Here is a 107,415-nt window from a genome sequence, read left to right as displayed (position 1 = left end):
ACAAATTCTTTCACCAAAATGGCAGCAGAACCACAAGTAGTAGTAACACAGAAAAGGCATACTTCACCAACAGGAAACTTTTGTCTTATGGTAAAGTTTATGAGCTTTAGTACTAGTAATTCTTTTTGCTTCCTTTCATCGTAGATAACTTTTTGGTATACCGTATAAATTCCTTTTTCTTTCGAGCTTTTCTGAAGGGGGGCAAAAAGAAAGTACTCCCTCCATCAGTGGCGGAGCCATGATTTTATTAAGCGGATTAAAAAAATATTAAGACGTAGACATACGAAAGAAGCCAAAAGGGTTCAACATCTACTATATACATATAAAAAATAATTTTACTCTTGTATATGAACCCCTCACCTTTTACTGGCTCTGCTCCTATCCTTCATTTTAATTTATTTGTTTGACTTTCCTTTTTAGTCTATATATAAAAGAATGTCACTTTTTATATCTAGTATGTAAATTTTTACATCCAAAATATTAAATGACCTATTTAAGATCACAAGATTCAAAAGGTATTTTGGTCCATACATCAGATACGTTTTTAGTTTAAGAGCATAACACTCAAAAATCTTTTTTATTTTTTTAAACTTTATAAATAGTCAATTTAAAACAAACAAATTGAAACGGAAGGAGCATTGATTTCCTTGACACTAATTTAAGTACTGTTTATTGTTGTTTTGACAATCTCCAGGATCTTGCACAAACAAGGATATAAGCATTTTCCAAAGCCAATATTCATCCACTGGGATTCCACAATTCATGGTTGAAATTATTAACACATGTTTTACAAATTGTGCCCCTTCCAACATTCATCTGAACTGTGGTTGGTTCGCCTCAGCAAGAATAGTAAATCCAACAACTTTTAAAAGACTATCTTATAATGATTGTTTGGTTAATGAAGGAAAACCTTTGAAGGCTAGCCAAATTATTAGATTTACTTACTCAAATTCATTTATGTATCCTCTTTCTTTTAAGTCTGCCAAGTTTTGCTAATCAATACGAGTCTTGAATCTATATGTAAATATTAACATTTTTCAAATGAAGCCCAAATGTTAGTTTCTAATTCATGTTGTGTTGAGTACTTGAGTTAAGGCAAATCCCAATAAAGTCTAGATTTGCTCCAAGTTGCATTTCAGCCGACATCTTTCTTTCAAGGGGGCTAGTGGAGCGAACTATAAGTAATAATAATTAGTATAAGAAAAGGAAGAAGGATAGTAAAGATAATGTATAGCCTAAAATTAATTTAGATTCGAACTATTTAGTAATTTTATTTTGTCGTAACAAAACTTTTGATCCGAGATTCCTTTTTAATAAAAAAACAATTGAATTTAATAGCATTAATCGAAGAAGACTATTCGTATAGTAATAGGCACTGAGACAACAACTCAAAATAAATTACTTGATAAAATAAAAGATTGGTGAAGTAAAGCCTCAAGTTTACCGTTCTCCACAGACAAATATGAAAGTGAAATTAGGGTAATTTCACAGATCGTCGCTCGGCTTTTATGTTATTAAACTAATTAAATCACTAAATAATTATTTTCAATGAAAAAGTTATTCATCATCTTTATGTATCATAAAAATCATTAAATAGTTTTTTAACAAACAAATCACTTAGATCCGTTTAATAAGTATCATAGAAAGTGGCTCATTTGTTTCGTCCTAATGATTTTATATGATATTTAGACAACATCGAATGACTTTTCAATGAAAACAAAATATTTACTAATTCTTGTGATATGTATTTAAGAAAAGATGAGTGATTTTTCTTATTAGCAAAATTACGACGACAATAATACCGTCTGCAACTACAAGTCTTAATAGAAAAAAAAAGTGTTACTGTTAATAGAAAAGAAAAGAAAAAAAAGAAGAATGTGAAAGCCATTGATGCCGGAACTCCATAAAAAGTGGCAGCAAAAACACACGTTAATTTTGCTATTACATAATAAATGGTAGTTTAATTTGAGTATAGATTAAAATTAAATAGAAGTAACACAAGCATTTGCCCATTCCAAGATTACTGATTGACTAAAAATTTGCAGTAATTACGAAAACTTAATTTTGCTAATTGCGACAATTAATGATTATCTTTCATTCTAGTAGCTATTTAAACTCTGCTAATCCTCACTATTTTCCTAAGCATATATTATATTCTCTCTACAACTAAAATTCCTTCTCCCTGTCTCTTTGAGAATTAAAAATATTTTTCAAGTTCATAATGAGTCATTTCTTGAATTTCTTTTTTTATTTCCTTTTTATCATGAATATTATTATACGGTCCAATAGTGAACTTTTTTTGAGGGATCATAATTCTGGTAATGACAACAAAATTAACACAACAACGATGCCATGCCACAAGAGGTGTATTACAACAACAGAAAATTCTTGTCCAATGCAGGTAACTTATTTTAATTTTTTGTGAAGTACTTAATCATTTCATGGTAATAACAAGGTAATTCTTCCAAACTAAATGTGCTTCAGATTGGCTGGTTTTATATACATTAACAGGTGTTATTAATTTACTAATCTGCTATGACAAATTGTTAACTTTTATCCAGATTATAATTAGATCATGTTTGTTAACGTTATTCTATTTGTTTCATTTTGTGTGACATAATTACTACTTGAAGAGTTAAAAAGGTTTTTCTTTAACCACATTTTTTCAAATATTTTCACTTAAATAATTTCAATTATGTACTTTCGTGACTTATACGTAGTAGTACCTTTATATGGCTTCTTAATACATAATATTTTTCTAATAAAAAATAGAATGTTCCATGTAGTCTAAATTGACACTATAAAAATTAAATAATTTAATTTGTATACTAATCTAGATCTCACACATAAAATGAAACAGAGGAAGCAGACATATTATTAAGTAGTTCGATGTTGTAAAAGTATATATACAGGGGTGAGTTTACAATGTGATATGTGAGTTTACGTCTAGAAGTCAATCTAGACGCTTTTGCTCATGTGTTAAAAATCCACTAAATACTTCTAAATATTTGATTTTGACCATTTTGGAGGGAGCCATTGGAAATTGGCTCGTCGTAGGCTTTTCCAATGGACCACCGTTGATATTATTTGTTCGTGTGTTTTTAATAGTATCTGAGCTTAGTAATTATCGTATATTAACTTCTTGTGTTTATAGAAACCATACTTAGGATTTTGAATCCGGCTTTGGTCCCATACAATTTCCAATGGAATTAATTACTAACTTAAACTCTTTTGTTTTTTGGCAATTATGGCAGTGATTTGCACAGGCAAAGATATAAGTATTTCACAAGGCAGGACTTCAAACCCCCATGGGATTCCACAATATATAGTTGAAATTATCAACACATGTTCTACAAAATGTGCAGCCTCAAATATTCATTTCCATTGTGGTGAATTTTCTTGTGCAAAAATAGTGAATCCAACAACTTTCAAGAGGCTTAACGTTGATGATTGTTTGGTTAATGAAGGAAGACCTTTGGAGGCTGGAAAATTTATCAGATTCACTTACTCAACTACATTTATGTACCCTTTATCCTTCAAGTCTGCTAAATTTTGCTAATCAAAATCAACATTTAATTTGTTTAATTTTCCATTTTAATGTCATGTGAAGAAGTAAAAAAAGAGAAGAGAGCTATGCGTGTATTTTCCCTTTCTATTTGTAGTCTTGTCTTTTATAGAGCCTGTTTGGATGGGCTTATGCCTTTAAGCTGAAAACAGCTTATAAGCCAAAAAAAATAAGTTGGGGTAGTCCAACTTATTTTTTTTGGCTTATAAGTTGTTTTCAACTTATAAGCTGCTTTAGATAAGCTAAGTCAAATGGACTCAATTATTTTTTTGAGCTTATTTTAAGCACAAAATGACTTTAAGCACAAAATGACTTTAAGCTGGTCAGCCAAACACTCAAAAAAGCTAAAAACAGCTTATAAGCCAACTTATAAGCCAATCCAAACGGGCTCATAATAAGAAAGCTTGCTTCATTTTTTGGTACCAAAAAGTGATGTCTTATTGTATCATTACATAAATTATTGTACAAAAAAAATGTATTTTGTTCATTTCTCTTACGACGGCCATGGTGTTCGGTCAAGTTTATGCAAACTTCAACTGTTTTACGGGGGTCCACATTAAAACTTTAACACCTGTAAGAAATTACGTAGTGTTTTTGCCCTCACTATGATTTGAACCAGACATCTCATGATTTTTCGCCCAATTTATCGATTACTAAGCAACACCCTTGGATGTGCATTACATTTGTCTAGTCATGTGGACAAATAAAAGATGAAAGTTTACTCCTAAACTGTAAAAATCATTTATATTACCCATGAATAATTCAAAATGTATAATTATACTTCTGAACAATTGAAACATGTCCAAATATACATACCTGTGTGGCTTTTACGCTAAATCACAAACGTAGGTGTATATTTGCACAATTGGATGTAGACTTAGGGCATATTTGAAATGAAGATAAATATAAGGACTTTTATGAATCAATAAGTAGATGGAGGGCGAATATAAGACAAATTTATTTGAACCTTTTCAAAAAAATTAAAGGGGGTGAAAATGTAGTTTCCAAAACTTGAAGATTCTTTACATAACAAACAATCTTCTCCACATGTCTTTATCCAAAGAGAAGCTCTTGTAAAACAAGAAGATAAAGCACACCTTGCTGTCCTTCACTTGGCACCAAATTGCAAGGTACTAATTTGGGTCTTTCCTTTGTTATTAATCTCTTTAAAATTTTCAATTTTCTTGAATTTATTTGATTTTTCTATTTACAGATACTTTATGATTTTTCTTCCACTTTATTGATCATTATGTCCCACACTGTTGAGTGTGCATTACATTTGTCACGATGGAGTTATATGGACAAACAAAAATTTCTAGTTTATTCTTAAAGTATAAAAATAATTTACATATCCTTACATTTCGCAATGATTTGAAGCACATTCCTAAAAATTAACTATTATAAATATTAGGCTTAATGCATATGCATCCCCTATATTTGTCCTTTTTTTTCTCTTCATTTTGGCACCTTAACTAAGTGTTGTTCCCATTGAACCCCTGAACTTGGCCTTAAGTGTGACTGTCAAACACAATTCGACATACATAGCATATATGGTGTCAATCGCATTCTACATGAAAAATTCAATCAATTAAAATACCCCACCCATTTTAATTATACACATCAGATATAAAGAAGTGTGCTAATGTGTCATACAAGTGAAAACCATGACTTAAACTAATCAAATAACAAAACTGGAAAATAAGAAATCAAAATTGGAAACTAAAATTGAAAAATAAGAAACCAAAGCTGAAAAATAAAAACTTAGGAAAATAAAAACTAAAAAATAAGAAACCAAAATTGAAAACTAAAAAAACCAAAACCAAAACTTAATATCTGATGTGTATAATTAAAATAGGTGGGGTACTTTAATTGGTTGAATGTTTCACATAAGATGCGATTTACATTCACGCGCAAGGCTAAAAAAATGCAACTCACCATATATGTCATGTAAGTCGGATTGTATTCAAATTCGAGAGTTCAATAGGAACAACACTTAAGGTATCAAAATGGAAGAAATATATAGGTTTAGAGGGCCACGTGGACCTATGTGACCTTTACCATATCAACCAAATCAAATTCATTTCTCCACACTAAAAACCCATTAGTGGGGGCATATTTGAAATAAATGATGATAGGAACTTTTATTAATTGATAGGTAGATAAAAGACAAATATGATGACAAATAATGAAGTTAAAGACTAAGTAAGCTGGTACGTCAGGTCTTTGTCTTCTAGCGGAGAGCTTTGTCTTCTAGCGGAGAGCTATCGGTTATTCATTAAAAAAGAATGTATTTACCCAACCACAAACCTGTGGGTATATTTTAACATTTCAAACAATTAAAGGGGTGAAACTGTAGTTCAAAAAACTTGAAGATCATATAGATAACAAGAATCACATCCTCTTATCCAAACAAGCTCTTGTATAAAACAAGATAATGGCTTTGAACATACCTTGCTATGCTTCATTTGGCACTAAATTGCAAGGTAATAATTTGAGTCTTTTCTTTAGTATTAATCTCTTTATAATTTTCAACTTTCTTGAATTTATTTGGTTTTTCCATTACAGATCAGGTCAATTACAGCAAGTTCAATGGTGTTGAAAAAGTGAAAAGCATCATCAAGAAGACAGTGATTCCTTCTATAAATAGTAATCCTGTTGAATCTCTTCAAAAGGGAAATTGGGTCAAGCTCATTTGTGGTGCTAGCTTTGAGGTCTTCACTTATTACACTCTAAAGATTCCACCTTTACCCTTTTCCACAGTTTTTTTTTTCTTTTTTCTTTTTTTGTATAATCAAAATCTACTACTTAATTCATAAGGTACTCTTTCAGTTTAGGGGTGTCAATATTTTTTTATGTTTTTTTTTTTTTTATCAAGAAGGGGTGTCTCAAATTGTTTCATACTCTCTCCGTCCCAATTTATGTGACACCGTTTGATTTGACACGGAGTTTAAGAATAGAAAGGAAAGATTTTTAAAATTTGTGGGAAAAACAAGCTTATTTGTGTGGTTGTAAGTTTCTAAATATAGAAATGTGACATTCTTTTTGGGACAGACTGAAAAGGAAAGTGTGCCACGTAAAATTAGGACAAAGGGAATAGTGTTTTATTTTTATGCAAATTTCACAAATTAGGAGAATTCAAACTGAATGTAATGTTCCCTTGTTTAATCTCTTCAAGAAGTTAATTGGGTCAAGCTCATTTGTGGTGCTGGCTTTGGGTCTTCATTTATTTACCCTTCATTCACTCTAAAGACTTCACCTTTACAGTTTTTTACAGCTGATTTTTTTTTTTTTTTTTGGTATAATAAACAATTACTTTGTTGTTCCAATTCATAAGGTACTCTTTCAGTTTAGGGGTGTCTCATTTTTTTTTTTTTAATCTAGAAGGGGTGTCTCAAATTGTTTGATAGTGTTTTATATTATGCAAATTTCACCAATTAGGAGAATTCAAATTCAATGTACTAGCTTATTTCACAAGTTGTTGAATCTCTTCAAAAGGGCAATTTGGTCAAGCTTATTTGTGGTGCTAGCTTTGAGGTCTTTACTTATTAACCCTTCATTCACTCTGAAGACTCCACCTTTACACTTTTCTACTGCTAATTTTTTGTTTTGGGTTCTTTGTATAATCAAAATCAATTACTTTGTTCTTCCAATTCATTTTTTGGGGTTGTTGTTGTTCTATTTTAATGTTTTTCTTTCTGCTAATACTAGTTCTATTATATTATAATCACTAATACTCCTTATGTTCAATTTTATGTGGCATTCTTTCATTCTTAGTCTGTTAAAAAAATACCTTTCTATTTTTAAAAATAATTTAACTATAAACTTCTCATTTATCCTTGAATGAAAAGCTTTATAGCCACAAAAATGTCTATTATATCTTTAAGATAAAAGTTTCAAAAATCTTAGACCCCGTTTGGCCATAAAAATTATTCACCTTTTTTCCGGAATATTTTCACTTTATTTGTCTTTCGGAAACAGCCTCCCTACCTTTCAAGGTGGGGGTAAGGTCTGCGTACACTCTACCCTCCCCAGACCCCACATTGTGGGATTCCACTGGGTATGTTGTTGTAATTTTTCACTTTATTTGAAAATCAGTGTTTGGCCATGAAAATTCTAAATCCACCTTGAAGTTGTATATCAAATTTTGGAAACAGCTTATAACCTGTTTTCCTACTGTCTTTTCACTTTCGAAGTTGTATTTAAGTACATTCAAACATGAACATTGTTCCAAATATTCTTTTGCAAAAAGTTTAACCGAACACAATTCTATCTTCAATTCCAACTCCATAAATTCCAAATAAAGTGAGAAATGTTTGGAATCTATGGCCAAACGCCTTACTTTCTTTCTTTCTTAAACTCTGTGTTTGGTCAAGCACCGCCATATAAAATAAAAGTATAGAACAGAGAGAGGGTATAATATAAGTCAAACTTAACATCTTAAATTCCATGATACCGTCATTAAAGTGAAATGAAGCTAGTATAAAGGACTATAAACTAAGTGAAGATTATACAAAGTGCATAGACATGGTAACGTATTTGAGAAATTGTATCTTTCTTGGTTTTGTAGGATTTGGTCGATATCAGGAACCTTTCTCTGGTTTATACTCTTGCTGGAGGTGAAAAATAATTCATTAACTGTCTCTTTATAATTTTGGTACTATTATTTCCTGCACAGGATTGGTGAATTTGTTTGTTGATTGTAGTTGATTGCATTGACTGTGCTGCTGAGACGTCGGTAGTGAATGCTGTAAATGAAGGGATAGAAGCAGCCAGAGCCCTCGTGCACATTCGAAGGCCTTGGGTAATGATCAGCGTTAATGATGATGAAGATCTTCATTTTCGTAAAGCTGGTAACTCCCTCCACATCAGCATATTTTTGTCCTTTCTGATACTCATAATCTTTGTTACCTGATGTAGAGGTATTAGTTTCTTGCTTTCTTTTACTATAAGGAACCATGCTATACACAAAACCCTGATATTTAAGGGGAGAAGGGTATAGGGGAGGGCCCGTTATCCATCAATGTCCGAACCATGCCATATGGAGCCTCTGGATTTCTCGGTTATGAAAAAAAAGTAGGCTTGTGATTGCAGTGCGTATTCTTCTGAAGCATTAGAAACTGTGAAATGTTGACTTCATTGAGTTTTTTGGCTTTGATTATTCTTATTTTAAGAACTTTGTTTTTCATATTCAGCCTTTCTAATCAGTCTTTTTTGCATTTAAAGTATGATCGTATCTTACTTTACCAAACATATGATCGTATTTTACTTTACCAAACATTCCATGACGGACCATCAGAAGAATTTAGCTCAAAGAAAACTAGTTTATCAAAAAGAGTAGTTTCTAATGCATGGTCATTATCCTGAAATGGGCAGATGGTAGCCCTTTTGAAAATGAATGCTACTGGGAAAATTAGCTCTAGACCCCGAGATTGTATTTTACCTGGAATGAGATTACTAATGGATCACTGAAAATATTCCTAAATAAGATTATTGGGTTTAATATCTAGTTGTTTATGATATTGTTGCAGAATTTGATCCGGATGATTGCCCCCACGATTGCATGCGGCCTTGTGAGAAAGTCTGTCCTGCTAATGCAATATTGCAAAAGGTTATCTCCATTTTGAATTCCCTTGATTTATTCTATCATACACTTAGTCTTGTGGGTGTTAACCTGTTATATTTATTTTAAAGCTTATTCATTTCTAAAGGCTACATCCCTAACTATAGCAGGGCGGAGTTTTGGCTGAGCGCTGTTATGGTTGTGGTCGTTGCCTTCCCGTTTGTCCATATGACAAAATAAGTGAGTTCCATTAATGTGATCACTTGTCTCTCTAGACGCACCAAAAAAAAAAAAAAAAAAGAAGCAAAAAAATGTGTTTCTCTCTCTGTCACCATGCTTTTGGCGTGATGCTGCTCATCTATTCACTTCTAGTCCTGTGCACTTTTATGTTAGCATTGTTGTTTTTCTGCAAATTGAATTCATGAAAAAAATCTTATGTTGATTTAGGAGCTATTACATATGTGAGAGATGTTACTGCTACAGCTGAACTTCTTGAAAGGGACGATGTTGATGCCTTAGAAATTCACACCAGTGGAAGGTTAGCATAACTTGTTTTTTCAGTTAATATATTCCCTGAAATCATTTAAGTGTGGATTTTCACTACGTATTCTATTGAGACACAAACTTAACCCGTAGAATAGGTACCTACTCACGATATATATTTTATACACTAATTTTGGTTCTCCTAAATCCTGTAACAACACAAATCACCAACAAAATGTACAAATAGTTCTTTGTCACATTATGACATCAATTTGTAGCTAAAAAGTGTATCTTATCTGCTTTTCATTTTTGGAATAGGGAGCCTGCAGTATTTAAAGAACTTTGGACTGGGTTGGGGAACTCAACTGCAAATCTGAAGCTTGTGGCAGTATGTGAAACTATTACTCTGATGGCTACATTAAATTCTATCATGTACTAAGTTTTTTTTTTTTTTTTTTTAAAAAAAAAAAAAGGGATAGTAGCACTTTTGATACCTAAGTTATTGATAGATTTCTGTTTTGGTCCTTGGGTTATGTGACTCAGCATATTTAACCTTCAATTAATAAAAATGTGTGTTTTTGGTCCCGTCATGTAAGAAATATGTTATGTTTGACTATTTACAAAGCTACATTACTGTCAAATATAAAGTAACAGTACAAATGTAACATTATCACAATAGTAATTGAGTTTTGAAACAATTAATAGTTATGTTAAATTTGTGAATATTCACAAGTAGATGGATCAAAATTGCACAATTCGATTAATTGAAGGTTTAATGTGCTCAGTCAGATATTATAGGGACTAAAATCAGAATTTACCAATAACTAAGGGGTCAAAAATACTTCTAACCCTAAAAAAATTATTCCGTTTCAAAAAGGTAAGTTAAAAATTTGTTTTTTATCATGGTTTCCTGCAGGTTAGCTTTCCAGACTTGAGAGATTCAACCATACTTGCAATGAAAGCTATGTACTCCATAATGGAAGCCGACATACAATGCTTCAACTTATGGCAGGTGCAGATCATGTTTCCTATCAAATTATTGATTTAGAAGCTAAGACTCTCCAAAGATATTTCTCATCATTTTCGATAATGACATAATTGAAGTTGGATGGTCGACCAATGAGTGGAGATATTGGGCGAGGTGCCACGAGAGATGCAATTGCTTTTGCACGAAAATTGGCCTCTGCTGGAGACAAGCCTAAAGGTTTGCACATAAAATAATTCTTCTGATAAATGACATACTAATACAACTCATTGTAATTCTGATAAATGACATACTAATACAACTCATTGTCGGCTATTGCTATAAACTACTTGCTGGTGCAATTTAAAGATTCTTCCTACATCATAGGTTTCCTTCAGCTGGCTGGTGGTACAAATGCTCACACAGTAGAGGGGTTGAAAAAAGAGAGATTATTCCAAACAATGACCATACATGGTATCAGCCCCACAGTCCACGTTTTCTGAAGTTCATATTCAATATAACACTGAACTTTTGACATCAATCTGCACATTTGTTTAGAGGCTTCGAGATATGAGACAATTCCGAACACCTTATATTCACCAAATGCTTTGATCGCTGGTGTGGCTTTTGGTGGCTATGCACGAAAGGTAAGTCCTTATTGCCAATCATGGAATTTATTCTATCTATGCAATCAACTGCATAGACTAAATACGATATCCGTATCATAATTTCATCTTCTTATTCTCTTCCTTCAGATAGTCGGTAGGGTTTTGAGTTCTGTGCAAAGTCATCACGGACTTGCTCGTGTCGAAGATTTCCCCGAGCAACTGCTGCAGGCTATTATTGAATCAATTGCTCTGGTTGGAACTGTTAAATGTTACAACCGCCAGAAGCAGAGCACTTAGATTGCATCTGAGGTTGATACACCAGCAGGAGTTTAGAATTATGAGGTCTCGGGACGGCCTGTCCAAGGATTGATGATGGTCGTTGGTAGAATAAGTATCAAGTACAAAGGTCAAAATCAGAGATAACGGTTTTATAGCTCATACAGAATGTAGATATACATAATACATCATTGCAGATTCGCAGGAGAAGGCTTCAAAATTTTGATTTAACGGTGTGCTCTCTAATCTCAACTTCTTCAATTGACTCATTAGCTACTTTGGTAGACTATTGCTAAATGTATCTAGTCCCTGGCAATTTTTTTAATGCTGTTAAGTGCTTTATTAATTAGCTTGCTTCAGCTAAATGTTAAACTTGACCTTCCTTTACAAACAACCATTTTACATATATTACTAAGTTCATTTTGCTTTTAAAGTCATGAAATGTATAAGCATAAGCCAAATATGTCTATTTTCTAGTGTCAAAACGGCCATCATAAGGACCAAATCATGCCATAAGATCTTTAAAACTTGTGATGTCTATGTTGTTCATGCCAATGATGATCTTATGATATATGGATATACAATTACATGAGCGCACACACTTGCACATATTGTATATCATTCTTTTGGAATCTTATTGTTATTAGAAAAATCTGCTCCATTAATATTCTTGTTTGCTTAACATTTCTATACTTAATTTTCTGTATCCAAGTATTTATCTTTTTGTACATTGTTTTCCTCTTTTTTTGTACTTCATCTTACTAAGTTTTGGCTCATGTGATCATGTCTTCATTAGGAAATTCTTGACGCAAAGGCGGCAAATAAATCTGTATAGCACACAGATTGCGTGGACTCTAGCCTACAATGTGTGAGTTAACGAATTGCAGTTCTAGTGAAGCCGAAGTCACAATTTGGTGATTAACTCATGACCTTGTTAAATACAGTTGAAGTCATCTATCGGCTGAGATGTGAGAATTGTAGTAGTTATTCCAAGAAAGGTTGGGCGTTTGGAAATGAGAGAGCTGGAAGAGGGTGCTATTGGAATAAATCGGGCCCCACAGGCTACGACTGATGTCAAGTTCGATCATTTGGCCGGACATCTCATCACAGGTTACTCCATCCCATAAGCAACAATCTCTGCTGATATTCCATGAAATTGTTTTTGGATAAGATCTTTTACCATAGTAATCACAGATGCTAGATGATCATACTCTATTTGGACAAAAAATTCTGATGAAAGCATTCCCTTCTAAAATTCAAGATAACGCCTACTGTAGGTCCTTCATCTAGTATTTGTGATTACTACCGTCAGAAATCTTATCCAAAGACAATTCACGGAATATGAGCAAAGATTCTTGTTTATGGGATGGACTGAAATGTGATAAGATGTGGGGGCATGTGATTGAACGTGACCTCAGTTGCAGGGACGATTGATTCCAATAACACCCTCTTCCAGCATTTAGTAAACTCGTTCTCACATTTGTAACTCAGTATTTAAGCCCCTGTACGAACTCTAGAATTGTATTACATGTGCAGAATGATGTACTAATATCCTATCTCGGGTGCAGAAGAACCACAAAACTGTAGGGTTATATAGTACTAAGATTACTTGACATCCAAAGGTATTCATGATAATCGTGGTTATTTCATATTGAGATTAGATTTTTTCACTTTCTATGTTACGATTCCTTCCCAAGATTGCAATATCAAAAAGGGGTTTAAGTTATATATACACTGATAGTGCAAAGATTTTATACTATCAGGGTATAGTTTATTCATGTATTAATTTCTGTATAACTTATACCACGTTTGGTAGCTACTAAATAAACACCATATCCCTGTATTAATTTCTGCATACTTATACCGCATTTGGTAGTTAGGAAGTAAGTTATTCATGTAGACAAAGAGACGCCTTGTCTAGTTGAAAGGTAACTTGAATTAGCAGTCGGACTGTGAACTGTTGTCAATACAATTGATTTGAAGGAGCTGCAGCATTCTACCTATCTACCGATTTAATGGGAGGAATTTATCAATCTTAGGACTTTGCTTTCAGATGTTTATTAAAAAATTTGCATGTAATTACCTTATAAGTGAACTGATAGTGTAAAAAATTGTCACCATGTCTGTGTATAGAGCTTCATCCTCTATAAAAAATAAGATAGAATTGTTCTTGGGTACGTATGTTAGTGTGTTTCACGGTCTACTTAAGGATCTTTGGAATTGTCACTTTTGACCCAAAGTAATGCAGAAAGATCAATTTATATGTCGTTTTTTTACCTTGTATTCAGGATTTTAACTTCTATACTTTAACAATACGAAGTGTAGTAATGAAAGGTTAAATTACAACGTTGGTATACTAAAATAGGGCAAATAACCTTATTCAGCAGGTTAAATTACAAAGATGGTATAAAATTTTATTTATTCAGTTAGTGCATATCAGATAATAATCCATTTTAAATATGTTGAGATTTGAGACAAAGCAAATAAGATATATACTGTTAAGTTTCAGCAATTAGATGCGCAAGTCCAAGCTCTCCAACTATTTAGTCAATGATGGAGTGCTATTTGCAGAAACTGGACCCAAAAAAAAAAGCACAAAAATCATGAAAGCTTACTAATAATATAATGAGAAAATGATCGATGGCTACTGAAAATTAATTTATTATTTCACTAGCACTTCAGTGGATATTATTATTAATAATAATGATATAGTCATACGAGGTGGCTTGCTTATGGTTGTGATTTCTTAAGATGCTCTTATTTCCAATTTGTAGGTCTTGTATTTTAGTCAGCCATTTGATAATATATGACAGCAACTTTAGCCTGTCACTGAAATCGAAAAGTAACCTCTATGTGTGGTTAAAGAAAATGGAATCTATTTTTGCAAAAACTATATTCCATGTCACCTAGCTATTTGTTGCGCGTCCAACTAATATTTTGTAAATTACCAATCATACTCCATTGTCTTCGACTCGAATCATATATGTTTTTATGGAATTTTAAAAAATGACATATATATAATGAATCACAGTCACTTTGTACTCACGCGCTCTAAAATTCTAAATTCATAATTACGTTCTTCTTTTGGTATTTCATATATTTGGATAATTTGCAAAATGTTTTTTAAGGTTGTAAGTGCTTGATTAGACCACAGCAGTAAGAATTTGACTAATGACTAATAAATATAAGTGATGGCTCTCAGTGGTGGCTTTCAACAATGGCAAGTAGTACAAAGTTTAGTGTTTCTATATTTTATTTATTTTTCACAAGTGCTAAAGAAAATATTGGAGCATTTGAAAAATGTTTATTTTTTTGCTGCTTGGAAGATGATATCAATATTTTATTGCACTCTCCAGCATTTGAATTATGACTAGAAAGCGACACTACATTTGAATTTAATTCAGTTACAAAAGTCCATTCCATTAATTAAAATTCTCTTTTTTGTTCTTTTCATTTATGGTGTACCTATTTTATTTATTTGTTTATCTTTTTGCCTACTTTTTCTATTTTATTATTTTCTTTCCTTTTGTTTTTACTCTCTATTTTACTTTGATTATACGCTAAGCGTAGCCCACAAACTAACTCCTTTATATATTTTGCCAATCCCTATCATTAGGTGTATTCAATTTTTGTAGCAGCCATGAATGAATATCCATAAGAATGTAAAAAAAATTGACACGTTATACACTAATTATGTATAATTTGAACCATGATAGTCATAATCTCCTAAAATTAATTAACATTTGAACAGCGAAAAAATATTAACAAAAATCTCATATGTTATATCTCCGTTCTTCTGTGACCAAAAAATCATATAACTATAAAGTATTTGTAATGGATCGTAAATCATATCTAATTTGAATGAGGGAATTTAATGTTTCCTTTATCGAAGAATCAAATCTTTTTATCCCATAGATATTCATCAATCTCTGTACAAAGTAACAAACATTTAATGTCACTAGTGTGATTGAATATTTACGGCTTTAATTTTCTTAAGCTATGGTACATGAAAATAGATGCATGTAGAACAAAAATTCTAATTCAATAATATGCCATATAAGATATAATTAACTACTTATAATTAAATGTAAAGAGAATTGTGTCGTGGGACATACGTGACAGATAACTTACGTAAAACATGCCTAATTTTTTTTAGAATATATAGAATAAGCAATTAATAAAAACATTAAATATGCGTAAGGTGAATGTGTTAACTTTGAAGACTTTAATCTTTTGCAGGCCACGTGGATTGGCCAGGGTCTTCTTCGGCTAATGAGACCTCGATCCCGTAGCCCCACTTATTTCTTATTGAACTAACCTAAAAATTATATTTCAAACAGTCAACATGATTGTAAGACTTCTACTCCTATAAGTTAATTATAGGTAACAACAACAAAAAATAATAATATCAGTAAGAAATTAGAGGTCAAAATACAGCATCCACAATAACATGCTAGCTCACCATTGATTTGTCAAGCTACTATAGAGTCAAGCCAACCTTCCAAGTCCCAATCCACCCACCCCCTGTGAAATCATAAAGTAGATTTTTTGGAACTACAAAAAATTCTAGATATTTAGTAATGATTCTAGAATAGCCTAGTATAGTATCTTGGATAAATATCTTGAAGAGATTTCGAGATAGTCTAGAGTATTGCAAGAAGATAAGGTTTGCTAGATTTTTCTTATAGAAGAATGTCTAGAACCATCCTTAGACAAGTATAAATATGAATGGACTTGATCATTTGTAACCAAGTAATTTAAGAAAGTCTTTCTTCCATAACCAAGTTCTCCTATCTAAAATTTTCTTTCTCCTTTCCAAAGCTTCCTCTTCTTTAGTTGAATCTTCCAATCTTAGTAATGATCTTGCGCTAGCAGAAGGTTTCTCCGATTTACTTTTCTTCTGCTATATTTCTATACACCCCAACCTCCATCCCATCACATTTCTATGCTTTTTTGCCTTTTCGATCTAACCATTTAATAGTTGAAATTGACTAATTTGAATTCAAGCTTCATAGAATATAATATGGGGGAAACTTTCCATCAGAAATTTCTCCCTTCGTAGAATTCAAACTTGAAACCTTTTATCAGAATCGCGTCCATATATCATACTTCTTGGTGTTCCTTCCTATGCTTTCTAGCTCTGATAAAACATCAAAGCACAAATGTTAAAATGTTTACTTACTCACATATATATTTATAACAAATCAAATAATTTAATTTTTGTAATAATTATTAATAATATATAGTGATGAGTGACGGTGGTGATTGTAGGTTGTGAATGATAGCTGTTGTGATAATAATGGTTGTGCCTCGACGGTAGCAGAATCAAAGCCAGAATTTGAAGCTTGTGAGTTCAAGATTCTAATCTTTTAAAGTTATTGAGTTATAAACTAAATAATTTGTACATATATAATGATTTTTTTAAAGAAAATTACAAAATTTAGACTAAAGTTACCGGTTCGGCCGAACCAACAAGCACTACGCTATTTTCACCCCTAGGTGATGATGATGGTAAATGGTGATTAGTAATAGTAGCGACTAGCTGTGATGATCAACCATCGTGGTGGTTGTGTCTAGTGAGTCTAGACTCTAGTAGTAGTTAATAAAGGGGGCAACAACGACGGCTAGCGGTGAACATGAATCAATGTAGGCAAGAGAAGTTGGCAAAACGGATTCATAACTTCGAAAAAAGGATCGACTATGAGGACTGGGCAAGGATGTTCCAGTCCCGAACCCATCGACTGTAGGTGGATTGCTCGAGCTGCTTTCACGGCGACAGCACGTCGCCGTGTGCGGGCCGGGTGACAGACTAAAAACAATTCATTTAGGGGCTTCCTCGGGCATCGAACTCCGAATTCGTATGAGCAAGGGTGAATTCGACTGTTTAGTTAAGATAAAGCATCACGATGGTCCCAACGGATGTTTACGCAATGTGATTTCTGCTCGATGCTTTAAATGTCAAAAGTGAAATATCATACTATTTACATAAATCTTTGTATAATTGATATATATATATATATATGTGTGTGTAAAAAATAAAAAAAAATAAAAAATCAAATTAGGACTAACAACCTGCCACACGTGAATAATTTGTGTGTGTTTCAAGGTCGGCTGCTCTTTCTCTCTTTCTCTCTCTTACTTGTACTCTTGTTAATGTCACTCTTCTATTGGTTTCTCTCTCTCTAATTTCATGTATATATATACACACACACTAATCTAACTTTCTTCAACAATTCACCAACTACCTAACTATTTCACTCACCTCAATTCTACTTACAAGGCCAAGTTCATTATTCTCCATCTCCTTTTAATCAAGAACATATACACACTTGGTACATTTTTAAATTCTCTATTTGTTTCCTTTTCAGTTTTTTTTTTTTTTAGAATTCTTCATTTGTTATAGAGTTGGGATCAGGGTATTTTTCTAATTTACTGTTTGTTATCAAGAACATAGATAATTGGTACATTTTTGAATACTAATAGCATTTTGTTTCCTAAAAAGTTCCCATTTTTTGGATTCTTTTTTGAGTCTGTTGATCTGGGGTTGTCTTTTTATTGTTTAATTTGGGTACATGGCTTTTAATTGGAATTGAGATCTGGGTATTTTTCCAATTTACTATCTTTTAATCAAGAACATAGATACTTGGTACATTTTTGAAAACTACTAGCATTTTGTTTCCTAAAAAGCTACCATTTTTTTGGATTCTTGCTGTTCGTTTTTTTGAGTCTGTGATCTGGGGTTTGTCTTTATTATTGTTTAATTTGGGTACATGGCTTTTAATTGGAGTTGAGATCTGGGTATTTTTCCAATTTACTATCTTTTAATCAAGAACATAGATACTTGGTACATTTTTGAAAACTACTAGCATTTTGTTTCCTAAAAAGTTACCATTTTTTTGGATTCTTGCTGTTCGTTTTTTTGAGTCTGTGATCTGGGGTTTGTCTTTATTATTGTTTAATTTGGGTACATGGCTTTTAATTGGAGTTGAGATCTGGGTATTTTTCCAATTTACTGTCTTTTGATCAAGAACATAGATACTTGGTACATTTTTGAAAACTACTAGCATTTTGTTTCCTAAAAAGTTCTCATTTTTTTGGATTCTTGCTGTTCTTTTTTTTGAGTCTGTGATCTGGGGTTTGTCTTTATTATTGTTTAATTTGGGTACATGGCTTTTAATTGGAGTTGAGATCTGGGTATTTTTCCAATTTACTGTCTTTTGATCAAGAACATAGATACTTGGTACATTTTTGAAAACTACTAGCATTTTGTTTCCTAAAAAGTTCCCATTTTTTTGGATTCTTGCTGTTCTTTTTTTTTTTTTGAGTCTGTGATCTGGGTTTTGTCTTTTTATTGTTTAATTTATTTTTTTAATCTGAGTTGGGATCTGGGGTTCTGCTGTTTTATTGTTGAATTCTTGATTTTGGGTTCCTGTTAGAAGGTACATTTTTAAATTACTATAGTATTTTGTTTCCTAAATTTTTTTCTATTTTTTGAATCCTTGCTGTTCTTTATCGAGTATCGGATCTGGGGTTGTCGTTTTACCATTGAATTCTTGATTCTGGGCACATTTTTGAAATCTAGTAGTATTTTGTTTCCTAAAAATGATTATCTTTTTGAATCATTGCTGTTTTTTTGTTGAGTATGGGATCTGGGTTTTTGTCATTTAACTATCGAATTCTCGATTCTGGACGTTTCTGTTGGTTTTTGGTTCATTTCTGAGTACTACTTTGTTTGTTTCGGGATCCGCGTTTTTGTGATTTTACTGTTGGATTGGTGACTTGGGTTTCTGTCTGTTAGTGTAAAAATACTGGAGTTTGTTGAATCTTTCTTTTGTTTGGTCTGTTTTTCGATGTTTCCGAGGTGACATGCTTTGGTTTGTTGTGTAAATATTTTATCTAAGAAAGATCTGCTTTAATGGCCATTTAAAGTTGTAGTCTTTTTGGGATACTGAAGGTGCATTTCTTTGATTTGGTTTACATGTTAAAGATCTGATCTTTTTACGAGTTTTTAGTGTATGATTTGTTTTGGAATCATCATTTGTACTCGCCCTTCTCATTGCTTGTTAGCTTTTCCCAATTTAATCAATATTCCTCCTTACCAAATTCAGTTTCACTTTCTTATGTGTTGGTTATTCTCTGGTTTAATTGAATCTGGAGCAATATAGCCTGTTCTCGGTTTGTTCTCTTTTGTTAAAGGTCAATTTTATATATTTCTCCTGGTCTTTGTATGCGTTTAGAAATGGTGATTTTGGGTGGATAACTTGGGTGTTCCTTGGATAAGAAAGATATGCTCCCAACAAAAGCAGATCCCGGATTTAAATTTGATGGATTCAATATTAATGTTTCTCATCATTGAATTCCTTGCACTTTTGCAATCATAGGTTCAAAACTTCATATTTGTCGAAATTTTAGCGATTTTTCACACATAGATATACCTATGTTTAGTGTAAAAGTACCGGATTCAGTTGAAACAGTTAGAACTACATAGCATCCGCCTTTGTCTGAAAATACCATTTGTTAATCGTACATGAATACACATTGCCAGTCAAATCCTGTAAAATTTAGTGTTTCAGTTTCAGATCCATATCCACCTGTTGAGATATTGTCTTTGCGGTTGTCTAAAATTCGTAAGCTGTCTCTCCTATGAAAGAGAAAATATCTATTCAGGAGAATAACCTTTGATGCTTGGGTGATATTGTAACTTTTGCACAGATCTTGGTTAAATCAGCAGAATGGCTACCGGACAACTTTTCTCCAAAACGACACAAGCTTTGTTCTACAACTACAAGCAGCTTCCTATCCAACGGATGCTCGACTTTGATTTCCTTTGTGGTGTGTATTACATTTCTACTCTTTAATCATGATTCTAGCAAATAGATCTGCATATAACATTTGTTGTTATAAGGATTTCATTCACATTTTAATTATTTGATTTCAAATTTATAGGGAGAGAAACACCTTCTGTTGCTGGAATTATCAATCCTGGTTCTGAAGGATTCCAGAAACTCTTCTTTGGTCAGGAGGAAATTGCAATCCCAGTACATTCTACGTACGTTAAATTCGTCCCTTGCTTGTTTTGTTTCTCTATATTTGTTTTCTTTTATCGGTTATATTTCCACACCACTCTTTTTTTTTTCTTTTATCGTTCTGATATTCTAAAGGGCCTCATTTGGTAGTCATTTTCAATGCGGTCCTCTCCCATTTGGTTGTCGTATTTAATCTTTTGGTACAAATTCAATGTTTATAGGTCTAAACTCGTTAATCCAATTTCGCACAATGGAGTTTTCCAAATATCAAATGAGATCATATGACTTTGTAACTTTTGATTCCACTTTATATCATTTGAAATCTGTGCAATGTAAGCACACATGTCGACAGACTTGTTGCTTTACTTTCTCGATTTGAACTACTAGAGATAAATGGATAGTCTTAATTCTAAGCTATTTATCATACTATAGCATATATGAATGAACTTTGCCTTCTTTACAGACCTTGGTTGTGGAGTCTTACTAATTTTGATACTTATGTGCAATTGTTACCCATTCTACAGCGTTGAAGCTGCCTGTGCTGCTCATCCCACAGCCGATGTTTTCATAAACTTTGCCTCTTTCAGAAGGTTGGTACTATTATACATCCTCTCTCTCTTTTTTTTTTGGTGGTTTAAAACTTTAAATTAGGAAATAATTGCTCTTATATCTGATCTTTTCCTTAATTCCAGTGCTGCTGCTTCCTCCATGTCCGCACTAAAACAGCCAACCATCAGAGTTGTGGCTATTATTGCTGAAGGTGTTCCTGAGTCAGACGCCAAGCAGCTTATTGGTTTTGCAAAGGCAAATAATAAGGTATACTGATCCACATCATTACTGTCGTGTTCTTCAGCATTAGTACATTTTTTTTTTTTCCTTCTTTTTTCGGTTACATTCTTGAGTGACTTCGCATACTCAAGGGAGAATGAACATCAATTCACCAAGTGCTATTTTAATTATTACTAAATCTCACATATCATGGTTATTTTCTCCTCGCATCAATAACTAATCTTAACTATAAAAAAGGGCAGCCCGGTGCATTAAGCTCCCGCTATGCGCGGGGTCCGGGGAAGGGCCGGACCACAAGAGTCTATTGTACGCAGCCTTACCTTGCATTTTTGCAAGAGGCTGTTTCCACGGCTCGAACCCGTGACCTCCTGGTCACATGGCAGCAACTTCACCAGTTACGCCAAGGCTCCCCTTCAATAACTAATCTTAACTATAAGTTTCATATTTAGAAGTTATCAAACTTTATGGCTTACAGTATTTGCACTTTTGTGTCAGGTGGTTATTGGTCCAGCTACTGTTGGAGGAATTCAAGCTGGAGCTTTTAAGATTGGTGACACTGCTGGAACAATTGATAACATTATTCAGTGCAAGCTTTACAGACCTGGATCTGTGGGCTTTGTCTCCAAATCTGTGAGTAATTCTAACAAGTCTTTCATCTTTTTCTGGAAACTGAAAAATTGAAGTCACCGGGAATCGAACCCAAGACCTCAAGTCTTTCATCTTTTTGCCTTACCTCATCTACTCTTTCCGGAGTTACAAAATAGCATGATGACGTTTTGCGGTTTCATGTATACTGACTTTTATCTTAATTTATAGGGTGGTATGTCTAATGAATTATACAACACAATTGGCCGTGTGACTGATGGAGTTTATGAAGGTTGGGAATTCTAAAGCCTGAATTTTTGTTTTTAGAACATTTTTATAATTATTCATATTTAGAAAAATATTGAGTGAATATTTGGTCTCTGCAGGAATTGCAATTGGTGGGGATGTCTTTCCTGGCTCTACCCTTTCTGATCATGTTTTGCGCTTCAACAATATTCCACAGGTAATTGATTAGCAGTGAAATCAGTGCAAGAAATCCTTTTATTTCACTATTCTCATGGGACTTGAAAGCTTAATGGGGCATGATCAACTATATGTTTTGTCATTTTGCACAATTTGATTTTTTTTCTCCTTATGCTTTGGTAAACTTTAGGTCAAAATGATTGTTGTACTTGGGGAACTTGGTGGACGAGATGAATATTCCTTAGTTGAAGCCCTGAAGCAGGGGAAAATCAACAAGCCTGTTGTTGCCTGGGTCAGTGGAACTTGTGCTACCCTCTTCAAATCGGAAGTACAATTTGGACATGCGGTGAGCTATTTCTTTTTTTTTGAATCACTTTTATCATTTAAAAGAAAAAAAAGCTATTTCTTTTTATTCCCTCGTTTATTGTAAAATGCAGAAAAATGTCTCTTTTAGTATTGAGAGCTGATTTCATTCTCAACAAAAAAAAAAAGTATTAAGAGCTGATTTGGTGAAGCAATTTTCTGCCTCAAATCTAACTTTGCTTGAGACTCTCTTAATAGGGTGCAAAGAGCGGTGGTGAAATGGAGTCCGCACAAGCTAAGAATCAAGCACTTAGAGATGCTGGAGCAATGGTCCCCACTTCATATGAAGCTTTTGAAGGAGCAATCAAAGAAGCATTTGAAAAGCTGGTGAGTCTCTTGATATTGTGCACGGTCAATATTATTTGTTCTTCTTGGTATCTGTTTAAATAGGATTACTTGGTTGTTTGATAGGTCTTGGATGGCAAAACAACCCCCGTAAAGGAAATAACGCCTCCACAAATTCCTGAAGATCTCAGCACAGCAATTAAGAGTGGGAAAGTTCGGGCCCCAACCCATATTATTTCCACCATATCTGATGATAGAGGTATGAACTGAATTTGACTACATATTATCATTGGTTATTTTGCTTTTGTGGTGGCTAAATAAGAGTCGGAGCCAATGCTGATTTTGTCTTCCATTTCTTATATATAGGTGAAGAGCCATGCTATGGTGGTGTACCCATGTCATCTATCGTGGAGCAAGGATTAGGTGTTGGTGATGTCATCTCTCTGTTGTGGTTCAAACGCAGCCTCCCTCGTTATTGTACACGTTTTATTGAGGTAAGTTAGTTGTGATTGCATCGTTATTGTTCTTTGATTAAGTTATAAAATTTGCTTTTATTGGGCTTCATGCTCTGCCCCACGTTGTTCCGTCTCTAAACATCCATTTTCTTTGCGGTTGGTTTGACTTGGCAGATTTGCATTCTGTTGTGTGCTGACCATGGTCCCTGTGTCTCTGGTGCTCACAACTCCATTGTAACTGCCCGGGCTGGAAAAGACCTAGTGTCGTGTCTTGTTTCTGGTATGTCATAATTTAGATTTTTACACTGTATAGCCGCTCACCAAAATAATAGCCGGTAAATGTACATTTTTTTTGTATATTAATGTGTATATACATAATATGTGTATGTATACAATAACAATATATGTATGTATATATACATAAAATATACATATTTTATTCATAACTAGTGTATGTTTTTTGTATATATGGCTAGCGGTTGTAATTAGTTTTGGTGAGTGGCCAAATGTGTAATTTTCCGTATTCTAAATGTAGTTACGTCTTGCTTTATGGGTTTATCATTCAATTGGAATAATGTGGTTCTGCAACAGGGTTGTTGACTATTGGCCCACGATTTGGTGGTGCTGTTGATGATGCTGCCCGATATTTTAAGGATGCTTATGACAGGGTAAGCCCTTACAATCTACGCTACTAGTAGAGCAGAAACTTTTCCGCTACTCCCTCGATTGTCTGGATGAATAAACTTTTGCAATGCTTTGTTTGTAGGGTCTTACACCATATGAATTTGTCGAAAGTATGAAGAAGAAGGGCATTAGAGTGCCAGGAATTGGCCACAGGTAGTGTTTCTTATAACTCATTCTTGAAATTAAGTGTATTTAATAGACGTAACCGTTAATATTGTAGACTTGTTCCATAAAATGGTAATTGTGAAGCTGTAGCATTTCATGCTCGAAACTCGTGTCCCTTTGAATAAGGGCGGATGTAGAGGTTTGGTTGCTGTGTCACGTGAAACCAGTAGCTTTCTGTATATATAAATATAAAAAGTCCACTAAATATGTATGAATGTTTGGTTATGAACCCACTTACTATTGTTTTATTAACTTGAAGCCGCTATAGGAACCCTTAAACTTCAAACCTGTCTTTGAATTTATCTCATGCATTGCATATTCTTCTTGTGTGACAGGATCAAGAGAGGCGACAACAGAGATAAGAGAGTGGAACTACTGCAACTTTACGCGAGGGAAAACTTCCCTTCTGTTAAGTACATGGAATACGCGGTTCAGGTTGAAACCTATACGCTCTCAAAGGCAAACAACCTAGTCCTCAACGTTGATGGCGCCATTGGTTCCCTCTTCTTGGATCTCCTTGCTGGAAGTGGAATGTTCACCAAGCCGGAAATTGATGAAATAGTAGAGATCGGTTACCTGAATGGTCTGTTCGTGCTGGCACGTTCTATTGGTCTTATTGGGTAAGTTGACACTTCTGTTAACTATTTGTCTACGTTAAACTGAAATTTAGTCGCGTTAAACGATTGTAACGTACCTTTTTTGAATTTCAGGCACACGTTTGACCAGAAGAGATTGAAGCAGCCTCTATACCGTCACCCATGGGAAGACGTTCTCTACACAAAGTGAAGACATTCTCAATAGCAACAAGAAGCAAAAATTTGCCTGCTCTCCCTATCCAACATTTTATCTCAAAGTGTTTTTTAAAGCCATTTGTTGTGATCATTCTTCATGTTTTAGACTAGTATTTGTATCCTAAGTGCTTGTTGAGCATTTTTGTAAGTTGTTATAAAGAGACAACTCTTTTTGTTTCACACGAAGAGTTCTCTTCATTTCCAATATATGAAAGAAATAACACATTGATTGTTGTACCTGCTCAGATCTTGTTCATTCATTCTGAGGTGCATATTTCGGATTAAGTCATTGTGTTGTGTTCTTACTGCACAAAATTTGTTACAAAAGATCGGCATGCTAAACTCGAAGGTTAATTAAGATTTTAACAGATTTTTAGACACGACACATAAATACTAATTACAATGTTAGTTATACACACTGACAATGATCAGAATCTTGTACACTGCCATCCCTTTAAAAGCTAATTACTTGCGGTGTCGAAGCTAGAGTTTTCATTAAGAGAAGTAAAAATACAAAGTAATAAACACATGAAGAAATGAAGAGCATTCAACATATATATAAAATTCTTTTCTGACCTATCTATACAGAATAATTTTCCCGTAAAAGTGGTGTCAATTGACTCCCTCGGAAAAGGGTGGTTTCACCCGTAATTATGGGTAACTTGTTTATCTTAAGCATGAGTTTGTAACTTGAAAATAAGGCAATTAATTTGATATGGCCGATTAGTTTTTTTTTGGTACATCATAAAATACTAAGTAAACTACTTAAAATCGTTCGGGCAATTCGCAGGAATGCCCTTATTTTGGGGTGGTCTTTAATTTTTGCCCCTCAAATTGATGGTCTTTAAATTTTAGCTTTCGCCTAATACCATGAGGTTTGGGATGCGAACTCCGGTTTAGTAAAAAAAAAATAAAAAAATTCGTAAGGCTGAGTTTAATTGCAAACTTAGGCCTATTCGGGCCAGAGTTAGGCCTGCAGGCAGAATTTCAAACTCTACCTTAAGGTAAAGTTTTGGATAAAACTCTGGTAGAATTTTACCTTCAGGCAGAATTTCACAGACAGAATTCTGCCCTGCGAATCCAAATTCTACATGAAGATTTTTTTAAAATTTTTTGACTGAGCGGAGGTTTGAACCCGAAACCTAGGAGTTTTAGGCGAAGCCAAAAATTAAAGACCAACAATTTGAGGGACAAAAATTAAAGACCAGTGCATTTGAAGGGCACTTCTCACAAAAAAAATGATGGGGCAATTCGCAGGAATGCCCCTCAATCGGGGTGATCTTTAATTTTTGCCCCTCAAATTGCTGGTCTTTTAATTCTGGCCCTTCACGTAGAAACCCTGAGGTTTCTGGGTTCGAACCCCCGCTTCGGTATAAAAATAAAAAATAATATCGCAAAGCAAGACTTGGGGAAAGTTATGCCGGGATCCGGCATAAGCGCCTTAAGGCATAACTAAAGTTATGCTTGATCCGGCATAACTTTAGTAAACCTCTGCCAGAGACAGCATAGGTTGTCTTAAGGCATAACTAAAGTTATGCCGGATCCAACATAAGTTGCCTTATAAGACAAACTTTTAGTTATGCCTTAAGAGCCTGTTTGGATGGGCTTATGCCTATAAGCTGCAAACAACTTATAAGCTAAAAAAAAATAAGTTGGGATAGTCTAACTTATTTTTTTTGGCTTATAAGCTGTTTTCAGCTTATAAGCTGCTTTAGATAAGCTAAGTCAAATGGGCCAAATTATTTTTTTGAGCTTATTTTAAGCACAAAATGACTTTAAGCTGGCCAGCCAAACACTCAAAAAAGCTGAAAACAGCTTATAAGCAACTTATAAGCCAATCCAGACGGGCTCTAACACAACTTATGCCGGATCCGGCATAACTTTAGTTATGCCTTAAGGCAACCTATGTGGCATAAGGCAAACTTTTCTCAAAGCCTTGAATTGCGAAATGATTTTTATTTTTAAGCCTGAGTATTGCCGGTCCCAAGCCCGGATAAAGGAGGAGGGTTGCCGAGGGTCAATCGGAAACAGCCTCCCTACCCAGGTAGGGTAAGGCTGCGTACATCTTACCCTCCCCAGACCCCACTATTGTGGGATTACACTGGGTAGTGACCAAGCCTGAGTGGGGGTTCGAACCCAGAATCTCAGTATCTTCGGTCACCTTTTCAAGTGAAAGGCAAAAACTTAAAGACCACCAATTTGAGGGGCAAAATTTAAAGACCACCCCAAAAGAAGGGCAGTCCGCGCAAAAAAAAAAAGAGGTTGTACAGTAGCTGCAGATGAGGCAGATTTTGCTGGGTTAAGTTCACAAATGGCCTCCATAAGCGGTGGTCTTGATTTTCTGGCCCCGCTTAACAAATTTTTTAAAAAATAGCCTCCGGTTCAGAAAATTTGCTAGGCAAAGCTTTTGTTGCGCATGAGCATAAGTTGTTGATATAAATTAGTTTTGCCTATAACACAGAAGTTTAGGTGGCGAAAGCTAGAACTTTTGCCTGATGGGCAACAGAGGCAAAGCTTTTGTTGCCAATCGGCCATAAGGTGGACCTAAATTAGTTTTGCCTATAAGACAGAAGTTCAGAATATTTCAAGACAGTTAACGTGCTTAAACCACAAGTTCAGCCTTATAGGCAAAAGCTAGAACTTATGCCTGATGGACAATAGACAGGCAAAACTTTTGTTGCCCATTGGGCATAAGTGATGGACATAAATTAGTTTTGCCTATAAGGCAAAAAGTTCAGGATATTTCAAGACAATGAAACCTGCTCAAATGACCACAAATTCTATCTTATAGGCAAAAGCTAGAACTTATGCCTGATGGGCAACAAAAGTTCTTCCCAGCAAATTTTTTTAAGTTAAGGTCATTTTTTAAGACAAAAATTCAAGACTGGACACTTTTGGAGACACCACTGTCATATCCTGAATTTTGCTAGAAAGTGCATTTGGGTCACTTTGACATCACTTGACTGAATTCTATGTGGACCCCATTCCAAGAATTTAGGAATAGCTTGACATCAGTCAAGCTTTTAACTTTCCTGTTTTAGCACAAGGTTTGGACGATTGTGGACTACCATTTATTTCACTGGTCTACGCGGGGATAAGTACAAGCTGTGGATAGTTAGCTGTGGCCTGTGTGTGAGAATTTATTTCGTATTAAATTGACCTATTTTCTTTAATGCAAGTATAGTTAGTTCGCACAACTTTGAATATCTCCTTTATTCTTATAAACTGGTAACAAGGTGCGCTGTAGGATTCTGAGGTTTTACTTTTTACTCAAATTCACGTCTATATTATAAAAATTTTCAAGTGATGTCAGTCCATTTTTATATACAAATTGATTTTCAAAAGTACTGAATAATCTGGCCAGCCATGTCACACACATAGCAAGCTGGCCTTGTTCATGTTATTTAGCATGAATCACTTATTTAGGTTCAACATTTAAGGCTCCTCATCGTTGCTACATATTACGTCTAGTACATGGCGAATGTATACGTACTTGGATCTATTGCGTCATTAACCTATGACAGTCATTATCTAACGGAAATGTTGAGGATGTTAGCTGTTAGGAGCTGGAAAAAGGGTGGCTTCTTGAACTCACACTTCAAATTTGCAGATATTGATTTGTATATGACTATTAGACACAGATATATAGTGGGGTGTCAGTAAATTAGTCATAGACACATCCTATTGGTTCTTTAATCTAAAGTGAGGTTTGATCAATCTTGGATTATAATGGATAGTACAACAGCATCAGCACAAGGTCCAACACCACCAGGTGAGGAGCTGCTAAGGAAGATTCAAGAACTGGAGGAAGGACATGCTGAATTGAAGAAGGTTATGTTTAAGCTCACGATTTCTGATGATCACAGAGCACAGAGACAAAGGTCCCATTCTATCTCCCAAAAAAAACCGCCTCGTATTGGCGGAGGCCCTGCTGCAGTGAAGTTTACTGATAGACACTATTTGAATATATTGCAGTCAATGGGACAAGCAGTGCATGTATTTGATGTGAACTATCGTATAATTTACTGGTGAGTAATTGAAATAGACTTCCTATCTTTTGCCTTTTCATTTTTCCTTATGTTCATTCGGACTTGGGAGAGAAAAGAAGTGGGTGGAGAGATTTAGACCTCATTTGTTTTTATTAAGATTAAAACGTCTGAATCTGAATGCACATTAAAATATTAAGATGTGCATTAAAATTTAGATGTCTGAATTCTGAATATTAATATGTTGTATTAAGATCTGAATACTAAATTAATCTAAATTTGAGCAGTGTTAGACCTTGATTGGTGTTTGTCTCGTTTATTCAAAGTTATTGATATAGGAGTGTAATTTGAGCAATTGTTGCATGCACAGGAATCGAACTGCTGAACAACTATATGGTCATTCTGCTGAAGAAGCTCTTGGACAAGATCCCATTGCACTCTTAGCAGCAGATGCTCGGGATTTTGGTGATGCTAATAACATTGTCCACCAAGTGAAAAGGGGTGAGAGTTGGACTGGACTGTTTCCAGTTAAGAATAAGCAAGGGGATAAATTCGTAGTTGTCGTTTCCACTACCCCTTTTTATGATGATGATGATAATTTCGTTGGTGTTATTTCTGTAACAAGTGATGTGAGACATTTTCAAGAAACAGCACTTGCATCGATGGGAGTGAAGCAGCTGGAAGTTGATGCAAGATTTAGAGCCAGAAACCTAGCCTCTTCCAAACTTGGAGTGGATCCCCAGCAGCCCCTGCAAGTTGCCATTGGCTCCAAAATATCTAATTTGGTTAGTACTTCCTTGTTTGGGTAGTTGCCTGGTTTTCTTTAGCTTTGTTTTGGTTCTCTTTACTGTCTGAATATAAGGGTGGCATATGCTGACATGACGTAACCTCATAACAGGCCTCAAAGGTGAGCAACAAGGTTAAGTCAAAAATCAAGACAGGAGAGAGCAGCGTGCTTTGCGAAGGTAGAAGTGAAGATAGTTATTATTCTAATTAGGGGTCGCAAAATGGTTCAAAGAAACAAGTAATCAACCAATCCGACCCATTGATATGGGTTGGATGACTGACCATCTAAAAATGGATCAAATATGGATATTATCCACTAAAAAGGGATATACAGATGGATAATATGGATATGATATCAATACCCATTTGTTTGCTTGTTATTTTTCATGACTTCTTGCTTTCTGGGATCTAAGCTTATTTTGGATTTTAGCTTGTGTTCTCACCTGACAATTCCTGAAACCATGGATAATGAGTATCCATATTATCCGTCGGTTAACCCACTTTTATCCGTGTTAAATATGAACGGGTCGGATATTTTATTCATTTTTGTTTAACCCGTTTTGACCCACTCATATCCGAACCGCCCATTTGACACTCTTAATTCTAACCATGCATTTTCTGTTGCTATCTCAGATCACAGGGAGGATGCAAATTCAATTAGAGCGAGTATGCCTAGGGGAGATGTTCACCCTTCTCCCTTTAGTTTATTCTCTAACTTTGCAAAAGAGGAGCATTCCAAAGGGAAACTCTCAATAGATTCTGGGGATGAGAGTGAGGGAAAACAAGGGATTTCTAAGATTATCACCTCGAAGGCAGAGGAGTGGATGGCGAAGAATAGCTTACCATGGCCATGGAAAGGCAACGAGCGAGATGCTTCGGAGACAAGGACTACACGATTTTTACGGCCGTGGCTAAACAATGACCAAGACAATGAGCTTAATCAAAGTAACTCTTATAATACATTAAAACCAGACAATCAGCTTATTGATACTAACTGTTCAACCACCAATGAAGCTTCGGGATCCTGGTCTTCTTCATTTAATGTCAACAGCACAAGCAGTGCTAGTAGCAGCGGAAGCACGAGCAGTAGTACTAATAATAAGGTGGACACGGATACTGATTCCCTGGATTACGAAATCTCGTGGGAGGACTTAACAGTTGGAGAAAAAATTGGAGAAGGTAAGTGAAATTCCTTTTACAGGTTAAATTGTCAAAGGCAAGTCTATCAGTTAATCCAAACTTGATCATAGAATTTTTTGAATAAGGCAAGGATGTAGTTTAGATGCTTCTGTTGTGAACAATTATCAGAAGTTAGTAGTCAATAGCACTTAAACCTTTCTATATCTATTTCCGAAGCTAGCTGGTTAATTTTGCTATGATATTCTTAAGCATTTCAAATTTTTTAATGTCGCCTTTTCTTTTACTTCTTCATTTCTCACTTTTCCTTTTATATGTGTTTCTCTAGGTGCTTGTGGAACTGTTTATCATGGGATGTGGTATGGATCAGTATGTTCCTTGGCTATTCTTTTATTATTATTTTCTGTCTTCTTGATCCTATCATATGGATGATGTCAAAGTAAAAAATTTCTCAACGCTTGAAATCTAAATCTACTAGCTATTTTCAAGAGGGAAAACCAAGGAGGGCGACTTGCTGGTTCTCCTTTCTAACATAAGGAGATGTCTTTGTTGTGCAGGACGTCGCTGTTAAATTATTCTCCAAGCAAGAATATTCTGATGAAGTGACATATTCCTTCAAACAGGAGGTCGGTCTGTTTCTCATAAATATGTCATGAAATGCTTTTGCTTTTTTCCCTTGTTTTTCCATTGAACTTTAAGCTCTATGGCAGTCATAATAACGGTCTTTCGGTTATTTCATAGAAATCGCCATAAAATTGCTGTAGCCTTTAATGAGGTCTTGGATGCAGTGAATCAAGGTCAAAACACACCAGCAATGTATTGATTGTTGAAGCGAAGGACAAAGATGGAAGATACTCACTGAGCACCAAGCCGATCTTTTTATGCTCTTTGTCACCGTGATTTCTGGAAAATTTGAACTTTTTATCGTAATCAATCCCAGTTAATGCAGGACCAATGCAAAAAGTAATTTGCAAATGATGAGAACTAAGTCTGTCAAAAACAAAAATACCATTTCCCAGTTTATTAGAGACCATCACGATACGTGTTAAAATTAGTTATTAAGTGCTAATGGTGAATCAACGTTCTTTACCACCTGCGTTATGCACTTAAACAAGGAACAAAGCTTGAGAGCTTTCTGTCTTCGAGTTCTTCTCTTGCTTGAGTCTTGGTTCTGGATCTACCTTTTGTATTCTATTAATTTTGATCAACCTCCACTTGGAATTCCTCCTTTTATTTTCCAACCCAAATGCTATCTGATTTTGTAGGATTAATTGCCAAAGAAAATAGTTCTACAATGAAACGACTCATTCATAGTATGTCTTGGAAAAGACCTTTTGTGTCAGAGATTAGTGCTTGGAGACTTAATCTAATGTGTCTTTGCTCTAATTCAAGTATGTTTACTAACATTATGTTAGATCCAGAAGCATCTCTGACAGGCCTTATGCTTTTTTTTCCGAAGGTGTCCCTTATGAAACGACTTCGACATCCAAATATTCTTCTTTTCATGGGTGCAATAACTTCACCTCAACGCCTCTGCATTGTTACAGAGTTCTTGCCACGGTAATTCTTGTGGGGTCCAGTCCCCTATCCCATATTTTAAGAAAGGAAGATTTTTCTTCCTTTGACAAATTATACATTGGCAACAATTGTGGACTTGGCTAACAAGTCAATTTCTTTGTTCACATTTTCATGATGTAAGCGCTTACCTCATCATAATCGTGATGTAAGCGCTTACCTCACCATAGGAAATTCATTCCTATAAATAGGCAGCTTATGGTTCATTTGTAACACACCAAAATCTCAGACAATACATCTGAGTGAGAGCAAAAGTGAGGTATTCCATAGACTGTAAGAAAATAGTCTGTGAAGAAAAATAGAGTGTGAGTGATATTGTAGTGAGGTGGGAAAATCAAAAGAGTGTTATTTCTTTTGAGGGTGTAGTGGTCTTAGGAGTATTTGTACTCGTTAATACACAGTGTAAAATTCCTCTATAGTGATATCAGCTGCTCCTCTTGGCCGTGGTTTTTCCCTTATTCAGAAGGGTTTCCACATAAAATCTTGGTGTCATTATTGCTGCATTTTATTCTTGCTGATTTAACCATAAGTTAGTGTTCCGCGTTTATCACTAATACCGTGAATATTATTTTTGCGGGTCTATTTTATTCCCATCAATTCTCTACCTTCTTCACGCTGAGTAACCGGTTTCTATTTCCCCTTTCTCCATAGCAATTTTCTGCTCTTATTCCTTGTGACTATCAGTATTTCTCGTGTTACTGATAAATCGTTTCACCTTTTTCCATTATTGTAGGGGAAGTTTGTTCATGCTATTACGGAAGAATTCATTCAAATTGGAATGGAGAAGAAGAAGCCGCATGGCTTTAGACATAGTAAGTTCCTATGCTATTTGTATACCAGTTACTTATGGCATACATATCCTACCAGCTTGCGTGTGACTCGACTATTCTACCAGTATTGCCAGTTATGATAAACATTACCAAGAGTAGCATCCTTCTTTTTTAGTATTTTTCCTTCATTGCTGCTGATCATCAAATTCTTAGTTTTATAATAATTATTTGAGATATTTGGAGCTACCAGGGTTATTCTTTTAGCTTAACAGTATGTTTCATTTTGCTGCCTTTTCAGGCTCGTGGCATGAATTATCTTCATCATTTTAACCCACCTATAGTTCATCGTGACTTAAAGTCATCAAATCTTCTTGTGGACAAGAACTGGACCGTTAAGGTCTGGCTTCAGTTTATTTTACTGTCATCTTTTCTCTTTCTCACCAATCTCCTCAACGTCTATTACTAAAGAGGTTTTAATATGTGGAAAAAAAATTCTCACCTTGAAAATATCAAATAGGTTGGGGACTTTGGTCTGTCACGTCTTAAATATGAAACGTATCTAGCATCAAATACGGGTAAAGGAACGGTATCAGCTTGAACTCGAACCTCTTCCTTACTGTATTAGTTTGAACTTCAAGTGACTTATATCTTTCTACGTTAATTCTCCTGCAGCCTCAATGGATGGCTCCAGAAGTTCTTCGCAGTGAACCTTCAAATGAGAAGTATCCAAACTATGAGATATATGCATTATTATGCAGATTCCCGAATATTTTAATGATATCAATTCTTCTTTGGATGTGCGTTTTAGGTCTGATATATACAGTTTCGGAGTGATATTATGGGAACTCGCCACTGAAAAGATCCCTTGGGATAACCTCAACTCAATGCAGGTGTTTTTATCTTTCTGCATTCTCACTTGGACAACATACCACAAAATTCGATTGTCTAGCTCAAGTTGTGAGAATCGCCCCACTCTTCACGCAAAAGAAAAGTAAAAGTTAAAACTGGATTATTTTTCATCATAGAGTGGTATATAAAGAACAACATTTTTGTAGGTGATTGGAGCTGTAGGATTCATGAATCAGCGGCTCGATATCCCAAAGGATGTTCATCCACAATGGGCTTCTATTATTGAGAGCTGTTGGCATAGGTTTGCATCTTAATTCTTTCTGTCATCATAATTTGTTTTGCTGATGCAAATAGCCCTATGAGGAATACATTGTCATGTCTAAGATATATGCTGAAGATTACCGATATATTCTAATTATTATTTGGAAAACTTCTGAGGCATGTTGCATTGACATTGAAATATGTGCTGAAGTTACAATGGTGTCGTCCTTAGCAAACCAGGCTGAGATGACATCGGAACATATTCAATATCGCCTTTTCTAATCTGAGAGAAAATTAAGTTGACTTTGGTCCAACGTTTTGTCATAAGATTTTTAGTTTTCTCAAAGGAGTCATTAGACCGTGGTCTAAAAGGTCTATAAGTTGCAAGAGAAATTAAAAAAAGGGTCATCTAAACAACTGTCCCGAAAAGGGACCGCCGACGAATATTTAAGTATTACTGGCTGAATTAGATTCTCTGACTAAATTTTTAGATAAAGCTATCCCATCACTTCAGCATTTTTACTGCAATGGCAGAGCATCTGCCTTGGCCTGTGGATGATCCAGGTATTCTTATAAGGGACGTCAAGAAAAATGCAAGATTGCCACACATGGAATTCTAACCTACGACTTGAAGCAATTTTGAGCCACCTTTACCGCTACACCAAAGATTCCCTTGTGTAATTTGTTTTACATTATTTCTGCACTATAATCTTTTACGAGGCGATCCATTGAACCCCCTCAGCAGAGGCGGATCCAGAATTTGAACTCTATGAATCCAATCTTGAAGATTCTTAGTAATGAACTCATTGTATTTTGAAATTGTGGGTTCAGATCTACTATTTGTTGCAATTTTAGTAAATTTTTACACATAAATTTATACTCCGTGTCGAAATTATTGGGTTAAGATAAACCCGGTCCTTGAATGTTGCATCCACCGCTGCCCCTCAGGACCATGTTCCGTGCTAGCTCTGGCAACCATTTTGCATTGAATCACATTAATTTTACTCATCTTTTGAACTGAGCTGATATGTAACTTTTCTGAATGTCCAACTCAGTGAGCCAAAGTGTCGCCCGTCTTTCCAAGAATTGGTGGAGCAACTTAAAGATCTGCAGAGGCAGTATGTTATTCAGGCCCAGACAGCAAGTAGCACTGCACGAGATAGCATCTATAAGGAACAGTAAATACAGATAGCGGGCTTGTGCTTGAGTTTCATTGGCAGATTGCTAGCAGATCCATTGTGCTAACTCTTCAAGGTTTTATGGCTGTCACATGAATTATTGAGCCGAGGGTCTTTCGGAAACAGCCGTCCTACCTTGGTAGGAGTCAGGTCTGCGTACACTCTACCCTCCCCAGACCCCACGGTGTGGGATTTCACTGGGTTGTTGTTGTTGTTGTATTTGTGATGTCTTTCTGTCTTTTCTCACAGCTATTAACTATTGCTAAAACATAACCTTAACTGATTCAAACATAGGAATACCTTCACTTTTTTTCCTCAACTCATTTACTCTTGCTGGAATTACGAAATAACAAAACAACTTTTTGCTCTTTCAGGAGTAGTAACTTTTTCTCTTACATATACGGTGGTTTGTCGAATGAATTATACTACACCACTGCCAATGTTACTGATGGAGTTTATGAAGGTCGGGCATTCAAAATCCTGAATTTATGTTCTAGAACACTTTTATACTCATATTAAACATGAGTGAAAATTTGGTATGTGTAGGAATGGCAACTGTCGATGATATCTTTCGTGGCTCTACACTTTCTGATCATGTTTTGCGCTTCAAAAATATCCCACAGGTAATTGATTAGCAGTGAAATCACTGCAAGGTCTCCTTGTAATAGGGCTGGCACTAAGTTGATCCTCAGACATGTTGCAAACGAGATCTAAGCTTTGTATTGATCAATAAAAGGAACTTACAAGCAGATTGTTCATCAACTTTAGTAAACAAAGAGCAAAAGGAAAATAGAAAAGGGAGATTCCAGGCTGCTATTACAAATAGCTAACAAAATAAAATAACACAAGTCTTACAATAAGCCCTAGTAAATTATTTCCCTCTTCTGTAAAGGCATCTTCTCAGGGTCCCAAATGTAATTTGACAAATTCTTACATGGGTCCTCCACCATGGCTAGATTTATAACATGAGATATCCTAATTGTTGTCTGTTGTCATAAATTCTTCAAGTGACCTTGTTATCTATTCCAGTAAAGTGCTAGTTTATTAAATTTATCACAGCAAAGCTTACTGGTAACTGTCCTGAGCTTTCTAAGACATCACACTAATCATGCAACTGAAAAACTTCCATGTGTGAGAGAGGTTACATGTCCAAACAAAGATACATGACGAAGGGTTTTTGAGTTGTAATTGAGACAAGTATGGAGAATAACTTGTTATATTATTCCAAGAGATAAACACTATAAATACATGTACATAAGATGCTACTAAGGAAAGAAAATAAGAGTGATTCCTACAAATATGCTATTGATTCCTAAAAATCTGCTATCCATAAAAGTATTATGTACATTCCTAGGAAATGATCTACATTCATTCTGTAACACTCCCCCTCAAGCGGGAGCATAGATATTGATCATACCCAGCTTGTCACAAAGGTAATCAACTCGAGTTCCATTCAACACTTTTGTGAACAAATCAACTACTTGCTCTCCTGTCTTCACGTAGCCAGTGGAAAACACGTTTTCTTGAATCTTCTCATGAATGAAATGACAGTCAACCTCAATATGTTTAGTTCTTTCGTGATACAACGGATTTGAGGCAATATGAAGAGCAACTTGATTATCACACCAAAGTTTTGCTGGTGTATAGTGCTTCAACCCAATTTCAGTTAAAAGATGATGTATCTACATAATCTCACAGGCAGATTGTGACATAGCTTTGTACTTAGACTCTGCACTGGAACGAGATACAACACTTTGTTTCTTACTCCTCCATGATACTAGGTTCCCTCCAACAAAAACACAATAGCTTGTAGTAGATCTTCTATCAATTATAGTGTTAGGATTTGAATCCCAAATCCGACCTTTGTAAGAAGGTTCCCAGGAAAGATTGGAGGGTCACAACTGAACCACTTAAATACCAACCTCCTTAGACAGAACCTACTTACGCCGTGATGTAAGCGAAGAATAAATAGCACACACAAATTTATAGTGGTTCACCCTCAATGTGAGAGCTACGTCCACGTTGCTGCTGCAGATCTTATTAAAGAAGAAATATTACAAGTGTTTACAACACTCAACCTCACAACCCCAATCCCTCAAGAATTTTTTTACTAAAAAAAATTCTCTCAAAAAACTTCTCTTACTTAGGCCTTTCACTAAGAGTATTTCTCTTAGATTTTTTCTCTCTTTGGGATGTGTTGTCTTCTTCAATTTTTGCTGTGTCTAGCAAATGAGAAAGCTTCCCTATTTATAGGGATGAGATGAACCTATTGATGTCATTAGTGACTCAAGCAAGCACTTGACAATTTGCCAAATACAAAGAATATGCTTTCTTCCTCAAAACAAGGGAGATGTTTTCTTCCTTAAAATTAGAGAGTTGTTTTCTTCCTCAAAATAAGGGGATGGACCCAACATATAGATCTAGCATAGTCAGCATCTGCAAAACATTCAACGCGAGTATGACCGTAATTGCTATACAGTATGCCAAGTCCAAGAGTTCCTTTCAAGTAACATAAAATCTGTTCCAAAGCTGCCCAATGTTTGACCGTAGGTGCGGACATGAACTGACTAACAACACTCACTTTAAAAGCAATATCCGAACGAGTCACAGTGAGGTAGTTTAACTTCCCAACTATCCTCCTGTTTCTCTCTGGATCATCAAAAGGATCACCATCATCTTTCATAAGTTGCACACCTAGAATCATCGGAGTACTGCATGGTTTGGCTGCCAACTTTCCAGTTTCTTCAAGTAAGTCAAGACTGTACTTTCTCTGAGACAGAAGAATTCCCTTCTTGCTTCTATTTACTTCTACTCCCAAAAAGTATTTCAACTGACCTAAGTCCTTCGTATGAAATTTCGAATGCAAGAAAGACTTAAGGGAAGAGATCCCTGCTGAATCACTTCCTGTAATGACAATGTCATCAACATATACAACAAGAAGGATAATGCCAGCTACAGATAGACGGTAGAAGACTGAGTGATCACATTTGTTCATTTTCAGCCCAAACTCCTGAACTACCTCACTGAACTTGCCAAACCAAGCCCAGGGACTCTGTTTCAAGCCATATAAGGACTTCTTCAAGTGACAAACTTTCCCATACTCCCCCTGAGCAACAAAATCGGGTGGTCGCTCCATATATACTTCCTCTTGAAGGTCACCATGAAGGAACGCATTCTTGATATCCAACTGGTGTAAAGGCCAATTCTCAGAAGCAACAAGAGAAATTAACAGCCGGATAGAAGTGAGTTTGGCAACGGGGGAGAAGGTGTCTGAATAGTCCACCCCATAAGTCTGAGCATACTCTTTGGCCACAAGTCTAGTCTTAAGTCTTGCCACAAAACCATCTGGATTAACTTTAACAGTGAACACCCACTTACATCCCATTAGTTTCTTTCCCTTGGGTAAATCCACCAAATCCCATGTGTGGTTTTCCTCTAAGGCATGTATTTCCTCAAGCATTGCATCAGACCATCCAGAATAGTTCAAAGCCTCCTTCACTGTTTTGGGTACAGAGATGGAGTCTAGAGAAACAACCAAAGATCTAGACGTAGAGTATAAGCGGTCATAGGAGACAAAATTAGCAATGGAATATGTGGATTTGCAAGTTCGTGTACCTTTGCGAAGAGCAATAGGGAGGTCAAGATTTTCCGGAGGATCAGTCGAAGGAGGATCTGATGACAGAAGAACTGGTGCAGGACATATATCATTGGTCTCTTGCCGCCTCGAATAAACTTGTACAATTGGCGGTCTTCCTAGCATAGACGGAGCAGGAGCTGAAGGCATAATAACTGATTGATTCTCAATAGAAGAACTAGGAGACGGAGGAACAACATCATCTGACTGTTCTTTCAAAGAAGTAACTTGATAGACTAACCACTCATCTTCCTCCCCCTGAGTTGTAGAAATGAGAGGTGCGTAGAATAATGGTGTAGTCTTTGGAAATACCACATCAGCTGACACCAAATATTTGCCAAGTTCAGTAGAATAACACCGATATCCTTTTTGAAGGCGATAATAGCCCAAGAAAACACATTTCAATGCCTTGGGGTCCAACTTGGTAACAGATGGTCGAACATCTCGAACATAACATGTGCTTCCGAACACCTTAGGCTCCACTGGAATTAATGACTTGTTTGGAAAGAGAATATTATAAGGGGCATCACCAGCAAGCACACCAGATGGAATGCGATTAATCAAGAAACAAACTGTAGAAATCGCATCAGCCCAAAACTGCTTAGGAACCTTTGTTTGAAATAATAGTGCTCGAGCAATCTCAAGTAAATGTCTGTTCTTCCTCTTAGCAACTCCATTTTGAGAGGGTGTATCAACACAGGATGACTGATGTAGAATTCCATGTTGTCTCATGTAAGATTGAAATGAATCTGACATGTATTCTTTAGCATTGTCATTCCTGAAAATGCGTACAGTAGTATTAAATTGGTTCTTAATTTCAGCACAATAAGCACAGAAATGAGAGAACACTTCAGATCTGTTCTTCATAAAGTAAGTCCACGTCATTCGAGAAAAATTATCCACAAAGGTAACAAAATATTTATATCCACCTTTTGACACAACTGGACATGGCCCCTAAACATCAGAGTGAACTAACTCAAAAATAAATTCAGCTCATTTATTAACCCTTGGACTTAATGAATTGCAATGATGTTTTGCGAAATGACATGATTCACAATCTAATGAATAGACCTTCTGAAACTGAGGACAAAGCTTCTTTAAGATGGGCAAAGAAGGATGTCCCAACTGACAATGCACATCAAATGGAGATGTAACGTTGGAGCAAGCAACAGAACGAGGGACCCATTCATCAAGGATGTAGAGACCATCCGATACATGTCCTTTACCAATAATTCGATTTTTCATAAGATCCCGAAGCAAACAATGATCAGGAAAGAATGAGAACCAGCAATTTAGATCTTTAGTAAGTCTACTCACAGAGATTAAATTAAAGGAAAGTTTTGGTAGACTTAACAGAGATGACATGGTAATACAGGAGGTTGGTTTAACCGTCCCAAATCCCACAATGTTATATATTGACCCATCAGCTGCTGTTACGAGAGAGGGCGATTTGTGAGATCGAAAGCTAGAAAAAATATTTGGATTACCTGTCATGTGATCTGTAGCACCAGAATCAATCACCCATTTATTTGAAGAGGAGATAAGACATGTTTTATATGACTTGACAAGGGCAGTAACCGAAGGAAATTTCTTTAATGTTTTCTGATATTGAGATAATTTAGCAAAAACATAATTGGTAACTAGAATTGTTTCAGTCATATATTTTTTTTTCCGATCAAGACTTAGCGTATAACAAAAGAAGCCAACAAAGCTTTGTACCAAATATCCCTGACACGTTACAGAATGTTTTAAAGCTTCAGATATTTCAACAGAGAAAGCTTCAGGTGAACTTCTCTTCGGGCGGAAAAGCAGTCAATTTCTAAGGACAATAGAGTCAAACAAAAACAGTAAAGTTTCAGACTCAATCACTAGCAGATTCAACACACTATTCGATCTCAAACAAATCGAAAAGCAGCAGCAAAAGCAGATTCGAAATCAGATCTGTTCAAGAAAGAATCAGATTCGGAGAGCAGCAAAAGAAGAATCAAATATGTTCACGAATAAACCTGGTTCGTGGTGTTTATCCTTCAAAAACGTGGTCTGTTGATCATGAGACCACAAAAAAATGTGCCAGAAACTTCAGTGCGAAATCAGATCCAGAAAATCAGATCAAAGTGGAATTCCGGTGAAATTCCGGTGAGTCGCCACAACTTCCGGCGACAGAAGTTGACAAAACTCCGATGAGATATTAAAGCCCGCTCTGATACCATGTAATTGAGACAAGTATGGAGAATAACTTGTTATATTATTCCAAGAGATAAACACTATAAATACATGTACATAAGATGCTACTAAGGAAAGAAAATAAGAGTGATTCCTACAAATCTGCTATTGATTCCTAAAAATCTGCTATCCCTAAAAGTATTATGTACATTCCTAGGAAATGGTCTACATTCACTCTGTAACAAACTGCAATAGTTTATCTAAGAAGGATACAAATAGGGAATGATGCTTCATTTACAGGCTCTTACACCACATGATTTCGTGGATAGCATGAAGAAAGATGGGAGGTAGCATTTCTTGCAACTCATTTCAAAGTTAGTTGTGTAACAGTTGATATGCTAGACTTGTTTCCTGAAAATGGTAGTTGCAGAAGTTAAATGATGTACTGTAAAGTCTTCTAAAATTGTAGTGTTTCATTCTCTGAGAATCGTGCGACTCTGAATGTGTCTTATGCATTGCATCTACTTCTTGTGTGGAACTACTGCAGCATTACGCAAGGGAAAATTTCCCTTCTGTTAAGTGCATGGAATACGCGGTTCAAGTTGAATTTATACTCTCTCAAAGGCCAACAACCTATTCCTCAACGTTGATGGTGCCATTGGTACCCTCTTGTTGGATCTCCTTGCAGGCAGTGGAATGTCACTAAGTCAGAAATCGATGAAATAGTAAAGATCAGTTACCTGAATGGGCTTCTCATGCTGGCACGTTCTATTGGTCTTATCGGGTAAGTTGGTTGATGCTTCAATTGCTGCACTTCCATTAACTTCCCTTCTACATTAAAGAGAAATTTAGTCGTTAAACAATTGAAACGTACCTTTTTAAAGTTCAGGCACAGATTTGATCAGAAGAGATTGAAGCAGCCTTTATACCGTTGTTATGTCCCGTATTTTTATACATTGGGACAACTCGGATTAGCTATGATAATTTAAGGCCAAGAATATTCCGGGATTTGAAGTCGGGACTTTTGCCCATTTGATTTTATTTTGAGACATAATTTATATATGAAATTGTTGGTATTGAACACTTAGGAAAAATTGGGACCACAATTCATAAAATTGGAAATTAAAAATCTTGCACCAAAATCCCCTTTGGCCGTGTACATTGGAATGGTCCCACACATTGTTGTGGCCAATTTTAATTGGTCCAACACATGTGTGGGCCATAAACAAATAAGAGATATTTTGTGGGACTTAAAAAGATGACCTTAAGTCATCTTCTTACCATTCAACACTTAAAAAAAAAAAAAAGAGCAACAAGTTGAAGCCAAGGAGGCTCTCGGCTAGAACAAGGAAAACCCAAGTCCATTTCAAGCCTTCCAAAAATCTATTCTTTGGTACAAACCCACTATATTGAGGTCCCTAAGTAGCGTGGAAGAGTTGTTTGGGTCATCCAACCATTCGTTGTGTGAATTGCAAACCCTAACCAAAGTGTGGAATTGGAGAAGAAAGGTAAGTTTTGCTCTTGTTTATGTGTTGTGAACGTTTAATTCATGTTGTAGTATGTTAACATGGATGAAAATTATGAAATGTAGTATGTTGGGAGTTGGGTCGTGTATGGTGTGTGAAGTTGTGTAAATGGGTGTTGTGACTAAGTGATGAATTAACTCTATTTAGTATGTTGATTATTGTAGGGTGAAGAAATGAATGAGAACTATCGATGTATGTATATAGGTGGGTATGTAGCCGTGTATATAGCCTCCAATTTGTAGCAAAGAATGAATTAATATCGCTTAGCGTCGTAATGGTTATTGTGATGACTTTTATGTTGGAAATGAGAGTTTAATGTCCCAAAATTGATATGGTAAATGTGCGGACTGATTTGGAGAATTTGGTGCACTTAATGTAATCTTTATTTATGAGAACCATCAACATATGTATATGTGTAGTGTGGACGAATGTGGGTCATATAATATGCCGAAGATCGCATTAATATCGCTTAGCGTTTTAATTGTCGTCGTTATGAATTCTAGTTGGAAATGAGCATTTTAATGACTCAAGATGGATGTTGAGATTGTGTGGGCTGTTTTCGGCCAACTTGGAGAAAAAATTATTTGATTGTTGGAAAAATTATGTGAATTGTTTAGAATGCCCTTGAATATTGTTGGTAAGGATTCGGGTTGATAATTGAAGGTATGAGCGATATTGTGGCTTGAATGTAAGCCGTTGAATTAATTATTATGAATGTTGTCGAATGAAGTAAAAGAGAGTATTAATGTAATATTGCCTTTCAGATTGATTATCGATGTTACTAGGTTGGTTATTGTGGTTGTTGTTGTTGATTTTGAGCGAGTTAAATTCTCGGGTTGGCCTATTTACAGGGGAAATGCTGCCGAATTTTCTGTAGAATTTAATGTTAGTGTGGAATAAATGGCTTAAGTGCCCTCAGCTAATGTTTGATATTCGTTGGCGTATTTGTAGACCTTGGGGAGCCCGAGGCGTAGATTGGGATTAGCTTTAGTCGGGTTAGCTTGGAGCGCGTACAAGGTATGTAAAGTAACCTTCTTTCTTTTGGCATGCCTTAGTTTTACATAGGCTAGATTAGAGCCTTAAGGGAATTCCAAATTCGAAATCCGAGCATGTTATGATCCGTATATGTTCCTTGGCACTCTTATGTATGATTTGATGAAATGTGAACCTTTATGTATTTGAAATAATCGCTTTCCGAACTTTGCACAAAAAGGTTTCACTTTAAAGAATTTCGTAATTTTTGAATGCCATATCTTTCACATAAAGGCTCGGATCGTTTTGATATTTTCGTATGAGTTTGCATGGCCTATGATGAGTATGTTTTCCATAGGCGGGCCCGACTCGGGCCAATACCCGTCCGTGGGTCCCGCGACTTTCCTTTATGTAATTCGGAGAATTTTTGAAAGAATTTGGTATGACTACTATTCGATTTCCAAGTATGATCATTTTGCTTACGTTTGAGTTTATGATAATGATTTTATGCATATGACTACTCACGACTCTACTCGTGCATTCTGTTATATCTTTCGTCGAGTCCCGGGCCGGTTCTGTTGTCGTGCGCACTTTGATATACTCCGGAGTTATGATGTGTTTATGGTTCACCGAGCTACTCGCCAAAGAGGGTCGGGTTCCACTTATACTTGGTGTTATGGTGTGTATGGTGTTATGGTGTGTATGGCGTTATGCTGTGTTATGATATGTGACGGGGATCCGGAGATTTGAAACCTTTCTGGTATTATGCTGTGTTATGGCGCCATTGACGGGCAGGCGACCATATTCTTCTGTACCCTATGCATGACTTACATATTTTTAAAGTAAACATTTTGATATGTTGGATTTTTACTTATTCCCTGTACTACTATTTCGTTTATGTCTCAGATTCGTTTCTGTATCTTCTGCTTTGCATACTCAGTACATATTTCGTACTGACCCCCTTTCTTCGGGGGCTGCGTTTCATGCCCGCAGGTACAGACGCACAGTTTGGTGATCCACCAGTTTAGGACACCCTCTTCTGCTGTTCGGAGTGCTCTTCTCATTTCAGAGCATATATTTTGGTATATATTTGTTCGTTGTGTATGTATACATTTGTCCAGGGGTACGGCGGGGCCCTGTCCCGCCATATGTTTCTGTTGGTCTGTTTAGAGGTCTGTAGACGTATTTGTGGGTGTGTGTGTGCCTACTTCTGTTCAGATGTGTATGTATGATCCTACTCGTTATGGCAGCCTAGTCGGCGTGCATTTTGCATATGTTTTGGTTATGGCAGCCTTGTCGGCATGCACTTTGTATATGTTTTGGGGCCGTTGTGCCATTTGATAGCCTGGTCGGCTTTTGATATATGTATACGCCTATGGTTATGTTGAAATGTGTTTACAACAGTTTGATATAGTTTGAGACGACATAGAGTATTTATGGCCGTATATGCTATTTGTCTGTGATTCGGTATGGATAGGTGTGTCAGGGCGCCCAACTCGGGCGCCAGTCACGGCCTACGGGGTTGGGTCGTGACAACCGTCACCCATGGGAAGATGTTCTCTACACCAGCATTTTATCGAAAAGTGTTTTTTGTGATCATTCTTCATGTTTTGTACTAGTATTTTGTACCCCTAAGTGCTTGCTAAGCATTTTTGTAAGTTGTTATAAAAGACAAACCTTTTAGTTTCACACGAAGAGTTTTCTTTAATTCCAATATATAAAGGAAATAACACATTTTATTGAGCCATTGTGTTATCTACTTAAAAGGGCAGCCCGGTGCACAAAGCATCCCACGTTAGTGTAACACCCCGCATCTTGGAACTGAGTTTAAGCTCATATCATTAGAGTTCTAGTGAAAACACTGAAGGTTTGAACGTTTTGCGAAAATGGTTGATAGGCCTACTTCGGGCAGCGATAACTCCTTGATCGGTTTGAAATTTGGGAAAGTACCCTCAATAAAAGTTGTAGTATGTAGAAATACCTTTCTAACGATATAAGGACCAAGCCAATCAGAGATCGGAGCAAGGAGATATGATCGTCTCAATATGGCTAATAGTAAGGCACTTGAAATCCTATAGAATCGGCTAAGTTTTCGATACGTCTGCCTTCCAGTCAAATGTCGTGAAAATCCGTTGGGAATTTGAGGAAACTTCCTTGATGAAAGTTGTATCCCTTTGAAATAGATTTCCAACGGTATATTATGGGGGTAAAACGGACATCTTTGCAAAGAGTTATGCCCATTTTACTGAAGCCTGTCTTCGCTGGAAATTCTGCCTGTGTTACGGTGGACGTTACGGGCCGTAACACGTGTTACGGGACCGTAACAGTGAGCCGTAACGTCCCAAAAATTTCTAGAAACTCACTGGAAATTTTCACTAAGGTACGGTCCCAAGTTACGGTCCGTCCTACGTGATACGGGACCGTAACATGGGGCGTCCTTTGGTCCGTTAAGTACGTTTCGGGTCACCTGACTTCGAGAGGCCATAACCCTATCATAAATTGGGAATTTGGGAAAACTCAAAGCATGAAAGTTGTATATAATTGAAATACCTTTCCAACCATAGGTCGTGGGCCCACAGGTGACATCGGGATAGGGAGATATGGATGTTTTAAGACAGAAAGGTCCCAACCCGATTTCAAGTCGGGTCAAACCCATTTCCCCTTGGTATTTAAGGGAAGTGCTCAACCCTAGAAGCCCCATTTCTCATATTTTCAGATTTTAGAGAGAGAGAGGGAGAGAGAGGAGAGTTAGAGAGAGAAAGTAGAGAATCAATTAAGTTGAAGGCCCCGAATCCCGAGGCTCGTGAAGGATAAAGTGTAGTACAAGTTGTTGCCGTCATTCTAAGCTAAAAATCGAACTTGGGGATGTTGATTTCTTGGTGACTACTCATAAAAGGTAATTTTTCTACTCCCTAATCATTTATAGTTGTGAATTGATGAATTCTCGCGAGAATAATAAATGGGTTTGATAAAGAGAATTATATGAACTATGCTAGAGTTTTTGTATTGTTGACTTGGGATAGTTGTATTCATGTGGGTGATGAAGAATGATGTTAATTACATCTAATTGAGATTGTAGAATTATCTAGAAGTAATAGAATGGGGATTGGGTGAAGAAAACACCATTAATGAAGGTTATGGAGCTTCATGCCCACCAAGTGTTTGATAAAATGCTTAGATGAACAAAGCATGGATATTGTTGCTAATATAGAATCCCTATGACCTGTATTGCTATAGATTGAAGTTGAAGGGATTCAAGGACATTGTGATACGCTCAAAAGCGGGAAGTTAAGGTATGTAGAACTTCCATCCACATGTGGGAATCTCTACGTTCTTCCCCATGACCCGTTTCATAAAATCCATGAAGTTCAAATCCTAGGGCATTAAACCCAACATATTGGTAGCCCGTAATTATGAATTTATGTACATGAATCTTGTATCTATATTCGTTATTGTATTCCTAATCTTCCATTACGGTTATTAGGAATCCTAGCTTAATCCATGAATCATGAATTCTTTCTCATGTGTTCTCATTATGTTTATATGAAACTTTATGATTTCATCCAGCAAGTTACAAGCATGTTTTCAAGACAAGTATATATATATATATATATATATATATATATATATATATGATTTCGAACTATTGTTATTACTCATGAACCAAAAACATGTTTTGCAAGACTATGACAAGTTATCTTATGAAACTATACAAGCAAGTTATGATTCATGAAAACCATGTACAAGCAAGTTATGATTCATGAACACTATGTACAAGCAAGTTATGATTCATGATATACCATGGGCAGTAAGTGCCACTATTTTACATGTTCATGTTTTGGGAGTTGCATTAATTACCGAGGAGGGCTTCAGATAGCCTGAAATTACGTAGCCACCGAAGGATGAGGATCGCTCCACCCATGTCCCGGACGATCTCTCATAATGACTGGATCCTTTCATATTTTATCAAATCTCATGTTCCCTGGCAAGGACTGAGTGTTCTGCTGGCGGGACGCAAGCACCAGACCATGGATCGGTTATAAGTTATTGCTCTCCCTACTTATCATGTTTTACTTATGTTATATATATATATGTACTCATGCTCATGCTCATGTTCATGTCCAGGTTTTCAGTTTCAGTTCTTATCATGTTATTCCATGTCCCATGTTATTTCTTTCAGTTGCTTTACATACCAGTACATTCAATGTGCTGACGTCCCCTTTTTATTGCCCGGGGGCCTGCATTTCACGATGCAGGTACTGATATACAGGACGACACATCGGCTCAGTAGGAAAGCATTCGTATCAGCTTATTGGTGAGCCCCATCTCATTCGGGGTTTAGTCAAATTTGGTTTTATGTTTAGTTATGCAACTAAGGTATGGTGGGGGCCTTGTCCCAGTAAGTATGTCTTCCAGTTAGACTCATGATAGAGGTTTCATAGACTAGACAAGTCAGTTATGTCATGTCAGACATTCGGAGTCGTATAGCCATTTTGGCTCATTCATGTTATTTCCGCACTCATGTTTAAACAAGTATTTTTATTAAGTATTATGACTTACTACGTTTTATAAAGGCTCATCATGCATTCACGTTATATTCCGCTTATGTTATGTATCATGATGATTCAGCAAGCCATGTGGTTCGCTCGGTCACATGCAGTCAGGCACCGAGTGCCGTGTTATTTCCAGGCCATGGTTCGGGGCGTGACAGTTAGCAGCGTCCGTGGAAGGGCCGCACCCCAAGGGGTGTGATGTAGACAGTCTATCCTAATACAAGCATTAGTGGATGCTTCCACAGCTCGACCCGTGACCTATAGATCACACGGAGACAACTTTACCATTGCTCTAAGGTTCCCCTTCATCTCCTTATTGCACAAACTTTGTTTCAAAAGATTTGCAGGATTAACGTGTTGGTCAATGTAACACCCCGCATCTTGAAACTGAGTTTAAGCTCATATCATTAGAGTTCTAGTGGAAACACTGAAGGTTTGAACGTTTTGCGAAAATGGTTGATAGGCCTATTTCGGGCAGCGATAACTCCTTGATCGGTTTGGAATTTGGGAAAGTACCCTCAATGAAGTTGTAGTATGTAGAAATACCTTTCTAACGATATAAGGACCAAGCCAATCAGAGATCGGAGCAAGGAGATATGGTCGTCTCAATATGGCTAATAGTAATGCACTTGAAATCCTATAGAATCGGCTAAGTTTTCGATACGTCTACCTTCCAGTAAACTTTCGTGAAAATCTGTTGGGAATTTGGGAAAACTTCCTTAATGAAAGTTGTAGCCCTTTGAAATAGATTTCCAATGGTATATTATGGGGGGCAAACGGACATCTTTGCAAAGAGTTATGCCCATTTTACTGAAGCCTGTTCGCTGGAAATCTCGCCTGTGTTACGGTGGACGTTACGGGCCGTAACAGTGAGCCGTAACACACCAAAAATTTCCAGAACCTCATTGGAAATTTTCACTAAGGTACGGTCTCAAGTTACGGTCCGTCCTTCGTGTTACGGGACCGTAACATGGGGCGTATTTTGGTCCGTAAGTACGTTTCGGGTCACCTGACTTCGAGAGGCCATAACCCTATCATAAATTGGGAATTTGGGAAAACTCAAAGAATGAAAGTTGTAGATAATTGAAATAACTTTCCAACCATAGGTCTTGGACCCACAGGTGACATCGATATAGGCAGATATGGATGTTTTAAGACATAAAGGTCCCAACCCGATTTCAAGTCGGGTCAAACCCATTTCCCCTTGGTATTTAAGGGAAATGCTCAACCCTAGCAGCCCCATTTTCTCATATTTTCAGATTTTATAGAGAGAGAGAGAGAGGTAGAGAGAGGAGAGTTAGAGAGAGAAAGTAGAGAATCAATCAAGTTGAAGGCCCCGAATCCCGAGGCTCGTGAAGGATAAAGTGTAGTACAAGTTGTTGCCGTCATTCTAAGCTAAAAAAAATCGAGCTTGGGATGTTGATTTCGTGGTGACTACTCATAAAAGGTAATTTTTCTACTCCCTAATCATTTATAGTTGTGAATTGATGAATTCTTGGGAGAATAATAATTGAGTTTGATGAAGAGAATTATATGAACTATGCTAGAGTTGTTGGATTATTGACTTGGGATTGTTGTATTCATATGGGTGATGAAGAATGATGTTAATTACATCTAATTGAGATTGTAGAATTAGCTAGAAGTAATAGAATGGGGATTTGGTGAAGAAAACACCATTAATGAGGGTTGTGGAGCTTCATGCCCACCAAGTGTTTGATAAAATGCTTAGATGAACAAAGCATGAATATTGTTGCTAATATAGAATCCCTATGACCTGTATTGATATAGATTAAAGTTGAAGGGATTGGAGGACATTGTGATACGCTCAAAAGCAGGAAGTTAAGGTATGTAGAACTTCCATCCACATATGGGAATCTCTACGTTCTTCCCCATGATCCGTTTCGTAAAATCTATGAAGTTCAAATCCTAGGGCATTAAACCCAACATATTGGTAGCCCGTAATTATGTATGTATGTACATGAATTTTGTATCTATGTTCGTTATTGTATTCCTAATCTTCCATTACGGATATTAGGAATCCTAGCTTAATCCATGAATCATGAATTCTTCCTCATGTGTTCTCATTATGTTCATATGAAACTGTATGATTTTATTTTGCAAGTTACAAGCATGTTTTCAAGTCAATTACAAATATATGATTATGAACTATTGTATTACTCATAAATCAAGAACATGTTTACAAGCTATTTTATGAAACCATGTTTACAAGTTATTTCGTGAAATCATGATTACAAGACAAGTACAAGTTAATTCACGAAAGTCATGGGCTTCTTAGCCAACTATTTTATGTTCATGTTTTGGGAGTTGCACAAATTACCGAGAAGGCTCAGATAGCCTGAAACTATGTAGCCACCATAGGACAAGGATCGCTCCGCCCAGTTAGGACGATACCTTAATTTTACACTGAATGGATCCATCAGGCACGTTACCACCTTATACCCTGGCAAGGTATAGGGGCTCTGCTGGTCCGGCGAGGTACCAGACTCTACGTATCCGCGTGGTGATATCATGTGTCGGTTTATGAAATGCTCTCCCTACTTATCATGTTTTACTCATGTTATATATATATATGTACTCATGCTCATGCTCATGTTCATGTCCAAGTTTTCAGTTTCAGTTCTTATCATGTTATTCCATGTCCCATGTTGTTTCTTTCGGTTGCTTTACATACGAGTACATTCAATGTGCTGACGTCCCCTTTTATTGCCCGGGGGCCTGCATTTCACGATGCAGGTACGGATTTACAGGACGACGCTTCTGCTCATTAGGATTTGCACGTACCAGCTTATTGGTGAGCCCTATCTCATTCGGGGTTTAGACATTGTATTTCTTTATTTAGTTTTGCATCTAAAGGTATGCTGGGGGCCTTGTCCCAGTAAGTATGTTTTCCAGTCAGACTCATGATAGAGGTTTCATAGACTAGACAAGTCAGTTATGTCATGTCATACATTTGGAGTCGTATAGCCATTTTGGCTCACTCATGTTTAAACAAGTATTTTATTAAGTATTATGACTTACCATGTTTTATAAAGGCTCATCATGCATTCATGTTATATTCCGCTTACGTTATATATCATGATGATTCAGCAAGCCATGTGGTTCGCTCGGTCACATGCAGTCAGGCACCGAGTGCCGTGTTACGTCCAGGCCATGGTTCGGGGCGTGACAGTCAATTAAGATTTTAACTGTTTTTTGGACACACCGTATACTAAATACAGTACACTGATTTTGAGAAGAATCTTGTATAATATCATGTCTTTTTATAGCTAATTATCGGTGACTTGTCTATCCTAAGCATGAGCTTGTAACATGAAAATAAGGTAAATAATTTGTTACGGCCTGATTATGGTTGAACTACTCTGATAGTGTAACATATTTTTACATAGTCGATGTAAATAATGTTTGTGAAAAAAAGAAGCTGTAAATAATGTAAGAACTACTCTGATGTGTAACATATTATTACAATAGGAAATGCAGGCTAACAACCCACTTAAAAAATTCAATCTTTTCAATTCTATAATATTTTCTGGTTTTCTTCTTTCCAGAATAAGAGTGGCAATAAACAACTTAAATTAAGCTTAGACGAGTCAGAACGGATTAAATCAATATACCATTTAAACTAATTCTTGATTCGTATGTGCCATCCTTGGACAAGACCATGCTAATCTTCGCTGTGTCGTTCCAATTTTATGAAATGTCCAGACGGGAGAAGGATGGACAGACTTAAAATAATTGTTTAATAAAATGACCCATTTTTGTCTAGAGAGTGCATTTGGGGGTACATGACCGATATCACTTTACTGAATTCTATATTGAATCTATCCCAAAAATTCTGGAAAACTTTGACATGAGTCAAACTTTTAAGTTTCTTGTTTTAGCAGAAATTTTGGACTACCATTATGTGACTGGCATATGCGGGGATTGTGCGGAGCCAGGATTTTCACTTGACCTATCTACATAGTGTCATTTTCCGACGGGGGGTGTCAATTGACTCTCCTTGGCAAAGAGAGGCTCAGCCGTTGGCGGTGACATAGTTTAGGTCCTGAGTTGTGGATAAGGATTTATTTCGTATTTTAATTTGGTAGTTTTCTTTAATGCCACGATATAACTTTGAATATCTCCTTTGTTCATATAAGTTGGAATCAGCTTAATAAGCCATCGTATACTAACCTCTCCAAGACACTTCCAAACCTTTATGAGAATATCATATGGATCACATGTTTTTCTAATTTTCATATTTTTTATGGAACCCTTTACCTCTGCCGCCCTAATTCTACGAGTATAACAAAATTTCTATCGCACATATGTATGTAGATCCAAAATAGTTATTCTCGTGGTTCAAGTTGAACAATTGATCAAAGTTGCCTCGCTATCTCTCCTTGATCTCATTATCTCCCGTCAACACTTGTTAAGAATCTTCTTTAATACAGCTTCACCTGGTTTAAGTTCGCTGATGGGTGTTGGAGAAAAAAGGAATTCCGTTAAATACATAAAATCCATAAAAGACGTGTATGAACGTCGGCACAGGACATAACCAAACTATCTAAACTCTCTCATTGCACCTTCTAGCGAATGTGATCATAAACAGTCCAAAGATACTCTTAACATGGTGTGATATTGTCCGCTTTGGGCCAAGCCCACACGGTTTTCCCCAAAAGGCCTCACACCATTAAGAGTATCCAACACCTTACAAGCAGCTCTTTTTTCTTTTCAGCTACCAATGTGGTACTTTGTTCGCACACCCAACAATCTCACCCTCGAACTAAGTTCCACATGGCTCATTACCATAATTCACGGGTCGGAGATTCAACATGTCTGTGTGTCACTCACATCATTAGAGTATTTACGGTTATCGAAGCCCAAAGGTTGTGTATGCGTCTTCAAAGCCATTTTTTTGTGCAGATTGCCATTCAAAAGCACTGGTCTTTAATTTTTGCACCTCAAATTGGTGGTCTTTAATTTTTGCCCTTCGCCTAATGCTCCAAGGTTCTGGATTCGAACCCCAGCTCAGTTAAAAAAAAAATCGCAAGGCAGAGGTTTGGATTTGCAAGACAGAGTTTTGCATGCAACACTCTACCTGCAGGCACAGTTTGCAAAACTCTGCCTGCAGGGAGAGTTTTGCATTCAGGTATAAGGGAAAAACTCTACCTTAAGGTATAGTTTTGGCATGCCTGAAGGCAAAACTCTACCTTAAGGTAGAGTTTGCCTCTAAACTTTACCTGATGCTATGGGTAAAGGTCGTAAACCGGACGGGCAAAGACACTAAGCCGGGCCCCACGCCACACTCCGCCATCTTCATACTTGTCCCGCCAAACCATTGGCTCTGATACCAGTTCTTGGGCTAAACGGTCCAATAATACTCTTAATATAGTTTGATATTGTCCCCTTTGGGCCAAGCCCACACGGTTTTCCCCAAAAGGCCTCACACCATTAAGAGTATCCAACACCTTATAAGTAGCTCTTTTTTCTTTTCAGTTACCAATGTGGTATTTTGTTCACACATGCAACATTTTTATCTTGTCTAATCTCGTATGACCATACATCCATCTTAGTGTCCGCATCTCAACCATATGATTGGTCCTATGTGTAACATTTTCATTTATCATTCCATTCTATTGGAACAATGAGCCTAGATAGCTGAATTGTTTGCAATTAGGCAGTACAATCCTGTAATTCCTATTTAATCTCACCTCAACTTCACTCTTTTTATGCCGAGTAAACTTGCAGAGCAATTAAGAAAATGGCTTAGCTCAACCTGAACTTCAGTCTTCTGGTACAAGCAATGATATGTTCCGAAACTCACAGAATGTTAAAGCACACCACGTAGTTTATGAACATCAAATTATGTACTGCTTATAAAAAAGAATTCAGAGAGGTAAAATTTAACTCTTTGGTTGTTACAATAGCTGCAGATGCAGCCAACTTTCTAGTCTTTGCTTTGACCCATCAATGAGTCTACACCATGAGAGGCCTGAGATCATCAAAATTGTTACTCACGTTAAGACCTTTCACCTTCTCAAAGACCTGTTTTGCTAGAAACTTCATTTAGGGGCACGTGACATCACTTTACCCAATCCTATATGAATCCATTCCAGAAATTATGGGAAACTCTTAACTGCATTAGTCAAGCTTCAACTTTCTTGTTTTAGTAGGAGGTTTGGATGATTTTGGGCTGCCACATATATCAGTGCAGAAAATAGGTGGCTTCTTGAACTCAAAGGGCCACTTTTTTTAAATTTCAGCAAGAAATGCACTTCAAATTTACAGATATTGGTTTGTATATGACTATATAGACATGCCCCCACGACTGTCTAGTGTAAGAGCGCAACACATGATGTATGGGTTATGCACAGGATAGAAAAAAACCTGGTATATAAGTGATAAAGAAAGAGGAGCGGGCCCACTGTCTATCGAGTTTCAAACCTTGCCCGCTTGGGGATTCTCGGTTATCAAGAAAAAAGGCTATATAGACACAGATATATATTGGGGTGTCAGTGGAATTAGTCATAGATCATTCCTATTGGTTCTCCTCAGAGCTTTGGGGGGGGGGGGAGGAAAGTCAAATTGGTTGAATCTGAAGTGGGGTTTGATCAATCTTGGAGTCTTGAATTGAAATGGATAAGACAACAACATCGGCTCAGGAACCAACATCACCAGTTGAAGAGCAGCTAAAGAAGATCCAAGAACTGGAGAGGGGGCATGCCCAAAAGCAGGAGAGGCCTAAGATCACGATTTCTGATGATCAAAGATCACAGAGACAAAGGTCCCATTCCATCTCCCCACAACAGCCGCCTTGTTTTAGGGCTGGTGTTGACCCTTATGCAGTGAAGTTTAATGATAGACACTATTTGAATATATTACAGTCAATGGGACAAGCATTGCATATACTTGATGTCAACTATCGTTTAATTTACTGGTGAGTAAGTGAAGTAGACTTCCTATCTTTTGCCTTTTCTTTTCCTTTTGTTCATTCGGACTTGGGAGAGAAAAGACGTGGGAGAGATTGAGTTTGTGTCTGTAATTATCTGAGTTTGCTTTTTAGTTAACTAGTAAATTGTTGCATCGCTGAACACAAAACACTTTGTACAGATAGAGAGAATATTTTATTTGACCTTTGTTAGACCTTATTGGTGCTTGTCACGTTCGTTCAATGTTATTAACATAGGAGTGTAATTTGAGCCGTTGTTCCACAGGAATCGAACTGCTGAACAACTATATGGTTATTCTGCTGCAGAAGCTCTTGGACGAAATCCTATTGAGCTCCTAACAGATGCTGGGGATTATGATGATGATGATCACATTGTTCACCAAGTGAAGAGGGGTGAGAGTTGGACTGGACAGTTTCCAGTTAAGAATAAGCGAGGGGATAGATTCATAGCCTTTGCTACCAGTTCCCCTTTATATGACGACGATGATACTTTCATCGGTGTTATCACCATATCGAGTGATGTGAGGCTTTTCCAAGAAACAGGGCTTGCATCGATGGGTGCGAAGCAGTTGGAAACTAATGCAAAGCTTAGAGACTCAGCCCTTGCTTCTTCGAAACTTGGAGTTGATCCCCAGCAGCCCCTGCAAGTTGCCATTGCCTCCAAAATATTTAATTTGGTTAGTATGGTTTTCTTTTACTTTCTTTTGGTTCTGTGTACTGTCTGTATGTAAGGGTGGCATTATATGCTTACATGACGAAACCTCATAACAGGCCTCAAAGGTGAGCGACAAGGTTAAGTCAAAAATAAAGACAGGAGAGAGCAGCGTGCTACATCAAGGTGGAAATGGAGATACTCATTATTCTAACCATGCATTTTCTGGGGATGAGAGTGGGGGAAAACAAGGGATTTATAAGATTATCACCTCGAAGGCAGAGGAATGGATGGCGAAGAAGAGCTTACCATGGTCATGGAAAGGCAACGAGTGAGATGCCTCGGAGGCAAGGACTACACGATTTTTACGGCGTTGGCTAAACAATGACCAAGACAATGAGTTTAATCAAAGTAACAGTTATAATGAATTAAAACCAGACAATCAGCTTAATGATACTAACTGTTCAACCACCAATGAAGCTTCGGGATTCTGGTCTTCTTCATTTAGTGTCAACAGCACAAGCAGTGCTAGTAGCTGTGGAAGCAGCGAAAGTAGCACTGTTAATAAGGTGGACACGGATACTGACTCCCTGGATTACGAAATCTTGTGGGAGGACTTAACAATTGGAGAAAATTGTTACGTCCCGTATTTTTATACATTGGGACAACCCGGATTAACTATGATAATTTGAGGCCAAGACTATTCCGGGATTTGAAGTCGGGACTTTTGACCATTCGATTTTATTTTGAGACATAAGTTGAATATGAAATTGATGGCATTGAACACTTAGGAAAAATTAGGACCACAATTCATAAAATTGGAATTAAAAATCTTGCCCAAAAATGGCTTTGTAGCCGTGTGGTCCACAAAAAGGTCCCACACATTGTGTGGCCAATTTTAATTGGTCCAACACATGTGTGGGGCATAAACTAGTAGAGATATTTTGTGGACTTAAAAAGATGACTTCAAGTCATCTTTCTATCATTTTACACTTACACAAAAATAACAAAAGTTGAAGAGCTCCAACAAGGAGGCTCACGGCTAGAGCCATGGAAAATCAAGTCCCATTTTTGCCTCTCTAAAAATTATTTCTTTGGTATAAACCCACTATTTGGAGGTCCCTAAGTGGCGTGGAAGTATCGTTTGGGTCATCCAACCATCCTTTGTGTCAAATAGCAAACCCTAGCCATTTGTGGAATTGAAGAAGGAAAGGTAAGTTTTGCTCTTGTTTATGTGTTATGGACGTTTAATTCATGTTATGCTATGTTAATATGGATGAAAATCATGAAATATAGTATGTTGGAAGTGGGGTGTGTGATGGGTGTGTTAGCCGTGTGTATGGGTGTGGTTATGTAAATGGGTGTTGTGACAAAATTGATGAATTAAATTCCTTGTAGCATGTTTGATTGTCGTAGAGCGAAGAAATAAATTAGAACCATCTATATGTATATATGTGGGTGTGGCCGTGCATGGTCCCAAATGTTTGTCAAAAATCGCATTAATATCGCTTAGTGTTTTAGTTGTCGTCGTTATGAATTCTAGTTGGAATTGAGCATTTAATGACTCAAGAATGATGTTGAGATTTTGTGGGCTGATTTGGGTCCTATTATGCGTTTGATGTAAGTCGTATATTTGTGAAAATGACATCGATATATTGTGGATTGTGACACAAAACATGACTTGAAAAATGAGGAAAGAAAATAGGGGGCTGCTCTCGGCTAAGGGGACTGTTTTCGGCCACTTGGAGAAAAATTATTGGCTTGTTGGAAAAATTATGTGAATTGTTTAGAGTGTTCTTGAATGTTGTTAGTATGGATTTGGGTTAATAATCGAATGTACGAACGATATTGTGGCTTGAAAGTAAGCCATTGAATTCAATAATTGGAAAGTTGTCGAATGATGAAAAAGAGAGCTATTAATGTTATTTTGCCTTCCGAATTTATTATTGATGTTGCTAGGTTGGTTATTGTGGTTGTTGTTGTTGATTTTGAGCGAGTTAAATTCTCGGGATGGCCTATTTACAGGGGAAATGCTGTCGAATTTTCTGTAGAATTTAATGATTAGTTGGAATGAATGGCTTAAGTGCCCTTAGCTAATGTTTGGTATTCGTTGGCCTATTTGTAGACCTTGGGGAGCCCGAGGCGTAGATTGGAATTTACTTTAGATCGGCTAGCTTGGAGTGCGTACGAGGTATGTAAAGCTTAGCCCTTCTTTCGTTTGGCATGCTTTAGTTGTAAATAGGCTAGACTACTAGCCTTAAGGAAATCCTAAATTCGAAATCCGAGTTCGCTATGATCTTTACATATATTCTTTGGCATTCCTATGTATGATATGATGAAATATGAACAATTATGCCTTTGAAGAAATTGATTTCCAAACTTTGCACAATAAGTTGTTTTAAAGAATTCCGAGCTATAAACGCCATATCTTCCTCCGAAAGGTTCGGATTACTTTAATATTTTGGTAAGAGTTTATATAGCATATGATGAATATATTTTCTATAGGCGGGCCCGACTCGGGTCAATACCCGTCCGTGGGTCCCGCGACTTTCCTTTATGTAATTCGGAAATTTTTTGAAAGAATTTGTTATGATTATTATTTCGAATTTCAAGTTTGATCATTTTGCTTATGTTTGAATTTATGATTTTATGCATATGACTACTCACGACTCTACTCGTGCATTCTGTTATTCCTTCGCCGAGTCCCGGGCCGGTTCTGTTATCGTGCGCACTTTGATATACTCCGGAGTTATGCTGTGTTTATGGTTCACCGAGCTACTCGCAAAAGAGGGTCGGGTTCCACTTATATTTGGTGTTATGTTGGGTATGGCGTTATGCTGTGATGTGATATGTGACGGAGATACGGAGATTTGAGACTTTCCGGTGTTATGCTGTGTTATGGCACCATCGACGGGCGGGCGACCATATTCTTTTGTACCCTATGCATGACTTGTATTTTTTCTAAACTAAACATTTGGATATGATTGGGTTTGTACTTATGTTCGGCACTTCTGTTTCGTCTATGCCTCAGGTTTGTTTTTTGTATATTCTGCTTTGCATACTCAGTACATATTTCGTACTGACCCCCTTTTCTTCGGGGGGCTGCGTTTCATGCCCGCAGGTACAGACGCACAGTTTGGTGATCTACCCATTTAGGACACCCTCTTCTGCTGTTTGGAGTGCTCTTCTCATTTCAGAGCGCACATTTTGGTATATATATTTGTTCGCTATGTATATATGTATTTGTTCAGGGGTACGGCGGGGCCCTGTCCCGCCATATGATTCGGTTTGTCTGTTTAGAGGTCTGTAGATGTATTGTGGGTGTGTGTGCCTACTTCTGTACAAGTGTGTTTGTATGATCTCATTTGTTATGGCAGCCTCGTCGGCGTGCATTTTGTGTATGTTTATGGCAGTCTTGTCGGCGTGCATCCTGTATGTGTTTTGGGCCGTTGTGCCATTTGACAGCCTTGTCGGCTTTTGATACATTTGACAGCCTTGCCGGCTTTTTGATATATGTGCATATGTTCGGCGATGTATATTCCGCCGCCTCTTCTGATTCTGATATGATGTTTTGTACGCGCAAGATAATATTCGTTCTCAACTCTATTTTAAAAATGATGAATATGAAATCCGTGTTAAGCTTTGCTATGATGATTTAGTTTGTATGTCCGTTTGGGTGCCCAAGTAGGGCACCAGTCGCGGCCCACGGGGCTGGGTCGTGACAAAAATATTGGAGAAGGTATGTGAAATTCCCTTTATAGGTTACATTGTCAAAGACAAGTCTATCAGTTATTCCAAACTTGATCATAGAATCTTTTGAATCAGGCAAGGATGTAGTTTACTTTCATTTTCTATTTCTTGACACTGTAGATGCTTCCATTGTGAACGATAATCAGAAGTTAGTAGTCAATTGCGCTTAAACCTTTGTATATCCATTACCGAAGCTAACTGGTAAATTTTGCTATGAATAATCCGAGCAAGCTTTATAGCTATGATATTCTTATGCATTTGGCAGTTTTTACTGTCACCTTTTGTTTTACTTTTTCAACTCACTTTTCCTTTTATGTGTGTTTCTCTAGGTTCTTGTGGAACTGTTTATCATGGCCTGTGGTATGAATCAGTATGTTCTTTGCCTCTTTTTTTTTTTTTTTTTTTTGCTCTTGCCTCTTCCGTTCATTAAACTTCCTGTGAGACAGAATGTTCTAAGCAATTATTTGTCAAGTATTTCTAGAGATACTACAATGTTGATTAGATGTCATTGTATAACATATCATTTGTTTGAATATACATTTGTAGGTTACCATTTTCTCCTTTGTAACATAATGATTTCTTTGTTGTGCAGGATGTCGCTGTTAAATTATTTTCCAAGCAAGAATATTCTGATGAAGTGATATATTCCTTCAAACAGGAGGTCAGTCTGTTTCTCATAAATTTGTCATGAAATGCTTTTGCTTTTGCTTTTCCTTTTTCCTGTTGAATATTGTTTTTCAATAGGACTTTAAGCTATATGACCATCATAATGACGGTCTTCCAGTTATTTCCTAGAGATTACCATAAAATTGTTGGAGCTTTTAATGAGGTCCTGGATGCAGTGAACAAAGGTCAAAACTCACCAGCAATATATTGTCTACCAATTATATGGTTTGAATTGTTGAGGAGAAGGACGGAGCTGGAAGATACGCACTGAGCACTAGGCAGAGCTTTTTATGTTCCCTGTCACTGTGATTTCTGGAAAATTTGAACCTTTTATCCTAATCAATCCCAGTTAATGCAGGACCGATGCGAAGAGTAATTTGCAAATAATGAGAACAAAGTGTGTCAAAAACAAAATACCATTTGCCAGTTCATTAGAGACTATCACAATAGGTGGTAAAATTAGTGCTAATAGTGAATCAACGTCCTTCACCTCCTGCATTATTCACTTAAACAAGGAACAATGATTGAGAGCTTTCTTTCTTCGAGTTCTTCTCTTGTTTGAGTCTTGGTTCTGAACCTACCTTTTGTATTCTATTAATTTTGATCAACTTCCGCTTGGAGTTCCAACCCAAATGCTATCCGATAAAAGTAGGATTAATTGCCAAAGAAAATAGTTCTACAATGAAACGACTCAATCATAGTATGTCTTGGAAAAGGCTTTTTGTACCTGATACTAGTGCATGGAGACTTAAGCCAATGCTTATTTTTTGAAGGTGTCTCTTATGAAACAACTTCGACATCCAAATATTCTTCTTTTTATGGGTGCAATAACTTCACTTCAACGCCTCTGCATTGTCACAGAGTTCCTGCCACGGTAATTCTCTACATTCTTCATGCTGAACAATCCGTTTCTATTTCCCCTTACTCCATAGCAGTTTTTCTTCTCTTAATTCTTGTGACTTTATCAGTATTTTTCGCGTGCAACTGATAAACTGTTTCACCTTTTCCATTATTGCAGGGGAAGTTTGTTCAGGCTATTACACAAGAATTCATTCAAGTTAGAACGGAGACGACGAATCCGCATGGCTTTAGACATAGTAAGTCACTACGAGATTCATAATACCAGTTACTTATGTATACACAAATTATTTATATACATCCTGCCAGCTTCCATGCAACTCGACTATTCTATCGGTACCACCAGTTATATTAAATATTACCATGAGTAGCATCCTTTTTTCAGTCTTTTCCTTTCATGTGTGGCTGATCATCAAATTCTTTTCTATTAGTTTTATACTCCCTCTGTTTCAATATATGTGGCTTGATTCGGAGTACCAGGGTCAAACTAACTACTGTTCGGTGTCAATTCAGACATAGAATCTTCAACTTTTTAAAAATAAAATTTACATATTTAGAAACTTCATAAAAAGTACTATAAGTCACAATAGTTAAAAATTTAAAATACTTAGAAAGTATTTGAAAAAATGATTCATTGACTGTCCAAATAGTAACTAAGACAAACAAATTGAAACGGTGGGAGTAATATTTATTTGAGATATTTGGAGCTACCAGTTTATTCTTTTAGGTTAACAATCATGTTTTCTTTTTGCTGCTTATTTTCAGGCTCGTGGCATGAATTATCTTCATCGTTTTAACCCACCTATAGTTCATCGTGACTTGAAGTCTTCAAATCTTCTTGTGGACAAGAACTGGACTGTTAAGGTCTGGTTTCAGTTCATCTTACTGTCTTTCTTTCCTCTTTCTCATCAATCTCCTCAATGTTCATTACTAAAGAGGTTTTAATATGCGGAAAGAAATTCTCACCATGAAAATATCAATAGGTTGGGGACTTTGGCCTGTCACGTCTTAAATATGAAACATATCTAGCAACAAAGTCGGGTAAAGGAGCGGTATCAGCTTGAACTCAAACCTCCTCCTTACTGTATTAATTTGAACTTCAAGTGACTTATATCTCTTACTACGTTAATTCTCTTACAGCCTCAATGGATGGCTCCTGAGGTTCTTCGCAGTGAACATTCAAATGAGAAGTATGCCAACTATGCATTTTTATGCAGATTAATTCGTGCATATTTTAATATCAATCCTTCTTTGCATTTAGGTCTGATATATACAGTTTTGGAGTGATACTATGGGAACTCGCCACTGAAAAGATCCCTTGGGATAACCTCAACTCAATGCAGGTATTTTCATCTTTAATTTCTGAAATCTCATTTGGGAAACATACCATAAAATTCGGTTGTTTGGCTCAGGTTGTGAGGATTATTTTTCATCATATAGCGGTATATAAAGAACAACTTTTTTTCAGGTTATTGTGTTAGGATTTGAATCCCAAATCCGACCTTTATAAGCAGGTTCCCAGGAAAGATTGGAGGGTCACAGTTGGACCACTTAAATACCAACCTCCTTAGATAGAACCTACTTACGCCGTGATGTAAGCGAAGAATAAATAGCACACACAGATTTATAGTGGTTCACCCTCAATGTGAGAGCTACGTCCACGTTGCTGCTGCAGATCTTATTAAAGAAGAAATATTACAAGTGTTTACAACACTCAACCTCACAACCCCAATCCCAATTACACTCAAGAATTTTTACTAAAAATTCTCTCAAAAACCTTCTCTTACTTAGGCCTTTCACTAAGAGTATTTCTCTTAGATTTCTCTCTCTTTGGGATGTGTTGTCTTCTTCAATTTTTGGTGTCATATAGCAAATGAGAAAGCTTCCCTATTTATAGGTATGAGATGAACCTATTGATGTCATTAGTGACTCAAGCAAGCATTTGACAATTTGCCAAAGACAGGGAAGATGTTTTCTTCCTCAAAACAAGGGAAGTGTTTTTCTTCCTCAAAACATGGGAAGTGTTTTCTTCCCTAAAATAAGGGGATGGACCCAACAAATCTCCCACTTGAAGGCTAATTTTAATTAGTCTTCACACTTTGATCGATGCAGCAGCTCTTTCCTAGTTTCATACTTCGTGCAGGCCAACTGAAGCTGAACATAGCTTCAGTTTGTCTATCGTCACTGCCTTTATCAGCATGTCTGCTGGATTCTGACTCCCTGCGATCTTCTCAAGCACTAACGCTCCATCTTCCAAAGCTGATCTAATGAAATGGTACCGTAGTTGTATGTGCTTCGTTCGAGCATGGTAGACCGGGTTCTTTGCCAAATGAATGGCACTTTGGCTATCACAATATAGCACACTTCCCTCGTGGTCCTGATCCAATTCCCGCAGAAAAGATTGTAGCCACATCATTTCCTTTGTGGCCTCCGTCACAGCAACGTACTCAGCCTCACAACTAGAGAGAGCTACTATCTTTTGCAACTTGGAAACCCAAGAGATTGCAGTACCTCCGAAGGTGTAAACATACCCGAATGTGCTCTTTCTGCTATCAACATCACCACCGTTGTCAGCATCAACATACCCTTGCAATCCTGTTTCTGATTTTCGGAAATACAGAGCTGAACTCGAGCTTCCTTTCAGATATCTGAATATCCACTTCACAGCCTCCCAGTGTTGCTTTCCCGGATTGCTCATAAATCGGCTGACAACTCCCACTGCATGTGCAATGTCTGGCCTTGTACATATCATTGCATACATAAGACTACCGATTGCAGATGCATAAGGTATCTTGTCCATCTGCTTATTCTCATCCTCGGTTGTCGACGACTGATCCTTTGACAACCGAAAGTGTCCAGCCAAGGGAGTGCTGACTAGCTTGGCATCATGCATGTTGAACCTTTTGATAACTTTCCTCACATATTATTCTTGTGAGAGTTTGATGCCCTTCTTGCTTCGATCGATTCCCATCCCAAGGATTTGCTTTGCAGCTCCCAAATCCTTCATTGCAAACTCTTCCGATAACCCTTTTTTCAACCGATCAATCTCCTGTAGGTTTGCTCCTACGATTAGCATGTCGTCGACATAGAGTAGCAGTATCATGTACGAGTCTTCAAATTTCTTGAAGTAACAACAGTGATCTGCCTCGCACCTTGAAAAATCAGCTTTCTTCATAAAGCTGTCAAACTTTAAATACCACTGTCTTGGAGCCTGTTTTAGTCCGTACAGACTCTGTTGAAGTTTGCACACCAGATTCTCCTTTCCTTTGACTTTGAATCCCTCCGGCTGTCGCATGTAGATTTCCTCGTCTAGATCACCATGAAGAAATGCAGTTTTCACGTCCATCTGTTGCAGATGTAGATTTTCCTTTGCTACCAGTCCAAGAACAGTTCTGATAGTCACCATCTTGACTACGGGAGGGAAGATCTCTGTATAGTCGATGCCTTATTTCTGTTGAAATCCCTTTGCAACCAGCATTGCTTTATAACGCTTGCTTCCATTGGGTTCTTCCTTTATCCGATAAACCCATTTGTTTTGCAATGCCCTCTTATCCTTTGGCAACTCGGCTAATTCCCATGTATGATTTGCCGATAGTGAATCCATCTCATCTTTCATTGCCAGCTCCCACTTGGTCGATTCATCGACTTGCATTGCTTCTTCATAACATTCCGGCTCCCCTCTATCAGTGAGTAGAATGTAGTTGAAGGATGGAGAGTACCTGTGAATCGACTTCCTGATCCTGGATGATCTACGTAGTTCTGTGATTGGCGTCTGCTTATTTGTTTCAGAATCGGCACTTTCATCAGCACCTTCTCGGATTGTTTGTTCCTCTGCCTCGGTTGTACCTGGCTGCGGCTCAGGTGTCGGGAAGTCCCTCAAATCGACTATTTCCGAGTCCTTGTCCTGACATTCTGAATTTTTTTTGCAACTTGTCTTTGTACAGTACCTCTTCGTTGAAGACAACATTCCTGCTTCGGATGATCTTCCGATTTTGTTCATCCCAAAATCGGTAACCAAGCTCGGTGTCACCATAGCCAATAAAGTAACACTTCTTTGATTTTGGATCAAGCTTGCTTCTAGCTGTATCATCATTATGAACATATGATAAGCAGCCGAACACTTTCAGAAATGAAAGATTTACCTTCTTGCCACTCCAGACTTCTTCTGGAATTCTGAAATCCAATGGAACTGACGGTCCTCGGTTAATTAAGAAGGCCGCGGTATTGACTGCATCTGCCCAGAATGTCTTGGGAAGTCCAGAGTGTATTCTCATACTCCGAGCACGCTCGTTCAACGTTCGGTTCATTCTTTGGGCTATTCCATTTTGTTGCGGCGTTCCAAGAATAGTCTTCATCATCTTGATCCCATTATCGGCACAGTACCGTTGGAAATCACCATCAGTGTATTCTCAGCTGTTGTCGAACCTCAAACACTTCAACTTGAGGTTTGTTTCATTCTCAACCATGGCTTTTCATCTTTTGAATACACTAAACACATCGGATTTATTTTTCATAAATTAAACCCACACCTTCCTGGTTGAATCATCAATGAAGGTCACGTAGTAGTGTGATCCTCCAAGAGAGGGGACAGTGGTAGGTCCCCACACGTTTGTGTGCACCAATTCCAGCTTCTCGACCTTCAACTCCCTGCCTGCATTTGAGAAGCTTACTCGCTTTTGTTTTCCGAGAATGCAGCTCTCACACGTATGAAGGTCCACCGTCTTCAGCTCCGGAATTAAGCCATTTGTCACCAACAGCTTCATCCCCTTCTGGCTGATATGTCCCAGCCGACAATGCCACAAATCTATCTTCTTTGTGTTGTCAACCACAGCAACAGTATCACGACAGCTAGTCGTCATGTAGAGAGTGCCCATCTTCTTTCCTCGGCCAACTACCATAACACCTTTCGCCACCTTCCAAGACCCATTACCAAAGTTGAGATCATATCCCTCATCATTAAGCTGACCTACTGAGATCAGGTTTCGCATCAGCTTTGGAACATGTCTAACTTTTGTAATCTTCCACGAGGATCCATTTGACATCTTCAAATTAATGTCTCCCGTGCCAATAACGTCTAGCGGCTCTCCATCGGCTAAATAAACTTTGCCGAGATTCCCAGTCACGTAGTTTGTCATTATATCATGATGTGGGGTGGTATGAAAGGACGCTCCTGAGTCAAGCACCCAAGAGTCTATTAGGCTATCAACCGATAGCAACAACGCATCGCCAATGTCTTCCGTAGCAGCGTTGATTCCAGCCCCCTTGTTGTCCTCCTTCTTTGGCGCCCTGCAGTTCTTCTTGAAGTGACCTGGTTTTCCACAGTTCCAACACTCAAATGTTCGTCCTGGTCTGGATTGACCCCTGCCATTCCTTGACTTCGATCTGCCCCTATTTCGATTGTAGTTTCTGTCATAATTTCTGCTTCTGTTTTCAACATTAAAAGCATAACTCGTCGATGCCTCTCCTGTTATATCCCGTATTTTTGAACGTCGGATTATTTGCTGAGGTGGGGCCCACACGTCAAGATTTTTTTTGGAACATCTGAAAAGTCATATGAATCACATATGTAAAGTTAAACACAACTCATGAAGGACCCTTGGGCCAAATCAAAGTGGAAGCCCTCCAAACGGATATTTTTAAGAAAACGTTTTCGGGTGACCTGACTTTGAGGGGCAAAAACGGTATCATAAGTTTGGAATTTGGAAAAATACCAAGCAATAGAAGTTTTAGATAATTGAGTTAGCTTTCCAACCATAGGTCGTGGGTTCCCAGGTGACGTCGGTACAAGGATATATGGACGTTTTAAGGTCGAAAGGTCAGTGGGCTAGGCCCAACTCGGGACCAACCGGGTTAGGCCCAAAAAAAAAGGGAAAAATCAAGGCCCAATAGAGAGGGGTGGCCGGCCATGGTGTGATGGCCCAAGCCCATGGGAATTTTCCATGTGGCAAATTAATATAAGGGATCATTTAAGTTGTCTTGAAACATTTAGAAACTTCAAGAAATAAGAAAGCAAGAACAAGAGCAAAGAGAAACATGGCATTCGGCCATGACCTTCAACTTTTGCCCCTTTGAAATCTTCTCCCAAAAATCATTTTCTTGTGGTATTCCTACTAATTCAAGGGTCCTTTACAACTTGGTGTAATTATTTTGAAAGATAGAGAGCTTGTTTCATCAATTTAACAACTTGGTCAAGTGAAGAAGATAGGAGGAAAAGGTAAGAATTAATTCCTTTTTCTTATGTTATGAAGGTTTGTTTATGTTGTAGTATGTAGAAATGAGTAGAAATTATGGAAATATGGAAGTTTGCAAAGTGGGTATGCATATGTATATGTGGCCGTGTGTGTGTTAATGTATAAGTGAGATGAGTTGAATGTTATGTTGTATTCTAGTTGTGGTTATGGTGGAATTTATATTGGAAATGGAAGTTGAATGAATTTGGTTGAAGTTGTAAAATGGGTATGGAGCCGTGTGGTGTGGAAGAGAAAAATGGAAATGAACTAATTTTGTTTAATGTGTTAGTTGTGTCGTTGTGATCCTTATAATGTAAATGAAGGTTAAATGGTTTAAGTTGGCATTGAAATTGATTGTAGAAGATCATGCCATCTTAGTGTGATTTTATGATATTATGGAAATGAAGTTGTTAAAGTGCGGATTGATGTTGTTGATTATGAATTTGAAAGTAGAAAATGTGTTGTGATGGTTTTGTTGTATATGTAAGAATTTTGGATGGAATATGGAATTGATGGAATTGTTGAATATTGGATATATGGCTTGGAATATTCTTGGCCTATGTTTGAATGATCTTAAAATTAGTATATGAATATGGAAATATTGATATTGATTTGAAAGTGTAAGTTAGATTGGAAGTTGTTGCAATATTTGGAAAAGAAGACTATTTATGTTAGAACGCGTTTCTAGTCGATTGTTGATGTTCCTGGCATCGTTGGGTTGTTGTTGTTGATATATTATGGCCGAGTAACCCTCGGGGATGTTGAATTTATAGGGGAAATGCTGCCAAAATTTCGGTAGACAATATGAATTTAAAAGCTTAAAACTTATATTTGGCAACTATGACCAATTGTAGATTTTGGACGAAACGGGATTTGAATTTGGAGAGGCGTAAGGAGCGAATAAGGTATGTAAAGCTAACCCATTTCTTCTTTTGGCATGTCCTAGTTATTCTAGGTTGAGATTTGAGCCTCAGGGATAATCCTGTTCTTAGAAACCCGAGCTAGATTTTGGGTACTATTCATTCAATGTAATTGAATTAAAATTCTTATGTTTTGTTGGAAAATTATTCGAACATCCATAATTTGCCCAAATGTGATAGAATCGTTTTGAAACTTACATGGACGACTCCATATAGTCTAATGTTCGTAAATTATGTCCGCCACCTCGATTTGACCCGAGGTGGGCCCACTAGTCCCGAGACGTCCTTCGTTTGTCTTACTTAGTCTACTTTCGTATGATATAAAGATGGGACTTTGCCTATGAATTTAAGGCTCCGTTTGATTTGTTCCATAAGTTATTTGAAAGCTCCTAAATGTGAACGACGCACAATTTTCAGAAATTGGCTTATGAAGTATTTTTCGAAAGTTTTGTAAATTTAAAGGCTCATATTTTTGTATACTAAATTCTGACAGACTCGATACCTATTTTGAACCTTCTGACCTCTATATATATATATATATATATATATATATATATATATATATATATATATATATATATATATATATATATATATATACGTGTATTTATTTGTCGAGTCTTGGAATTAAATTGTGTATATGCATATGGTTTCCGCACTACTCTGCTCGTGCCCATTACTATGATATCGTTCGCCGGTTCCCGAGCCGGTTTTGTGATCGTGCGCACTATGATATATTCGGCAGTATGCTGTGTTACGGTTCCCGAGACCTCGCCATAGGGCCGGGTTCCGTTTATGGAGTTATGCTGTGATATGGCTTATAATATGTTGTGATGATGTGTTATGTACGGGGTTGTACGGAGATTTGAAACCTTCTGGAGTTATGCTGTGTTGTGGCACCAGCGTCGGAGTGGTGACCACGTTCCTGAGCCTTATGCATGATTTCTGTTTGCATTATGTACATATGTCTTCAGTACAGGTTTTGATATATTGATCCGGTATTTTCTCTCTGTACCCTTCACTTCAGTTATGGTTTGGATTTCTGTACTTTATGCTTTACATACTCAGTACATCTTTCGTACTGACCCCCTTTCTTCGGGGGGCTGCGTTTCATGCCCGCAGGTACAGACGTTTGTTCTGGTGACCCGCCAGTGTAGGATCCATTCTGCTACTTTGGAGTGCTCCTTTGACTCGGAGCCCATACTTTTGGTAAAGACCTTTCATTGTATATGTCTCTGTATATGTATGTATGACTATCTGGGGTACGGCGGGGCCCTATCCCGTCATATGATTCTGTTATGGTTTGTAGAGGCCTGTAGTCATATATGTGGGAAATGGGTCATGTGTGTGTTCGTTTGTCTATGATCTACGTCTCAATGCGGTCCCGTTTGCTATTATGGCCAAAACGGCCTAATTGTCTGTACGTGTGTCTGTATCTGGCGATGTACATTCCGCCAATCTATCAGATTTTGATGCGGCCTAAATGGCCTGTATGTTTGTATATATGTGTATATATTCGGCGATGTGTATTTCGCCGTCCCTTCTGACGTTGATGCAATATTGTTGCACGTGTGACCGCTTAAGATAATGATTATCAGATCTGTTTAAAGTGATGAATTTGAAAACTGGCCTAAGCTAATATGACGATTTGGTATGTTTGTCCGTTTGGGTGCCCAAGTAGGGCACCAGTCGCGGCCCACGGGGCTGGGTCGTGACATCTCCAGAATCTGTCCTGCGCACCTCCTCAGCAAGGATACGATCCCTAACATCGTTGAACTTTAGTTTGTCACTGCCGACAGAATTACTAACCGCTGCTCTCATTGGCTCCCAGCTATTTGGTAGGGATGGCAACAAAATTAGAGCTTGTACTTCATCATCGAAATCAATTTTTACCGATGACAATTGATTTACAATGGTATTGAATTCATTTATGTGTGCAGCAACATGAGCATTTTCCATCATCTTTAGATGAAATAGTTTCTTCATAAGAAATACCTTATTATTTGCCGAAGGTTTCTCATACATGTCAGACAATACCTTCATCATATCTGCGGTGGTCTTCTCCTTTGCCACGTTGTGAGCAACGTTCTTTGACAGCGTTAGCCGAATGACTCCCAGAACTTGTCTGTCGAGGAGATCCCAATTTGATTGCTTCATCTCCTCTGGTTTCGGACTCAGAGGTTCATAAAGCTTTCTGCGATATAAATAATCTTCAATTTGCATTCTCCAGAACGCAAAATCTATACCATCGAATTTACCGATGCCGTGCATCGTACCATCTTCGCCTCCCATCGTTTCTAAATCACAACACAACCTGTTGCTCTGATACCAGTTGTTAGGATTTTGAATCCCAAATCCGACCTTTGTAAGCAGGAAAGATTGGAGGGTCACAGCTGGACCACTTAAATACCAACCTCTTTAGACAGAACCTACTTACGTCGTGATGTAAGCGAAGAATAAATAGCACACACAGATTTATAGTGGTTCACCCTCAATGTGAGAGCTACGTCCACGTTGCTGCTGCAGATCTAATTAAAGAAGAAATATTACAAGTGTTTACAACACTCAACCTCACAACCCCAATCCCAATTACACTCAAGAATTTTTACTAAAAATTCTCTCAAAAACCTTCTCTTACTTAGGCCTTTCACTAAGAGTATTTCTCTTAGATTTTTCTCTCTTTGGGATGTGTTGTCTTCTTCAATTTTTGGTGTCATATAGCAAATGAGAAAGCTTCCCTATTTATAGGTATGAGATGAACCTATTGATGTCATTAGTGACTCAAGCAAGCACTTGACAATTTGCCAAAGAAAGATGTTTTCTTCCTCAAAACAAGGGAAGTGTTTTTCTTCCTCAAAACAAGGGAAGTGTTTTCTTTCCTAAAATAAGGGGATGGACCCAACATATTGGAGCGGTAGGATTCATGAATCAGCGGCTAGATATTCCAAAGGATGTTCATCCACAGTGGGCTTCTATTATTGAGAGCTGTTGGCATAGGTTTGCATCGTACTTCTTTCTGTCATCATGTTTGCTTTGCTGAAGCAAATAGCTTTATGAGGAATGCATTGTCATGTCTAAGATATATGCTGAAGTGTTGAAGAATGAAAAATGTCCCACATCGGTGGTTAATGAGATGGGTGGTCTCCTTAGATGGACTTGGACAATTCTCCCCTCATGAGCTAGCTTTTGGGGTTGAGTTAGGCCCCAGATCCGTTCTTTACATGAAGATTACAATATGTTCTAATTATTATTTGGAAAACTTTCGAGGCGTACTGCATTGACATTCAAATATGTTCTGAAGTTAGGAAGGAGTCGTCCTTAGCAAACAAGGCTGAGATGACCTCAAAACATATTCATTATCATCTTTGCTAATCTGAGAGAAAATAAAGGAGACATTAATGAACAATATGTAACCTGGGTCTCTTGCTTGATATTAGTTTAAATTTGACGTGTGGGACGTTGAAGGTTTTACTAATATGTTTAAGAACAAATTTTTTTGGAAGGAGGTTGAAGTTTGGTGCATTTCATTTACAAGTGACTAATAAGTAGTACTGGCCGAATCTGATTCTCTGACTAAACTTATAGTATAAACTTATCCTGTCACTTCAGCTTTTCACTACAATGGCAAAGCATCTGCCTTGGCCTGTTGGCAGATCCAGGAATTCTTACAAGGGAATTTAGAAAAATGAGAGAAAGCCACACCTGGAATTCTAACCTACAACCTAAAGCAATTTTGAGTCACTTTACACTACACTAAGGGGTCGTTTGGTAGGAGGTATTAGAGAAAATAATATTGGTATCAGCTTTGTTATTATTTAATCCCTTGTTTGGTAATGTTTTCAACCTATGATTAGTTAGTGATACACCCTATTCAATGTTATTCTTATAGATAATAAACCATGGCATTAACAATATCAGTACTATTCTTATTCTAATACACCCTATTCAGTATTATTTTGAAATTATGCAATGCATATTATTTAATACAACAAACCAACATATCTAATTCTAGCATAACTAATCTCAGCATTAATAAACTCCTTAATCAGTAATATTCATATACACCCTACCAAACGACCCCTAAAGCTTCCCATATGCAATTGTTTTACCTTATTTCTACAATGTATAATTTTTGATAAACGCAATTCAATTGAACCCCATCAGGACCATGTAGCTCTGCGCCAGCCCGGGCAACCATTTTGCTTTGAATCACATTATTTGTAATCATCTTTTGAACTGAGCTGATATGCAACTTTACTGTTTTGTCCATTTCAGTGAGCCAAAATGTCGTCCGTCTTTCCAAGAATTGGTGGAGAGACTTAACGATCTGCAGAGACAGTATGTTATTCAAGCCCAAACAGCAAGTAGCACTGCAGGAGATAGCATCCATAAGGAACAGTAAATACAAATAGCGCGCTTGTGCTTGAGTTTCAGAGGCAAAATGTTAAGCTTGCTGTCACACATTGCAAGGAAATCAGATAGAGAAAAAGCAGCGGTCTTTCGTTGACTTTGTTTCCAAATCTGTGAGCAATTGTAGCTCATCTTTTATCTTGTTATTGTGATACATAGTAGAAATATCTAGCTGGTCAAACTTGCAATGTATTATCCCACTTTACCCTAGTATATTTATACCAATTTTCTGCATTACTATCTCCAAGAATTCAATAAATAAGATAGTATTTGTGATATCTTCAATCTTTTCCCACAGCTTTCGCTGTTTTTAAAACATAACCTTAACTGAATGGGCTCTTCTTGCTGGCACATTCTTTGGGTCTTCAGGTGAATTGGCTTATTTCAAAATGCCACATTGTGCTTCTGTTCCATTAACTATTCGTATACCTTAAACAGAAAGATAGTCGCTACGCAATTGAATTATTTTTGAATTTCAGGCACACATTTGATCAGAAGAGAGTGAAGCAGCTACCATCACATCCGACCGTGCATAATTTATACACTATTAGGTCATTAAAAGCTAATTACTGATAATTCTCTATATTACACATGAAATTGTAACTCCAAAAACAAGGTAGTAACATGTTATAGCAGATTAAGCTACTTACTAATGGTAAAATATCCCAGACCCCACTTGTGGATTACACCGTGTATGTTGTGGTTGTACTAGTGGTGAAATAGTTTTGCGCTAGTAGTGTATACTAATAATAATTAACTGAGTGATTGTAAATCCACATCCAATGACAACAAGAGGCAAATTAGCTCGTGCAATCAAGGAAAAATCCCTTTACTTTCTATTTCCATAATGGAAAAATAACTACCTTAGTAAGCTAGTTTTCTATGCTAAGCAAGCCGGTCACTATGCTAGGATGTGGATCGATCATGACGCAGTGGCGGAGCTAGGAAGTTGACGAAGGGTGTGCAATTTTTTTCTCACTTATATTAAGGGTGTGCAAAATTAAAGATATACTCATAATAACTAACATTTAACCTATGTATACTACGTAATTTTCCGGTGAAGGGTGTGCACCTAACCACCCTTCGCCTGAGGTGGCTCCGCCCATGTCATGATGAGAATGTACTTCTCTGTAATATAATGGAAAGGTAGAGGTAGAATTCAGTTCCCCTCTCTTCTTGACCACATGAAGGAGATAAGAATTCCTTTAGGCGGGTAAGGTGCGCTCCCAGGTCGAAGGCGAGAACTTGAAAGTGAATCATTCAACGGTAGGGTGAATTTCCTATCCTGCAAACTAAACGAATAATTTTGGAAGGTTAGTTCAAAAGAATTGTTACAATGAGAACATAATACATTCGCATTACAATAGGAAATGATAAGAGTTAAACTGCATAATAAAACAGTGATACAGGTTATGTGAACAAGAGGAAGGGGCTACTACCACACACTCATTAGTCTAAAAATAATTATTTTTAAGATAGTTATGCTTACACAAATTAATTTTTCTAGAAAACATGTTAAAAAATAGCCCTAACAAGTTACTTGAAGCTCTGTTCTTTGCTTTTTCCCAAAAGATAGTGTAAGAGCTTGTGTACAAACAACAAATTATTGCTTAAATAAAGATTCCAGAGAGGTCACATTCAGCCCTTTGGTTGTATAATAGCTGCAGATGAGACCAAATTTCTAGTCATTCATTTGGCCTCCAATGATTCAGGACCATGAGAGGCATGAGATCATCAAAATTGGAACTATGTTAAGACATTTTCACCTTTTCCAAGGCCTGTTTTTGCTAGAAAGTGCATTTGGGTCACATTGACATCACTTTAACTGAATTCTATATGGATCCATTCCAAGAATTCTGGAATATTTGGACATTAGTCAAGCTTTTAAGTTTCTTATTTTAGCATAAGTTTTGGATGATTGTGGACTGCCATTTATGTCAGTGGCGTACACGGGGATAAGTACAAGCTGTGAGATAAATTTAGCTATGGGTAAGAATTTATTTCATATTTTAAATTGATTGTTATATTTAATATTATTATAGTTCGCACAACTTTGAATCTCTCCTTTTTTCAACGGTAAAAACTTTACCTGCACTGGCTGTTTACACTAAGCCAATGAATGTAAGAAATGTTTTTCATATAGACTTTTTAACACAACCATTAAATGTTATGCATTTTCACTTAGATTTGTTGATTCTTAATGTTAATTGTTTAGTTAGGTGTAAACATCCAGTGAGGATAAGTATTCCTTCTCAACTCATCAATATCCCACCACTTATTATAGTTTTAACTAGCTTGGTAAGCCATCCTACTCCAACCGTTCCAAGACACTTCCAAACCTCTGTGAGGATACTATTTGGACCACGCTTTCTGAGCTTCACATTTTAGTGGCACGGCATAGCTAAAGTTTCTATCGCGCACATATTTATTTGTGGATCCAAATTGTTATTGTTGTGGTTCAAGTTGAACAATTAATCAAGAATAGCTTCTTCACCTCTCATCGATCTCATTATCTCCAGTCAATACTTGTTGATAATCTTCTTTAATACGCTTCATCTGTTTTAAGTCCTAAGTGTTGGAGAAGAAACGTATTCATATTAAATATATAGATGTCATAAAGACAAGTACGAGAGAGTCATCACCAGCGTAAGAACAGTACTAAGAGATACAAAGGAGTTTTTCATAATCGTGGACTTTTATAAGGATCGGCATTGAGCCCCCACTTTCTTACCATAGTTATGGTTGAGCTAACCAACACAGTACGTACAAGAATGGTTCCAACCTATTGTATGTATACATATTGTTTTTCAAAAGTTTTGACTAGATCATACATACCCATAAAGGAGTCCATGTAACAGACATAGCAAGCTGGCCTTGCTCAGGTTCTTTAGCAATGAATGGCTTATTAGGTTCAACATTTTAAGGCTCCTCAGGGTTGCTCCGTATTATGCTCAATACATGGCCAATGTAAGTACTTGGATCTATTGTGTTCTTTTTATATTAAATCATCACCATTAGGTTGTGAGCCTAAGGTGTGGGGGGTTTGGGATCTATTGTGTCATTAACATTTGACAGTCACTGTCATCTGTTGTGTCGTTAACCTTTGACAGTCATTGTCTTAACGGAAATGATATGAGGAAGCTAGCTGTTAGAGGCTGAAAAAGGTGGCTTCTTGAACTCAAAGGGTGACAATTTTCTTCATTTTCAGCAAGAAATGGCTATATAGACAGAGCTATATAGTGGGGTGTCAGTAAATTAGTCAAAGATACATCCAATTGGTTCTCAGAGCTTAGGGGGGAACAAAGTCAAACTGGTTGAATCTGAAGCGGGGTTTGATCAATCTTGGATTATAATGGAAAATACAAGAGCATCAGCTCAAGGACCAACATCACCAGCTGAGGAGCTGCTAAGGAAGATCCAAGAACTGGAGGCAGGGAATCCCCAATTGAAGCAGGAGATGTTTAAGCTCATGATTTCCGATGATCACAGATCACAGAGACAAAGGTCTCATTCCATCTCCCCACAAAAGCTACCTCGTTTTAAGGCTGGCGGTGGCTTTGATGGCGGTTCTCTGGATGTGTGGAAAAGGGGGTCAACTTATTTCCGTCATTCGTCACCATTGCAAAGAGAGAGTAGTAGTAAGGGTGATGGAGACAGGAGTATTGGTGGAGGAGGCCCTGCTGCAGTGAAATTTATTGATAGACAGTATTTGAATATATTACAGTCAATGGGACAAGCAGTTCATATACATGATCTCAATGGTCATATAATTTACTGGTGAGTAATTGAAAAGGACTTCCTATCTTTTGCTTTTTATTTCCTTGTTGTCTGTTGGGACTTGGGAGATAAAAGAAGGTGGGATGGGAGAGATTACCTTGTGCCTATGATTATTTGAGTTTACTTTTTTAGTTGGCTAGTCAACAGTTGCAATAGTGAACACTAAACACTTCGTGCAAATAGGTAAGAGCATTTTATTTGGCCTTAGTTAGACTTTTACTGGTGCTTGTCACATTTGTTCAATGTTATCAATATAGGAATGTAATTTGAGCCACTATTGCACAGGAATCGAATTGCTGAAAACCTATATGGTTATTCTGCTGCAGAAGCTCTTGGACGAGATCCTATTGAGCTCCTAACAGATGTTCGGGATTATGCTGCTGCTACTAACATTCTACACCGACTGAAAAGGGGTGAGAGTTGGACTGGACAGTTTCCAGTTAAGAACAAGCGAGGGGATAGATTTGTCATAGTAGCTACTAATACCCCATTTTATGATGATGGTGGTACTTTGGTCGGTGTTATTTGTGTATCGGGTGATGTGAGACATTTCCAAGAAACAGGGCTTGCATCGAGGGGAGTGAAGCAGTTGGAAACTGATACAAGATTTAGAGCCACCACCCTTGCTTCTTCAAAACTTGGAGTTGATCCCCAGCAGCCCCTGCAAGTTGCCATTGCCTCCAAAATAGCTAATTTGGTTAGTGCTTTCTTTGTTTGGGTAGTTTTCTGGTTTTCTTTTGGTTCTCTTTACAGTTGTCTATTAAGGTTGACATATGCTGACATGACGAGACCTCATAACAGGCCTCAAAGGTGAGCAACAAGGTTAGGTCAAAAATAAAGATAGGAGAGAGCAGCGTGCTTCACGAAGGTGGAAGTGGAGATAGTCAGTATTCTGACCTTGCATTTTCTGATGCTGCTCTCTCAGATCACAGGGAGGATGCAAATTCAATTAGAGCGAGTATGCCTAGGGGAGATGTTCACCCTTCTCCCTTTGGATTATTCGCTAATCTTGCAAAAGAGGAGCATTCCATGGAGAAACGCTCAAGAGATTCTTGGGACGAGAGTGAGGGAAAACAAGGGATTTATAAGATTATCACTTCGAAGGCAGATGAATGGATAGCAAGGAAGAGCTTACCGTGGCCATGGAAAGGCAACGAGCGAGGTGCCTCGGAGGCAAGGGCTACACGATTTTTATGGCCTTGGCTAAACAATGACCAAGACAATGAGTTTAATCACAATAACAGTTATAATGAATTAAAACCAGACAATCAGCTTATTGATACTAACTGGTCAACCACCAATGAAGCTTCGGGATCCTGGTCTTCGTCAGTTAATGCCAACAGCACAAGCAGTTCTAGTAGCTGTGGAAGTACCAGCAGTAGTACTATTAACAAGGTGGACGCAGATACTGACTCCTTGGATTACGAAATCTTGTGGGAGGACTTAATAATTGGAGAAAATATTGGAGAAGGTACGTGAAATTCCTTCTACTAGTTATATTGTCAAATAAATGTCTATCAGTTATTCCAAACATGTTCCTAGTATTCTTTGAATCAGGCAATGATGTCGTTTACTTTCATTTTCTGTTTCCAGCCATTGTAGATGCTTCTATTGTGAACAATAATCAGAAGTTAGTAGTCAATTGCACTCAAACCTATGTATATCGATTTCCGAAGCTAACTCATTAATTTTGCTACAAATAATCTGTACCAGCTTTATAGCTTTGATATTCTTATGCAGTTCCAGTTTTTACCGTAGCCTTTTCTTTTACTTATTTATTCTCACTTTTCCTTTCATATGTGTTTCTCTAGGTTCTTGTGGAACTGTTTATCATGGGATGTGGTATGGATCAGTATGTTATTTGCCTCTTCTTTGATTACTATTTATTGCCAAGAGTTCTTTGCCTCTTCCGTTCATTAAACTTCCTGGAGACCGAATGTTCAAGCAATTATTTGTCAAGTATTTCTAGACATACTACAATTTTGATTAGATGTCATTGTATAACATATCATTTGTTCGAATATACATTTGTAAGTTACCATTTTCTCCTTTGTAACATAATGATGTCTTCGTTGTGCAGGATGTTGCTGTTAAAGTATTTTCCAAGCAAGAATATTCTGATGAAGTGATATATTCTTTCAAACAGGAGGTCAGTCTGTTTCTCACAAATTTTTCATGAAATGCTTTTGCCTTATTTTTTTTTCTTTTCCTGATTGAATATTGTCTTTCCATAGAATTTTAAGCTATATGTCCGTCATAATGACGGTCTTTCAGTTATTTCATAGAAATCACCATAAAATTTCTGTAGCCTTTAACGAGATCCTGAATGCAGTGAACCAAGGTCAAAACTCACCAGCAATTTATTGTCTACAAATTATATGCTTTGAATTGTTGAAGAGAAGGACAAAGATGGAAGATACTGAGCACTAAGCCGAGCTGTTTATGCTCTCTGTCACTGTGATTTCTGGAAAATTTTGAACTTGCTAATGTAATCAATCCCAGTTAATGCAGGACCAATGCAAAGAGCAGTCTGCAAATGATGAGAACTAAGTGTGACAAACAAAAATACCATTTTTCCAGTTCATTTGCTGCACTAGCACTTAAACAAGGAATAAAGAGAAAGCTTTCTGTTTTGGAGTTCTTCTCTTGCTTGAGTCTTGGTTGTCTGGAAAATCATAAATCAGACATCCATGGTTCTGAATCTATCTTTTGAATTCTATTAATTTTGATCAACTTCCACTTGGAGTTCCTCTTCTTTTCCAGCCCAAATGCTTTCTGATTTTGTAGGATTAATTGCCAAAGAAAATAGTTCTACAATGAAACGCCTCATAATAGCATATCTTGGAAAAGTTTTTTATTTTATGCCTGATATTAGTGCATGGAGACTAAAGCTTAATGCTTTTTCACCAATTCAAGTACGGTTACTAACATTACATTAGATCCAGAAGCATCACTGACAAGTCTTATGCTTTTTTTTTTGTAGGTGTCCCTAATGAAACGACTTCGACATCCAAATATTCTTCTTTTCATGGGTGTAATAACTTCACCTCAACGCCTTTGCATTGTCACAGAGTTCCTCCCACGGTAATCCTCTATCTTCTTCATGCTGAATAACCGGTTTCTATTTTCCCCTTTCTCCCTTAGCAATTTTGTGTAATTTTATTCCTTGTGACTATATCAGTATATTTCGTGTGTAACTGATAAACTGTTTCACCTTTTGAATTATTGCAGGGGAAGTTTGTTCATGCTATTACGGAGGAATTCATCCAAATTAGAATGGATACGACGAATCCGCATGGCTTTAGACATAGTAAGTTCCTATGAGATTTTTAATACCAGTTACTTATGTATATACATATATGCTAATATATGTATATACATACATACATACATGTGTATGTATGTATGTATGTATATATATGTAACTGTATATATATATATATATATATATATATATATATATATATATATATATATATATATATGTATGTATGTATATCCTGCCAGCTTGCATGCAACTCGACTATTCATGTGTGGCTGATCATCAACTTCTTTCTATTAGTTCTATAACATTTGGTTGAGATAATTGGAGCTACCAGGGTTATTCTTTTAGGTTAACAATCATTTTCTTTTGCTGCATTTTTCAGGCTCGTGGCATGAATTATCTTCATCTTTTTAGCCCACCTATAGTTCATCGAGACTTGAAGTCATCAAATCTTCTTGTGGACAAGAACTGGACTGTTAAGGTCTGGGTTCAGTTCATCTGAATGTCTAATTGTCTATTACTAAATAGCTTTTAATATGTTGAAAAAAATTCTCACCATGCAAATATCACTAGGTTGGGGACTTTGGTCTGTCACGTCTTAAGCATGAAACGTATCTAGTAACAAAGACGGGTAAAGGAACGGTATCAGCTTGAACTCATACCTCTTCCTTACTGTATTAATAACTCACTTGTGTTGTTTGAATTTCAAGGGACTTATATCTCTTTCTGCCTTAATTCTCCTGCAGCCTCAATGGATGGCTCCCGAAGTTTTTCGCGGTGAACCTTCAAATGAGAAGTATCCCAACTATGAGATATAATGCACTTTTATGCAGATTCCTGAATATTTTAATGATATCAATCCTTCTTTGGATGTGCATTTAGGTCTGATATATACAGTTTCGGAGTTATACTATGGGAACTCGCCACTGAAAAGATACCTTGGGAGAACCTCAACTCAATGCAGGTATTTTCTTCTTTCTGAAATCTCACTTGGACAAGATACCATAAAATTCGATTGTCTAGCTCAGGTTGTGAGCAAAAGACAAAACTTGGATTATTTTTCACCATATAGTGGTATATAAAGAACAACTTTCTTTTACAGGTGATTGCAGCTGTAGGATTCATGAATCAGCGGCTAGATATCCCAAAGGATGTTCATCCACAGTGGGCTTCTATTATTGAGAGCTGTTGGCATAGGTTTACATCTTAGTTCTTTCTCTCATCGTAATTTGTTTTTCTGGAAGCAAATAGCTCTATAGGAATACATTGTCATGTCTAATATATATGCTGAAGATTAGGATATATTCCAATTATTATCTGGAAAACTTCCAAGGCGTATTGCATTGATATTCAAATATGTTCTGAAGTTATAAAGGAGTCGTCCTTAGCAAAACAGGCTGAGATGACAAAGGAACATATCCAATATCGTCTTTGCTAATAAAGGAGATGTTAATGGACAATTTGCAACCTTGTCCTCTTGCATGATTTTAGTTAATGGAATTCAAACCCACGACTTGAAGCAATTTTGAGCCACCTAAAGCTTCCCTTATACAATTGTTTTACATTATTTTTGCACTATAATTTTTGAAGAGGGGCTTCAATTGAACCCCCTCAGGACCATGTAACTCCGGGCTAGCCCTGGAAACCATTTAGCTTTGAATCACATTAATTTTGCTCATCTTTTGAACTGAGCTGGTATACAACTTTACTGTTTTGTCCAACTCAGTGAGCCAAATTGTCGCCCGTCTTTCCAAGAATTGGTGGAGCAACTTAACGATCTGCAGAGGCAGTATGTTATTCGAGCCCAGACAGCAAGTAGCACTGCAGGAGATAACATCCATAAGGAACAGTAAATACAAATAGCGCACTTGTGCTTGAGTTCCATCGGCAGGTTGGTCAGAGAGGCATTGTGCTAACTCAAACATAGGAATGCCATCACACTATTTTCCTCAACTCACTTACTCTTGCTGGAATTATAAAATAGCAAAACAACTTTTTGAGCTTTCAGGAGTAGTAACTTTTCTCTTACATAAACAGTGGTTTGCCAAATGAATTATACTACACCATTGCCCGTCTGACTGGTGGAGTTTATGAAGGTTGGGATTCAAGATCCTAAATTCATGTTCTAGAACACTTTTATATTCATACAGTATTAGAAATATAACCTGAATGAAAATTTGGTTGTGTAGGAATGGCAACCCGGTAATGTCTTTCGTGGCTCTACACTTTCTGATCATGTTTTGCGCTTCAATAATATCCCACAGGTAATTGATTATTCATCCTCAGCCATGTTCCAAATGAGGTATCCTGATTGCTGTCAGTTGTCATAAAATCTTCAATTGACCTTGTTGTCTATGCGAGTAAAGTGCTGAATATATAGCTTTATCACAGTAAAGCTTCCTCATAACTGCCCCAGGCTATCTAAGACATTGAACAGCAATCATGCAACTGAAAAACTTCCATGTGTATAAGAGGTTACATGTCCAAACAAAGATTTATGACTAAGGGCTTTTCCTGCCAAACTGCAATAGTTTATCTAATAAGGATAGAAATAGGGAATGACACTTCATTTGCAGGCTCTTACACCATATGATTTTGTGGAAAGTATGAAGAAGAGGGCCATTAAAGTGCTGGGAATCAGCCACAGGTAGCATTTCTTGTAGCTCATTTCATAACTAATTGTAAAAGTTTATATCCTAGACTTGTTCCCTGAAAATGGTAGCTGCAGAAGCTAAATGATGTACTTGAAAGTCTTCTAAACTTGTAGCGTTTAATTATCTGAGACTCGTGTGACTCTGAATGCATCTCAAGCATTGCATCTACTTCTTGTGTGATAGGATCAAGAGAGGTGACAGCAGAGATAAGAAAGTGGAACTACTACTGCAGCATTATGCAAGGGAAAATTTCCCTTTGTTAAGTACATGGAATACACGATTCAGGTTGCCACTTATACTCTCTCAAAGGCAAACAACCTAGTCCTCAATGTTGATGCAAAATTGGGTCCCTCTTCTTGGATCTCCTTCCTGGCAGTGGAACGTTCTGTAAGCCAGAAATTGATGATATGGTAGATATCGGTTACCTGAATAGGCTGTTTGTGCTGTCACGTTCTATGGGTCAAGCATGCCAAGGTGAAGTTGACGATCTGTTTAACCTTTTTCTGGATCTTCATCTTGCCCTATGAGCTTATACAGTGAGTGCCGATGTTAAGGATCCTTTAGTTCTGAGCGAGGGCTTTATCGGGTGAGTTGACTGATGCTTCAAAGCAGTTCCATTAACTATTCGTCTACGTTACACAGAAATTTAGTCATTAAACGATTGAAACGTACCCTTTTGAATTTCGGGTACACATTTGATCAACCATTGGAAGATGTTATCTACAATGTAAAAAGTTGCATTTTCTTTCAAAGTGTTTGGTTGGGCATTTACTGTGACCATTCCAAAGTGTTTTAGACTAGTATTTGTACTCTTAATTGATTGTTGAGAATTTTTTAACTTGATCATTCCTAATGAAAAGCTCTTTTTGGATTGAGTTATCTTGTTATGTACTTACTGCAAAAATTGTTTCAGAAGGACTTGTATGTTAATCTTCTTGGTCAGTTAAGATTTGAGTACATTTTTTGACATGCTATATAATAATTACATTACTTAAATACATTGATAGTGGGAAGGATTTATTTAAGCATTAAAGTGTTTAGAAGCTAATTACAGGTGACTGTCTATCCTAAGCATAATATTTAGCATGAAGATGTGGTAAGTAATTTACGAATAACAGATTAAATTATTGTGATAGTATATATAACATATTTTTACGGTATCATTGTAGATAAACAATTAGTGAACAAAATGAATTAGAGACCTTAACTTTTGACAACAACATCTAAATTTATTTATAGGTTAGTTACTCTAAACACCTCTGTAATATGTCTTAATATCGGTTATATTCTTTATATTTTAAAATCAAATGCTTATATTTCATGTACTATTGAAAATACTAAACTTATACCCCTTTGGCTGTATAATAGGTGCAGATGAGGCCAATTTTTCTAGCCATTGGTTTGACCCTCCAATAATTCAGGACCATCAGAGGTCTGAGATTATCAAAATTGGAACTATGTTAAAACATTTTCACAATTTCCAAGGCCTGTTTTTGCTAGAAAGTGCATTTGACATCACTTTTACTGAATTCTATATGGATCCATTCCAAGAATTCTGGAATAACCCGACACTAGTTAAAAAATAATTTGTTATAATTATACCTTGAATGCTTGACCTTTATAGGTTTCTTGGAACAAAATAAGGCTAATTTTGTCATTTTAACTCTTTATCCATGTATAAGCTATCCATGGATAAGTTATCTCATGTGGTGGTGGTATAAGATAATACACCCTTTGGTGTATTAAATAATTCATGTACATTAGTTATACTTGCCCTAGAATGTTAATCAAACATGATACAAAATACAAATAGACATGGTATAATAATACCACATATAATACCATGCCTATTTTATCTAAGACCTCCTACCAAACTAGCTTTTAGTTTCTTGTCTTAGCATAAGATTTAGATGATTGTGGACTGCCGACATTTATCTCAATGGCATATGCGGGGATTCATATACATGCCCAGCGAATTTTAGATTTGAAATATCAGACGTTCCTAGAGTGACCTCAAGTTATTATATAAATATTAATTGATTTTCCAGTCAAATCTATCTATTAATTGATATTTAATGACTCTTAATACAAACACAATATCAATAAAGTTATTGAGTTTACACGATCCACATATTACATGCTAGATCCCCAACCACCCCCACCCCCAACCACCCACCCACAAGCCTTGACTTAATTTCATGACTTATAGGATAATTTGGATTTGAGGTATTAATGTTTTGCCGTATTTTGTATTTCATAAATACCCTATGTAATAACGTAAATGCAATAGCATGATACCTTAACTAGAACACTTACGCTTTAATGTCAAACAAGTTTAAGTCGGCGGTATGAATTATCATTTACCATGTTTCTCCCCCTATTTCACAAACAATACCATAACATGTTTTGTTTTTAAATACATGAAAAACAATAAAACTTCAAATAATGATACAATAAATACTCTTAAGTTCATATAATTTCTAACCAAAGAAAGAAAAATACCATAAAAAAAAAAACTATTACTTTTAATTTGGTCAATATTTGATATCGCATGAATTGGATAGATGTCTTTCTCAAGGCTGGTGCAACAATGGCAGTTATGCTGATGTTTCTTTGTTTAAGATTGAAAAGGATAAGACAAAGTTCGAGATAGAGATGTGTTAATATGTTTTTACTGCAAAAATCATGTTGTTACTTGTTACCTGGGAAATTCTTCTTATAGTAAGATTTTAATTTTAAATATACATATTATTTTGCCCTTTTAATCCATTCCCATTTGTCTCTATTGCACGTTAACCATGTTCTGCACGCAAACAAAATTCCCTATTATGGAAGAAGGAGGGGTGAAAATGAAAGAAAAAAAAAAAGAGAAAATGACAGGTATCACTTCAAAAGGTAAAATTGACTAGGAGCAAACTTTTCTATTTAGAGAATTATCTACAAAATTAAAGAGGAAAATTTGTGGTTAAACATGTCAACCTCTAAATCTAAAAAAGTATCTAAATAATAAAAAAAAGAATATTAAAAAAATGAGAAAATCATGTTCTTTTGATTTAAAGTTAAAGTCCTTCAGAGCCAATGGATGTTCATCATTTTCAATTATGTCTCCTTCCTACTTATGTATATTTTACTTCATAAGACATCAGTTGTTTTTATTGTCATTCTAAAATTTACAATTCTACATCAAGTGTTAACTTGTTTATCAAAATTTGGAACTTGTTTCGAAACGAATAATATATTATGCTTTTTCTAATAAAAGTTGTTTGAAGAATAAATGAAACTTATGCTTTTTCTAATCTCGTGTGATCAATTTCTTTGTTTAATTAACTGAAGAAACAACTAGTTGCATCATATATACGTGTATGCGTTCTACCTAGTGATCTTAGAAAAAAAAAATACAAAATAAGATGTGTAGGACTAGTTTTGAGAAGATAGAAGAGGGCCACAAAGGTTGCGGCGGATTCGTTAATATTCGGTAAAAACTCATCTGCATATGATATTTATATTTACATCAAATGAACAGATATGTGTTTGCGCGAAGATTTATCTCACTCAGCTCTAGTTAATTAGTATATATTCACTTATTAAATCAATTAATTGTAAGTTGACGTGGTTTGGTGTAAATATCCTGCGCGAGTAAGTTTTTACTGTATGCACCTCTCCATCCTTAACCTAAGGTTTTAGGTTTGAACCTTGAAAATGAAGTCACCTTTAATAAGGAGCGCTTTATCCCCAAAGTGAAACTTTTCAGTACGAATTTAGATTAATCAAGTCCTAAAAACGAATACCTAACTATAGGTGAGAACCCAAAAAGAAAAAAGAAAAAGAAAAAAAAAAGGAAGATAGAAGAGAATGTATTTCATTAAATAATAAGGGTTAGGCATAATTAATTTGAAATCACCTTTGATATTGACTTGTGTGTCTTGATTAAGGAATACATAAAGCAACATAGTGAAACAAAGTGATATCAAATAAATGGAAAGCCAATTCTCTTCATCTTTCCATAAACAAGAGGCCCGGGGGGGGGGGGTATGCATTTAGAAAAAAAATACTCCTATGAATTAACATTATGGAACCAACTAGATGATGAAAGCCCGTGCTAGCACAGGCCCAACATAAAAAATAGTACTCCTTTTGTTTCAATTTATGTGATACACTTTTCTTTTTAGTTTGTCTAAAAACCAAAGAATAAGAAGGGTTTACCCCCATCGAATAAATTAAGCCCGGGCCCAAACTCGAGATATATAAGTAATAATAATCTTAATTTAGGAAGCATAATTTGAATCATATTTTTTTACTACATAATTAATATAATTCAATGACATGTTAAGTATGTATTGTTGATAAGTCGTCGTAGTTATTTAAGTTACTTAATCCCCTAGTTAGATAATTTTTAAACACAAAATTATTTATGAGGAAAGAAGTTTAGCGGGAGAATTATCAAATACCACGGAGATACAAGCGACTGAACATTTTGTAATGTAACGTGATCTAAATTATAGGAGTATAAATAATTACAACTCGGTGAAAATCATAAAACATAAAAATAATGAAATTTTCATTAATTTTTTAGTATATAAGTTCTTTACTTATAGATAGAAACAAATTTCGTGGTATTTATTAAGTTTTAATTTCACTCGTGATATTTCATACTGTAAGAGTTTATGTTAATTAAATATGGTGATTTAAGCTTAGTTTTAGACGAAATTAAGAAGAAAAAAATTAAATTCATTAGATGAACCTCACAAATCAATTTGGTTCTTCTCATATAGTTTATGTTTAAAGATATTAATCCTCAGTTAAAATTGTAATTTATTGTACTTATTGTATAGTTTTTAAATATCTTAATTTTAATTAAAAATATTATGTTGATCTAAATTAATTTAACTTCAAGATTTAATCAAATTAAGTCTTGAAAAATGAAAAGTGACACGTAAATTGAAATGAATAGAGAGTAATTAGTAAAATCTTATTAATGCTCTAGTTAGAAACGAAAATGTGTCCACAGTAACTTAAATTTTACCAAAAGGTATAATGACAAAAAATGTAAAGAGTAATCTAATACTCCCTTAGGTTTATATTATACGGTTTTTTTAGCTCGGACACACCCTTTAAAATATTACTTACCCCTGGAGAGTAGGAAGCATTTTCACTAATTTTTTCTTAATTAAATAGTACTAATTTAGTATAATTTCTTATTTATATAAAAATTCATTTATCTAAATAAGGCTAAATTTGAAAGAAGGAAGTAAAGCTATTAATATTTACTTAATTGTAAAAACTATTTGTATTGAACTAAATATAAAAGCTAAAAATACCCCCTTTGCACCCTCCTTAAGAAATAATAAATGGAGTGCATAATTTATCATGATACCCATATTAATTAGTGTATAATTATATCGGATTTGAAAAAAGTGAAAATTTATTTTTAAAATAATGCAAAATAAAAGTGAATGGAGTGACATATATATATATATATATATATATATATATATATATATATATATATATATATATATATATATATATATATATATATATATATATATATATATATATATATATAAATGATATACTAGTGTTTAGCAGAGATATTAAAAAACACCTAGAACACCTACAAACGGTATTTAGACTATTTGTAGAAAATGGAATAATAATTAGTAAGAAAAAGATGGAATTATGTAAAAATTATATAAACTTTTTAGGAGTAGTACTAGGAGAAGGTAAAATAAAGTTATAACCTCATATAGGCACGAAAGCTTTAGAAATGCCAGATAAGTTAGACAATATTAAATAATTACAAAAACTCTTAGGTTATTTTCCTGGGTATCCAGGTTATTTTACATACTAAATATATAAGTCATAATTATCGTATGATATATTTAACTCGAAAAAGACTTATAAATCTTATAAAAACAAGAAAGTTTTTAACTGAATGTAGTAGATATATAGACATAGTTCATCGTCAAGATATACATAATAACATAACAATTTTAAGTTTAAGAAATAACCTTAATTGGGAAATATATTTTACCAACGATGAGATAGTTAGAGCTGAAGATCGTATTAGACATCTAGAACAGAAAATAAAATTTATCCCATTAGGATAATGCAAGATAACTATTTAGAGGTGAAACAAGAGTTAGAAAGACTATACCGAGAATATATCAGACTAAGTAGTACTAAAGAGAATCAATTAAGATTACAAGAATTAATAGATATAATATCAGGATTAGAATATAAATTATTAGGACATATAAGATCTAGGAAATACTCTCAAAAGCATATCCAAAAGCGATTTAAGCCATACTAGTTACATTTATATGAAAACACAACCTTTTGTTAAACAAATAGCTATAAACTATTGGTATTTATATAGAGATATAGAGAAAAGAAGAGAATATAGAAAAGTTGAAAAGGCCTTAAGTGCATATTTAAAAGTAATAAATACAGAAACTTTGTCATCCCTAATAGAAAATAGACTGTTACAAAGCCAAATTAACGAAGATACAATTTCGGCTATAACTTGGGAATTACAAGGCGTAAGAGACGATATAAAAGGATTTACAGATAATATAGAGTATCAAAAGAAAGTTTGTAAAATAAGGATTCCTTTAGGATAATAAACAAATTTAGATAAAATAGATACACTAAAAAATTTAGAATATTTAGACTTAAGAATATACCCAGAAAAGAAATATAGAGCATTAAAAGACCATAGTATTATTAAGTGTAAGTTTAGTAACGGAGAACATATATTACATAGTGAAGACAAACAATTTAATACACTAGTAGATTTAGTCATAAATTTTAGTGAAAAACTTCAAGAAAATAATAAAGATATTACTAGAATATTGGAAGTCATAGAAGTTTCTCAAACTAATCAAAAGAAGAAGTTAGAAAAATTAGAACAGAACTTTGGTTACCTAAAATCACAAGAATTAGAATTAGAACGAATCTAGTTTCTAATTCATTTATTCTTGTTTCTAATGTTATCATTCTTAGATTAATAGTAGGGTCTTCAATTATCTTATGAGTTTCCTCTTTATTTATTTTTGTTTTGAATTCTTTTTCTATACACATTGTACATCCTTTTATATAACAATTTTTACATTTAGCTCGTTTGTCTCTACTAGGATACCATTTACAAAATAAACATGCATTACTATCCAATTCCTTATTTCTTTCGAACTCATGGTTACAGTAATCTATGGAAAGGAATAATAGTAGCAGACTATATGAAAATATATAATGATACAGACGCAGAAACAATGTATAAATATTTAGAAACATTTTTAGGAGAATCAGCAAAAGCTTTATGGGAAGCTTATAAAGAAAATTTTCCAATGGAATTCCAACACTTAGTATCCATGGGAGAAAATCCATATAATTTTACTAATAAAATACATACTTTAATTACAAGGGAAGATCCAAATAGTGGATTATTAGTATTACAAAGAAATGCAGTAATAAAATTAGAACAGCCAAATATAAGTAGTTGGTTCCATATTAACCTGGCTCTGATACCAAAAGATACTTTATATTTTTGTCCGTTTGCTGAGCTATCCCCTTACTTTATTAAAGCTACTACTTTATAAGAGCTACTTTAATAAAGTCTTATTTTTCTGAAATGTCTTTGTCTTGTGATATCATTATTGCCTCCACTAAAGTCTTTTTTTTCTTTTTTCTGAAATGTCTTTGTCTTGTGCTATCATTATTGCCTCCACTAAAGTCTTCTTTTCTGCAATGTCTTCTTTTTTTATTTTGTCTAAATATATAAGTCATAATTATCGTATGATATATTTAACTCGAAAAACGACTTATAAATCTTAGAAAAACAAGAAAGTTTTTAACTGGATATAGTAGATATATAGACATAGTTCATCGTCGAGATATACATAATAACATAACTATTTCTTTAAGCTCTTCTAGTGTCTTTTTCAAATCTCTAATATCGTTATTTAATTTTTCTATTTGTTGTGTTGTTTGTGTTACTATCTGGTTTGTCTTTATTTCTATTTCTTTGGGCTTTTCTAGAATAGTCTTAATTAACTTTTCTATTTCAGTCTTTGTAGGCGATTTTTCTAAACTCAATCTGTTAGTTAACATTTATTTTCGGGCCTTAACCTATGTACTAAACTATATTTTATGAGAAGACCATTCTCTGCACGATAGAGAAGACAAACCCCTTTACCTTTTTATAGACAATATTATATGAGAAAACATAGTTTTACTAAATATATAAGTCATAATTATCGTATGATATATTTAACTCGAAAAAAGCTTATAAATCTTAGAAAAACAAGAAAGTTTTTAACTGAACATAGTAGATATATAGACATAGTTCATCGTCAAGATGTACATAATAACATAACTATTTTAAGTTTAAGAAATAATCTTAATTGGGAAATATATTTCACCAACGACGAGATAGTTAGAGCTGAAGATCGTATTAGACATCTAGAACAGAAAATAAAATTTATCCCATTAGGATAATGCAAGATAACTATTTAGAGGTGAAACAAGAGTTAGAAAGACTATACCGAGAATATATCAGACTAAGTAGTACTAAAGAGAATCAGTTAAGATTACAAGAATTAATAGATATAATATCAGGATTAGAATATAAATTATTAGGACATATAAGATCTAGGAAATACTCTCAAAAGCAGATCCAGAAGCGATTTAAGCCATACTAGTTACCTTTATATGAAAACACAACCTTTTGTTAAACAAATAGCTATAAACTATTGGTATTTATATAGAGATATAGAGAAAAGAAGAGAATATAGAAAAGTTGAAAAGGCCCTAAGTGCATATTTAGAAGTAATAAATACAGAAACTTTGTCATCCCTAATAGAAAATAGACTGTTACAAAGCCAAATTAACGAAGATACAATTTCGGCTATAACTTGAGAATTACAAGGCGTAAGAGAAGATATAAAAGGACTTACAGATAATATAGAGTATCAAAAGAAAGTTTGTAAAATAAGGATTCCTTTAGGATAATAAACAAATTTAGATAAAATAGATACACTAAAGAATTTAGAATATTTAGACTTAAGAATATACCCAGAAAAGAAATATAGAGCATTAAAAGACCATAGTATTATTAAGTGTAATTTTAGTAACGGAGAACAGATATTACATAGTGAAGACAAACAATTTAATACACTAGTAGATTTAGTCATAAATTTTAGTGAAAAAACTCAAGAAAATAATAAAGTTATTACTAGAATATCGGAAGTCATAGAAGTTTCTCAAACTAATCAAAAGAAAAAGTTAGAAAAATTAGAACAAAACTTTGATTACCTAAAATCACAAGAATTAGAATTAGAACGAAAAGTTCAGATTTTAACTAACAGATTGAGTTTAGAAAAATCGCCTACAAAGACTGAAATAGAAAAGTTAATTAAGGCTATTGTAGAAAAGCCCAAAGAAATAGAAATAAAGACAAACCAAATAGTAACACAAACAACACAACAAATAGAAAAATTAAATAATGATATTAGAGATTTGAAAAAGACACTAGAAGAGCTTAAAGAAATCACTCTTTCATGAACAAACTAACTAGAGTCCAACAAGAAGCCTCAAAGTTAATAGAAAAAACTATATTTGTACCACAAGACTATATAGACTATATACCTAACGCTAAATCTGATCAAATAGTACTAAAACAGAATATTAATATAATTTCTTTATTATTGGAAATAACTAAGAACGTAGAACAGACAATAATTCCAAGGCTAGAAAGCGAACGCTTACGAGTAATAAGTGAGACACAAAAAGCGAAAATTAATATAGAAGCCCCAAAGAATAAAGAAGTTGAAGAATTAATAAAACAATTAAAGAAGGTTGACATAACACCTCAGAAGGAGAAAACTAAAGTAATTAGAAACCCACAAAAATGGACTTTGTTCCAATTAGACCAAGAAACGAAGAAGGATCAGAAAGGCAAGGACAAGAAAGACCCAGAGTAATTTTTTCAGACAATAAAATAGGCAATAATCTTTTATCAAGAATTCTAAATAGGAGAAGACCAGAAGAAAACAATCAACAGCTAAGTGAGGTAATAGAGGTAGATAGAGATATACAGATTTTCCAACAAAATCAATTAAAACTATTAAATCCAAAGACTTTATACAATATAGGACAATTCTCAAGTACATCACAATTATATAGACATTATAGAGAAGAACAATTATCAGTCATAGGAACTAAAGTTACTACAATAAATCTAATAAATCCAGAGGCTGTAAGACAAATAAAAAACACTGGAGGAAGTTTAATGCATATGGGATTAATAGTAGTAGGATTAAAAGGATTAACTAGAAAGAACTTAGGAACTAAAGTTTTAATAGTAATTTATGACGATAGATGGTCAGACATGAAAAAATCAATAATAGGACTAACGGAAGTAGACATGACAAACAATGGAGGAATTTTTTATATTAGCCCAGACTTTATAATGAATTTAGCAGAATTTGGAAAACACATAAAAATAGGAATACAGACCAAGGGATATGAAGAGATGTGTAACGGTAATAATTTATTAATGTGTGTAGGATTTCTAGGAAAAATGACCAATAATAGTAACACAAAATTTAAAATTGAGGTAGAAGATATAGTAGAATTGTAGTAGAAGTAATGGGAAATAGAGGAATAAGACTAATAAAACCCATAAAAATAAATCCTGAAGAATATGCAGGGATGGAATGGAATTTAGAAGATTTTAATAGAAAAAAGTTTCTACAGCCAGAATCTCACATAATGTACACTAATTCTAGAGGAGAGACATCTATACGGTTCACCAATTATAACTATACACCACAAAAAGACATAGAAGAAGAAAGTACTCTAGAAGAAAATGAAATTACAAAGTCAAATTGTATGAATATAGAACTAATACAAGATGAGTTTGAAGTAGACATAGCTATAGAAGAAGCAAAAAGACTCCATAAAGATAACAAAAATATACTTTTTAGATGTAAAGGGTGTAAGATAAGAGACTTAATGATAGAAGAAACTATAAGTCATTTTAAATTATGTGAAGCCAGAACTGATAATTGGGGATATAGAGTAGAAAATATGTACCAAAAGAAATCAGACGAATTTGATAAAATATTAGAAGATATGCAATACAGTGGTGAAGAAATAGAGATAGACTCAATAATAAGTCAAAAAGAACTAATGGAATCTAGTGCGTCTAGTTCTAGTCCATTTCAAAGAACAACTGTTGGAGAACAATATATTGTAGATACAAGTACATGAAATGTACTGAGGAGAAGAGTTTTTAGAACAGCAGGAGAACCCATAGATAATGTTAAACCATCAGGGAAAAGAATGCCTATAGAAGAACCTATCATCCTTCAAGAAGGAGGTAATAAAGGTAAAATACTAAATATAGCAGCACATGATCCACAAAGATGGAATTCAGTAATAGATCTATGGAAAGGAATAGTAGTAGCAGACTATATAAAAACATATAATGATACAGATGCAGAAACAATGTATAAATATTTAGAAACATTTTTAGGAGAATCAGCAAAAGCTTTATGCGAAGCTTATAAAGAAAATTTTCCAATGGAGTTCCAACACTTAGTATCCATGGGAGCAAATCCATATAATTTTACTAATAAAATACATACTTTAATTATAGGGGAAGATACAAATAGTGGATTATTAGTATTACAAAGAAATGCAGTAATAAAATTAGAACAGCTAAGTATAAGTAGTTGGTTCCATATTAAGAAATTTTTAAACGATTATTTTATTACTGTACTATTAGTGGAAATGCTTTTGATCAAGAATTAGGTAAAAAATTATTTAATAAATTACCAGAAGCCTTAGGAAGAGAAATAGAAGATAGATGGAATAAGAGAGATGGAGTAGTACAGAACTCTAATCTAAAATGGTCAATAGGGCATAGAATACAACATATAAAGGGCATAGAATACAACATATAATGGATCTACTACAAGAAAAATGTACTCATATACAGATACAAAAACAACTAAAACAAAATGAAATGAACTTTTGTAAAAGTATGGTTTACACTACTCAAAGCTATGATAAAGACAACTATAAGAAGAAAAAGCATAAAAAATATGGAACACATTATAATAGAAATTATCTTCAATATAATAGAAAGAAATATTATCTTAGAAAGTCAGTAGCTAGAAAAACTTACTTAGACAGAAATAGGCATGTAAGAAAATACAGAACAGATAGAAATTATAAAAATAAACTAGAATGCTTTACTTGTGGAAGTGTAGAGCACTTAGCAAATACATGTACAAAAAGAATAAATAATAAGACAAGAAATTCCCAGCTAATTGAAGATTTTCAAGAAACATTAATAAATTTAGATGGATATATGTCAGACACAGAAAGCATCTATTCTATAGTAAGTGTAGATACTGAATAAAAAATTAAAACAGACTCATCAGACTCAGAAGCAGAAGAATTAATTAATGAAATAGGGTTAGAAAATCTAGACTTAGAAGCAATAGACAACTTATCAAATATAGTAGAAGACTGTAACCATGAGTTCGAAAGAAATAAGAGACTGGACAGTAATGCATGTTTCTTTTATAAATGGTATCCCAGTAGAGACAAACGAGCTAAATGTAAAAATTGTTATATAGAAGGATGTAAAATGTGTATAGAAAAAGAGGTCAAAACAAAAATAAATAAAGAGGAAACTCATAAGAAAATTGAAGACCCTACTATTAATCTAAGAATGATAACATTAGAAACCAGAATAAATGAATTAGAAACTAGATTATGTAAACTAGAAAAAGGAAAACAAAAAGAAGTAGATAGTGAAGATGAAGAAATAAGTTTATCGAATATACAATAAGGAGACCATTAAGAACAATACCAGAAGATTCTCAAGCAGAATTAATGAGTATAGAAGACAATGAAGCATTAGTATGTAATGGAGATAAAAAATTAGGAACAATAAAGATACTTGCAAGAATTAAAATAGATGATTATGAGATAAAAACACTAGCATTAGTAGATTCAGGGTGCACAAAGTGCATAATAAATAAAAGAATAGTTCCACCTAATTTAATAAAATCCTAGAGAAACCAGTTGCAGCCATGCAAATGGATGAGACTCATAACATATATAGACATTATGTTCATAAGGCATACATTAGTTTTATAATACATGTTCAGAATTCTACAAACCAAGCTATAAAATGGATAAGATATGGGTAAGAGACCTTAATATAAATGTAGATTTTGTCATAGGATTAGACTTTATGTTACATAATAATGGCAGTTGTATGATTACAAGAGATGGAGTAATTTTCTTAAAAAATATTACTCATACACCAGTACAAGTTTTTAAGACTGAAACTAGAATCTGTCATAAGAAGATCCCTACTACAGATCAAATAAACCTGCAAAAGAAAGAAGATAGTTGTTTTAAAGATTGTCAAGAGAATAATACATGTTGTAAAAATAAGACAGAAATAAAAAATTTAACTCTAGAAGAAGAAGAAATTCTAGGAGACGAGGATTTGTTAGAAAAAGATTATACTCTAATAGATATAGAAACAGATTTATATAATTTTAAAACAGGAATAGAAAGAATAGGAGTAATAAAAAATCAAAAAGACCTAGATAATATAATAAAAATACTAGATGAAATAGACATTGTTGCACCCCATTTTAACCGAGGCTAAACAAAGCACAACTTATGGAGCTCTGAAATAATTAATTATGTACAGAGTCGCCACCTAGCATTTAAGGTATACTAGGGTACCTATAAATTATTAATATATGCAGCTTAACATGGTCTACGAAAATAAGTGAGATTCTAGGTAAGGGTTCAAATTATTCCGAAGGGAAGGTGTTAGGCATCCTTCAGAATCCACAAATGTGGTTCCCGGCTGGACCAATTTAACTATACGAGGGATGTGTAAAAAAAGCTTGATTATTATTTACAAAAATTAATAGAATTTAGACTAAAGAATAACTAATATGACTATTCACATAAATAATCATGCAATACGTATTTTATACATATGTGATATAATAATTATTTTTAAAAAAAAAATTATGTGCAACTTAAAAGCTTGGGTATGTGACAAAGGTATAAAAAATGGACAGAAAATTATTTTGCACTCGAAGTGAGTTAACTAATTTAACTAGCTAAGTATGTACGCCTAATCAATTAATTATGAGAGTATATTCTAAAGCCGAAATATTGAGCCAAATCACCCTATTTATTTACTTAAGTGTGCTAAGCTATTGAATTAAAACTCTAGCGAAACATGATAACTATAAGAATATTAGCTACGAAAATAATAAATGCCTAATATTGATTTGTCTAAAACACATAAAATTTCAATCACCTAAGCAGATCATAAATAAATACCACCAACCTGCACCCTAAAAAGTAAAGTTTCACTATATTTTATGCTTGTATAATTTAAGAATGTAAAAAAATATAAACAGAGAATTTAAGAAGCTATTTGAACTTCTTTTGAGTGTCATCTTCAAAAAGTAACTCCGGATACCTGTGTGAGACTTAATAAAAATGTTAGTAAGAAAATAAATAACTATCGGACGAATTAAAGAAATAATGAATAAACTTAAAATAAAAACCCGCCTTTGTACATGGAAGGCCTTGGAAATCGACGGAAATTTCTTCATCGGCCATGATCTAGCTAGTCACGATTACTCTAGTCTTCCATTCATAGAAACATTTTCAACAGTGACAACTAATCTAGTTATAGAAAAATATGCACATGCTAACTTTTCTTTCAATATTAACTTAACAGAGACAACTAATTTAGTTACAGAAAAATATGCACATGCTAACTTTCTTTCAATATTTACTTACTCACAAAGTCTTCTTAAAGATAAAGAAACACTTCAATGACAGGGCTTCAATCAAGTGACAAAGATCTAAATAGAAATTAAAGCACAATCCTACACCGCTATTTTTAGAAACGACAAAATTTCCCATCAGCTACTCAATCAATCACAGAAACCAATTAATGCAAAATCAAGAAACTCACAATTTAAAACAGATAAAATTAAGATAAAGACATGAGCTTTAAGCAAAACATGAAAAAATCAAGAACATACACGCACAAAACAAAACAAAACAAAACAAAAAAAAAAGAACACAAAAAAATCGTTAGTAGGGGGAGGAAGATAGCAGCGCTATGGTGGAGTGTGGGCTGGTTTCGTGGTGGTGAAGGGGAAGCCGTGGGTTGTACAGTGATGGCGGCATGGAGTTCTTGGTGGTGGTGCGTGCGGTGATTCGTGGTGGTTGATGGCATGGTGTTTGGTTGTTGTTGGCTGCTCCGGTTCACCGGAGCTTGAAGCTCCTCGCCGGAGCAGCGAAGAAGACGAAGATGGGGAGATGAAGCAGTCGTTAGTGTTTTATTTCGGTGGCTGGTTGCTTGTGGCAGTTCGTGGGTGGCGTTTGGTTGCTCCGGTGAGGTTTTTTTCAGGTGGGTTCAGTGGAGTGGTGGTGTGCGGGAGATGGCGGCTGTTGTGTGAAGAGGATTGGTGAGGAAGATGAAGGCGGGAGCGAAGGGGGTGGTTTGGCGCGTCGCCGTAGCTCGAAGCTTCGGCGGAGAGGCGGCGGCGGCTGTGGAAAAAAAGATGAGAGGAGGGAAAATGTTTAGGTTTTCCTTGGATAAAATCTGATGTTGTGATGTGTGTGTGTAAGTGTTGTGTAGATGTATAGAATGAAGACAAAGGATGAAAAAAATAAAAATTTAACCCCACCCTTTCTTATAATATCAATGAACACCCTCTTTTGTTCAAAAAATAAAAGAATGCACCCCTTTGTCCCCTCAATGCTTATTTTAATCCTTGGGTCATTGTCCAATGGGGAATTAACCCTTTTAATCATTGTATAAAAATTTATTAATCAATGGATCAACAACCCAACCCATCACCTCAAATGTATAACTTTTAAAAAGGTGACGAGACCATGACTTGATCGAATTTTTGCTCTGTGTTTAAAAATCACTTGCTCCGATTTTCTCTACACTATCAGACTGTACTAAAATATAGTTAATTAATACATGTATAAATAATAACGCAAGTATAAAATATAAATATTAATGTCTATGATATGAAAATATATTGTTATAAAATTAAGAAACAATTATTAATTGCACAAAAAAAATGGTAGTATTACGCTGTACATGTGCAAAATAATGATTCTTGAAAAATGACAATAAATTGAGAAGATTCCTAAAATAAGGATAATCATCAATAAATTGTTGAAAAAATGTAAAAATGTGTAAAAAATGTATTTCGTGCTCTTTAACGAATCAGGGCCCCCCAAAACGTTAATTTTAAGCACGTCGAGCCAAAATTAGGTGTCAACAGACATTATAGGAGAAAAACCATTAAAACATTGGAAAAATAATAGGATTGTATGTAAATTAGATATAATAAATCCAGACTATGTAATTAAAACAGCTTCAATTGAAGCAACAAATCAAGATGTAGAAGATTTCAAAGTACAAATAAAAGAACTGTTAGATTTAGGAGTAATACGGAGATCTACTTCTAAACATAGATCTGCAGCATTTATGATAAGAAACCATAGCGAAATAGTAAGAGAAAAAACAAGAATGGTAATTAATTATAAAAGACTTAATGATAATACTAGGACAGACGGATATAAGCTGTCAGATAAGACAGAATTAACAAATAGAATACAAAGAAAGAAAATATTTAGTAAATTTGATTGTAAATCAGGATATTGGCAGGTACGAATGCATGAAGAAAGTATAAAATGGACAGCATTTACCTATCCTGAAGGATATTTCGAATGGTTAGTAATGTCATTTGGATTAAAGATAGCTCCGCCAATTTTTCAAAGAAAAATGGATAGTATATTTGGAGAATACAAAAGGTTTGTATTAGTATATGTAGATGATATACTAGTGTTTAGCAGAGATATTAAAGAACACTTAGGACACTTACAAACGGTATTTACACTATTTGTAGAAAATGGAATAATAATTAGTAAGAAAAAAATGGAATTACGTAAAAATTATATAAATTTTTTAGGAGTAGTACTAGGAGAGGGTAAAATAAAGTTACAACCTCATATAGCCACGAAAGCTTTAGAAATGCCAGATAAGTTAGACAATGTTAAAGAATTACAAAAATTCTTAGGAGTAGTAAATTATGCTAGAAATTTTATAAAAGACTTAGGAAAAATAACAGGACCATTATATTCTAAGACAGGATCTAATGGTCATAAATACTTTAATACTGAAGACATTAAATTAGTACAAAGAATTAAAGAAAAAATAAAAAATATTCCTGATTTAAATATGCCACTAGAAACGGATTATTTAATTGTAGAAACAGATTGTAGTTTTGAAGGATGGGGAGCAGTATTAAAAGAAAAACCAAATAAATATAGTAATAAAAGTGAAGAAAAGATATGTGCTTATCAAAGTGGAAAGTATAAAGAAAAAGGAAATATGAGTAGTATAGATGCAGAAATTTTAGCTGTAATATACGGATTAAATAGCTTTAGACTATATATCTTAAATAAACCAGAAATACTAGTTAGAACAGACTGCGAAGCTATAGTTAAATTCCATCAAAAGATAAATGATAAAACTAGTAGTAGACGAAGATGGCTAAATTTCTTAGATACCATTTCAATTTATAATTTAAAATTTGAACATATAAAAGGGAAAGATAATAATTTACCAGACCAATTAAGTAGACTAAGGATTACTGCTGACTAATTTTCTATTTGAACAGCATGAGACCTTCCAGTTCTCAGACAGCAGACAAGGGGAAAGGCCAACCCAAGACTCATACAAACAGACAATACTAGGTAACCTTCATTTTAGACCTACATCTTCATTAGAGAGAAATACTATGGAAAGAATACAATTCGGGGCCAATAACTTAGTAGCTTTTCAATCGAATTGGACTTTTAAAGTATTACCAGAATATATAATAAGACAACAAAGATGTTTGGTAGATAATTTATGGATTTTGCATAATAGAAAAGACTCTAAACACTTTGTAGCTACTATAAATTCTCTTTGTCAGTATTTCACAGACAAAAAATTTAAATTTTATGTTGTTATCCATGGTAAAACTAATGGTATTTTTTAAACATGGATAGAAGTTTTAGACTCTATTAAAGACATAAGAAAGTCTCTTTTTCAAGGATTTAATGATTTTACTGAGGCATTAGATTATGCTAGAGGAATGTTGGGTCCAAATTACTATATTTCTCCAGCTCTTAGACAAAATGCAGACAAAATCTCTCAGTACAACATACAAAAAGACACAGACACGGTTATTTTTTGTGATCACTGTTCTACTATGACTGAAGTGGTCAAGAGACTAAACCAGCAGAAAGAGACATTGGTTCAAGAAAAAAATAAAACTCTTAGATCAAGTAAAGATATTAGAACAAAGATTACAAGCGGTTAAGTTCGAGTTAGTACAATCACAGAGTTCTCCATCTCAGACAAAAATGGATGAGACGGGTGTGCATTCCCCAATAAATGCAGTTAGACCCACTGTATCGGGTAAAGATACAGCTAGTCCGGTTCAAATGGTAGCCCGTAAAGACTCATCAAATCCGTTGATGGCTGTCACTTTTCCAAAAAGTGAAGATGAGGGATGTTCATCTCTCCAGACAAGACGGAGACTACCAAAGACACTTACGCAAGGAGCAACTTCCACAAAGAAAAGCATAATTGCAAAAAATAAAAAGAACGAAAAAATAGAAAATATAGTAAAAGAGACACTAGAAAAAAATTCAGACAAAAGAACAAGATAAACATATAGTTAAAAATCCTAGTCTAGAATTATCTCCAAGTCAAGGGATGTCACCAATCCATAGTTCAAATTTAGAAGGAGATGATATTAATTTTCAGGACAGTGCATTTCAAGACTCTCAAGATCCAAATGATGCAGACACATGCATGAGTTTTGATTCGGTTGCTCTACACAATTTGGACACATAGACAAGAATTAGTGGAGACAACAATGATATCACAAGAAGACAAAATCAAAAAAGAAGACATTGCAGAAAAAGAAGACTTTGGTGGAGGCAATAATGATAGCACAAGACAAAGACATTTCAGAAAAAGAAGACTTTATTAAAGTAGCTCTAATAAAGTAGTAGCTTTAATAAAGTAACCGGACAGCTCAGCAAATGGACAAAAATATAAAGTATCTTTTGAAAAGTTTCACATGACGATGGGGCCCCAAGAGCACCCGGCTGAACTCAAAAGATTCTTCACAAATTTGAAATCGAAGTTGAAGTCCGCCAGACACCTATAAATAGCAGCATTTGTGGAGAAGCAAGATCATCGAAAAAAGAAAGCATTCACCACATCTCTCCAGAAAAGCTCCATATTCCCCTTCTCTTTCAAATGCCTCAATCCCTTTCCCAGTCCAAAACCTTTGTAATATAAACCCCCTTGTAAAAATAATATTAAGCTTTTAGTAATTTTCACTTAGTGTGAAGTAGTTTCTGGGTTTCCCAAAAGGGAAACCTCTCTCCATTTTCAAGTCATGTAAGTTTTTATCTATGTTTTCTGAACTAATCTCCCTACTATGTAAATTTTTCATGTTTAATTAATATATTATGTTTGAGTAATTACTTACTTGTTATTATGAATCTATTACTCTCAGTATATGGTTATTCTCTTAATTTTTTAATATACTCGATGGATTAACCTGTAAATTCCTAGGTGTTTGAAAGGCCATTTAAATGTCCAAATGATTAAGGACGATGTTGGCCGTGGTAACCGGGGTGTGGTTAAAGAAGAAGGATATTAAGAACCAAGATTAAGAGAAAGAGATGAACAGTGTAATAAGATTCATAAAAAATAAAAAATAAAACGTAAAAATTGGGAGATAGACAGAAAATTAGAAATACACCTACATGATAAGAGGAATCAACGAGTGAGGGAGTACTGAGTACGATTGTTTAAAATATTTGCTAAAAAACCACTCTATATTTCTATGCATATTTATATTCTACAACAATATATATATATATATATATATATATATATATATATATATATATATATATATATATATATATATATATATATATATATATATGAACTCCCTAACTTAAAAGTTAAATTACGTAAATACCCTTTTAACTAATCAAAATAACCTATTTAATATTTTAAAATAAAAAACCTAAGCGCTCTAAGAGACAGAAACCAACGGTGAGCACTTTCAGAAAGAGTCACAAATTTTACATTATTAAGTGTGTTGCTTTGGTACAAACTCCATAATTCTCTGCCGGAGTCCCGTTGATGGAAATACTATGCTAACTCGATGCCCTGTTGATATGATCAAGTTGTTGAACTGCTCAAGCCATTTCTTCCTCAGGAAGTCCACGTATCAATTTGTCTTCACTTTTATAATGTTTGTTGGAGTGATTTAGTCTGTTATTGATAAATGTTCATAGAAATATTAGGAGTAACTTTTAGCCACCATACAATATCAAGTTGCATTAGTTTTATTGACAATTGAAACGCCTTTTTTTTATGTGTTTTGTGAAGGAGTGATTTTCTTTGATTATTATTATTATAGTTGTTCATTATTGAATAATTATTATATCAAAATAACAGTGTTGGTGTATTTTCTGTGAGGTCACTTTATATTTTTCTCATGGCTTAAAAGGAATGATTTATCTTTATTGATTCATAAACTTTTTTTTTTCCAAAAGAGGACAGTTAAGGATATGGCGAAGTAATGGACCTATCCCTATGAAACCATTTAATATCTTTGCCATGGGTTAGAAGAAATAATCTATTAATCCATACACCTTTCAAAAGATGATTGGGTACTCCCAAAATTTTGATAAAATTTGGATTTTTGTGTGTGATCCGGCTAAGTATTACTTATAGTTTATTAGCTAGTTATTGACTCATTTTTACAAAATTAGAATATTAATTCTCAACGTTAAAGTACCTAATTTTGATAATTTGATGAGTTTCAGACAAACATATATATGTCGATAAAGATTTTTATGAGAAATATTTTATGTACATTTATGTTTTATAATGACAAAAAATAAAGTATCACACGAAACATTCCCAAATGTTGAATTATATCTAACACAATATGTTTTATCACATGGCCACACTACTAGCAATAAAGGTTTTTTCCACTGACATTCAGTGAGGAATTTGTGCAACAAAACATGATTTTCCCACCAAATTAGCTCACTGGGAAAACACATGGCGGGAAACAGGTTCCCATTGAAACCTTGAGAATTTTTCTATTTTTTGCACGTGAAAACACTAATTTTTAGTTTTTTCCCACCGGCAGTGGGAGATAGCCACTGAATATTTTTCAGTGGGAAAATAGAGATCTTTTAGTAGTGACAACTTTACATTGAACTTTCCAGAAGTATATCAATGTCAATAGCAAAAGTCTTGGAATCCTATTCATGACAACTAAGCAATCAAAATAGATGAAAGGAACATACATCAACAATATCGCCTAGAATGAAGTATTAAGATCTTTATACATGTTTGTACCTAATAAAATAAAAATAAGTAAAAAAAAAAAAACACATATTTACGTACTTCAATTTATATTTTAGTACTCAAATTATATTTCCAAACTATATGTGTGACATTTTATTCTTTTCTGTGGCTGAAAAAAATACAAGGGAGCAATTTTTTTTTTTTTTTTTTCATGTCCGTAATTTTGTATTGTTTATGATGACTACTTTTCATGTGGGTTAAATGGAAGTAACTTATATTACTCGGTATCCGCAGTACGATTTTGAACTTCTTTCCATGCAATAACATATGTTGGTTTAGTTTAGAATCCTTATATAGATTACAACCATAATGATAAGTTGTGGTTTATTTTTTTTCTTGGTCTAATTTGAAAATTTAAAAAGAGAGATACGTATGATCTTTGTATGATTTTTACCCATGCATTTCTACATGTGAGGGAAAAAGATGTCAAAATAATCATTAGCATTAAAAATGTTTAGGAATGAAATAGACAAATTTTAAACAATTGAAGAAGTTGCAAAACTTTAGAAAGATATCTGCAACTCTCATGATTTTCAAGGGTAACCAATGAATCTAAGTGCCTTGATTAATAGTATGTAGTATATATCTTTGTCTATAATCACGTAAGTTGTAACTGTAGAAGGTGTTTATAGGTGGAGTGAAATACATGAATGAAAAAGGTTTCATTCTTAATTGAGTTAGCTAAATATAATCAAACAATCATCATTTTCTTTCATTTACACCATTTCTTTTATTTTTATAATCTCTGTCTAAAACATAATTTTTAATAAGTAATATCTATCTGTTTCCTTAAAAAACACTATCCTAATGGAGTTGCGGTACCCGCATAATGCGCGTACCGAGATACTAGTATATAATATGAATAGAAAGGAGTAAGGGCTTACAAAAAAATCACAAAAATTTGTAAGGGCCCACGTCAACACTCAAGAAAAGGAATTGAGCATTAAATGTGAGATTAGCCAAGGAAAAGGAGTAGCACCCACGTGGAAGTGGTAACCAATGATTTGCAATGTGAGGATGTTGATCCTGCCTGATGGAACTCGTGTTTCTATACAGTAGAAAAATGCTTCAACGTGAATAGAAATAGTTTAATCTAAGAAAAGAAAAAAAATTACTCCAAATAGTTATCTTACTAACATGTTCAACAAATGGAAGACTCTTTTTTCTTTTAAGTTTAATTAGCTTAATTATATGCATTGAAGAATTAAAAATATTTAGAAGATATTTATAAATAACCTTTCATAAATAGCAATAGTTTATAATTCTACCACTAAGGTTGTGGTAGAGTGATAAGTATTCCTTAATTTTTAGTCAAAGGTCTCGGATTCAAGCTCAGATATATGAAGTCGCTTTTGTTAGGAAACGTTTTGAGGGACTTCTTGTGCGAATTCGTATCCCAATGCGAATACCGAATGCTGGGTAGAAAACCATGAAAAAGATTTTACAATTTTGAAAATAAAATCGATTACCGATTGTAATAGACAAAAATAATTTTCATTATCGGTGTATATAAACGAAACTTTTTTCTTTTTGCATGACTTATATGATCTTATCCAACCTTTGACATAACTTTTATGAACTATGTTGAAGTAACAAAACTTTATCCATCTACTCAGCTTACCACTTCTATTATTTTCTTTGCTTTTCTTTTTTCCATTTAATATACAAAAAAAGCCGTTGTTGCGGGCAGAGACATTAATTTGGGAATTAGGTGTACTCTACGTAATCAAAATTGAGTGTACATTTCATAAAGGACAACTCTTGTAGGACTTAGCTTTAATTAAATTATATGAGGCCATTACATTTGCTTAGAGATATTTTGTGGGGTCTAATTTCCTTGTATTTTTTTTTTTTAATGTTTGTCTTCTTAACTTAAAAAATACTATTCATTCTGCCATAAGAAAAACAACACTTGCAATTAAAATTAATATGTTGATTATTAAAAGCCATATCATTAGAAGTAAAATAGAAATATCAACATACACATGCCAAATATTAAAAGTACTGATCTTTTTTAGAACAGATAAATTGGAAATTGAGCGACTAACAAATTGTGACAGAAGCATGGTGCATTTATATAGTTTTTAAATATGTAAACTTTATTAAAAATTTAAAATGACGTGTTGTCTAAATTCATGTCAAAAGTTAGACATGATGACTTTGGAACTTACCCCCTTTGAGATAAATAAAGTAAAAACATATAAAACCTAGTACTAGCGCTAAGTACTTTTATGATTCGGTGCTTAGCACGTGCAAATTATGAATAAGGCGTGGGTTTTTATGTGGGTGCTCGCCGATTGAATCAATTCTCGGCGAATGCTTGTTTTTTGGCTCGGTGGAACAATATCTTTAACTGATTTTATTATTATTACAACAATATCTTTAACCGATTTATATAGTTTTTAAATATGTAAATTTTATTAAAAATTTAAAATGATGTGTTGTCTAAATTCATGCCAGAAGTTAGACATGATGACTTTGAAACTTACCCCTTTGAGATAAATGAAGTAAAAACATATAAAACCTGGTACCAGCACTAAGTACTTTTATGATTCGGTACTTAGCACGTGCAAATCATGAATAAGGCGTGGGTTTTTATGTGGGTGCTCGCCGACTGAATCAATTCTCGGCGAATGCTTTTTTTTTTCTTGGTGAAACAATATTTTTAACTGATTTATATAGTTTTTAAATATGTAAACTTTATTAAAAATTTAAAATGACATGTTGTCTAAATTCATGCCAAAAGTTAGACATGATGACTTTGAAACTTACCCCTTTGAGATAAATGAAGTAAAAACATATAAAACCTAGTACCGGCACTAAGTACTTTTATGATTCGGTACTTAGCATGTGCAAATCATGAATAAGGCGTGGGTTTTTATGTGGGTGCTCGCCGACTGAATCAATTCTCGGTGAACACTTGTTTTTTTTCTTGGTGAAACAATATTTTTAACTGATTTATATAGTTTTTAAATATGTAAACTTTATTAAAAATTTAAAATGACGTGTTGTCTAAATTCATGCCAAAAGTTAGACATGATGACTTTGAAACTTATCCCCTGATATAAATGAAATAAAAACATATAAAACCTGGTACCAGCACTAGATACTTTTATTGATTCGGTGCTTAGTACGTGTAAATCATGAATAAGGCGTGGGTTTTTCTGTGGGTGCTCGTCAACTGAATCAATTCTCGGTGAATGCTTAATTTTTTGGCTCAGTGGAACTATATCTTTAACTGATTTTGTTATTATTATAATATTGTTTGCATCCAATTACTATTTATTTCAAGGACAAAATTTCTGATTAGACTCTAGGA

General features: G+C 35.3%; 4 protein-coding genes, 1 long non-coding RNA gene and 2 pseudogenes across 10 annotated transcripts; 6 read left to right on the top strand and 1 right to left on the bottom strand.

Moving 5' to 3' along the window:
- The first annotated feature begins 5,892 nt into the window (after window positions 1-5,892).
- On the top strand, window positions 5,893-13,126 carry LOC132604497 (uncharacterized). 6 transcript variants are annotated; one of them, XM_060318025.1, is made up of 14 exons: window positions 5,893-6,048; window positions 6,131-6,276; window positions 8,133-8,181; window positions 8,269-8,415; window positions 9,094-9,173; window positions 9,296-9,365; window positions 9,573-9,663; window positions 9,927-9,996; window positions 10,525-10,620; window positions 10,713-10,812; window positions 10,960-11,046; window positions 11,131-11,219; window positions 11,328-11,689; window positions 12,253-13,126. In XM_060318025.1, the coding sequence occupies exons 1-13, from the start codon at window positions 6,000-6,002 to the stop codon at window positions 11,475-11,477; spliced, it is 1,224 nt and encodes a 407-aa protein (XP_060174008.1). In that variant the 5' UTR covers window positions 5,893-5,999; the 3' UTR covers window positions 11,478-11,689; window positions 12,253-13,126. The 6 variants fall into 6 exon arrangements, with proteins under 6 accessions (XP_060174008.1, XP_060174007.1, XP_060174011.1 ...); XM_060318024.1 differs by having other exon boundaries at window positions 9,293-9,365; XM_060318028.1 differs by lacking the exon at window positions 12,253-13,126 and having other exon boundaries at window positions 9,293-9,365; window positions 10,971-11,046; window positions 11,133-11,219; window positions 11,328-11,466.
- Window positions 13,127-17,605: 4,479 nt separating this feature from the next.
- LOC132604496 (ATP-citrate synthase beta chain protein 2) lies at window positions 17,606-25,259 on the top strand. The gene is made up of 17 exons (XM_060318023.1): window positions 17,606-17,788; window positions 20,169-20,288; window positions 20,403-20,505; window positions 21,007-21,072; window positions 21,175-21,298; window positions 21,767-21,901; window positions 22,088-22,148; window positions 22,243-22,319; window positions 22,470-22,625; window positions 22,841-22,969; window positions 23,054-23,186; window positions 23,294-23,421; window positions 23,557-23,662; window positions 23,974-24,050; window positions 24,149-24,219; window positions 24,567-24,851; window positions 24,942-25,259. The coding sequence occupies exons 2-17, from the start codon at window positions 20,189-20,191 to the stop codon at window positions 25,015-25,017; spliced, it is 1,827 nt and encodes a 608-aa protein (XP_060174006.1). The 5' UTR covers window positions 17,606-17,788; window positions 20,169-20,188; the 3' UTR covers window positions 25,018-25,259.
- A 2,698-nt stretch (window positions 25,260-27,957) lies between these two features.
- LOC132604495 (uncharacterized) lies at window positions 27,958-36,562 on the top strand. Its single transcript, XM_060318022.1, has 14 exons — window positions 27,958-29,050; window positions 29,379-29,793; window positions 29,907-29,973; window positions 30,428-30,973; window positions 31,260-31,300; window positions 31,489-31,557; window positions 32,391-32,491; window positions 33,240-33,318; window positions 33,575-33,673; window positions 33,794-33,862; window positions 33,949-33,998; window positions 34,085-34,166; window positions 34,332-34,426; window positions 35,442-36,562. Exons 1-14 carry the CDS (start codon window positions 28,752-28,754, stop codon window positions 35,566-35,568), a joined length of 2,139 nt encoding a protein of 712 aa, XP_060174005.1. The 5' UTR covers window positions 27,958-28,751; the 3' UTR covers window positions 35,569-36,562.
- A 15,479-nt stretch (window positions 36,563-52,041) lies between these two features.
- Window positions 52,042-52,152, bottom strand: LOC132604707 (U6 spliceosomal RNA; annotated as a pseudogene).
- Window positions 52,153-55,014: 2,862 nt separating this feature from the next.
- Window positions 55,015-73,081, top strand: LOC132604493 (uncharacterized; annotated as a pseudogene).
- LOC132602682 (uncharacterized) lies at window positions 56,991-59,577 on the top strand. The gene is made up of 3 exons (XR_009567861.1): window positions 56,991-57,226; window positions 58,139-58,204; window positions 59,135-59,577. It is a non-coding gene; the product is annotated as an uncharacterized LOC132602682 (long non-coding RNA).
- Window positions 73,082-75,183: 2,102 nt separating the features above from the next.
- LOC132604492 (uncharacterized) lies at window positions 75,184-83,017 on the top strand. Its single transcript, XM_060318021.1, has 14 exons — window positions 75,184-76,624; window positions 76,910-77,321; window positions 77,426-78,095; window positions 78,436-78,476; window positions 78,705-78,773; window positions 79,608-79,708; window positions 79,856-79,934; window positions 80,272-80,370; window positions 80,463-80,531; window positions 80,636-80,685; window positions 80,772-80,853; window positions 80,992-81,086; window positions 82,079-82,153; window positions 82,727-83,017. The coding sequence occupies exons 1-14, from the start codon at window positions 76,200-76,202 to the stop codon at window positions 82,863-82,865; spliced, it is 2,406 nt and encodes an 801-aa protein (XP_060174004.1). The 5' UTR covers window positions 75,184-76,199; the 3' UTR covers window positions 82,866-83,017.
- Window positions 83,018-107,415: the final 24,398 nt, after the last annotated feature.

This window comes from Lycium barbarum, chromosome 7, assembly GCF_019175385.1.
Source record: "Lycium barbarum isolate Lr01 chromosome 7, ASM1917538v2, whole genome shotgun sequence".
NCBI lineage: Eukaryota > Viridiplantae > Streptophyta > Magnoliopsida > Solanales > Solanaceae > Lycium > Lycium barbarum.
This window is presented reverse-complemented; position numbering and strand designations above follow the sequence as displayed.

Excerpts from the sequence above, each read along its gene's own strand:
- LOC132604497 (XM_060318024.1), top strand. The coding sequence starts at position 6,000 with ATGGCTTTGAACATACCTTGCTATGCTTCATTTGGCACTAAATTGCAA. Across the intron at positions 9,174-9,292 it reads CTAATGCAATATTGCAAAAG|CAGGGCGGAGTTTTGGCTGA; the intron begins GTTATCTCCATT and ends CCCTAACTATAG. Across the intron at positions 11,220-11,327 it reads TTGGTGGCTATGCACGAAAG|ATAGTCGGTAGGGTTTTGAG; the intron begins GTAAGTCCTTAT and ends CTCTTCCTTCAG.
- LOC132604492 (XM_060318021.1), top strand. The coding sequence starts at position 76,200 with ATGGAAAATACAAGAGCATCAGCTCAAGGACCAACATCACCAGCTGAG. Across the intron at positions 76,625-76,909 it reads AATGGTCATATAATTTACTG|GAATCGAATTGCTGAAAACC; the intron begins GTGAGTAATTGA and ends ACTATTGCACAG. Across the intron at positions 82,154-82,726 it reads GCTTCAATAATATCCCACAG|GATCAAGAGAGGTGACAGCA; the intron begins GTAATTGATTAT and ends CTTGTGTGATAG.
- LOC132604495 (XM_060318022.1), top strand. The coding sequence starts at position 28,752 with ATGGATAGTACAACAGCATCAGCACAAGGTCCAACACCACCAGGTGAG. Across the intron at positions 29,974-30,427 it reads GAGCAGCGTGCTTTGCGAAG|ATCACAGGGAGGATGCAAAT; the intron begins GTAGAAGTGAAG and ends TTGCTATCTCAG. Across the intron at positions 34,167-34,331 it reads ATAACCTCAACTCAATGCAG|GTGATTGGAGCTGTAGGATT; the intron begins GTGTTTTTATCT and ends ACATTTTTGTAG.
- LOC132604496 (XM_060318023.1), top strand. The coding sequence starts at position 20,189 with ATGGCTACCGGACAACTTTTCTCCAAAACGACACAAGCTTTGTTCTAC. Across the intron at positions 22,970-23,053 it reads AAGAAGCATTTGAAAAGCTG|GTCTTGGATGGCAAAACAAC; the intron begins GTGAGTCTCTTG and ends GTTGTTTGATAG. Across the intron at positions 23,663-23,973 it reads AGTGTCGTGTCTTGTTTCTG|GGTTGTTGACTATTGGCCCA; the intron begins GTATGTCATAAT and ends GTTCTGCAACAG.